At 57.6% G+C, this 144,179-nt stretch overlaps 1 protein-coding gene across 2 annotated transcripts; it reads left to right on the top strand.

Moving 5' to 3' along the window:
* Positions 1-29,801: 29,801 nt before the first annotated feature.
* Positions 29,802-121,293, top strand: SYT11 (synaptotagmin 11). 2 transcript variants are annotated; one of them, XM_073637257.1, is made up of 4 exons: positions 29,802-29,989; positions 103,708-104,498; positions 104,593-104,713; positions 120,664-121,293. In XM_073637257.1, exons 1-4 carry the CDS (start codon positions 29,956-29,958, stop codon positions 120,972-120,974), a joined length of 1,257 nt encoding a protein of 418 aa, XP_073493358.1. In that variant the 5' UTR covers positions 29,802-29,955; the 3' UTR covers positions 120,975-121,293. The 2 variants fall into 2 exon arrangements, with proteins under 2 accessions (XP_073493358.1, XP_073493357.1); XM_073637256.1 differs by having other exon boundaries at positions 104,593-104,716.
* The last annotated feature ends 22,886 nt before the right edge of the window (positions 121,294-144,179 follow it).

Below are 144,179 nucleotides of genomic sequence, written 5' to 3'. Positions count from 1 at the left end.
GACACTGAGGACAGGACAATGCTAAAGAGCAGGAAACACTGCTGCACTATATGTCTATACAGGAGCTGACACTGAGGACAGGGTAATGGTAAAGAGCAGGAGACACTGCTGTACTATAAGTCTGTACAGGAGCTGACCCTGAGGACAGGGTAATGGTAAAGAGCAGGAGACACTGCTGTACTATAAGTCTATACAGGAGCTGACACTGAGGACAGGGTAATGGTAAAGAGCAGGAGACACTGCTGTACTATAAGTCTGTACAGGAGCTGACACTGAGGACAGGGTAATGGTAAAGAGCAGGAGACACTGCTGCACTATAAGTCTGTACAGGAGCTGACACTGAGGACAGGGTAATGGTAAAGAGCAGGAGACACTGCTGCACTATAAGTCTATACAGGAGCTGACACTGAGCACAGGGTAATGGTAAAGAGCAGGAGACACTGTTGCACTATAAGTCTATACAGGAGCTGACACTGAGGACAGGGTAATGGTAAAGAGCAGGAGACACTGCTGCACTATAAGTCTATACAGGAGCTGACACTGAGGACAGGGTAATGGTAAAGAGCAGGAGACACTGCTGTACTATAAGTCTATACAGGAGCTGACACTGAGGACAGGGTAATGGTAAAGAGCAGGAGACACTGCTGTACTATAAGTCTATACAGGAGCTGACACTGAGGACAGGGTAATGGTAAAGAGCAGGAGACACTGCTGCACTATAAGTCTGTACAGGAGCTGACACTGAGGACAGGGTAATGGTAAAGAGCAGGAGACACTGCTGCACTATAAGTCTATACAGGAGCTGACACTGAGCACAGGGTAATGGTAAAGAGCAGGAGACACTGTTGCACTATAAGTCTATACAGGAGCTGACACTGAGGACAGGGTAATGGTAAAGAGCAGGAGACACTGCTGCACTATAAGTCTGTACAGGAGCTGACACTGAGGACAGGGTAATGGTAAAGAGCAGGAGACACTGCTGCACTATAAGTCTATACAGGAGCTGATACTGAGGACAGGGTAATGGTAAAGAGCAGGAGACACTGCTGCACTATAAGTCTATACAGGAGCTGACACTGAGGACAGGACAATGCTAAAGAGCAGGAAACACTGCTGCACTATAAGTCTATACAGGAGCTGACACTGAGGACAGGGTAATGGTAAAGAGCAGGAGACACTGCTGCACTATAAGTCTATACAGGAGCTGACACTGAGGACAGGGTAATGGTAAAGAGCAGGAGACACTGCTGCACTATAAGTCTATACAGGAGCTGACACTGAGGACAGGGTAATGGTAAAGAGCAGGAGACACTACTGCACTATAAGTCTGTACAGGAGCTGACACTGAGGACAGGACAATGCTAAAGAGCAGGAAACACTGCTGCACTATAAGTCTATACAGGAGCTGACACTGAGGACAGGGTAATGGTAAAGAGCAGGAGACACTGCTGCACTATAAGTCTATACAGGAGCTGACACTGAGGACAGGGTAATGGTAAAGAGCAGGAGACACTGCTGCACTATAAGTCTATACAGGAGCTGACACTGAGGACAGGGTAATGGTAAAGAGCAGGAGACACTGCTGCACTATAAGTGTGTACAGGAGCTGACACTGAGGACAGGGTAATGGTAAAGAGCAGGAGACACTGCTGCACTATAAGTCTGTACAGGAGCTGACACTGAGGACAGGGCAATGGTAAAGAGCAGGAGACACTGCTGCACTATAAGTCTATACAGGAGCTGAAAACTGAGGACAGGGCAATGGTAAAGAGCAGGAGACACTGCTGCACTATAAGTCTGTACAGGAGCTGACACTGAGGACAGGGCAATGGTAAAGAGCAGGAGACACTGCTGCACTATAAGTCTGTACAGGAGCTGACACTGAGGACAGGGCAATGGTAAAGAGCAGGAGACACTGCTGCACTATAAGTCTGTACAGGAGCTGACACTGAGGACAGGGCAATGGTAAAGAGTAGGAGACACTGCTGCACTATAAGTCTATACAGGAGCTGACACTGAGGACAGGGCAATGGTAAAGAGCAGGAGACACTGCTGCACTATAAGTCTGTACAGGAGCTGACACTGAGGACAGGGTAATGGTAAAGAGCAGGAGACACTGCTGCACTATAAGTCTATACAGGAGCTGAAAACTGAGGACAGGGCAATGGTAAAGAGCAGGAGACACTGCTGCACTATAAGTCTGTACAGGAGCTGACACTGAGGACAGGGTAATGGTAAAGAGCAGGAGACACTGCTGCACTATAAGTCTATACAGGAGCTGACACTGAGGACAGGACAATGGTAAAGAGCAGTAGACACTGCTGTACTATAAGTCTATACAGGAGCTGACACTGAGGACAAGGTAATGGTAAAGAGCAGGAGACACTGCTGCACTATAAGTCTATACAGGAGCTGACACTGAGGACAGGGTAATGGTAAAGAGCAGGAGACACTGCTGCACTATAAGTCTATACAGGAGCTGACACTGAGGACAGGACAATGATAAAGAGCAGGAGACACTGCTGCACTATAAGTCTATACAGGAGCTGACACTGAGGACAGGGTAATGGTAAAGAGCAGGAGACACTGCTGCACTATAAGTCTATACAGGAGCTGACACTGAGGATAGGACAATGCTAAAGAGGAGGAGACACTGCTGTACTATAAGTCTATACAGGAGCTGACACTGAGGACAGGGTAATGGTAAAGAGCAGGAGACACTGCTGCACTATAAGTCTATACAGGAGCTGACACTGAGGACAGAGTAATGGTAAAGAGCAGGAGACACTGCTGCACTATAAGTCTATACAGGAGCTGACACTGAGGACAGGACAATGCTAAAGAGGAGGAGACACTGCTGTACTATAAGTCTGTACAGGAGCTGACACTGAGGACAGGGTAATGGTAAAGAGCAGGAGACACTGCTGCACTATAAGTCTATACAGGAGCTGACACTGAGGACAGGGTAATGGTAAAGAGCAGGAGACACTGCTGCACTATAAGTCTATACAGGAGCTGACACTGAGGACAGGGTAATGGTAAAGAGCAGGAGACACTGCTGCACTATAAGTCTATACAGGAGCTGACACTGAGGACAGGGTAATGGTAAAGAGCAGGAGACACTGCTGCACTATAAGTCTATACAGGAGCTGACACTGAGGACAGGGTAATGGTAAAGAGCAGGAGACACTGCTGCACTATAAGTCTGTACAGGAGCTGACACTGAGGACAGGGTAATGGTAAAGAGCAGGAGACACTGCTGCACTATAAGTCTATACAGGAGCTGACACTGAGGACAGGGTAATGGTAAAGAGCAGGAGACACTGCTGTACTATAAGTCTGTACAGGAGCTGACACTGAGGACAGGGTAATGGTAAAGAGCAGGAGACACTGCTGCACTATAAGTCTATACAGGAGCTGACACTGAGGACAGGGTAATGGTAAAGAGCAGGAGACACTGCTGCACTATAAATCTATACAGGAGCTGACACTGAGGACAGGGTAATGGTAAAGAGCAGGAGACACTGCTGCACTATAAGTCTATACAGGAGCTGACACTGAGGACAGGGTAATGGTAAAGAGGAGGAGACACTGCTGCACTATAAGTCTATACAGGAGCTGACACTGAGGACAGGACAATGGTAAAGAGCAGGAGACACTGCTGTACTATAAGTCTGTACAGGAGCTGACACTGAGGACAGGGTAATGGTAAAGAGCAGGAGACACTCCTGCACTATAAGTCTATACAGGAGCTGACACTGAGGACAGGGTAATGGTAAAGAGCAGGAGACACTGCTGCACTATAAGTCTGTACAGGAGCTGACACTGAGGACAGGGTAATGGTAAAGAGAAGGAGACACTGCTGCACTATAAGTCTATACAGGAGCTGACACTGAGGACAGGGTAATGGTAAAGAGCAGGAGACACTGCTGTACTATAAGTCTGAACAGGAGCTGACACTGAGGACAGGGTAATGGTAAAGAGCAGGAGACACTGCTGTACTATAAGTCTATACAGGAGCTGACACTGAGGACAGGGTAATGGTAAAGAGCAGGAGACACTGCTGCACTATAAGTCTGTACAGGAGCTGACACTGAGGACAGGGTAATGGTAAAGAGCAGGAGACACTGCTGTACTATAAGTCTGTACAGGAGCTGACACTGAGGACAGGGTAATGGTAAAGAGCAGGAGACACTGCTGCGCTATAAGTCTATACAGGAGCTGACACTGAGGACAGGGTAATGGTAAAGAGCAGGAGACACTGCTGCACTATAAGTCTATACAGGAACTGACACTGAGGACAGGGTAATGGTAAAGAGCAGGAGACACTGCTGCACTATAAGTCTATACAGTAGCTGACACTGAGGACAGGGTAATGGTAAAGAGCAGGAGACACTGCTGCACTATAAGTCTATACAGGAGCTGACACTGAGGACAGGGTAATGGTAAAGAGCAGGAGACACTGCTGCGCTATAAGTCTATACAGGAGCTGACACTGAGGACAGGGTAATGGTAAAGAGCAGGAGACACTGCTGCACTATAAGTCTATACAGGAGCTGACACTGAGGACAGGGTAATGGTAAAGAGCAGGAGACACTGCTGCACTATAAGTCTATACAGGAGCTGACACTGAGGACAGGACAATGGTAAAGAGCAGAAGACACTGCTGCAATATAAGTCTATACAGGAGCTGACACTGAGGACAGGGTAATGGTAAAGAGCAGGAGACACTGCTGTACTATAAGTCTATACAGGAGCTGACACTGAGGACAGGGTAATGGTAAAGAGCAGGAGACACTGCTGTACTATAAGTCTATACAGGAGCTGACACTGAGGACAGGGTAATGGTAAAGAGCAGGAGACACTGCTGCACTCTAAGTCTATACAGGAGCTGACACTGAGGACAGGGTAATGGTAAAGAGCAGGAGACACTGCTGCACTATAAGTCTATACAGGAGCTGACACTGAGGACAGGGTAATGGTAAAGAGCAGGAGACACTGCTGTACTATAAGTCTATACAGGAGCTGACACTGAGGACAGGGTAATGGTAAAGAGCAGGAGACACTGCTGCACTATAAGTCTATACAGGAGCTGATACTGAGGACAGGGTAATGGTAAAGAGCAGGAGACACTGCTGTACTATAAGTCTATACAGGAGCTGACACTGAGGACAGGGCAATGCTAAAGAGCAGGAGACACTGCTGCACTATAAGTCTATACAGGAGCTGACACTGAGGACAGGGTAATGGTAAAGAGCAGGAGACACTGCTGTACTATAAGTCTATACAGGAGCTGACACTGAGGACAGGACAATGCTAAAGAGCAGGAAACACTGCTGCACTATATGTCTATACAGGAGCTGACACTGAAGACAGGGTAATGGTAAAGAGCAGGAGACACTGCTGTACTATAAGTTTATACAGGAGCTGACACTGAGGACAGGGCAATGCTAAAGAGCAGGAGACACTGCTGCACTATAAGTCTATACAGGAGCTGACACTGAGGACAGGGTAATGGTAAAGAGCAGGAGACACTGCTGTACTATAAGTCTGTACAGGAGCTGACCCTGAGGACAGGGTAATGGTAAAGAGCAGGAGACACTGCTGTACTATAAGTCTATACAGGAGCTGACACTGAGGACAGGGTAATGGTAAAGAGCAGGAGACACTGCTGTACTATAAGTCTGTACAGGAGCTGACACTGAGGACAGGGTAATGGTAAAGAGCAGGAGACACTGCTGCACTATAAGTCTGTACAGGAGCTGACACTGAGGACAGGGTAATGGTAAAGAGCAGGAGACACTGCTGCACTATAAGTCTATACAGGAGCTGACACTGAGCACAGGGTAATGGTAAAGAGCAGGAGACACTGTTGCACTATAAGTCTATACAGGAGCTGACACTGAGGACAGGGTAATGGTAAAGAGCAGGAGACACTGCTGCACTATAAGTCTATACAGGAGCTGACACTGAGGACAGGGTAATGGTAAAGAGCAGGAGACACTGCTGTACTATAAGTCTATACAGGAGCTGACACTGAGGACAGGGTAATGGTAAAGAGCAGGAGACACTGCTGTACTATAAGTCTGTACAGGAGCTGACACTGAGGACAGGGTAATGGTAAAGAGCAGGAGACACTGCTGCACTATAAGTCTGTACAGGAGCTGACACTGAGGACAGGGTAATGGTAAACAGCAGGAGACACTGCTGCACTATAAGTCTATACAGGAGCTGACACTGAGCACAGGGTAATGGTAAAGAGCAGGAGACACTGTTGCACTATAAGTCTATACAGGAGCTGACACTGAGGACAGGGTAATGGTAAAGAGCAGGAGACACTGCTGCACTATAAGTCTGTACAGGAGCTGACACTGAGGACAGGGTAATGGTAAAGAGCAGGAGACACTGCTGCACTATAAGTCTATACAGGAGCTGATACTGAGGACAGGGTAATGGTAAAGAGCAGGAGACACTGCTGCACTATAAGACTATACAGGAGCTGACACTGAGGACAGGACAATGCTAAAGAGCAGGAAACACTGCTGCACTATAAGTCTATACAGGAGCTGACACTGAGGACAGGGTAATGGTAAAGAGCAGGAGACACTGCTGCACTATAAGTCTATACAGGAGCTGACACTGAGGACAGGGTAATGGTAAAGAGCAGGAGACACTGCTGCACTATAAGTCTATACAGGAGCTGACACTGAGGACAGGGTAATGGTAAAGAGCAGGAGACACTACTGCACTATAAGTCTGTACAGGAGCTGACACTGAGGACAGGACAATGCTAAAGAGCAGGAAACACTGCTGCACTATAAGTCTATACAGGAGCTGACACTGAGGACAGGGTAATGGTAAAGAGCAGGAGACACTGCTGCACTATAAGTCTATACAGGAGCTGACACTGAGGACAGGGTAATGGTAAAGAGCAGGAGACACTGCTGCACTATAAGTCTATACAGGAGCTGACACTGAGGACAGGGTAATGGTAAAGAGCAGGAGACACTGCTGCACTATAAGTGTGTACAGGAGCTGACACTGAGGACAGGGTAATGGTAAAGAGCAGGAGACACTGCTGCACTATAAGTCTATACAGGAGCTGACACTGAGGACAGGGCAATGGTAAAGAGCAGGAGACACTGCTGCACTATAAGTCAGTACAGGAGCTGACACTGAGGACAGGGTAATGGTAAAGAGCAGGAGACACTGCTGCACTATAAGTCTATACAGGAGCTGAAAACTGAGGACAGGGCAATGGTAAAGAGCAGGAGACACTGCTGCACTATAAGTCTGTACAGGAGCTGACACTGAGGACAGGGTAATGGTAAAGAGCAGGAGACACTGCTGCACTATAAGTCTGTACAGGAGCTGACACTGAGGACAGGGTAATGGTAAAGAGCAGGAGACACTGCTGCACTATAAGTCTATACAGGAGCTGACACTGAGGACAGGGTAATGGTAAAGAGCAGGAGACACTGCTGTACTATAAGTCTATACAGGAGCTGACACTGAGGACAGGGTAATGGTAAAGAGCAGGAGACACTGCTGCACTATAAGTCTGTACAGGAGCTGACACTGAGGACAGGGTAATGGTAAAGAGCAGGAGACACTGCTGCACTATAAGTCTATACAGGAGCTGACACTGAGGACAGGGTAATGCTAAAGAGCAGGAGACACTGCTGCACTATAAGTCTGTACAGGAGCTGACACTGAGGACAGGGTAACGGTAAAGAGCAGGAGACACTGCTGCACTATAAGTCTGTACAGGAGCTGACACTGAGGACAGGAGAATGCTAAAGAGCAGGAGACACTGCTGCACTATAAGTCTATACAGGAGCTGACACTGAGGACAGGGTAATGGTAAAGAGCAGGAGACACTGCTGCACTATGAGTCTATACAGGAGCTGACACTGAGGACAGGGTAATGGTAAAGAGCAGGAGACACTGCTGCACTATAAGTCTGTACAGGAGCTGACACTGAGGACAGGGTAATGGTAAAGAGCAGGAGACACTGCTGCACTATAAGTCTATACAGGAGCTGACACTGAGGACAGGGTAATGGTAAAGAGCAGGAGACACTGCTGCACTATAAGTCTGTACAGGAGCTGACCCTGAGGACAGGGTAATGGTAAAGAGCAGGAGACACTGCTGCACTATAAGTCTGTACAGGAGCTGACACTGAGGACAGGGTAATGGTAAAGAGCAGGAGACACTGCTGCACTATAAGTCTATACAGGAGCTGACACTGAGGACAGGGCAATGGTAAAGAGCAGGAGACACTGCTGCACTATAAGTCTGTACAGGAGCTGAAACTGAGGACAGGGTAATGGTAAAGAGCAGGAGACACTGCTGCACTATAAGTCTATACAGGAGCTGACACTGAGGACAGGGTAATGGTAAAGAGCAGGAGACACTGCTGCACTATAAGTCTATACAGGAGCTGACACTGAGGACAGGACAATGGTAAAGAGCAGGAGACACTGCTGCACTATAAGCCTGTACAGGAGCTGACAATGAGGACAGGGTAATGGTAAAGAGCAGGAGACACTGCTGCACTATAAGCCTGTACAGTAGCTGACACTGAGGACAGGGTAATGGTAAAGAGCAGGAGACACTGCTGCACTATAAGTCTATACAGGAGCTGACACTGAGGACAGGGTAATGGTAAAGAGGAGGAGACACTGCTGCACTATAAGTCTGTACAGGAGCTGACACTGAGGACAGGGTAATGGTAAAGAGCAGGAGACACTGCTGCACTATAAGTCTGTACAGGAGCTGACCCTGAGGACAGGGTAATGGTAAAGCGCAGGAGACACTGCTGCACTATAAGTCTGTACAGTAGCTGACACTGAGGACAGGACAATGGTAAAGAGCAGGAGACACTGCTGCACTATAAGTCTGTACAGGAGCTGACACTGAGGACAGGACAATGGTAAAGAGCAGGAGACACTGCTGCACTATAAGTCTGTACAGGAGCTGACACTGAGGACAGGGTAATGGTAAAGCGCAGGAGACACTGCTGCACTATAAGTCTGTACAGGAGCTGACACTGAGGACAGGGTAATGGTAAAGAGCAGGAGACACTGCTGCACTATAAGTCTGTACAGGAGCTGACACTGAGGACAGGGTAATGGTAAAGAGCAGGAGACACTGCTGTACTATAAGTCTGTACAGGAGCTGACACTGAGGATAGGGTAATGGTAAAGAGCAGGAGACACTGCTGTACTATAAGTCTGTACAGGAGCTGACACTGAGGACAGGGTAACGGTAAAGAGCAGGAGACACTGCTGCACTATAAGTCTATACAGGAGCTGACACTGAGGACAGGGTAATGGTAAAGAGCAGGAGACACTGCTGCACTATAAGTCTATACAGGAGCTGACACTGAGGACAGGGTAATGGTAAAGAGCAGGAGACACTGCTGCACTATAAGTCTGTACAGTAGCTGACACTGAGGACAGGACAATGGTAAAGAGCAGGAGACACTGCTGCACTATAAGTCTGTACAGGAGCTGACACTGAGGACAGGACAATGGTAAAGAGCAGGAGACACTGCTGCACTATAAGTCTGTACAGGAGCTGACACTGAGGAAAGGGTAATGGTAAACAGCAGGAGACACTGCTGCACTATAAGTCTGTACAGGAGCTGACACTGAGGACAGGGTAATGGTAAAGAGCAGGAGACACTGCTGCACTATAAGTCTGTACAGGAGCTGACACTGAGGAAAGGGTAATGGTAAACAGCAGGAGACACTGCTGCACTATAAGTCTGTACAGGAGCTGACACTGAGGACAGGGTAATGGTAAAGCGCAGGAGACACTGCTGTACTATAAGTCTGTACAGGAGCTGACACTGAGGACAGGGTAATGGTAAAGAGCAGGAGACACTGCTGCACTATAAGTCTATACAGGAGCTGACACTGAGGACAGGGTAATGGTAAAGCGCAGGAGACACTGCTGCACTATAAGTCTGTACAGGAGCTGACACTGAGGACAGGGTAATGGTAAAGAGCAGGAGACACTGCTGCACTATAAGTCTGTACAGGAGCTGACACTGAGGACAGGGTAATGGTAAAGAGCAGGAGACACTGCTGCACTATAAGTCTATACAGGAGCTGACACTGAGAACAGGGTAATGGTAAAGAGCAGGAGACACTGCTGCACTATAAGTCTGTACAGGAGCTGACACTGAGGACAGGGTAATGGTAAAGAGCAGGATACACTGCTGCACTATAAGTCTATACAGGAGCTGACACTGAGGACAGGGTAATGGTAAAGAGCAGGAGACACTGCTGCACTATAAGTCTATACAGGAGCTGACACTGAGGACAGGGTAATGGTAAAGAGCAGGAGACACTGCTGCACTATAAGTCTATAAAGGAGCTGACACTGAGGACAGGGTAATGTAAAGAGCAGGAGACACTGCTGTACTATAAGTCTGTACAGGAGCTGACACTGAGGACAGGGTAACGGTAAAGAGCAGGAGACACTGCTGCACTATAAGTCTATACAGGAGCTGACACTGAGGACAGGGTAATGGTAAAGAGCAGGAGACACTGCTGTACTATAAGTCTATACAGGAGCTGACACTGAGGACAGGGTAATGGTAAAGAGCAGGAGACACTGCTGTACTATAAGTCTATACAGGAGCTGACACTGAGGACAGGGTAATGGTAAAGAGCAGGAGACACTGCTGTACTATAAGTCTATACAGGAGCTGACACTGAGGACAGGGTAATGGTAAAGAGCAGGAGACACTGCTGCACTATAAGTCTATACAGGAGCTGACACTGAGGAAAGGGTAATGGTAAAGAGCAGGAGACACTGCTGCACTATAAGTCTATAAAGGAGCTGACACTGAGGACAGGGTAATGGTAAAGAGCAGGAGACATTGCTGTACTATAAGTCTATACAGGAGCTGACACTGAGGACAGGGTAATGGTAAAGAGCAGGAGACACTGGAGCACTATAAGTCTGTACAGGAGCTGACACTGAGGACAGGGTAATGGTAAAGAGCAGGAGACACTGCTGCACTATAAGTCTGTACAGGAGCTGACACTGAGGACAGGGTAATGGTAAAGAGCGGGAGACACTGCTGCACTATAAGTCTATACAGGAGCTGACACTGAGGACAGGGTAATGGTAAAGAGCAGGAGACACTGGAGCACTATAAGTCTGTACAGGAGCTGACACTGAGGACAGGATAATGGTAAAGAGCGGGAGACACTGCTGCACTATAAGTCTATACAGGAGCTGACACTGAGGACAGGACAATGGTAAAGAGCTGGAGACACTGCTGCACTATAAGTCTATACAGGAGCTGACACTGAGGACAGGGTAATGGTAAAGAGCGGGAGACACTGCTGCACTATAAGTCTGTACAGGAGCTGACACTGAGGACAGGGTAATGGTAAAGAGCAGGATACACTGCTGCACTATAAGTCTGTACAGGAGCTGACACTGAGGACAGGACAATGGTAAAGAGCAGGAGACACTGCTGCACTATAAGTCTGTACAGGAGCTGACACTGAGGAACGGGTAATGGTAAAGAGCAGAAGACACTGCTGCACTATAAGTCTATACAGGAGCTGACACTGAGGACAGGACAATGGTAAAGAGCAGGAGACACTGCTGCACTATAAGTCTATACAGGAGCTGACACTGAGGACAGGGTAATGGTAAAGAGCAGGAGACACTGCTGCACTATAAGTCTGTACAGGAGCTGACACTGAGGACAGGGTAATGGTAAAGAGCAGGAGACACTGCTGCACTATAAGTCTATACAGGAGCTGACACTGAGGACAGGGTAATGGTAAAGAGCAGGAGACACTGCTGTACTATAAGTCTATACAGGAGCTGACACTGAGGACAGGGTAATGGTAAAGAGCAGGAGACACTGCTGCACTATAAGTGTGTACAGGAGCTGACACTGAGGACCGGGTAATGGTAAAGAGCAGGATACACTGCTGCACTATAAGTCTGTACAGGAGCTGACACTGAGGACAGGGTAATGGTAAAGAGCAGGAGACACTGCTGCACTATAAGTCTATACAGGAGCTGACACTGAGGAACGGGTAATGGTAAAGAGCAGAAGACACTGCTGCACTATAAGTCTATACAGGAGCTGACACTGAGGACAGGACAATGATAAAGAGGAGGAGACACTGCTGCACTATAAGTCTGTACAGGAGCTGACACTGAGGACAGGGTAATGGTAAAGAGCAGGAGACACTGCTACACTATAAGTCTATACAGGAGCTGACACTGAGGACCGGGTAATGGTAAAGAGCAGGAGACACTGCTGCACTATAAGTCTATACAGGAGCTGACACTGAGGACAGGGTAATGGTAAAGAGCAGGAGACACTGCTGCACTATAAGTCTATACAGGAGCTGACACTGAGGACAGGGTAATGATAAAGAGCAGGAGACACTGCTGCACTATAAGTCTATACAGGAGCTGACACTGAGGACAGGGTAATGGTAAAGAGCAGGAGACACTGCTGCACTATAAGTCTATACAGGAGCTGACACTGAGGACAGGGTAATGATAAAGAGCAGGAGACACTGCTGCACTATAAGTCTATACAGGAGCTGACACTGAGGACAGGGTAATGGTAAAGAGCAGGAGACACTGCTGTACTATAAGTCTATACAGGAGCTGACACTGAGGACAGGGTAATGGTAAAGAGCAGGAGACACTGCTGCACTATAAGTCTATACAGGAGCTGACACTGAGGACAGGGTAATGGTAAAGAGCAGGAGACACTGCTGCACTATAAGTCTGTACAGGAGCTGACACTGAGGACAGGGTAATGGGAAAGAGCAGGAGACACTGCTGTACTATAAGTCTGTACAGGAGCTGACACTGAGGACAGGGTAATGGTAAAGAGCAGGAGACACTGCTGTACTATAAGTCTATACAGGAGCTGACACTGAGGACAGGGTAATGGTAAAGAGCAGGAGACACTGCTGCACTATAAGTCTATACAGGAGCTGACACTGAGGACAGGGTAATGATAAAGAGCAGGAGACACTGCTGCACTATAAGTCTATACAGGAGCTGACACTGAGGACAGGACAATGGTAAAGAGCAGGAGACACTGCTGCACTATAAGTCTGTACAGGAGCTGACACTGAGGACAGGGTAATGGTAAAGAGCAGGAGACACTGCTGCACTATAAGTCTATACAGGAGCTGACACTGAGGACAGGGTAATGGTAAAGAGCAGGAGACACTGCTGTACTATAAGTCTGTACAGGAGCTGACACTGAGGACAGGGTAATGGTAAAGAGTAGGAGACACTGCTGTACTATAAGTCTATACAGGAGCTGACACTGAGGACAGGGTAATGGTAAAGAGCAGGAGACACTGCTGTACTATAAGTCTGTACAGGAGCTGACACTGAGGACAGGACAATGATAAAGAGGAGGAGACACTGCTGCACTATAAGTCTGTACAGGAGCTGACACTGAGGACAGGGTAATGATAAAGAGGAGGAGACACTGCTGCACTATAAGTCTGTACAGGAGCTGACACTGAGGACAGGACAATGATAAAGAGGAGGAGACACTGCTGCACTATAAGTCTATACAGGAGCTGACACTGAGGACAGGGTTATGATAAAGAGCAGGAGACACTGCTGTTCTATAAGTCTGTACAGGAGCTGACGCTGAGGACAGGGTAATGGTAAAGAGCAGGAGACACTGCTGCACTATAAGTCTGTACAGGAGCTGACACTGAGGACAGGGTAATGGTAAAGAGCAGGAGACACTGCTGTACTATAAGTCTATACAGGAGCTGACACTGAGGACAGGACAATGATAAAGAGCAGGAGACACTGCTGTACTAAAAGTCTGTACAGGAGCTGACACTGAGGACAGGGTAATGGTAAAGAGCAGGAGACACTGCTGCACTATAAGTCTATACAGGAGCTGACACTGAGGACAGGACAATGATAAAGAGGAGGAGACACTGCTGCACTATAAGTCTATACAGGAGCTGACACTGAGGACAGGGTAATGATAAAGAGCAGGAGACACTGCTGTTCTATAAGTCTGTACAGGAGCTTACGCTGAGGACAGGGTAATGGTAAAGAGCAGGAGACACTGCTGCACTATAAGTCTGTACAGGAGCTGACACTGAGGACAGGGTAATGGTAAAGAGCAGTAGACACTGCTGTACTATAAGTCCATACAGGAGCTGACACTGAGGACAGGGTAATGGTAAAGAGCAGGAGACACTGCTGTACTATAAGTCTATACAGGAGCTGACACTGAGGACAGGGTAATGGTAAAGAGCAGGAGACACTGCTGCACTATAAGTCTGTACAGGAGCTGACACTGAGGACAGGACAAAGGTAAAGAGCAGGAGACACTGCTGTACTATAAGTCTGTACAGGAGCTGACACTGAGGACAGGGTAATGGTAAAGAGCAGGAGACACTGCTGCACTATAAGTCTGTACAGGAGCTGACACTGAGGACAGGGTAATGGTAAAGAGCAGGAGACACTGCTGCACTATAAGTCTATACAGGAGCTGACACTGAGGACAGGGTAATGGTAAAGAGCAGGAGACACTGCTGTACTATAAGTCTATACAGGAGCTGACACTGAGGACAGGGTAATGGTAAAGAGCAGGAGACACTGCTGCACTATAAGTCTATACAGGAGCTGACACTGAGGACAGGGTAATGGTAAAGAGCAGGAGACACTGCTGCACTATAAGTCTATACAGGTGCTGACACTGAGGAAAGGACAATGATAAAGAGCAGGAGACACTGCTGCACTATAAGTCTATACAGGTGCTGACTCTGAGGAAAGGACAATGATAAAGAGCAGGAGACACTGCTGCACTATAAGTCTATACAGGAGCTGACACTGAGGACAGGGTAATGGTAAAGAGCAGGAGACACTGCTGCACTATAAGTCTATACAGGAGCTGACACTGTGGACAGGGTAATGCTAAAGAGCAGGAGACACTGCTGCACTATAAGTCTGTACAGGAGCTGACACTGAGGACAGGGTAATGGTAAAGAGCAGGAGACACTGCTGTACTATAAGTCTGTACAGGAGCTGACACTGAGGACAGGGTAATGGTAAAGAGCAGGAGACACTGCTGCACTATAAGTCTATACAGGTGCTGACACTGAGGAAAGGACAATGATAAAGAGCAGGAGACACTGCTGCACTATAAGTCTATACAGGAGCTGACACTGAGGACAGGGTAATGGTAAAGAGCAGGAGACACTGCTGCACTATAAGTCTATACAGGAGCTGACACTGAGGACAGGGTAATGCTAAAGAGCAGGAGACACTGCTGTACTATAAGTCTATACAGGAGCTGACACTGAGGACAGGGTAATGGTAAAGAGCAGGAGACACTGCTGTACTATAAGTCTGTACAGGAGCTGACACTGAGGACAGGGTAATGGTAAAGAGCAGGAGACACTGCTGCACTATAAGTCTATACAGGTGCTGACACTGAGGAAAGGACAATGATAAAGAGCAGGAGACACTGCTGCACTATAAGTCTATACAGGAGCTGACACTGAGGAAAGGACAATGATAAAGAGCAGGAGACACTGCTGCACTATAAGTCTGTACAGGAGCTGACACTGAGGACAGGGTAATGGTAAAGAGCAGGAGACACTGCTGTACTATAAGTCTGTACAGGAGCTGACACTGAGGACAGGGTAATGGTAAAGAGCAGGAGACACTGCTGTACTATATGTCTGTACAGGAGCTGACACTGAGGATAGGGTAATGCTAAAGAGCAGGAGACACTGCTGCACTATAAGTCTACTCAGGAGCTGACACTGAGGACAGGGTAATGGTAAAGAGCAGGAGACACTGCTGCACTATAAGTCTATACAGGAGCTGACACTGAGGACAGGGTAATGGTAAAGAGCAGGAGACACTGCTGCACTATAAGTGTATACAGGAGCTGACACTGAGGACAGGGTAATGGTAAAGAGCAGGAGACACTGCTGCACTATAAGTCTATACAGGAGCTGACACTGAGGACAGGGTAATGGTAAAGAGCAGGAGACACTGCTGCACTATAAGTCTATACAGGAGCTGACACTGAGGACAGGGTAATGGTAAAGAGCAGGAGACACTGCTGCACTATAAGTCTATACAGGAGCTGACACTGAGGACAGGGTAATGGTAAAGAGCAGGAGACACTGCTGCACTATAAGTCTGAACAGGAGCTGACACTGAGGACCGGGTAATGGTAAAGAGCAGGAGACACTGCTGCACTATAAGTCTGTACAGGAGCTGACACTGAGGACAGGGTAATGGTAAAGAGCAGGAGACACTGCTGCACTATAAGTCTGTACAGGAGCTGACACTGAGGACAGGGTAATGGTAAAGAGCAGGAGACACTGCTGCACTATAAGTCTGAACAGGAGCTGACACTGAGGACCGGGTAATGGTAAAGAGCAGGAGACACTGCTGCACTATAAGTCTGTACAGGAGCTGAAACTGAGGACAGGGTAATGGTAAAGAGCAGGAGACACTGCTGTACTATAAGTCTATACAGGAGCTGACACTGAGGACAGGGTAATGGTAAAGAGCAGGAGACACTGCTGCACTATAAGTCTGTACAGGAGCTGACACTGAGGACAGGGTAATGGTAAAGAGCAGGAGACACTGCTGTACTATAAGTCTATACAGGAGCTGACACTGAGGACAGGGTAATGGTAAAGAGCAGGAGACACTGCTGTACTATAAGTCTATACAGGAGCTGACACTGAGGACAGGGTAATGGTAAAGAGCAGGAGACACTGCTGCACTATAAGTCTGTACAGGAGCTGACACTGAGGACAGGGTAATGGTAAAGAGCAGGAGACACTGCTGTACTATAAGTCTATACAGGAGCTGACACTGAGGACAGGGTAATGGTAAAGAGCAGGAGACACTGCTGCACTATAAGTCTATACAGGAGCTGACACTGAGGACAGGGTAATGGTAAAGAGCAGGAGACACTGCTGCACTATAAGTCTGTACAGGAGCTGACACTGAGGACAGAGTAATGGTAAAGAGCAGGAGACACTGCTGCACTATAAGTCTGTACAGGAGCTGACACTGAGGACAGGGTAATGGTAAAGAGCAGGAGACACTGCTGTACTATAAGTCTATACAGGAGCTGACACTGAGGACAGGGTAATGGTAAAGAGCAGGAGACACTGCTGCACTACAAGTCTATACATGAGCTGACACTGAAGACAGGACAATGCTAAAGAGCAGGAGACACTGCTGCACTATAAGTCTGTACAGGAGCTGACACTGAGGACAGGGTAATGGTAAAGAGCAGGAGACACTGCTGCACTATAAGTCTATACAGGAGCTGACACTGAGGACAGGGTAATGGTAAAGAGCAGGAGACACTGCTGTACTATAAGTCTATACAGGAGCTGACACTGAGGACAGGGTAATGGTAAAGAGCAGGAGACACTGCTGCACTATAAGTCTATACAGGAGCTGACACTGAGGACAGGACAATGGTAAAGAGCAGGAGACACTGCTGCACTATAAGTCTATACAGGAGCTGACACTGAGGACAGGGTAATGGTAAAGAGCAGGAGACACTGCTGCACTATAAGTCTATACAGGAGCTGACACTGAGGACAGGGTAATGGTAAAGAGCAGGAGACACTGCTGCACTATAAGTCTATACAGGAGCTGACACTGAGGACAGGGTAATGGTAAAGAGCAAGAGACACTGCTGCACTATAAGTCTATACAGGAGCTGACACTGAGGACAGGGTAATGGTAAAGAGCAGGAGACACTGCTGCACTATAAGTCTGTACAGGAGCTGACACTGAGGACAGGGTAATGCTAAAGAGCAGGAGACACTGCTGCACTATAAGTCTATACAGGAGATGACACTGAGGACAGGGTAATGGTAAAGAGCAGTAGACACTGCTGCACTATAAGTCTATACAGGAGCTGACACTGAGGACAGGGTAATGGTAAAGAGCAGGAGACACTGCTGTACTATAAGTCTATACAGAAGCTGACACTGAGGACAGGGTAATGGTAAAGAGCAGGAGACACTGCTGCACTATAAGTCTATACAGGAGCTGACACTGAGGACAGGGTAATGGTAAAGAGCAGGAGACACTGCTGTACTATAAGTCTATACAGGAGCTGACACTGAGGACAGGGTAATGGTAAAGAGCAGGAGACACTGCTGCACTATAAGTCTGTACAGGAGCTGACACTGAGGACAGGACAATGGTAAAGAGCAGGAGACACTGCTGTACTATAAGTCTATACAGGAGCTGACACTGAGGACAGGGTAATGGTAAAGAGCAGGAGACACTGCTGCACTATAAGTCTATACAGGAGCTGACACTGAGGACAGGGTAATGGTAAAGAGCAGGAGACACTGCTGTACTATAAGTCTATACAGGAGCTGACACTGAGGACAGGGTAATGGTAAAGAGCAGGAGACACTGCTGCACTATAAGTCTACTCAGGAGCTGACACTGAGGACAGGGTAATGGTAAAGAGCAGGAGACACTGCTGCACTATAAGTCTATACAGGAGCTGACACTGAGGACAGGGTAATGGTAAAGAGCAGGAGAAACTGCTGCACTATAAGTCTGAACAGGAGCTGACACTGAGGACCGGGTAATGGTAAAGAGCAGGAGACACTGCTGCACTATAAGTCTGTACAGGAGCTGACACTGAGGACAGGGTAATGGTAAAGAGCAGGAGACACTGCTGCACTATAAGTCTGTACAGGAGCTGACACTGAGGACAGGGTAATGGTAAAGAGCAGGAGACACTGCTGCACTATAAGTCTGAACAGGAGCTGACACTGAGGACCGGGTAATGGTAAAGAGCAGGAGACACTGCTGTACTATAAGTCTATACAGGAGCTGACACTGAGGACAGGGTAATGGTAAAGAGCAGGAGACACTGCTGCACTATAAGTCTGTACAGGAGCTGACACTGAGGACAGGGTAATGGTAAAGAGCAGGAGACACTGCTGTACTATAAGTCTATACAGGAGGTGACACTGAGGACAGGGTAATGGTAAAGAGCAGGAGACACTGCTGCACTATAAGTCTGTACAGGAGCTGACACTGAGGACAGAGTAATGGTAAAGAGCAGGAGACACTGCTGCACTATAAGTCTGTACAGGAGCTGACACTGAGGACAGGGTAATGGTAAAGAGCAGGAGACACTGCTGTACTATGAGTCTATACAGGAGCTGACACTGAGGACAGGGTAATGGTAAAGAGCAGGAGACACTGCTGCACTATAAGTCTATACAGGAGCTGACACTGAGGACAGGGTAATGGTAAAGAGCAGGAGACACTGCTGCACTATAAGTCTGTACAGGAGCTGACACTGAGGACAGAGTAATGGTAAAGAGCAGGAGACACTGCTGCACTATAAGTCTGTACAGGAGCTGACACTGAGGACAGGGTAATGGTAAAGAGGAGGAGACACTGCTGCACTATAAGTCTATACAGGAGCTGACACTGAGGACAGGGTAATGGTAAAGAGCAGGAGACACTGCTGCACTATAAGTCTATACAGGAGCTGACACTGAGGACAGGGTAATGGTAAAGAGCAGGAGACACTGCTGCACTATAAGTCTATACAGGAGCTGACACTGAGGACAGGGTAATGGTAAAGAGCAGGAGACACTGCTGCACTATAAGTCTATACAGGAGCTGACACTGAGGACAGGGTAATGGTAAAGAGCAGGAGACACTGCTGCACTATAAGTCTATACAGGAGCTGACACTGAGGACAGGGTAATGGTAAAGAGCAGGAGACACTGCTGCACTATAAGTCTGTACAGGAGCTGACACTGAGGACAGGACAATGGTAAAGAGCAGGAGACACTGCTGCACTATAAGTCTGTACAGGAGCTGACACTGAGGACAGGGTAATGGTAAAGAGCAGGAGACACTGCTGCACTATAAGTCTGTACAGGAGCTGACACTGAGGACAGGGTAATGGTAAAGAGCAGGAGACACTGCTGCACTATAAGTCTGTACAGGAGCTGACACTGAGGACAGGACAATGGTAAAGAGCAGGAGACACTGCTGTACTATAAGTCTGTACAGGAGCTGACACTGAGGACAGGGTAATGGTAAAGAGCAGGAGACACTGCTGCACTATAAGTCTGTACAGGAGCTGACACTGAGGACAGGGTAATGGTAAAGAGCAGGAGACACTGCTGCACTATAAGTCTATACAGGTGCTGACACTGAGGAAAGGACAATGATAAAGAGCAGGAGACACTGCTGCACTATAAGTCTATACAGGAGCTGACACTGAGGACAGGGTAATGGTAAAGAGCAGGAGACACTGCTGTACTATAAGTCTATACAGGAGCTGACGCTGTGGACAGGGTAATGCTAAAGAGCAGGAGACACTGCTGCACTATAAGTCTATACAGGAGCTGACACTGTGGACAGGGTAATGGTAAAGAGCAGGAGACACTGCTGCACTATAAGTCTATACAGGAGCTGACACTGAGGACAGGGTAATGGTAAAGAGCAGGAGACACTGCTGTACTATAAGTCTATACAGGAGCTGACACTGTGGACAGGGTAATGGTAAAGAGCAGGAGACACTGCTGCACTATAAGTCTATACAGGAGCTGACACTGAGGACAGGGTAATGCTAAAGAGCAGGAGACACTGCTGCACTATAAGTCTGTACAGGAGCTGACACTGAGGACAGGGTAATGGTAAAGAGCAGGAGACACTGCTGTACTATAAGTCTATACAGGAGCTGACACTGAGGACAGGGTAATGGTAAAGAGCAGGAGACACTGCTGTACTATAAGTCTGTACAGGAGCTGACACTGAGGACAGGGTAATGGTAAAGAGCAGGAGACACTGCTGCACTATAAGTCTATACAGGAGCTGACACTGAGGACAGGGTAATGGTAAAGAGCAGGAGACACTGCTGCACTATAAGTCTATACAGGAGCTGACACTGAGGACAGGGTAATGGTAAAGAGCAGGAGACACTGCTGCACTATAAGTCTATACAGGAGCTGACACTGAGGACAGGGTAATGCTAAAGAGCAGGAGACACTGCTGTACTATATGTTAGAACCTTGCTGTTAGGTTTTTTTTCCTTTGCTGGTCACATGACCTTGTTGGCCTATTTAATCCTGCTCCGCCCTTCTGGCTTTGCTGGACTTCATTGTATATCTACTTTCTAGCTAGCCTGTGCTCTGTTAGTTTGCTTGGTTTACTGACCTCTATGTTCTTTATATTTTGTTTGTTCGTCTGTCTGCTACTATTTCTGTTAGGAGGTGTCCCATATTCCTCCCAGTCCTTAGTACTTGTAGGGATTCCCTCCCCACATCTATAGGTCTTCGTACAGACTAGATTAGGACTTTAGCAGGTCTGATCGCAGGATCAGGTCCCCTGTTACATCGTAGGGATTCAGCTGAGTCCTATAGTAGGGACAGATCTCCTCTCTTTCCTTAGCTTTGGTAGCAGAACATAACAGTAAGTCCAGCCAGCAAATTCTCTAAGGAAAGATTTTTCTGTTCCATCATGGTGTCGGTTCAGGATTTGGCTCATCGCCTGCAGGGACTCTCTCTGGAGGTGGCCGAGCTCCGTCAGCACGTGAGTAACTGTCCTGGAGCATATTTCTTGGAGCCTAAGGTATGTTTGCCGGATTTATTTTTTGGTGAACATCGAGAATTTTTTTCATTTAAAAATGCTTGCTTATTGTATTTTCGTTTGAGACCTAAGTCCTCTGGGGATGAATCCCAGCGCGTAGGGTTCATAATGTCACTTTTGCGCAAAGAGCCTCAGGAGTGGGCCTTTTCTTTGCAACCTAGTGATTCATGCTTCAGATCAGTGGATAGTTTTTTTTCTGCTTTGGGACTATTATATGATGATCCTGACCGTGTGGCATCAGCTGAGACTGAGTTGAGACGTTTAAAACAAGGATCAGGTAATGTGGAAAAATATTGTACACATTTTCGTCGTTGGTCCACTCAAACAGGGTGGAACGATTCTGCTCTGAAAAGTCTATTTCTTGCTGGGCTCAGTGAAAGGGTTAAAGACCTGCTAATTGCTTATCCTACACCTGAGGATTTGCAACAGGCTATGCAATTAGCTATACGGGTGGATAGAAGACTGCGTGCTAGGGTTAATGAGAGCAAATCCTCTGCTATGTCAGTTTCTGGTTATGATAATGTGTGTACTAACAGTGGTGAACCGATGGAGATTGGATCGGTGGCACCTCGCTCTCAAGAAAAAGACCGTCGTTTTTCGGAAGGCTTGTGTTTCTATTGCGGGAAATCTGGTCATTTGATTAAAGGCTGTGAGCTTCGTATGAAGAAAGAAAAAAAAATGGTCAGTCACGCCCGTATTGCCTGTTTAAATTCCAAGGGTATATTTTTAGCTGCTTCCACGATTGCTCAGGAAAAATTAATGGAATTTCGGGTGTTTGTTGATTGCGGGTCTACACTGAATGTAATTGATGGGGGATTCGTGGAAAAACTCAATTTAAAACCTGAACCTTTATCATCCCCCATTGCTGTGGTTTCTGTGGATGGTTCCCCTTTGAAGAATATTACTCTCAAGGTCAGTGAATTTCCTCTCACTATTAATGGTGTTCACCATGAGAAATTGGATTTGGTAGTGTTGAATAACTTGCCTTCTCCAGTAATATTGGGTTTGCCCTGGTTAAAATTTCACAATCCTGTACTGGATTGGTCTACCAATGAAATTAAATCCTGGAGCCATAAATGTTATGACAAGTGTTGTAACGGGCGTATTGCAGCTTTGGATAGGGGAGAATTGCCTGTTCCTATTCAGGATTTTTGGAGAGTTTTTTCTGAGAAGGAATCGCAGGTTTTGCCTCCCCATAGAGACTATGATTGTTCTATTGAATTTGTCCCTGGAGCGACTCTTCCTAAAAGTCGTTTATTTAACCTTACTATTCCTGAGAGGAAGGCTTTGGAGGAATACATACAGACAAGTTTGGCCGCCGGTCACATTAGGCCCTCTAAGTCTACTGTGGCGGTTGGATTTTTTTTTGTAAAAAAAAAAGGACGGCGGTTTACGTCCTTGTCTGGATTTTCGTGAGATTAACAAAATTACTGTACGCAATCCTTACCCACTGCCATTGATTCCTGATCTGTTTAACCAGTTAATGGGGGCCAAGTGGTTCTCTAAAATTGACCTTAAGGGGGCATACAATCTGTTGCGCATGAAGGAGGGTGATGAATGGAAGACTGCTTTTAACACTCCTGTGGGTCATTTTGAGAATCTGGTTATGCCTTTTGGTCTTACTAATGCTCCTGCATTTTTTCAGAATCTGATTAATGACATCCTTAGACCTTTGATCGGCAAAAATGTGGTTGTGTATTTGGATGACATTTTGATTTATTCGCCAGATCTGGAGTCTCATTGGCGGAGCGTGCGTGAGGTATTACAGTTATTAATGGACAATTCGCTTTTTGCTAAGCTGGAGAAATGTGAGTTCGCTGTACAGAGAATTAGTTTTTTGGGCTACATTATCTCCAGCAAAGGTTTTGAGATGGATCCGGTTAAGGTTCAGGCTGTGCAGGAATGGCCTAGGCCTATTGGTTTGAAATCGATACAGAGGTTTTTGGGTTTCGCCAATTACTATAGAAAGTTCATAAAAAATTTTTCTAGTATTGTCAAACCTCTGACTGATCTCACCAGGAAAGGTGCTGATGCGGTTCAGTGGTCTTCTGAGGCCATTGAAGCTTTTGTGTATCTCAAGGAGAGGTTCACCTCTGCTCCCATCCTTATGCAGCCTGATGTTACTAGGCCGTTTTTGGTTGAGGTTGATGCTTCCTCTGTGGGGGTTGGCGCAGTATTGTCTCAGGATAACGGGGATGGATTACATCCCTGTGCCTTTTTTTCAAAAAAATTTTCGGAGACTGAACTGAATTACGATATTGGTAATCGGGAATTATTGGCTATTAAACTCGCATTTGAACACTGGCGCCACTTCTTGGAAGGTGCGGAATTTCCCGTTCAGGTTCTTACGGATCATAAAAATCTGATATATCTTGATGCTGCCAAGCGCCTGAATGCCCGTCAGGCTAGGTGGGCACTGTTTTTCTCGCGGTTTAATTTTTCCGTTACTTACATCCCTGGTACTAAGAATGTTAAGGCGGATGCCTTGTCTCGCAGTTTTTCTCCCATAGTCGGTGCTGAGAAAGAGGAAAACATTTTACAAGAAGGTGTTGTGATAGCTGCTTTAGACTCCGTTTTGGAAGATGAGATTCTTAAAGCTCAGGAGAATGCCCCATCTAACACTCCTCATGGGAGGTTGTTTGTGCCTGAGACCTTTAGGAGAGATTTGTTTGTTGAGTGTCACGAATCTCGGTTGGCAGGTCATCCCGGAATCTCTGAGACCAAGAGACTGGTGGGTCGCAGTTTTTGGTGGCCTGGATGGCAGAAGGAAGTCATTAAGTGGGTGCGCCAATGTACTATATGTGCTAGATCTAAGTCCTCACATACTCCTGCTGCGGGGTTGCTTTGTCCTTTGGAGGTCCCCAGTGCTCCTTGGACACATTTGGCTATGGACTTTATAACTGACCTTCCCTCCTCTGAGGGTTTTACTGTCATCTGGGTGGTCGTGGACCGTTTTAGCAAGATGTGTCACTTGGTTCCCTTCGTCAAACTGCCCTGCGCTAAAACTCTCGCTAAGGCCTTTGTCAAGGAAATTGTCAGACTTCATGGCGTTCCTACTGACATTGTTTCTGATAGGGGTCCTCAGTTCGTGGCTCGTTTTTGGCGTGCCTTTTGTGACAGGTTGGGAATTCATTTGTCGTTTTCGTCCGGATATCATCCTGAATCTAATGGCCAGACAGAAAGGAAAAACCAGGATGTTGAGCAGTTCTTGCGTTGTTTTGTGGCAGACAATCAAGAGGGGTGGTCTGAGTTTCTGCCACTTGCCGAATTTGCTCTGAACAATCATACATCGTCTTCTGCTGGTTGTTCGCCTTTTTTTTGTTGTTCTGGGAGACATCCGTCGTTTGGGTCGTTCTCCAAGTTGGGATCTGCCGTGCCTGAGGAGGAGAATTTTTCCGGTGATTTGGAAAGAGTTTGGACGGATGTGCGTGGTAATCTTCAGGAGGCGAACAGAAAATCTAAAGACTACTTTGATAGGAAACGACAGGAGGTTTTGTTCGCTGTTGGTGACATGGTTTGGTTGTCCTCTAGGAATCTGCGGTTGAGGATTCCTTCTAAGAAATTGGGTCCCAAGTTTGTAGGGCCCTTTAAGGTGCTTCAGGTTGTCAACCAATCTGCTGTTAGGTTGGAGGTTCCTACCTCCTGGAGAATTAATCCGGTCTTTCATGTCTCTCTGTTAAAAAAAGCTGTTGTGTCGGATGGTGACGCCTCTGCCTCTGTTCCTCCGGTGGTGGAGGACGGGGAATATGAAATTTCTCGCATCCTTAACTCTAGACGGTATAGAGGTAGTTTGCAGTATCTTGTGGCCTGGAAAGGTTTCGGACCCGAGGATAACTCTTGGGTGAGGTCAGATGATGTTTCCGCGTCCAGACTTATCAGAGCGTTTCACAGGAGATTTCCTGATAAGCCTGGTCCTAGGGGATCCGGAGGATCCTCTTAGAAGGGGGGGTACTGTTAGAACCTTGCTGTTAGGTTTTTTTTCCTTTGCTGGTCACATGACCTTGTTGGCCTATTTAATCCTGCTCCGCCCTTCTGGCTTTGCTGGACTTCATTGTATATCTACTTTCTAGCTAGCCTGTGCTCTGTATCTAGCTCTGTTAGTTTGCTTGGTCTACGGACCTCTATGTTCTATCTATTTTGTTTGTTCGTCTGTCTGCTACTATTTCTGTTAGGAGGTGTCCCATATTCCTCCCAGTCCTTAGTACTTGTAGGGATTCCCTCCCCACATCTATAGGTCTCCGTACAGACTAGATTAGGACTTTAGCAGGTCTGATCGCAGGATCAGGTTCCCTGTTACATCGTAGGGATTCAGCTGAGTCTTATAGTAGGGACAGATCTCCTCTCTTTCCTTAGCTTTGGTAGCAGAACATAACACTATAAGTCTATACAGGAGCTGACACTGAGGACAGGGTAATGGTAAAGAGCAGGAGACACTGCTGTACTATAAGTCTATACAGGAGCTGACACTGAGGACAGGGTAATGGTAAAGAGCAGGAGACACTGCTGTACTATAAGTCTGTACAGGAGCTGACACTGAGGACAGGGTAATGGTAAAGAGCAGGAGACACTGCTGCACTATAAGTCTGTACAGGAGCTGACACTGAGGACAGGGTAATGGTAAAGAGCAGCAGACACTGCTGTACTATAAGTCTATACAGGAGCTGACACTGAGGACAGGGTAATGGTAAAGAGCAGGAGACACTGCTGCACTATAAGTCTATACAGGAGCTGACACTGAGGACAGGGTAATGGTAAAGAGCAGGAGACACTGCTGTACTATAAGTCTGTACAGGAGCTGACACTGAGGACAGGACAATGGTAAAGAGCAGGAGACACTGCTGTACTATAAGTGTATACAGGAGCTGACACTGAGGACAGGACAATGGTAAAGAGCAGGAGACACTGCTGCACTATAAGTCTGTACAGGAGCTGACACTGAGGACAGGGTAATGGTAAAGCGCAGGAGACACTGCTGCACTATAAGTCTGTACAGGAGCTGACACTGAGGACAGGACAATGGTAAAGAGCAGGAGACACTGCTGTACTATAAGTGTATACAGGAGCTGACACTGAGGACAGGACAATGGTAAAGAGCAGGAGACACTGCTGTACTATAAGTCTATACAGGAGCTGACACTGAGGACAGGGTAATGGTAAAGAGCAGGAGACACTGCTGTACTATAAGTCTGTACAGGAGCTGACACTGAGGACAGGGTAATGGTAAAGAGCAGGAGACACTGCTGCACTATAAGTCTGTACAGGAGCTGACACTGAGGACAGGGTAATGGTAAAGAGCAGAAGACACTGCTGTACTATAAGTCTGTACAGGAGCTGACACTGAGGACAGGGTAATGGTAAAGAGCAGAAGACACTGCTGTACTATAAGTCTGTACAGGAGCTGACACTGAGGACAGGGTAATGGTAAAGAGCAGGAGACACTGCTGTACTATAAGTCTATACAGGAGCTGACACTGAGGACAGGGTAATGGTAAAGAGCAGGAGACACTGCTGCACTATAAGTCTGTACAGGAGCTGACACTGAGGACAGGGTAATGGTAAAGAGCAGGAGACACTGCTGCACTATAAGTCTATACAGGAGCTGACACTGAGGACAGAGTAATGGTAAAGAGCAGGAGACACTGCTGCACTATAAGTCTATACAGGAGCTGACACTGAGGACAGGGTAATGGTAAAGAGCAGGAGACACTGCTGCACTATAAGTCTATACAGGAGCTGACACTGAGGACAGGACAATGCTAAAGAGCAGGAGACACTGCTGCACTATAAGTCTATACAGGAGCTGACACTGAGGACAGGGTAATGGTAAAGAGCAGGAGACACTGCTGCACTATAAGTCTGTACAGGAGCTGACACTGAGGACAGGGTAATGGTAAAGAGCAGGAGACACTGCTGCACTATAAGTCTATACAGGAGCTGACACTGAGGACAGGGTAATGGTAAAGAGCAGGAGACACTGCTGTACTATAAGTCTATACAGGAGCTGACACTGAGGACAGGGTAATGGTAAAGAGCAGGAGACACTGCTGCACTATAAGTCTATACAGGAGCTGACACTGAGGACAGGGTAATGGTAAAGAGGAGGAGACACTGCTGCACTATAAGTCTATACAGGAGCTGACACTGAGGACATGGTAATGGTAAAGAGCAGGAGACACTGCTGCACTATAAGTCTGTACAGGAGCTGACACTGAGGACAGGACAATGGTAAAGAGCAGGAGACACTGCTGCACTATAAGTCTGTACAGGAGCTGACACTGAGGACAGGACAATGGTAAAGAGCAGGAGACACTGCTGCACTATAAGTCTATACAGGAGCTGACACTGAGGACAGGACAATGGTAAAGAGCAGGAGACACTGCTGCACTATAAGTCTATACAGGAGCTGACACTGAGGACAGGACAATGCTAAAGAGCAGGAGACACTGCTGCACTATAAGTCTATACAGGAGCTGACACTGAGGACAGGGTAATGGTAAAGAGCAGGAGACACTGCTGCACTAAAAGCCTGTACAGGAGCTGACACTGAGGACAGGACAATGCTAAAGAGCAGGAGACACTGCTGCACATTAAGTCTATACAGGAGCTGACACTGAGGACAGGGTAATGGTAAAGAGCAGGAGACACTGCTGCACTATAAGTCTATACAGGAGCTGACACTGAGGACAGGGTAATGGTAAAGAGCAGGAGACACTGCTGCACTAAAAGCCTGTACAGGAGCTGACACTGAGGACAGGGTAATGGTAAAGAGCAGGAGACACTGCTGCACTATAAGTCTATACAGGAGCTGACACTGAGGACAGGGTAATGGTAAAGAGCAGGAGACACTGCTGCACTATAAGTCTGTACAGGAGCTGACACTGAGGACAGGGTAATGCTAAAGAGCAGGAGACACTGCTGTACTATAAGTCTGTACAGGAGCTGACACTGAGGACAGGGTAATGCTAAAGAGCAGGAGACACTGCTGCACTATAAGTCTATACAGGAGCTGACACTGAGGACAGGACAATGGTAAAGAGCAGGAGACACTGCTGCACTATAAGTCTGTACAGGAGCTGACACTGAGGACAGGGTAATGGTAAAGAGCAGGAGACACTGCTGCACTATAAGTCTATACAGGAGCTGATACTGAGGACAGGGTAATGGTAAAGAGCAGGAGACACTGCTGCACTATAAGTCTATACAGGAGCTGACACTGAGGACAGGGTAATGGTAAAGAGCAGGAGACACTGCTGCACTATAAGTCTATACAGGAGCTGACACTGAGGACAGGACAATGCTAAAGAGCAGGAGACACTGCTGCACTATAAGTCTATACAGGAGCTGACACTGAGGACAGGGTAATGGTAAAGAGCAGGAGACACTGCTGCACTATAAGTCTATACAGGAGCTGACACTGAGGACAGGGTAATGGTAAAGAGCAGGAGACACTGCTGCACATTAAGTCTATACAGGAGCTGACACTGAGAACAGGACAATGGTAAAGAGCAGGAGACACTGCTGCACTATAAGTCTGTACAGGAGCTGACACTGAGGACAGGGTAATGGTAAAGAGCAGGAGACACTGCTGCACTATAAGTCTGTACAGGAGCTGACACTGAGGACAGGGTAATGGTAAAGAGCAGGAGACACTGCTGCACTAGTCTATACAGGAGCTTTCTATAAGCTAGGCGTGGCAATGTGTTCGGCTGTTTCCGTGAGTTGGGCGGGCCATTGTGTTCGACTGTTTCCGTTAGATGGGCGGGGCACTGTGTTCGGCTGTTTCCTTGACCTGGGCGGGACATTGTATTCGTCTGATTCCGTGAGCTGGGCGGTGCACACTGTTCGGCTGTTTCCGTGAGTTGGGTGGGGCAGTGTGTTCGGCTGTTTCCGTGCGCTGGGCGGGGCAGTGTGTTTGGCTGTTTCCGTGAGCTGGGCGGTGCACTCTGTTCGGCTGTTTCCGTGAGCTGGGCGGGGCAGTGTGTTCGGCTGTTTCTGTGCGCTGGGCGGGGCAGTGTGTTCGGCTGTTTCCGTGAGCTGGGCGGGACATTGTATTCGTCTGATTCCGTGCGCTGGGCGGGGCAGTGTGTTCGGCTGTTTCCGTGAGCTGGGCGGGTCAGTGTCTTCGGCTGTTTCCGTGAGCGGGGCGGGGCAGTATATTCGGCTGTTTCCGTACGCTGGGTGGTACCCAGTCTCCTCAGCACCACAGTCGCCGCATCCTTCTCTCGGCCTCGGCCGGGACATGAAGTGACGGCTCCGGTCGCAGCGCACACGGTCAGCATGGCGGAGATCACCAGCCTCGTCCCCAGCTTCGGTGAGTGGTCGGCAGAGGTCTGAATCCGGGATGAGGCCCCGCTGTGCTCAGTCACCATCCTACATGACGTCACTGGCCTGGTTGTTGTGATGACGTCACCAGTCCAGATGCCTAATATTCGTGACGTTATCATAACAAGTAACAACACATGTAATGGAGGGGACGTGTACGGGGTCACACACACGGGAGAGGACGTGTACGGGGTCACACACGGGAGAGGACGTGTACGGGGTCACACACGGGAGGGGACGTGTACGGGGTCACACACACACAGGAGGGGACGTGTACGGGGTCACACACACGGGAGAGGACGTGTACGGGGTCACACACGGGAGGGGACGTGTACGGGGTCACACACACGGGAGAGGACGTGTACGGGGTCACACACGGGAGAGGACGTGTACGGGGTCACACACAGGAGGTGACGTGTACGGGGTCACACACACGGGAGAGGACGTGTACGGGGTCACACACGGGAGGGGACATGTACGGGGTCACACACACGGGAGAGGACGTGTACGGGGTCACACACGGGAGGGGACGTGTACGGGGTCACACACACGGGAGGGGACATGTACGGGGTCACACACACGGGAGAGGACGTGTACGGGGTCACACACGGGAGAGGACGTGTACGGGGTCACACACAGGAGGTGACGTGTACGGGGTCACACACGGGAGAGGACGTGTACGGGGTCACACACGGGAGGGGACGTGTACGGGGTCACACACACACAGGAGGTGACGTGTACGGGGTCACACACACGGGAGAGGACGTGTACGGGGTCACACACACGGGAGAGGACGTGTACGGGGTCACACACACGGGAGAGGACGTGTACGGGGTCACACACACACGGGAGAGGACGTGTACGGGGTCACACACACACGGGAGGGGACGTGTACGGGGTCACACACACGGGAGGGGACGTGTACGGGGTCACACACACAGGAGAGGACGTGTATGGGGTCACACACACGGGAGAGGACGTGTACGGGGTCACACACACGGGAGGGGACGTGTACGGGGTCACACACACACATGGGAGGGGACGTGTACGGGGTCACACACACACATGGGAGGGGACGTGTACGGGGTCACACACACACAGGAGGGGACGTGTACGGGGTCACACACACGGGAGGGGGCGTGTACGGGGTCACACACACGGGAGGGGACGTGTACGGGGTCACACACACAGGAGGGGACGTGTATGGGGTCACACACACGGGAGGGGACATGTACGGGGTCACACACACGGGAGGGGACGTGTACGGGGTCACACACACGGGAGGGGACGTGTACGGGGTCACACACACACACGGGAGGGGACGTGTACGGGGTCACATACACACAGGAGGGGACGTGTACGGGGTCACACACACACATGGGAGGGGACGTGTGCGGGGTCACACACACACATGGGAGGGGACGTGTACGGGGTCACACACACACAGGAGGGGACGTGTACGGGGTCACACACACGGGAGGGGACGTGTACGGGGTCACACACACGGGAGGGGACGTGTACGGGGTCACACACACAGGAGGGGACGTGTATGGGGTCACACACACGGGAGAGGACGTGTACGGGGTCACACACACGGGAGGGGACGTGTACGGGGTCACACACACACGGGAGGGGACGTGTACGGGGTCACACACACGGGAGAGGACGTGTACGGGGTCACACACACGGGAGAGGACGTGTACGGGGTCACACACACGGGAGAGGACGTGTACGGGGTCACACACACGGGAGGGGACGTGTACGGGGTCACACACACACACGGGAGGGGACGTGTACGGGGTCACACACACACACGGGAGGGGACGTGTACGGGGTCACATACACACAGGAGGGGACGTGTACGGGGTCACACACACACATGGGAGGGGACGTGTACGGGGTCACAGACACACATGGGAGGGGACATGTACGGGGTCACACACACACAGGAGGGGACGTGTACGGGGTCACACACACGGGAGGGGACGTGTACGGGGTCACACACACGGGAGGGGACGTGTACGGGGTCACACACACGGGAGAGGACGTGTACGGGGTCACACACACGGGAGAGGACGTGTACGGGGTCACACACACACTGGAGGGGACGTGTACGGGGTCACACACACGGGAGGGGACGTGTACGGGGTCACACACACACGGGAGGGGACGTGTACGGGGTCACACACACACGGGAGGGGACATGTACGGGGTCACACACACGGGAGGGGACGTGTACGGGGTCACACACACGGGAGCGGACGTGTACGGTGTCACACACACACGGGAGGGGACGTGTACGGGGTCACACACACACGGGAGAGGACGTGTACGGGGTCACACACACGGGAGAGGACGTGTACGGTGTCACACACACGGGAGGGGACGTGTACGGGGTCACACACACACGGGAGAGGACGTGTACGGGGTCACACACGGGAGAGGACGTGTACGGGGTCACACACACACAGGAGGTGACGTGTACGGGGTCACACACACGGGAGAGGACGTGTACGGGGTCACACACACGGGAGAGGACGTGTACGGGGTCACACACGGGAGAGGACGTGTACGGGGTCACACACACACAGGAGGTGACGTGTACGGGGTCACACACACGGGAGAGGACGTGTACTGGGTCACACACGGGAGAGGACGTGTACGGGGTCACACACACACAGGAGGTGACGTGTACGGGGTCACACACACGGGAGAGGACGTGTACGGGGTCACACACACGGGAGAGGACGTGTACGGGGTCACACACGGGAGTGGACGTGTACGGGGTCACACACGGGAGAGGACGTGTACGGGGTCACACACACACGGGAGAGGACGTGTACGGGGTCACACACACACGGGAGGGGACGTGTACGGGGTCACACACAGGAGGTGACGTGTACGGGGTCACACACAGGAGGGGACGTGTACGGGGTCACACACACACGGGAGGGGACGTGTACGGGGTCACACACACACGGGAGGGGACGTGTACGGGGTCACACACAGGAGGGGACGTGTACGGGGTCACACACACGGGAGGGGACGTGTACGGGGTCACACACACGGGAGGGGACGTGTACGGGGTCACACACACACAGGAGGTGACGTGTACGGGGTCACACACACGGGAGAGGACGTGTACGGGGTCACACACACGGGAGGGGACGTGTACGGGGTCACACACGGGAGTGGACGTGTACGGGGTCACACACGGGAGAGGACGTGTACGGGGTCACACACACACGGGAGAGGACGTGTACGGGGTCACACACACACATGGGAGAGGACGTGTACGGGGTCACACACACAGGAGGAGACGTGTACGGGGTCACACACACGGGAGGGGACGTGTATGGGGTCACACACACGGAAGAGGACGTGTACGGGGTCACACACACGGGAGAGGACGTGTACGGGGTCACACACACACACGGGAGAGGACGTGTACGGGGTCACACACACGGGAAAGGACGTGTACGGGGTCACACACGGGAGAGGACGTGTACAGGGTCACACACACGGGAGAGGACGTGTACGGGGTCACACACACGGGAGAGGACGTGTACGGGGTCACACACACACGGGAGGGGACGTGTATGGGGTCACACACACGGGAGGGGACGTGTACGGGGTCACACACACGGGAGGGGACGTGTACGGGGTCACACACACAGGAGGGGACGTGTATGGGGTCACACACACGGGAGAGGACGTGTACGGGGTCACACACACGGGAGGGGACGTGTACGGGGTCACACACACACGGGAGGGGACGTGTACGGGGTCACACACACGGGAGAGGACGTGTACGGGGTCACACACACGGGAGAGGACGTGTACGGGGTCACACACACGGGAGAGGACATGTACGGGGTCACACACACGGGAGGGGACGTGTACGGGGTCACACACACACACGGGAGGGGACGTGTACGGGGTCACACACACACACGGGAGGGGACGTGTACGGGGTCACATACACACAGGAGGGGACGTGTACGGGGTCACACACACACATGGGAGGGGACGTGTACGGGGTCACACACACACATGGGAGGGGACGTGTACGGGGTCACACACACACATGGGAGGGGACGTGTACGGGGTCACACACACACAGGAGGGGACGTGTACGGGGTCACACACACGGGAGGGGACGTGTACGGGGTCACACACACGGGAGGGGACGTGTACGGGGTCACACACACAGGAGGGGACGTGTATGGGGTCACACACACGGGAGAGGACGTGTACGGGGTCACACACACGGGAGAGGACGTGTACGGGGTCACACACGGGAGAGGACGTGTACGAGGTCACACACACACACGGGAGAGGACGTGTACGGGGTCACACACACGGGAGAGGACGTGTACGGGGTCACACACGGGAGAGGACGTGTACGGAGTCACACACACGGGAGAGGACGTGTACGGGGTCCCACACACGGGAGAGGACGTGTACGGGGTCACCACACACGGGAGGGGACGTGTATGGGGTCACACACACGGGAGAGGACGTGTACGGGGTCACACACACGGGAGAGGACGTGTACGGGGTCACACACACACGGGAGGGGACGTGTATGGGGTCACACGCACGGGAGGGGACGTGTACGGGGTCACACACACGGGAGGGGACGTGTACGGGGTCACACACACAGGAGAGGACGTGTATGGGGTCACACACACGGGAGAGGACGTGTACGGGGTCACACACACGGGAGGGGACGTGTACGGGGTCACACACACGGGAGGGGACATGTACGGGGTCACACACACGGGAGAGGACATGTACGGGGTCACACACACGGGAGAGGACGTGTACGGGGTCACACACACGGGAGAGGACATGTACGGGGTCACACACACACACGGGAGGGGACGTGTACGGGGTCACACACACGGGAGAGGACGTGTACGGGGTCACACACACGGGAGAGGACATGTACGGGGTCACACACACACGGGAGGGGACGTGTACGGGGTCACACACACACATGGGAGGGGACGTGTACGGGGTCACACACACACACGGGAGGGGACGTGTACGGGGTCACATACACACAGGAGGGGACGTGTACGGGGTCACACACACACATGGGAGGGGACGTGTACGGGGTCACACACACACATGGGAGGGGACGTGTACGGGGTCACACACACACATGGGAGGGGACGTGTACGGGGTCACACACACACAGGAGGGGACGTGTACGGGGTCACACACACGGGAGGGGACGTGTACGGGGTCACACACACGGGAGGGGACGTGTACGGGGTCACACACACAGGAGGGGACGTGTATGGGGTCACACACACGGGAGAGGACGTGTACGGGGTCACACACACGGGAGAGGACGTGTACGGGGTCACACACGGGAGAGGACGTGTACGAGGTCACACACACGGGAGAGGACGTGTACGGGGTCACACACACGGGAGAGGACGTGTACGGGGTCACACACGGGAGAGGACGTGTACGGAGTCACACACACGGGAGAGGACGTGTACGGGGTCCCACACACGGGAGAGGACGTGTACGGGGTCACCACACACGGGAGGGGACGTGTATGGGGTCACACACACGGGAGAGGACGTGTACGGGGTCACACACACGGGAGAGGACGTGTACGGGGTCACACACACACGGGAGGGGACGTGTATGGGGTCACACGCACGGGAGGGGACGTGTACGGGGTCACACACACGGGAGGGGACGTGTACGGGGTCACACACACAGGAGAGGACGTGTATGGGGTCACACACACGGGAGAGGACGTGTACGGGGTCACACACACGGGAGGGGACGTGTACGGGGTCACACACACGGGAGGGGACATGTACGGGGTCACACACACGGGAGAGGACATGTACGGGGTCACACACACGGGAGAGGACGTGTACGGGGTCACACACACGGGAGAGGACATGTACGGGGTCACACACACACACGGGAGGGGACGTGTACGGGGTCACACACACGGGAGAGGACGTGTACGGGGTCACACACACGGGAGAGGACATGTACGGGGTCACACACACACGGGAGGGGACGTGTACGGGGTCACACACACACATGGGAGGGGACGTGTACGGGGTCACACACACACAGGAGGGGACGTGTACGGGGTCACACACACGGGAGAGGACGTGTACGGGGTCACACACGGGAGAGGACGTGTACGGAGTCACACACACGGGAGAGGACGTGTACGGGGTCACACACACGGGAGAGGACGTGTACGGGGTCACCACACACGGGAGGGGACGTGTATGGGGTCACACACACGGGAGAGGACGTGTACGGGGTCACACACACGGGAGAGGACGTGTACGGGGTCACACACACACGGGAGGGGACGTGTATGGGGTCACACGCACGGGAGGGGACGTGTACGGGGTCACACACACGGGAGGGGACGTGTACGGGGTCACACACACAGGAGAGGACGTGTATGGGGTCACACACACGGGAGAGGACGTGTACGGGGTCACACACACGGGAGGGGACGTGTACGGGGTCACACACACGGGAGGGGACATGTACGGGGTCACACACACGGGAGAGGACATGTACGGGGTCACACACACGGGAGAGGACGTGTACGGGGTCACACACACGGGAGAGGACATGTACGGGGTCACACACACGGGAGGGGACGTGTACGGGGTCACACACACGGGAGAGGACGTGTACGGGGTCACACACGGGAGAGGACATGTACGGGGTCACACACACACGGGAGGGGACGTGTACGGGGTCACACACACACATGGGAGGGGACGTGTACGGGGTCACACACACACAGGAGGGGACGTGTACGGGGTCACACACACGGGAGGGGGCGTGTACGGGGTCACACACACGGGAGGCGACGTGTACGGGGTCACACACACGGGAGGCGACGTGTACGGGGTCACACACACACAGGAGGGGACGTGTACGGGGTCACACACACACATGGGAGGGGACGTGTACGGGGTCACACACACACATGGGAGGGGACGTGTACGGGGTCACACACACACAGGAGGGGACGTGTACGGGGTCACACACACGGGAGGGGGCGTGTACGGGGTCACACACACGGGAGGGGACGTGTACGGGGTCACACACACAGGAGGGGACGTGTATGGGGTCACACACACGGGAGGGGACATGTACGGGGTCACACACACGGGAGGGGACGTGTACGGGGTCACACACACGGGAGGGGACGTGTACGGGGTCACACACACACACGGGAGGGGACGTGTACGGGGTCACATACACACAGGAGGGGACGTGTACGGGGTCACACACACACATGGGAGGGGACGTGTACGGGGTCACACACACACATGGGAGGGGACGTGTACGGGGTCACACACACACAGGAGGGGACGTGTACGGGGTCACACACACGGGAGGGGACGTGTACGGGGTCACACACACGGGAGGGGACGTGTACGGGGTCACACACACAGGAGGGGACGTGTATGGGGTCACACACACGGGAGAGGACGTGTACGGGGTCACACACACGGGAGGGGACGTGTACGGGGTCACACACACACGGGAGGGGACGTGTACGGGGTCACACACACGGGAGAGGACGTGTACGGGGTCACACACACGGGAGAGGACGTGTGCGGGGTCACACACACGGGAGAGGACGTGTACGGGGTCACACACACGGGAGGGGACGTGTACGGGGTCACACACACACACGGCAGGGGACGTGTACGGGGTCACACACACACACGGGAGGGGACGTGTACGGGGTCACATACACACAGGAGGGGACGTGTACGGGGTCACACACACACATGGGAGGGGACGTGTACGGGGTCACACACACACATGGGAGGGGACATGTACGGGGTCACACACACACAGGAGGGGACGTGTACGGGGTCACACACACGGGAGGGGACGTGTACGGGGTCACACACACGGGAGGGGACGTGTACGGGGTCACACACACGGGAGAGGACGTGTACGGGGTCACACACACGGGAGAGGACGTGTACGGGGTCACACACACACTGGAGGGGACGTGTACGGGGTCACACACACACGGGAGGGGACGTGTACGGGGTCACACACACACGGGAGGGGACATGTACGGGGTCACACACACGGGAGGGGACGTGTACGGGGTCACACACACGGGAGCGGACGTGTACGGGGTCACACACACGGGAGCGGACGTGTACGGTGTCACACACACACGGGAGGGGACGTGTACGGGGTCACACACACACGGGAGAGGACGTGTACGGGGTCACACACACGGGAGAGGACGTGTACGGTGTCACACACACGGGAGGGGACGTGTACGGGGTCACACACACACGGGAGAGGACGTGTACGGTGTCACACACACGGGAGGGGACGTGTACGGGGTCACACACACACGGGAGAGGACGTTTACGGGGTCACACACACGGGAGGGGACGTGTACGGGGTCACACATACTGGAGGGGACGGGTACGGGGTCACACACACTGGAGGGGACGTGTACGGGGTCACACACACACTGGAGGGGACGTGTACAGGGTCACACACACGGGAGAGGACGTGTACGGGGTCACACACACGGGAGAGGACGTGTACGGTGTCACACACACGGGAGGGGACGTGTACGGGGTCACACGGAAGAGGACGTGTACGGGGTCACACACACACTGGAGGGGACGTGTACGGGGTCACACACACACGGGAGAGGACGTGTACGGTGTCACACACACGGGAGGGGACGTGTACGGGGTCACACACACGGGAGGGGACGTGTACGGGGTCACACACACGGGAGAGGACGTGTACGGGGTCACACACATGGGAGAGGACGTGTACGGGGTCACACACACGGGAGGGGACGTGTACGGGGTCACACACATGGGAGAGGACGTGTACGGGGTCACACACACGGGAGAGGACGTGTACGGGGTCACACACACGGGAGAGGACGTGTACGGTGTCACACACACGGGAGAGGACGTGTACGGTGTCACACACATGGGAGGGGAGGTGTACGGGGTCACACACACACAGGAGGGGACGTGTATGGGGTCACACACACGGTAGAGGACGTGTACGGTGTCACACACACGGGAGAGGACGTGTACGGGGTCACACACACGGGAGGGGACGTGTACGGGGTCACACACACGGGAGAGGACGTGTACGGGGTTACACACACGGGAGAGGACGTGTACGGTGTCACACACACGGGAGGGGACGTGTACAGGGTCACACACACGGGAGGGGACGTGTTCGGGGTCACACACACGGGAGGGGACGTGTACGGGGTCACACACACGCGAGAGGGGACGTGTACGGGGTCACACACACAGGAGGGGACGTGTTCGGGGTCACACACGGGAGGGGACGTGTACGGGGTCACACACACGCGAGAGGGGACGTGTACGGGGTCACACACACTGGAGGGGACGTGTTCGGGGTCACACACTGGAGGGGACGTGTACGGGGTCACACACACGCGAGAGGGGACGTGTACGGGGTCACACACACAGGAGGGGACGTGTACGGGGTCACACACACGGGAGGGGACGTGTACGGGGTCACACACACGCGGGAGGGGACGTGTACGGGGTCACACACACACAGGAGAGGACGTGTACGGGGTCACACACACACACAGGAGGGGACGTGTACGGGGTCACACACACGGGAGGGGACGTGTACGGGGTCACACACACGGGAGAGGACGTGTACGGGGTCACACACACGGGAGGGGACGTGTACGGGGTCACGCACACACGGGAGGGGACGTGTATGGGGTCACAAACACCCAGTAGGGGACGTGTACGGGGTCACACACACAGGAGGGGACGTGTACGGGGTCACACACACACAGGAGGGGACGTGTACGGGGTCACACACACGGGAGGGGACGTGTACGGGGTCACACACGGGAGGGGACGTGTACGGGTTCACACACACATGGGAGGGGATGTGTACGGGGTCACACACACACAGGAGGGGACGTGTACGGTGTCACACACACGGGAGGGGACGTGTACGGGGTCACACACACACGGGAGGGGACGTGTACGGGGTCACACACACACACGGGAGGGGACGTGTACGGGGTCACAAACACACACGGGAGGGGACGTGTACGGGGTCACACACACGGGAGGGGACGTGTACGGGGTCACACACACGGGAGGAGACGTGTACGGGGTCACACACACACACGGGAGGGGACGTGTACGGGGTCACACACACAGGAGGGGACGTGTACGGGGTCACACACACACGGGAGAGGACGTTTACGGGGTCACACACACGGGAGGGGACGTGTACGGGGTCACACACACTGGAGGGGACGTGTACGGGGTCACACACACTGGAGGGGACGTGTACGGGGTCACACACACACTGGAGGGGACGTGTACAGGGTCACACACACGGGAGAGGACGTGTACGGGGTCACACACACGGGAGAGGACGTGTACGGTGTCACACACACGGGAGGGGACGTGTACGGGGTCACACGGAAGAGGACGTGTACGGGGTCACACACACACTGGAGGGGACGTGTACGGGGTCACACACACACGGGAGAGGACGTGTACGGTGTCACACACACGGGAGGGGACGTGTACGGGGTCACACACACGGGAGAGGACGTGTACGGGGTCACACACACGGGAGAGGACGTGTACGGGGTCACACACATGGGAGAGGACGTGTACGGGGTCACACACACGGGAGGGGACGTGTACGGGGTCACACACACGGGAGGGGACGTGTACGGGGTCACACGGAAGAGGACGTGTACGGGGTCACACACACACTGGAGGGGACGTGTACGGGGTCACACACACACGGGAGAGGACGTGTACGGTGTCACACACACGGGAGGGGACGTGTACGGGGTCACACACACGGGAGAGGACGTGTACGGGGTCACACACACGGGAGAGGACGTGTACGGGGTCACACACATGGGAGAGGACGTGTACGGGGTCACACACACGGGAGGGGACGTGTACGGGGTCACACACATGGGAGAGGACGTGTACGGGGTCACACACACACAGGAGGGGACGTGTACGGGGTCACACACACGGGAGAGGACGTGTACGGTGTCACACACACGGGAGGGGACGTGTACGGGGTCACACACACGGGAGAGGACGTGTACGGGGTCACACACACGGGAGAGGACGTGTACGGGGTCACACACACGGGAGGGGACGTGTACAGGGTCACACACACGGGAGGGGACGTGTTCGGGGTCACACACGGGAGGGGACGTGTACGGGGTCACACACACGCGAGAGGGGACGTGTACGGGGTCACACACACACGGGAGAGGACGTGTACGGGGTCACACACACAGGAGGGGACGTGTACGGGGTCACACACACGGGAGGGGACGTGTACGGGGTCACACACACGCGGGAGGGGACGTGTACGGGGTCACACACACACGGGAGAGGACGTGTACGGGGTCACACACACACACAGGAGGGGACGTGTACGGGGTCACACACACGGGAGGGGACGTGTACGGGGTCATACACACGGGAGAGGACGTGTACGGGGTCACACACACGGGAGGGGACGTGTACGGGGTCACGCACACACGGGAGGGGACGTGTATGGGGTCACAAACACCCAGTAGGGGACGTGTACGGGGTCACACACACAGGAGGGGACGTGTACGGGGTCACACACACACAGGAGGGGACGTGTACGGGGTCACACACACGGGAGGGGACGTGTACGGGGTCACACACGGGAGGGGACATGTACGGGTTCACACACACATGGGAGGGGATGTGTACGGGGTCACACACACACAGGAGGGGACGTGTACGGTGTCACACACACGGGAGGGGACGTGTACGGGGTCACACACACACGGGAGGGGACGTGTACGGGGTCACACACACACAGGAGGGGACGTGTACGGGGTCACACACACGGGAGAGGACGTGTACGGGGTCACACACACACACGGGAGGGGACGTGTACGGGGTCACACACACGGGAGGGGACGTGTACGGGGTCACACACACACGGGAGGGGACGTGTACGGGGTCACAAACACACACGGGAGGGGACGTGTACGGGGTCACACACACGGGAGGGGACGTGTACGGGGTCACACACACGGGAGGAGACGTGTACGGGGTCACACACACACACGGGAGGGGACGTGTACGGGGTCACACACACAGGAGGGGACGTGTACGGGGTCACACACACAGGAGGGGACGTGTACGGGGTCACACACACGGGAGGGGACGTGTACGGGGTCACACACACGGGAGGGGATGTGTACGGGGTCACACACACGGGAGGGGACGTGTACGGGGTCACACACACACACACACGGGAGGGGACGTGTACGGGGTCACACACACAGGAGGGGACGTGTACGGGGTCACACACACAGGAGGGGACGTGTACGGGGTCACACACACACAGGAGGGGACGTGTACGTGGTCACACACACACGGGAGAGGACGTGTACGGGGTCACACACACACGGGAGGGGACGTGTACGGGGTCACACACACACAGGAGGGGACGTGTACGGGGTCACACACACGGGAGGGGACGTGTACGGGGTCACACACACACAGGAGGGGAGGTGTACGGGGTCACACACACGGGAGAGGACGTGTACGGGGTCACACACACGGGAGGGGACGTGTACGTGGTCACACACACGGGAGGGGACGTGTACGGGGTCACACACACACAGGAGGGGACGTGTACGGGGTCACACACGGGAGGGGACGTGTACGGGGTCACACACACAGGAGGGGACGTGTACGGGGTCACACACACACGGGAGGGGACGTGTACGGGGTCACACACACAGGAGAGGACGTGTACGGGGTCACACACACGGGAGGGGACGTGTACGTGGTCACACACACGGGAGGGGACGTGTACGGGGTCACACACACACACAGGAGGGGACGTGTACGGGGTCACACACACACAGGAGGGGAGGTGTTCGGGGTCACACACACGGGAGGGGACGTGTACGTGGTCACACACACGGGAGGGGACGTGTACGGGGTCACACACACACAGAAGGGGATGTGTACGGGGTCACACACGGGAGGGGACGTGTACGGGGTCACACACACAGGAGGGGACGTGTACGGGGTCACACACACACGGGAGGGGACGTGTACGGGGTCACACACACGGGAGAGGACGTGTACGGGGTCACACACACAGGAGGGGACGTGTACGGGGTCACACACACACGGGAGGGGACGTGTACGGGGTCACACACAGGAGGGGACGTGTACGGGGTCACGCACACACGGGAGGGGACCTGTACGGGGTCACACACACACACGGGAGAGGACGCGTACGGGGTCACACACACGGGAGAGGACGCGTACGGGGTCACACACACGGGAGGGGATGTGTACGGGGTCACGCACACACGGGAGGGGACGTGTACGGGGTCACAAACACCCGGTAGGGGACGTGTACGGGGTCACACACACAGGAGGGGACGTGTACGGGGTCACACACACACAGGAGGGGACGTGTACGGGGTCACACACACGGGAGGGGACGTGTACGGGGCCACACACGGGAGGGGACATGTACGGGTTCACACACACACGGGAGGGGACGTGTACGGGGTCACACACACACGGGAGGGGACGTGTACGGGGTCACACACACACGGGAGAGGACGTGTACGGGGTCACACACACAGGAGGGGACGTGTACGGGGTCACACACACACGGGAGAGGACGTGTACGGGGTCACACACACAGGAGGGGACGTGTACGGGGTCACACACACGGGAGGGGACGTGTACGGGGTCACACACACGCGGGAGGGGACGTGTACGGGGTCACACACACACGGGAGAGGACGTGTACGGGGTCACACACACACGGGAGAGGACGTGTACGGTGTCACACACACGGGAGGGGACGTGTACGGGGTCACACACACGGGAGAGGACGTGTACGGGGTCACACACACGGGAGAGGACGTGTACGGGGTCACACACATGGGAGAGGACGTGTACGGGGTCACACACACGGGAGGGGACGTGTACGGGGTCACACACACGGGAGGGGACGTGTACGGGGTCACACGGAAGAGGACGTGTACGGGGTCACACACACACTGGAGGGGACGTGTACGGGGTCACACACACACGGGAGAGGACGTGTACGGTGTCACACACACGGGAGGGGACGTGTACGGGGTCACACACACGGGAGAGGACGTGTACGGGGTCACACACATGGGAGAGGACGTGTACGGGGTCACACACACGGGAGGGGACGTGTACGGGGTCACACACATGGGAGAGGACGTGTACGGGGTCACACACACACAGGAGGGGACGTGTACGGGGTCACACACACGGGAGAGGACGTGTACGGTGTCACACACACGGGAGGGGACGTGTACGGGGTCACACACACGGGAGAGGACGTGTACGGGGTCACACACACGGGAGAGGACGTGTACGGGGTCACACACACGGGAGGGGACGTGTACAGGGTCACACACACGGGAGGGGACGTGTTCGGGGTCACACACGGGAGGGGACGTGTACGGGGTCACACACACGCGAGAGGGGACGTGTACGGGGTCACACACACACGGGAGAGGACGTGTACGGGGTCACACACACAGGAGGGGACGTGTACGGGGTCACACACACGGGAGGGGACGTGTACGGGGTCACACACACGCGGGAGGGGACGTGTACGGGGTCACACACACACGGGAGAGGACGTGTACGGGGTCACACACACACACAGGAGGGGACGTGTACGGGGTCACACACACGGGAGGGGACGTGTACGGGGTCATACACACGGGAGAGGACGTGTACGGGGTCACACACACGGGAGGGGACGTGTACGGGGTCACGCACACACGGGAGGGGACGTGTATGGGGTCACAAACACCCAGTAGGGGACGTGTACGGGGTCACACACACAGGAGGGGACGTGTACGGGGTCACACACACACAGGAGGGGACGTGTACGGGGTCACACACACGGGAGGGGACGTGTACGGGGTCACACACGGGAGGGGACATGTACGGTTTCACACACACATGGGAGGGGATGTGTACGGGGTCACACACACACAGGAGGGGACGTGTACGGTGTCACACACACGGGAGGGGACGTGTACGGGGTCACACACACACGGGAGGGGACGTGTACGGGGTCACACACACACAGGAGGGGACGTGTACGGGGTCACACACACGGGAGAGGACGTGTACGGGGTCACACACACACACGGGAGGGGACGTGTACGGGGTCACACACACGGGAGGGGACGTGTACGGGGTCACACACACACGGGAGGGGACGTGTACGGGGTCACAAACACACACGGGAGGGGACGTGTACGGGGTCACACACACGGGAGGGGACGTGTACGGGGTCACACACACGGGAGGAGACGTGTACGGGGTCACACACACACACGGGAGGGGACGTGTACGGGGTCACACACACAGGAGGGGACGTGTACGGGGTCACACACACAGGAGGGGACGTGTACGGGGTCACACACACGGGAGGGGACGTGTACGGGGTCACACACACGGGAGGGGATGTGTACGGGGTCACACACACGGGAGGGGACGTGTACGGGGTCACACACACACACACACGGGAGGGGACGTGTACGGCGTCACACACACAGGAGGGGACGTGTACGGGGTCACACACACAGGAGGGGACGTGTACGGGGTCACACACACACAGGAGGGGACGTGTACGTGGTCACACACACACGGGAGAGGACGTGTACGGGGTCACACACACACGGGAGGGGACGTGTACGGGGTCACACACACACAGGAGGGGACGTGTACGGGGTCACACACACGGGAGGGGACGTGTACGGGGTCACACACACACAGGAGGGGAGGTGTACGGGGTCACACACACGGGAGAGGACGTGTACGGGGTCACACACACGGGAGGGGACGTGTACGTGGTCACACACACGGGAGGGGACGTGTACGGGGTCACACACACACAGGAGGGGACGTGTACGGGGTCACACACGGGAGGGGACGTGTACGGGGTCACACACACAGGAGGGGACGTGTACGGGGTCACACACACACGGGAGGGGACGTGTACGGGGTCACACACACAGGAGAGGACGTGTACGGGGTCACACACACACAGGAGGGGACGTGTACGGGGTCACACACACACAGGAGGGGAGGTGTTCGGGGTCACACACACGGGAGGGGACGTGTACGTGGTCACACACACGGGAGGGGACGTGTACGGGGTCACACACACACAGAAGGGGATGTGTACGGGGTCACACACGGGAGGGGACGTGTACGGGGTCACACACACAGGAGGGGACGTGTACGGGGTCACACACACACGGGAGGGGACGTGTACGGGGTCACACACACGGGAGAGGACGTGTACGGGGTCACACACACAGGAGGGGACGTGTACGGGGTCACACACACACGGGAGGGGACGTGTACGGGGTCACACACAGGAGGGGACGTGTACGGGGTCACGCACACACGGGAGGGGACCTGTACGGGGTCACACACACACACGGGAGAGGACGCGTACGGGGTCACACACACGGGAGAGGACGCGTACGGGGTCACACACACGGGAGGGGATGTGTACGGGGTCACGCACACACGGGAGGGGACGTGTACGGGGTCACAAACACCCGGTAGGGGACGTGTACGGGGTCACACACACAGGAGGGGACGTGTACGGGGTCACACACACACAGGAGGGGACGTGTACGGGGTCACACACACGGGAGGGGACGTGTACGGGGCCACACACGGGAGGGGACATGTACGGGTTCACACACACACGGGAGGGGACGTGTACGGGGTCACACACACACGGGAGGGGACGTGTACGGGGTCACACACACGGGAGGGGACGTGTACGGGGTCACAAACACACACGGGAGGGGACGTGTACGGGGTCACACACACACGGGAGAGGACGTGTACGGGGTCACACACACACGGGAGGGGACGTGTACGGGGTCACACACACACAGGACGGGACGTGTACGGGGTCACACACACGGGAGGGGACGTGTACGGGGTCACACACACACGGGAGAGGACGTGTACGGGGTCACACACGGGAGGGGACGTGTACGGGGTCACACACACACACGGGAGGGGACGTGTACGGCATCACACACACACACGGGAGGGGACGTGTACTGGGTCACAAACACACACGGGAGGGGATGTGTACGGGGTCACACACACGGGAGGGGACGTGTACGGGGTCAAACACACACACGGGAGGGGACGTGTACGGGGTCACACACACGGGAGGGGACGTGTACGGGGTCACACACACGGGAGGGGACGTGTACGGGGTCACACACACACGGGAGGGGACGTGTACGGGGTCACACACACACGGGAGGGGACGTGTACGGGGTCACACACACACGGGAGGGGACGTGTACGGGGTCACACACACACGGGAGTGGACGTGTACGGGGTCACACACACGGGAGGGGACGTGTACGGGGTCACACACACAGGAGGGGACGTGTACGGGGTCACACACACAGGAGGGGACGTGTACGGGGTCACACACACAGGAGGGGACGTGTACGGGGTCACACACACGGGAGGGGACGTGTACGGGGTCACACACACGGGAGGGGACGTGTACGGGGTCACACACACGGGAGGGGACGTGTACAGGGTCACACACACACACGGGAGAGGACGTGTACGGGGTCACACACACGGGAGGAGACGTGTATGGGGTCACACACGGGAGGGGACATGTACGGGTTCACACACACATGGGAGGGGACGTGTACGGGGTCACACACACACAGGAGGGGACGTGTACGGGGTCACACACACGGGAGGGGACGTGTACGGGGTCACACACACACACGGGAGGGGACTTGTACGGGGTCACACACACGGGAGGAGACGTGTACGGGGTCACACACACACGGGAGAGGACGTGTACGGGGTCACACACACACGGGAGGGGACGTGTACGGGGTCACACACACACGGGAGGGGACGTGTACGGGGTCACACACACACACGGGAGGGGACGTGTACGGGGTCACACACACACACGGGAGGGGACGTGTACGGGGTCACACACACGGGAGGGGACGTGTACGGGGTCACACACACGGGAGGGGACGTGTACGGGGTCACACACACGGGAGGAGACGTGTACGGGGTCACACACACACACGGGAGGGGACGTGTACGGGGTCACACACACAGGAGGGGACGTGTACGGGGTCACACACACAGGAGGGGACGTGTACGGGGTCACACACACGGGAGGGGACGTGTACGGGGTCACACACACGGGAGGGGATGTGTACGGGGTCACACACACGGGAGGGGACGTGTACGGGGTCACACACACGGGAGGGGAAGTGTACGGGGTCACACACACGGGAGGGGACGTGTACGGGGTCACACACACGGGAGGGGACGTGTACGGGGTCACACACACGGGAGGGGATGTGTACGGGGTCACACACACGGGAGGGGACGTGTACGGGGTCACACACACGGGAGGGGATGTGTACGGGGTCACACACACGGTAGGGGACGTGTACGGGGTCACACACACAGGAGGGACGTGTACGGGGCCACACACACAGGAGGGGACGTGTACGGGGTCACACACACACAGGAGGGGACGTGTACGTGGTCACACACACACGGGAGGGGACGTGTACGGGGTCACACACACACGGGAGGGGACGTGTACGTGGTCACACACACGGGAGGGGACGTGTACGGGGTCACACACACACAGGAGGGGACGTGTACGGGGTCACACACACACGGGAGGGGACGTGTACGTGGTCACACACACGGGAGGGGACGTGTACGGGGTCACGCACACACGGGAGGGGACGTGTACGGGGTCACACACACACGGGAGAGGACGTGTACGGGGACACACACACAGGAGGGGACGTGTACGGGGTCACACACACAGGAGGGGACGTGTACGGGGACACACACACAGGAGGGGACGTGTACGGGGTCACACACACGGGAGGGGACGTGTACGGGGACACACACACAGGAGGGGACGTGTACGGGGTCACACACACACGGGAGGGGACGTGTACGTGGTCACACACACGGGAGGGGACGTGTACGGGGTCACACACACACAGGAGGGGACGTGTACGGGGTCACACACACACGGGAGGGGACGTGTACGTGGTCACACACACGGGAGGGGACGTGTACGGGGTCACGCACACACGGGAGGGGACGTGTACCGGGTCACACACACACAGGAGGGGACGTGTACGGGGTCACACACGGGAGGGGACGTGTACGGGGTCACACACACACAGGAGGGGACGTGTACGGGGTCACACACGGGAGAGCACGTGTACGGGGTCACACACACAGGAGGGGACGTGTACGGGTTCACACACGGGAGGGGACGTGTACGGGGTCACACACACAGGAGGGGACGTGTACGGGGTCACACACACACGGGAGGGGACGTGCACGGGGTCACACACACACGGGAGGGGACGTGTACGGGGTCACACACACAGGAGGGGACGTGTACAGGGTCTCACACACAGGAGGGGACGTGTACGGGGTCACACACACGGGAGGGGACGTGTACGGGGTCACGCACACACGGGAGGGGTCGTGTACGGGGTCACACACACACAGGAGGGGACGTATACGGGGTCACACACACACGGGAGGGGACGTGTACGGGGTCACACACACACGGGAGAAGACGTGTACGGGGTCACACACACGGGAGAGGACGTGTACGGGGTCACACACACAGGAGGGGACGTGTACGGGGTCACACACACACACACAGGAGGGGACGTGTACGGGGTCACACACAGGACGGGACGTGTACAGGGTCACGCACACACGGGAGGGGACGTGTACGGGGTCACACACACACACGGGAGAGGACGCGTACGGGGTCACACACACGGGAGCTGACGTGTACGGGGTCACACACACGGGAGGGGATGTGTACGGGGTCACGCACACACGGGAGGGGACGTGTACGGGGTCACAAACACCCGGTAGGGGACGTGTACGGGGTCACACACACAGGAGGGGACGTGTACGGGGTCACACACACACAGGAGGGGACGTGTACGGGGTCACACACACGGGAGGGGACGTGTACGGGGCCACACACGGGAGGGGACGTGTACGGGGTCACACACACAGACGGGAGGGGACGTGTACGGGGTCACACACACACACGGGAGGGGACGTGTACGGGGTCACAAACACACACGGGAGGGGACGTGTACGGGGTCACACACACACGGGAGGGGACGTGTACGGGGTCACACACACACGGGAGAGGACGTGTACGGGGTCACACACACACGGGAGGGGACGTGTACGGGGTCACACACACACACGGGAGGGGACGTGTACGGGGTCACACACACACACGGGAGGGGACGTGTACTGGGTCACAAACACACACGGGAGGGGATGTGTACGGGGTCACACACACGGGAGGGGACGTGTACGGGGTCACACACACACACGGGAGGGGACGTGTACGGGGTCACACACACACACGGGAGGGGACGTGTACGGGGTCACACACACGGGAGGGGACGTGTACGGGGTCACACACACACGGGAGGGGACGTGTACGGGGTCACACACACACGGGAGGGGACGTGTACGGGGTCACACACACACGGGAGGGGACGTGTACGGGGTCACACACACACGGGAGGGGACGTGTACGGGGTCACACACACACGGGAGAGGACGTGTACGGGGTCACACACACGGGAGGGGACGTGTACGGGGTCACACACACAGGAGGGGACGTGTACGGGGTCACACACACAGGAGGGGACGTGTACGGGGTCACACACACAGGAGGGGACGTGTACGGGGTCACACACACGGGAGGGGACGTGTACGGGGTCACACACACGGGAGGGGACGTGTACGGGGTCACACACACGGGAGGGGACGTGTACGGGGTCACACAGACACACGGGAGAGGACGTGTACGGGGTCACACACACGGGAGGAGACGTGTACGGGGTCACACACACACACGGGAGAGGACGTGTACGGGGTCACACACACGGGAGAGGACGTGTACGGGGTCACACACAAGGGAGGGGACGTGTACGGGGTCACGCACACACGGGAGGGGACGTGTATGGGGTCACAAACACCCAGTAGGGGACGTGTACGGGGTCACACACACAGGAGGGGACGTGTACGGGGTCACACACACATGGGAGGGGACGTGTACGGGGTCACACACACACAGGAGGGGACGTGTACGGGGTTACACACACGGGAGGGGACGTGTACGGGGTCACACACACACATGGGAGGGGACTTGTACGGGGTCACACACACGGGAGGAGACGTGTACGGGGTCACACACACACGGGAGAGGACGTGTACGGGGTCACACACACGGGAGGAGACGTGTACGGGGTCACACACACACACGGGAGAGGACGTGTACGGGGTCACACACACGGGAGAGGACGTGTACGGGGTCAAACACACGGGAGGGGACGTGTACGGGGTCACGCACACACGGGAGGGGACGTGTACGGGGTCACAAACACCCAGTAGGGGACGTGTACGGGGTCACACACACAGGAGGGGACGTGTACGGGGTCACACACACACAGGAGGGGACGTGTACGGGGTCACACACACGGGAGGGGACGTGTACGGGGTCAAACACGGGAGGGGACATGTACGGGTTCACACACACATGGGAGGGGACGTGTACGGGGTCACACACATGGGAGGGGACGTGTACGGGGTCACACACATGGGAGGGGACGTGTACGGGGTCACACACACGGGAGGGGACGTCTACGGGGTCACACACACGGGAGGAGACGTGTACGGGGTCACACACACACACGGGAGGGGACGTGTACGGGGTCACACACACAGGAGGGGACGTGTACGGGGTCACACACACAGGAGGGGACGTGTACGGGGACACACACACGGGAGGGGACGTGTACGGGGTCACACACACGGGAGGGGATGTGTACGGGGTCACACACACGGGAGGGGACGTGTACGGGGTCACACACACACACGGTAGGGGACGTGTACGGGGTCACACACACAGGAGGGACGTGTACGGGGTCACACACACAGGAGGGGACGTGTACGGGGTCACACACACACAGGAGGGGACGTGTACGTGGTCACACACACACGGGAGGGGACGTGTACGGGGTCACACACACACAGGAGGGGACGTGTACGGGGTCACACACACACGGGAGGGGACGTGTACGTGGTCACACACACGGGAGGGGACGTGTACGGGGTCACACACACACAGGAGGGGACGTGTACGGGGTCACACACACACGGGAGGGGACGTGTACGTGGTCACACACACGGGAGGGGACGTGTACGGGGTCACGCACACACGGGAGGGGACGTGTACCGGGTCACACACACACAGGAGGGGACGTGTACGGGGTCACACACGGGAGGGGACGTGTACGGGGTCACACACACACAGGAGGGGACGTGTACGGGGTCACACACGGGAGAGCACGTGTACGGGGTCACACACACAGGAGGGGACGTGTACGGGGTCACACACGGGAGGGGACGTGTACGGGGTCACACACACAGGAGGGGACGTGTACGGGGTCACACACACACGGGAGGGGACGTGCACGGGGTCACACACACACGGGAGGGGACGTGTACGGGGTCACACACACAGGAGGGGACGTGTACAGGGTCTCACACACAGGAGGGGACGTGTACGGGGTCACACACACGGGAGGGGACGTGTACGGGGTCACGCACACACGGGAGGGGTCGTGTACGGGGTCACACACACACAGGAGGGGACGTATACGGGGTCACACACACACGGGAGGGGACGTGTACGGGGTCACACACACACGGGAGAAGACGTGTACGGGGTCACACACACGGGAGAGGACGTGTACGGGGTCACACACACAGGAGGGGACGTGTACGGGGTCACACACACACAGGAGGGGACGTGTACGGGGTCACACACACGGGAGGGGACGTGTACGGGGCCACACACGGGAGGGGACGTGTACGGGGTCACACACACAGACGGGAAGGGACGTGTACGGGGTCACACACACACACGGGAGGGGACGTGTACGGGGTCACAAACACACACGCGAGGGGACGTGTACGGGGTCACACACACACGGGAGGGGACGTGTACGGGGTCACACACACACGGGAGAGGACGTGTACGGGGTCACACACACACGGGAGGGGACGTGTACGGGGTCACACACACACACGGGAGGGGACGTGTACGGGGTCACACACACACACACGGGAGGGGACGTGTACTGGGTCACAAACACACACGGGAGGGGACGTGTACTGGGTCACAAACACACACGGGAGGGGATGTGTACGGGGTCACACACACGGGAGGGGACGTGTACGGGGTCACACACACACGGGAGGGGACGTGTACGGGGTCACACACACACGGGAGGGGACGTGTACGGGGTCACACACACACGGGAGGGGACGTGTACGGGGTCACACACACGGGAGGGGACGTGTACGGGGTCACACACACACGGGAGGGGACGTGTACGGGGTCACACACACACACGGGAGAGGACGTGTACGGGGTCACACACACACACGGGAGGGGACGTGTACGGGGTCACACACACACACGGGAGGGGACGTGTACGGGGTCACACACACGGGAGGGGACGTGTACGGGGTCACACACACACGGGAGGGGACGTGTACGGGGTCACACACACACGGGAGGGGACGTGTACGGGGTCACACACACGGGAGAGGACGTGTACGGGGTCACACACACGGGAGGGGACGTGTACGGGGTCACACACACAGGAGGGGACGTGTACGGGGTCACACACACAGGAGGGGACGTGTACGGGGTCACACACACGGGAGGGGACGTGTACGGGGTCACACACACGGGAGGGGACGTGTACGGGGTCACACACACGGGAGGGGACGTGTACGGGGTCACACAGACACACGGGAGAGGACGTGTACGGGGTCACACACACGGGAGGAGACGTGTACGGGGTCACACACACACACGGGAGAGGACGTGTACGGGGTCACACACACGGGAGAGGACGTGTACGGGGTCACACACAAGGGAGGGGACGTGTACGGGGTCACGCACACACGGGAGAGGACGTGTATGGGGTCACAAACACCCAGTAGGGGACGTGTACGGGGTCACACACACAGGAGGGGACGTGTACGGGGTCACACACACATGGGAGGGGACGTGTACGGGGTCACACACACACAGGAGGGGACGTGTACGGGGTTACACACACGGGAGGGGACGTGTACGGGGTCACACACACACACGGGAGGGGACTTGTACGGGGTCACACACACGGGAGGAGACGTGTACGGGGTCACACACACACGGGAGAGGACGTGTACGGGGTCACACACACGGGAGGGGACGTGTACGGGGTCACACACACGGGAGAGGACGTGTACGGGGTCAAACACACGGGAGGGGACGTGTACGGGGTCACGCACACACGGGAGGGGACGTGTACGGGGTCACAAACACCCTGTAGGGGACGTGTATGGGGTCACACACACAGGAGGGGACGTGTACGGGGTCACACACACACAGGAGGGGACGTGTACGGGGTCACACACACGGGAGGGGACGTGTACGGGGTCAAACACGGGAGGGGACATGTACGGGTTCACACACACATGGGAGGGGACGTGTACGGGGTCACACACATGGGAGGGGACGTGTACGGGGTCACACACACGGGAGGGGACGTGTACGGGGTCACACACACACACGGGAGGGGACTTGTACGGGGTCACACACACGGGAGGGGACGTGTACGGGGTCAAACACGGGAGGGGACATGTACGGGTTCACACACACATGGGAGGGGACGTGTACGGGGTCACACACATGGGAGGGGACGTGTACGGGGTCACACACATGGGAGGGGACGTGTACGGGGTCACACACACGGGAGGGGACGTGTACGGGGTCACACACACGGGAGGGGACTTGTACGGGGTCACACACGGGAGGAGACGTGTACGGGGTCACACACACACGGGAGAGGACGTGTACGGGGTCACACACACACGGGAGGGGACGTGTACGGGGTCACACACACACGGGAGGGGATGTGTACGGGGTCACACACACACGGGAGGGGACGTGTACGGGGTCACACACACACGGGAGAGGACGTGTACGGGGTCACACACACACGGGAGGGGACGTGTACGGGGTCACACACACACACGGGAGGGGACGTGTACGGGGTCACACACACACACGGGAGGGGACGTGTACTGGGTCACAAACACACACGGGAGGGGATGTGTACGGGGTCACACACACGGGAGGGGACGTGTACGGGGTCAAACACACACACGGGAGGGGACGTGTACGGGGTCACACACACGGGAGGGGACGTGTACGGGGTCACACACACGGGAGGGGACGTGTACGGGGTCACACACACACGGGAGGGGACGTGTACGGGGTCACACACACACGGGAGGGGACGTGTACGGGGTCACACACACACGGGAGGGGACGTGTACGGGGTCACACACACACGGGAGGGGACGTGTACGGGGTCACACACACACGGGAGTGGACGTGTACGGGGTCACACACACAGGAGGGGACGTGTACGGGGTCACACACACAGGAGGGGACGTGTACGGGGTCACACACACAGGAGGGGACGTGTACGGGGTCACACACACGGGAGGGGACGTGTACGGGGTCACACACACGGGAGGGGACGTGTACGGGGTCACACACACGGGAGGGGACGTGTACAGGGTCACACACACACACGGGAGAGGACGTGTACGGGGTCACACACACGGGAGGAGACGTGTACGGGGTCACACACGGGAGGGGACATGTACGGGTTCACACACACATGGGAGGGGACGTGTACGGGGTCACACACACACAGGAGGGGACGTGTACGGGGTCACACACACGGGAGGGGACGTGTACGGGGTCACACACACACACGGGAGGGGACTTGTACGGGGTCACACACACGGAAGGAGACGTGTACGGGGTCACACACACACGGGAGAGGACGTGTACGGGGTCACACACACACGGGAGGGGACGTGTACGGGGTCACACACACACGGGAGGGGACGTGTACGGGGTCACACACACACACGGGAGGGGACGTGTACGGGGTCACACACACACGGGAGGGGACGTGTACGGGGTCACACACACACGGGAGGGGACGTGTACGGGGTCACACACACACACGGGAGGGGACGTGTACGGGGTCACAAACACACACGGGAGGGGACGTGTACGGGGTCACACACACGGGAGGGGACGTGTACGGGGTCACACACACGGGAGGAGACGTGTACGGGGTCACACACACACACGGGAGGGGACGTGTACGGGGTCACACACACAGGAGGGGACGTGTACGGGGTTACACACACGGGAGGGGACGTGTACGGGGTCACACACACACACGGGAGGGGACTTGTACGGGGTCACACACACGGGAGGAGACGTGTACGGGGTCACACACACACGGGAGAGGACGTGTACGGGGTCACACACACGGGAGGAGACGTGTACGGGGTCACACACACACACGGGAGAGGACGTGTACGGGGTCACACACACGGGAGAGGACGTGTACGGGGTCAAACACACGGGAGGGGACGTGTACGGGGTCACGCACACACGGGAGGGGACGTGTACGGGGTCACAAACACCCAGTAGGGGACGTGTACGGGGTCACACACACAGGAGGGGACGTGTACGGGGTCACACACACACAGGAGGGGACGTGTACGGGGTCACACACACGGGAGGGGACGTGTACGGGGTCAAACACGGGAGGGGACATGTACGGGTTCACACACACATGGGAGGGGACGTGTACGGGGTCACACACATGGGAGGGGACGTGTACGGGGTCACACACATGGGAGGGGACGTGTACGGGGTCACACACACGGGAGGGGACGTGTACGGGGTCACACACACACACGGGAGGGGACTTGTACGGGGTCACACACGGGAGGAGACGTGTACGGGGTCACACACACACGGGAGAGGACGTGTACGGGGTCACACACGGGAGGGGACGTGTACGGGGTCACACACACGGGAGGGGACGTGTACGGGGTCAAACACGGGAGGGGACATGTACGGGTTCACACACACATGGGAGGGGACGTGTACGGGGTCACACACATGGGAGGGGACGTGTACGGGGTCACACACATGGGAGGGGACGTGTACGGGGTCACACACACGGGAGGGGACGTGTACGGGGTCACACACACACACGGGAGGGGACTTGTACGGGGTCACACACGGGAGGAGACGTGTACGGGGTCACACACACACGGGAGAGGACGTGTACGGGGTCACACACACACGGGAGGGGACGTGTACGGGGTCACACACACACGGGAGGGGACGTGTACGGGGTCACACACACACGGGAGGGGACGTGTACGGGGTCACACACACACGGGAGAGGACGTGTACGGGGTCACACACACACGGGAGGGGACGTGTACGGGATCACACACAGACACGGGAGGGGACGTGTACGGGGTCACACACACACACGGGAGGGGACGTGTACTGGGTCACAAACACACGGGAGGGGATGTGTACGGGGTCACACACACGGGAGGGGACGTGTACGGGGTCAAACACACACACGGGAGGGGACGTGTACGGGGTCACACACACGGGAGGGGACGTGTACGGGGTCACACACACGGGAGGGGACGTGTACGGGGTCACACACACACGGGAGGGGACGTGTACGGGGTCACACACACACGGGAGGGGACGTGTACGGGGTCACACACACACGGGAGGGGACGTGTACGGGGTCACACACACACGGGAGGGGACGTGTACGGGGTCACACACACACGGGAGTGGACGTGTACGGGGTCACACACACAGGAGGGGACGTGTACGGGGTCACACACACAGGAGGGGACGTGTACGGGGTCACACACACAGGAGGGGACGTGTACGGGGTCACACACACGGGAGGGGACGTGTACGGGGTCACACACACGGGAGGGGACGTGTACGGGGTCACACACACGGGAGGGGACGTGTACAGGGTCACACACACGGGAGAGGACGTGTACGGGGTCACACACACGGGAGGAGACGTGTACGGGGTCACACACGGGAGGGGACATGTACGGGTTCACACACACATGGGAGGGGACGTGTACGGGGTCACACACACACAGGAGGGGACGTGTACGGGGTCACACACACGGGAGGGGACGTGTACGGGGTCACACACACACACGGGAGGGGACGTGTACGGGGTCACACACACGGGAGGGGACGTGTACGGGGTCACACACACACGGGAGGGGACGTGTACGGGGTCACACACACACGGGAGGGGACGTGTACGGGGTCACACACACACGGGAGGGGACGTGTACGGGGTCACACACACACGGGAGGGGACGTGTACGGGGTCACACACACACGGGAGTGGACGTGTACGGGGTCACACACACAGGAGGGGACGTGTACGGGGTCACACACACAGGAGGGGACGTGTACGGGGTCACACACACAGGAGGGGACGTGTACGGGGTCACACACACGGGAGGGGACGTGTACGGGGTCACACACACGGGAGGGGACGTGTACGGGGTCACACACACGGGAGGGGACGTGTACAGGGTCACACACACACACGGGAGAGGACGTGTACGGGGTCACACACACGGGAGGAGACGTGTACGGGGTCACACACGGGAGGGGACATGTACGGGTTCACACACACATGGGAGGGGACGTGTACGGGGTCACACACACACAGGAGGGGACGTGTACGGGGTCACACACACGGGAGGGGACGTGTACGGGGTCACACACACACACGGGAGGGGACTTGTACGGGGTCACACACACGGGAGGAGACGTGTACGGGGTCACACACACACGGGAGAGGACGTGTACGGGGTCACACACACACGGGAGGGGACGTGTACGGGGTCACACACACACGGGAGGGGACGTGTACGGGGTCACACACACACACGGGAGGGGACGTGTACGGGGTCACACACACACACGGGAGGGGACGTGTACGGGGTCACAAACACACACGGGAGGGGACGTGTACGGGGTCACACACACGGGAGGGGACGTGTACGGGGTCACACACACGGGAGGAGACGTGTACGGGGTCACACACACACACGGGAGGGGACGTGTACGGGGTCACACACACAGGAGGGGACGTGTACGGGGTTACACACACGGGAGGGGACGTGTACGGGGTCACACACACACACGGGAGGGGACTTGTACGGGGTCACACACACGGGAGGAGACGTGTACGGGGTCACACACACACACGGGAGAGGACGTGTACGGGGTCACACACACGGGAGAGGACGTGTACAGGGTCAAACACACGGGAGGGGACGTGTACGGGGTCACGCACACACGGGAGGGGACGTGTACGGGGTCACAAACACCCAGTAGGGGACGTGTACGGGGTCACACACACAGGAGGGGACGTGTACGGGGTCACACACACACAGGAGGGGACGTGTACGGGGTCACACACACGGGAGGGGACGTGTACGGGGTCAAACACGGGAGGGGACATGTACGGGTTCACACACACATGGGAGGGGACGTGTACGGGGTCACACACATGGGAGGGGACGTGTACGGGGTCACACACATGGGAGGGGACGTGTACGGGGTCACACACACGGGAGGGGACGTGTACGGGGTCACACACACACACGGGAGGGGACTTGTAGGGGGTCACACACGGGAGGAGACGTGTACGGGGTCACACACACACGGGAGAGGACGTGTACGGGGTCACACACACACGGGAGGGGACGTGTACGGGGTCACACACACGGGAGGGGACGTGTACGGGGTCAAACACGGGAGGGGACATGTACGGGTTCACACACACATGGGAGGGGACGTGTACGGGGTCACACACATGGGAGGGGACGTGTGCGGGGTCACACACATGGGAGGGGACGTGTACGGGGTCACACACACGGGAGGGGACGTGTACGGGGTCACACACACACACGGGAGGGGACTTGTACGGGGTCACACACGGGAGGAGACGTGTACGGGGTCACACACACACGGGAGAGGACGTGTACGGGGTCACACACACACGGGAGGGGACGTGTACGGGGTCACACACACACGGGAGGGGACGTGTACGGGGTCACACACACACGGGAGGGGACGTGTACGGGGTCACACACACACGGGAGAGGACGTGTACGGGGTCACACACACACGGGAGGGGACGTGTACGGGGTCACACACACACACGGGAGGGGACGTGTACGGGGTCACACACACACACGGGAGGGGACGTGTACTGGGTCACAAACACACACGGGAGGGGATGTGTACGGGGTCACACACACGGGAGGGGACGTGTACGGGGTCAAACACACACACGGGAGGGGACGTGTACGGGGTCACACACACGGGAGGGGACGTGTACGGGGTCACACACACGGGAGGGGACGTGTACGGGGTCACACACACACGGGAGGGTACGTGTACGGGGTCACACACACACGGGAGGGGACGTGTACGGGGTCACACACACACGGGAGGGGACGTGTACGGGGTCACACACACACGGGAGGGGACGTGTACGGGGTCACACACACACGGGAGTGGACGTGTACGGGGTCACACACACAGGAGGGGACGTGTACGGGGTCACACACACAGGAGGGGACGTGTACGGGGTCACACACACAGGAGGGGACGTGTACGGGGTCACACACACGGGAGGGGACGTGTACGGGGTCACACACACGGGAGGGGACGTGTACGGGGTCACACACACGGGAGGGGACGTGTACAGGGTCACACACACACACGGGAGAGGACGTGTACGGGGTCACACACACGGGAGGAGACGTGTACGGGGTCACACACGGGAGGGGACATGTACGGGTTCACACACACATGGGAGGGGACGTGTACGGGGTCACACACACACAGGAGGGGACGTGTACGGGGTCACACACACGGGAGGGGACGTGTACGGGGTCACACACACACACGGGAGGGGACTTGTACGGGGTCACACACACGGGAGGAGACGTGTACGGGGTCACACACACACGGGAGAGGACGTGTACGGGGTCACACACACACGGGAGGGGACGTGTACGGGGTCACACACACACGGGAGGGGACGTGTACGGGGTCACACACACACACGGGAGGGGACGTGTACGGGGTCACACACACACACGGGAGGGGACGTGTACGGGGTCACAAACACACACGGGAGGGGACGTGTACGGGGTCACACACACGGGAGGGGACGTGTACGGGGTCACACACACGGGAGGAGACGTGTACGGGGTCACACACACACACGGGAGGGGACGTGTACGGGGTCACACACACAGGAGGGGACGTGTACGGGGTCACACACACAGGAGGGGACGTGTACGGGGTCACACACACGGGAGGGGATGTGTACGGGGTCACACACACGGGAGGGGACGTGTACGGGGTCACACACACACACGGTAGGGGACGTGTACGGGGTCACACACACAGGAGGGGACGTGTACGGGGTCACACACACAGGAGGGGACGTGTACGGGGTCACACACACACAGGAGGGGACGTGTACGTGGTCACACACACACGGGAGGGGACGTGTACGGGGTCACACACACAGGAGGGGACGTGTACGGGGTCACACACACACAGGAGGGGACGTGTACGGGGTCAAACACGGGAGGGGACATGTACGGGTTCACACACACATGGGAGGGGACGTGTACGGGGTCACACACCCGGGAGGGGACGTGTACGGGGTCACACACACGGGAGGGGACGTGTACGGGGTCACACACACGGGAGAGGACGTGTACGGGGTCACACACACACACGGGAGGGGACTTGTACGGGGTCACACACACACGGGAGAGGACGTGTACGGGGTCACACATACGGGAGGGGACGTGTACGGGGTCACACACACGGGAGGGGACGTGTACGGGGTCACACACACACACGGGAGGGGACTTGTACGGGGTCACACACGGGAGGAGACGTGTACGGGGTCACACACACACGGGAGAGGACGTGTACGGGGTCACACACACACGGGAGGGGACGTGTACGGGGTCACACACACACGGGAGGGGACGTGTACGGGGTCACACACACACGGGAGGGGACGTGTACGGGGTCACACACACGGGAGGGGACGTGTACGGGGTCACACACACACGGGAGGGGACGTGTACGGGGTCACACACACACGGGAGGGGACGTGTACGGGGTCACACACACACGGAAGGGGACGTGTACGGGGTCACACACACACGGGAGTGGACGTGTACGGGGTCACACACACGGGAGGGGACGTGTACGGGGTCACACACACAGGAGGGGACGTGTACGGGGTCACACACACAGGAGGGGACGTGTACGGGGTCACACACACAGGAGGGGACGTGTACGGGGTCACACACACGGGAGGGGACGTGTACGGGGTCACACACACGGGAGGGGACGTGTACGGGGTCACACACACGGGAGGGGAAGTGTACAGGGTCACACACACACACGGGAGAGGACGTGTACGGGGTCACACACGGGAGGGGAAGTGTACAGGGTCACACACACACACGGGAGGAGACGTGTACGGGGTCACACACGGGAGGGGACATGTACGGGTTCACACACACATGGGAGGGGACGTGTACGGGGTCACACACACACAGGAGGGGACGTGTACGGGGTCACACACACGGGAGGGGACGTGTACGGGGTCACACACACACACGGGAGGGGACTTGTACGGGGTCACACACACGGGAGGAGACGTGTACGGGGTCACACACACACGGGAGAGGACGTGTACGGGGTCACACACACACACGGGAGGGGACGTGTACGGGGTCACACACACACGGGAGGGGACGTGTACGGGGTCACACACACACACGGGAGGGGACGTGTACGGGGTCACACACACACACGGGAGGGGACGTGTACTGGGTCACAAACACACACGGGAGGGGACGTGTACGGGGTCACACACACACACGGGAGGGGACGTGTACGGGGTCACACACACACGGGAGGGGACGTGTACGGGGTCACACACACACACGGGAGGGGACGTGTACGGGGTCACACACACACACGGGAGGGGACGTGTACTGGGTCACAAACACACACGGGAGGGGACGTGTACGGGGTCACACACACGGGAGGGGACGTGTACGTGGTCACACACACGGGAGGGGACGTGTACGGGGTCACAAACACACACGGGAGGGGACGTGTACGGGGTCACACACACGGGAGGGGACGTGTACGGGGTCACACACACAGGAGGGGACGTGTACGGGGTCACACACACACAGGAGGGGACGTGTATGTGGTCACACACACACGGGAGGGGACGTGTACGGGGTCACACACACAGGAGGGGACGTGTACGGGGTCACACACACACGGGAGGGGACGTGTACGGGGTCACACACACACGGGAGGGGACGTGTACGTGGTCACACACACGGGAGGGGACGTGTACGGGGTCACGCACACACGGGAGGGGACGTGTACCGGGTCACACACACACAGGAGGGGACGTGTACGGGGTCACACACGGGAGGGGACGTGTACGGGGTCACACACACACAGGAGGGGACGTGTACGGGGTCACACACGGGAGAGGACGTGTACGGGGTCACACACACAGGAGGGGACGTGTACGGGGTCACACACGGGAGGGGACGTGTACGGGGTCACACACACAGGAGGGGACTTGTACGGGGTCACACACACGGGAGGGGACGTGCACGGGGTCACACACACACGGGAGGGGACGTGTACGGGGTCACACACACAGGAGGGGACGTGTACAGGGTCTCACACACAGGAGGGGACGTGTACGGGGTCACACACACAGGAGGGGACGTGTACGGGGTCACACACACGGGAGGGGACGTGTACGGGGTCACACACACGGGAGGGGACGTGTACGGGGTCACACAGACACACGGGAGAGGACGTGTACGGGGTCACACACACAGGAGGGGACGTGTACGGGGTCACACACACACACGGGAGAGGACGTGTACGGGGTCACACACACACGGGAGGGTACGTGTACGGGGTCACACACACACGGGAGGGGACGTGTACGGGGTCACACACACACGGGAGGGGACGTGTACGGGGTCACACACACACGGGAGTGGACGTGTACGGGGTCACACACACAGGAGGGGACGTGTACGGGGTCACACACACAGGAGGGGACGTGTACGGGGTCACACACACAGGAGGGGACGTGTACGGGGTCACACACACGGGAGGGGACGTGTACGGGGTCACACACACGGGAGGGGACGTGTACGGGGTCACACACACGGGAGGGGACGTGTACAGGGTCACACACACACACGGGAGAGGACGTGTACGGGGTCACACACACGGGAGGAGACGTGTACGGGGTCACACACGGGAGGGGACATGTACGGGTTCACACACACATGGGAGGGGACGTGTACGGGGTCACACACACACAGGAGGGGACGTGTACGGGGTCACACACACGGGAGGGGACGTGTACGGGGTCACACACACACACGGGAGGGGACTTGTACGGGGTCACACACACGGGAGGAGACGTGTACGGGGTCACACACACACGGGAGAGGACGTGTACGGGGTCACACACACACGGGAGGGGACGTGTACGGGGTCACACACACACGGGAGGGGACGTGTACGGGGTCACACACACACACGGGAGGGGACGTGTACGGGGTCACACACACACACGGGAGGGGACGTGTACGGGGTCACAAACACACACGGGAGGGGACGTGTACGGGGTCACACACACGGGAGGGGACGTGTACGGGGTCACACACACGGGAGGAGACGTGTACGGGGTCACACACACACACGGGAGGGGACGTGTACGGGGTCACACACACAGGAGGGGACGTGTACGGGGTCACACACACAGGAGGGGACGTGTACGGGGTCACACACACGGGAGGGGATGTGTACGGGGTCACACACACGGGAGGGGACGTGTACGGGGTCACACACACACACGGTAGGGGACGTGTACGGGGTCACACACACAGGAGGGGACGTGTACGGGGTCACACACACAGGAGGGGACGTGTACGGGGTCACACACACACAGGAGGGGACGTGTACGTGGTCACACACACACGGGAGGGGACGTGTACGGGGTCACACACACAGGAGGGGACGTGTACGGGGTCACACACACACAGGAGGGGACGTGTACGGGGTCAAACACGGGAGGGGACATGTACGGGTTCACACACACATGGGAGGGGACGTGTACGGGGTCACACACCCGGGAGGGGACGTGTACGGGGTCACACACACGGGAGGGGACGTGTACGGGGTCACACACACACACGGGAGGGGACTTGTACGGGGTCACACACACACGGGAGAGGACGTGTACGGGGTCACACATACGGGAGGGGACGTGTACGGGGTCACACACACGGGAGGGGACGTGTACGGGGTCACACACACACACGGGAGGGGACTTGTACGGGGTCACACACGGGAGGAGACGTGTACGGGGTCACACACACACGGGAGAGGACGTGTACGGGGTCACACACACACGGGAGGGGACGTGTACGGGGTCACACACACACGGGAGGGGACGTGTACGGGGTCACACACACACGGGAGGGGACGTGTACGGGGTCACACACACGGGAGGGGACGTGTACGGGGTCACACACACACGGGAGGGGACGTGTACGGGGTCACACACACACGGGAGGGGACGTGTACGGGGTCACACACACACGGAAGGGGACGTGTACGGGGTCACACACACACGGGAGTGGACGTGTACGGGGTCACACACACGGGAGGGGACGTGTACGGGGTCACACACACAGGAGGGGACGTGTACGGGGTCACACACACAGGAGGGGACGTGTACGGGGTCACACACACAGGAGGGGACGTGTACGGGGTCACACACACGGGAGGGGACGTGTACGGGGTCACACACACGGGAGGGGACGTGTACGGGGTCACACACACGGGAGGGGAAGTGTACAGGGTCACACACACACACGGGAGAGGACGTGTACGGGGTCACACACGGGAGGGGAAGTGTACAGGGTCACACACACACACGGGAGGAGACGTGTACGGGGTCACACACGGGAGGGGACATGTACGGGTTCACACACACATGGGAGGGGACGTGTACGGGGTCACACACACACAGGAGGGGACGTGTACGGGGTCACACACACGGGAGGGGACGTGTACGGGGTCACACACACACACGGGAGGGGACTTGTACGGGGTCACACACACGGGAGGAGACGTGTACGGGGTCACACACACACGGGAGAGGACGTGTACGGGGTCACACACACACACGGGAGGGGACGTGTACGGGGTCACACACACGGGAGGGGACGTGTACGGGGTCACACACACACGGGAGGGGACGTGTACGGGGTCACACACACACACGGGAGGGGACGTGTACGGGGTCACACACACACACGGGAGGGGACGTGTACTGGGTCACAAACACACACGGGAGGGGACGTGTACGGGGTCACACACACGGGAGGGGACGTGTACGTGGTCACACACACGGGAGGGGACGTGTACGGGGTCACAAACACACACGGGAGGGGACGTGTACGGGGTCACACACACGGGAGGGGACGTGTACGGGGTCACACACACAGGAGGGGACGTGTACGGGGTCACACACACGGGAGGGGACGTGTACGGGGTCACACACACAGGAGGGGACGTGTACGGGGTCACACACACACAGGAGGGGACGTGTATGTGGTCACACACACACGGGAGGGGACGTGTACGGGGTCACACACACAGGAGGGGACGTGTACGGGGTCACACACACACGGGAGGGGACGTGTACGGGGTCACACACACACGGGAGGGGACGTGTACGTGGTCACACACACGGGAGGGGACGTGTACGGGGTCACGCACACACGGGAGGGGACGTGTACCGGGTCACACACACACAGGAGGGGACGTGTACGGGGTCACACACGGGAGGGGACGTGTACGGGGTCACACACACACAGGAGGGGACGTGTACGGGGTCACACACGGGAGAGGACGTGTACGGGGTCACACACACAGGAGGGGACGTGTACGGGGTCACACACGGGAGGGGACGTGTACGGGGTCACACACACAGGAGGGGACTTGTACGGGGTCACACACACGGGAGGGGACGTGCACGGGGTCACACACACACGGGAGGGGACGTGTACGGGGTCACACACACAGGAGGGGACGTGTACAGGGTCTCACACACAGGAGGGGACGTGTACGGGGTCACACACACAGGAGGGGACGTGTACGGGGTCACACACACGGGAGGGGACGTGTACGGGGTCACACACACGGGAGGGGACGTGTACGGGGTCACACAGACACACGGGAGAGGACGTGTACGGGGTCACACACACAGGAGGGGACGTGTACGGGGTCACACACACACACGGGAGAGGACGTGTACGGGGTCACACACACGGGAGAGGACGTGTACGGGGTCACACACACGGGAGGGGACGTGTACGGGGTCACACACACACACGGTAGGGGACGTGTACGGGGTCACACACACAGGAGGGGACGTGTACGGGGTCACACACACAGGAGGGGACGTGTACGGGGTCACACACACACAGGAGGGGACGTGTACGTGGTCACACACACACGGGAGGGGACGTGTACGGGGTCACACACACAGGAGGGGACGTGTACGGGGTCACACACACACAGGAGGGGACGTGTACGGGGTCAAACACGGGAGGGGACATGTACGGGTTCACACACACATGGGAGGGGACGTGTACGGGGTCACACACCCGGGAGGGGACGTGTACGGGGTCACACACACGGGAGGTGACGTGTACGGGGTCACACACACACACGGGAGGGGACTTGTACGGGGTCACACACACACGGGAGAGGACGTGTACGGGGTCACACACACGGGAGGGGACGTGTACAGGGTCACACACACGGGAGGGGACGTGTACGGGGTCACACACACACACGGGAGGGGACTTGTACGGGGTCACACACGGGAGGAGACGTGTACGGGGTCACACACACACGGGAGAGGACGTGTACGGGGTCACACACACACGGGAGGGGACGTGTACGGGGTCACACACACACGGGAGGGGACGTGTACGGGGTCACACACACACGGGAGGGGACGTGTACGGGGTCACACACACGGGAGGGGACGTGTACGGGGTCACACACACACGGGAGGGGACGTGTACGGGGTCACACACACACGGGAGGGGACGTGTACGGGGTCACACACACACGGGAGGGGACGTGTACGGGGTCACACACACACGGGAGTGGACGTGTACGGGGTCACACACACGGGAGGGGACGTGTACGGGGTCACACACACAGGAGGGGACGTGTACGGGGTCACACACACAGGAGGGGACGTGTACGGGGTCACACACACAGGAGGGGACGTGTACGGGGTCACACACACGGGAGGGGACGTGTACGGGGTCACACACACGGGAGGGGACGTGTACGGGGTCACACACACGGGAGGCGAAGTGTACAGGGTCACACACACACACGGGAGAGGACGTGTACGGGGTCACACACGGGAGGGGAAGTGTACAGGGTCACACACACACACGGGAGGAGACGTGTACGGGGTCACACACGGGAGGGGACATGTACGGGTTCACACACACATGGGAGGGGACGTGTACGGGGTCACACACACACAGGAGGGGACGTGTACGGGGTCACACACACGGGAGGGGACGTGTACGGGGTCACACACACACACGGGAGGGGACTTGTACGGGGTCACACACACGGGAGTAGACGTGTACGGGGTCACACACACACGGGAGAGGACGTGTACGGGGTCACACACACACACGGGAGGGGACGTGTACGGGGTCACACACACGGGAGGGGACGTGTACGGGGTCACACACACACGGGAGGGGACGTGTACGGGGTCACACACACACACGGGAGGGGACGTGTACGGGGTCACACACACGGGAGGGGACGTGTACGGGGTCACAAACACACACGGGAGGGGACGTGTACGGGGTCACACACACGGGAGGGGACGTGTACGGGGTCACACACACGGGAGGGGACGTGTACGGGGTCACACACACGGGAGGGGACGTGTACGGGGTCACACACACAGGAGGGGACGTGTACGGGGTCACACACACAGGAGGGGACGTGTACGGGGTCACACACACACGGGAGGGGATGTGTACGGGGTCACACACACGGGAGGGGACGTGTACGGGGTCACACACACACACGGTAGGGGACGTGTACGGGGTCACACACACAGGAGGGGACGTGTACGGGGTCACACACACAGGAGGGGACGTGTACGGGGTCACACACACACAGGAGGGGACGTGTATGTGGTCACACACACACGGGAGGGGACGTGTACGGGGTCACACACACAGGAGGGGACGTGTACGGGGTCACACACACACGGGAGGGGACGTGTACGGGGTCACACACACACGGGAGGGGACGTGTACGTGGTCACACACACGGGAGGGGACGTGTACGGGGTCACGCACACACGGGAGGGGACGTGTACCGGGTCACACACACACAGGAGGGGACGTGTACGGGGTCACACACGGGAGGGGACGTGTACGGGGTCACACACACACAGGAGGGGACGTGTACGGGGTCACACACGGGAGAGGACGTGTACGGGGTCACACACACAGGAGGGGACGTGTACGGGGTCACACACGGGAGGGGACGTGTACGGGGTCACACACACAGGAGGGGACTTGTACGGGGTCACACACACGGGAGGGGACGTGCACGGGGTCACACACACACGGGAGGGGACGTGTACGGGGTCACACACACAGGAGGGGACGTGTACAGGGTCTCACACACAGGAGGGGACGTGTACGGGGTCACACACACGGGAGGGGACGTGTACGGGGTCACGCACACACGGGAGGGGACGTGTACGGGGTCACACACACACAGGAGGGGACGTATACGGGGTCACACACACACGGGAGAAGACGTGTACGGGGTCACACACACGGGAGAGGACGTGTACGGGGTCACACACACACGGGAGGGGACGTGTACGGGGTCACACACACGGGAGGGGACGTGTACGGGGTCACACACACACACGGGAGGGGACGTGTACGGGGTCACACACACGGGAGGGGACGTGTACGGGGTCACACACACAGGAGGGGACGTGTACGGGGTCACACACACGGGAGGGGACGTGTACGGGGTCACACACACAGGAGGGGACGTGTACGGGGTCACACACACAGGAGGGGACGTGTACGGGGTCACACACACAGGAGGGGACGTGTACGGGGTCACACACACGGGAGGGGACGTGTACGGGGTCACGCACACACGGGAGGGGACGTGTATGGGGTCACAAACACCCAGTAGGGGACGTGTACGGGGTCACACACACAGGAGGGGACGTGTACGGGGTCACACACACATGGGAGGGGACGTGTACGGGGTCACACACACACAGGAGGGGACGTGTACGGGGTCACACACACGGGAGGGGACGTGTACGGGGTCACACACACGGGAGGGGACTTGTACGGGGTCACACACACGGGAGGAGACGTGTACGGGGTCACACACACACGGGAGAGGACGTGTACGGGGTCACACACACGGGAGGAGACGTGTACGGGGTCACACACACACACGGGAGAGGACGTGTACGGGGTCACACACACGGGAGAGGACGTGTACGGGGTCACACACACGGGAGGGGACGTGTACGGGGTCACGCACACACGGGAGGGGACGTGTACGGGGTCACAAACACCCAGTAGGGGACGTGTACGGGGTCACACACACAGGAGGGGACGTGTACGGGGTCACACACACACACGAGGGGACGTGTACGGGGTCACACACACGGGAGGGGACGTGTACGGGGTCAAACACGGGAGGGGACATGTACGGGGTCACAAACACCCAGTAGGGGACGTGTACGGGGTCACACACACAGGAGGGGACGTTTACGGGGTCACACACACACAGGAGGGGACGTGTACGGGGTCACACACACAGGAGGGGACGTGTACGGGGTCACACACACAGGAGGGGACGTGTACGGGGTCACACACACATGGGAGGGGACGTGTACGGGGTCACACACCCGGGAGGGGACGTGTACGGGGTCACACACACGGGAGGGGACGTGTACGGGGTCACACACACGGGAGGGGACGTGTACGGGGTCACACACACGGGAGGGGACTTGTACGGGGTCACACACGGGAGGAGACGTGTACGGGGTCACACACACACGGGAGAGGACGTGTACGGGGTCACACACACACGGGAGGGGACGTGTACGGGGTCACACACACACGGGAGGGGACGTGTACGGGGTCACACACACACGGGATGGGACGTGTACGGGGTCACACACACACACGGGAGGGGACGTGTACGGGGTCACAAACACACACGGGAGGGGACGTGTACGGGGTCACACACACGGGAGGGGACGTGTAGGGGGTCACACACACGGGAGGAGACGTGTACGGGGTCACACACACGGGAGGGGACGTGTACGGGGTCACACACACGGGAGGGGACGTGTACGGGGTCACACACACGGGAGGGGACGTGTACGGGGTCACACACACAGGAGGGGACGTGTACGGGGTCACACACACGGGAGGGGACGTGTACAGGGTCACAAACACGGGAGGGGACGTGTAAGGGGTCACACACACAGGAGGGGATGTGTACGGGGTCACACACACGGGAAGGGACGTGTACGGGGTCACACACACACGGGAGGGGACGTGTACGGGGTCACACACACAGGAGGGGACGTGTACGGGGTCACACACACAGGAGGGGACGTGTACGGGGTCACACACACAGGAGGGGACGTGTACGGGGTCACACACACGGGAGGGGACGTGTACGGGGTCACACACACGGGAGGGGAAGTGTACGGGGTCACACACACGGGAGGGGACGTGTACGGGGTCACACAGACACACGGGAGAGGACGTGTACGGGGTCACACACACGGGAGGAGACGTGTACGGGGTCACACACACACACGGGAGAGGACGTGTACGGGGTCACACACACGGGAGAGGACGTGTACGGGGTCACACACACGGGAGGGGACGTGTACGGGGTCACGCACACACGGGAGGGGACGTGTATGGGGTCACAAACACCCAGTAGGGGACGTGTACGGGGTCACACACACAGGAGGGGACGTGTACGGGGTCACACACACATGGGAGGGGACGTGTACGGGGTCACACACACACAGGAGGGGACGTGTACGGGGTCACACACACGGGAGGGGACGTGTACGGGGTCACACACACACACGGGAGGGGACTTGTACGGGGTCACACACACGGGAGGAGACGTGTACGGGGTCACACACACACGGGAGAGGACGTGTACGGGGTCACACACACGGGAGGAGACGTGTACGGGGTCACACACACGGGAGAGGACGTGTACGGGGTCACACACACGGGAGAGGACGTGTACGGGGTCACACACACGGGAGGGGACGTGTACGGGGTCACAAACACCCAGTAGGGGACGTGTACGGGGTCACACACACAGGAGGGGACGTGTACGGGGTCACACACACACACGAGGGGACGTGTACGGGGTCACACACACGGGAGGGGACGTGTACGGGGTCAAACACGGGAGGGGACATGTACGGGTTCACACACACATGGGAGGGGACGTGTACGGGGTCACACACACGGGAGGGGACGTGTACGGGGTCACACACACGGGAGGGGACGTGTACGGGGTCACACACACGGGAGGGGACTTGTACGGGGTCACACACGGGAGGAGACGTGTACGGGGTCACACACACACGGGAGAGGACGTGTACGGGGTCACACACACACGGGAGGGGACGTGTACGGGGTCACACACACACGGGAGGGGACGTGTACGGGGTCACACACACACGGGATGGGACGTGTACGGGGTCACACACACACACGGGAGGGGACGTGTACGGGGTCACAAACACACACGGGAGGGGACGTGTACGGGGTCACACACACGGGAGGGGACGTGTAGGGGGTCACACACACGGGAGGAGACGTGTACGGGGTCACACACACGGGAGGGGACGTGTACGGGGTCACACACACAGGAGGGGACGTGTACGGGGTCACACACACAGGAGGGGACGAGTACGGGGTCACACACACAGGAGGGGACGTGTACGGGGTCACACACACGGGAGGGGACGTGTACAGGGTCACAAACACGGGAGGGGACGTGTACGGGGTCACACACACAGGAGGGGATGTGTACGGGGTCACACACACACGGGAAGGGACGTGTACGGGGTCACACACACACGGGAGGGGACGTGTACGGGGTCACACACACACGGGAGGGGACGTGTACGGGGTCACACACACGGGAGGGGACGTGTACGGTGTCACACACACGGGAGGGGACGTGTACGGGGTCACACACACAGGAGGGGACGTGTACGGGGTCACACACACAGGAGGGGACGTGTACGGGGTCACACACACACGGGAGGGGACGTGTACGGGGTCACACACACAGGAGGGGACGTGAACGGGGTCACACACACGGGAGGGGACGTGTACAGGGTCACACACACACACGGGAGAGGACGTGTACGGGGTCACACACACAGGAGGAGACGTGTACGGGGTCACCCACACACGGGAGGGGTCGTGTACGGGGTCACACACACGGGAGGGGACGTGTACGGGGTCACACACACACACGGGAGGGGACGTGTACGGGGTCACACACACGGGAGGAGACGTGTACGGGGTCACACACACACGGGAGGGGACGTGTACGGGGTCACACACACGAGAGGAGACGTGTACGGGGTCACACACACGGGAGGGGACGTGTACGGGGTCACAAACACACACGGGAGGGGACGTGTACGGGGTCACACACACGGGAGGAGACGTGTACGGTGTCACACACACACGGGAGGGGACGTGTACGGGGTCACACACACGGGAGGGGACATGTACGGGGTCACAAACACACACGGGAGGGGACGTGTACGGGGTCACACACACACACGGGAGAGGACGTGTACGGGGTCACACACACACACGGGAGAGGATGTGTACGGGGTCACACACAGGAGGGGACGTGTACGGGGTCACACACACGGGAGGGGACGTGTACGGGGTCACACACACGGGAGGAGACGTGTACGGGGTCACACACACAGGAGGGGACGTGTACGGGGTCACACACACAAGAGGGGACGTGTACGGGGTCACACACACGGGAGGGGACGTGTACGGGGTCACACACACAGGAGTCGACGTGTACGGGGTCACACACACAGGAGGGGACGTGTACGGGGTCACACACACACGGGAGGGGACGTGTACGGGGTCACACACACACGGGAGGGGACGTGTACGGGGTCACACACACAGGAGGGGACGTGTACGGGGTCACACACACAGGAGGGGACGTGTACGGGGTCACACACACACACGGGAGGGGACGTGTACGGGGTCACACACACACACGGGAGGGGACGTGTACGGTGTCACACACACAAGAGGGGACGTGTACGGGGTCACACACACGGGAGGGGACGTGTACGGGGTCACACACACAGGAGTCGACGTGTACGGGGTCACACACACAAGAGGGGACGTGTACGGGGTCACACACACGGGAGGGGACGTGTACGGGGTCACACACACAGGAGTCGACGTGTACGGGGTCACACACACAGGAGGGGACGTGTACGGGGTCACACACACAGGAGGGGACGTGTACGGGGTCACACACATGGGAGGGGACGTGTACGGGGTCACATACACAGGAGGGGACGTGTACGGGTTCACACACACGGGAGGGGACGTGTACGGGGTCACATACACACGGGAGGGGACGTGTACGGGGACACACACACACACGAGGGGACGTGTACGGGGTCACACACACACGGGAGGGGACGTGTACGGGGTCACACACACGGGCGGAGACGTGTACGGGGTCACACACACACACACGAGAGAGGACGTGTACGGGGTCACACACACACGGGAGGGGACGTGTACGGGGTCACACACACGGGAGGGGACGTGTACGGGGTCACACACACACACGGGAGGGGATGTGTACGGGGTCACACACACACACGGGAGGGGACGTGTACGGGGTCACACACACGGGAGGGGACGTGTACGGGGTCACACACACACGGGAGAGGACGTGTACGGGGTTACACACACACGGGAGGGGACGTGTACGGGGTCACACACACACACGGGAGGGGACGTGTACGGGGTCACACACACACACGGGAGGGGACGTGTACTGGGTCACAAACACACACGGGAGGGGACGTGTACGGGGTCACACACACGGGAGGGGACGTGTACGGGGTCACACACACACACGGGAGGGGACGTGTACGGGGTCACACACACACACGGGAGGGGACGTGTACGGGGTCACACACACACGGGAGGGGACGTGTACGGGGTCACACACACACGGGAGGGGACGTGTACGGGGTCACACACACACGGGAGGGGACGTGTACGGGGTCACACACACACGGGAGGGGACGTGTACGGGGTCACACACACGGGAGGGGACGTGTACGGGGTCACTCACACACACGGGAGGGGACGTGTACGGGGTCACACACACACACGGGAGGGGACGTGTACGGGGTCACACACACACGGGAGGGGACGTGTACGGGGTCACACACACACGGGAGGGGACGTGTACGGGGTCACACACACACGGGAGGGGACGTGTACGGGGTCACACACACACGGGAGGGGACGTGTACGGGGTCACACACACACGGGAGGGGACGTGTACGGGGTCACACACACGGGAGGGGACGTGTACGGGGTCACACACACAGGAGGGGACGTGTACGGGGTCACACACACGGGAGGGGACGTGTACGGGGTCACACACACGGGAGGGGACGTGTACGGGGTCACACACACACGGGAGGGGACGTGTACGGGGTCACAAACACACGGGAGGGGACGTGTACGGGGTCACACACACACACGGGAGGGGACGTGTACGGGGTCACAAACACACACGGGAGGGGACGTGTACGGGGTCACACACACGGGAGGGGACGTGTACGGGGTCACACACACGGGAGGAGACGTGTACGGGGTCACACACACACACGGGAGGGGACGTGTACGCGGTCACACACACAGGAGGGGACGTGTACGGGGTCACACACAGGAGGGGACGTGTACGGGGTCACATACACGGGAGGGGACGTGTACGGGGTCACACACACGGGAGGGGACGTGTACGGGGTCACACACACGGGAGGGGACGTGTACGGGGTCACACACACACACGGGAGGGGATGTGTACGGGGTCACACACACAGGAGGGGACGTGTACGGGGTCACATACACACGGGAGGGGACGTGTACGGGGACACACACACACACGAGGGGACGTGTACGGGGTCACATACACAGAAGGGGACGTGTACGGGGTCACATACACACGGGAGGGGACGTGTACGGGGTCACACACACGGGAGGGGACGTGTACGGGGTCACACACACACACGGGAGGGGATGTGTACGGGGTCACACACACAGGAGGGGACGTGTACGGGGTCACATACACACGGGAGGGGACGTGTACGGGGACACACACACGAGGGGACGTGTACGGGGTCACACACACAGGAGGGGACGTGTACGGGGTCACATACACAGGAGGGGACGTGTACGGGGTCACACACACGGGAGGGGACGTGTACGGGGTCACATACACACGGGAGGGGACGTGTACGGGGACACACACACACACGAGGGGACGTGTACAGGGTCACACACACAGGAGGGGACGTGTACGGGGTCACACACACAGGCGGGGACGTGTACGGGGTCACATACACACGGGAGGGGACGTGTACGGGGACACACACACACACGAGGGGACGTGTACGGGGTCACACACACACGGGAGGGGACGTGTACGGGGTCACACACACGGGAGGGGACGTGTACGGTGTCACACACACGGGAGGGGACGTGTACGGGGTCACACACACAGGAGGGGACGTGTACGGGGTCACACACACAGGAGGGGACGTGTACGGGGTCACACACACACGGGAGGGGACGTGTACGGGGTCACACACACAGGAGGGGACGTGTACGGGGTCACACATACGGGAGGGGACGTGTACAGGGTCACACACACACACGGGAGAGGACGTGTACGCGGTCACACACACGGGAGGAGACGTGTACGGGGTCACACACACACACGGGAGAGGACGTGTACGGGGTCACACACACACGGGAGGGGTCGTGTACGGGGTCACACACACACACGGGAGGGGACGTGTACGGGGTCACACACACGGGAGGGGACGTGTACGGGGTCACACACACGAGAGGAGACGTGTACGGGGTCACACACGGGAGGGGACGTGTACGGGGTCACAAACACACACGGGAGGGGACGTGTACGGGGTCACACACACGGGAGGAGACGTGTACGGTGTCACACACACACGGGAGGAGACGTGTACGGTGTCACACACACACGGGAGGGGACGTGTACGGGGTCACACACACGAGAGGAGACGTGTACGGGGTCACACACACGAGAGGAGACGTGTACGGGGTCACACACACGGGAGGGGACGTGTACGGGGTCACACACACACAGGAGGGTACGGGGTCACACACACACACGGGAGAGGACGTGTACGGGGTCACACACACACACGGGAGAGGACGTGTACGGGGTCACACACACACAGGAGGGTACGGGGTCACACACACACACGGGAGAGGACGTGTACGGGGTCACACACACACACGGGAGAGGACGTATACGGGGTCACACACACACCGGAGGGGACGTGTACGCTGTCACACACACACGGGAGGGGACGTGTACGGGGTCACACACACAGGAGGGGACGTGTACGGGGTCACACACACGAGAGGAGACGTGTACGGCGTCACACACACACACGGGAGAGGACGTGTACGGGGTCACACACACACACGGGAGAGGACGTGTACGGGGTCACACACAGGAGGGGACGTGTACGGGGTCACACACACGGGAGGGGATGTGTACGGGGTCACACACACGGGAGGGTACGTGTACGGGGTCACACACACAGGAGGGGACGTGTACGGGGTCACACACACAGGAGGGGACGTGTACAGGGTCACACACACGGGAGGGGACGTGTACGGGGTCACACACACAGGAGTCGACGTGTACGGGGTCACACACACAGGAGGGGACGTGTACGGGGTCACACACACACGGGAGGGGACGTGTACGGGGTCACACACACACGGGAGGGGACGTGTACAGGGTCACACACACAGGAGGGGACGTGTACGGGGTCACACACACAGGAGGGGACGTGTACGGGGTCACACACACAGGAGGGGACGTGTACGGGGTCACACACACAGGAGAGGACGTGTACGGGGTCACACACACACGGGAGGGGACGTGTACGGGGTCACACACACACACAGGAGGGGACGTGTACGGGGTCACACACACACACGGGAGGGGACGTGTACGGGGTCACACACACACACGAGAGAGGACGTGTACGGGGTCACACACACGGGAGGGGACGTGTACGGGGTCACACACACAGGAGTCGACGTGTACGGGGTCACACACACAGGAGGGGACGTGTACGGGGTCACACACACACGGGAGGGGACGTGTACGGGGTCACACACACACGGGAGGGGACGTGTACAGGGTCACACACACAGGAGGGGACGTGTACGGGGTCACACACACAGGAGGGGACGTGTACGGGGTCACACACACAGGAGGGGACGTGTACGGGGTCACACACACAGGAGAGGACGTGTACGGGGTCACACACACACGGGAGGGGACGTGTACGGGGTCACACACACACACAGGAGGGGACGTGTACGGGGTCACACACACACACGGGAGGGGACGTGTACGGGGTCACACACACACACGAGAGAGGACGTGTACGGGGTCACACACACACACGAGAGAGGACGTGTACGGGGTCACACACACACGGGAGGGGACGTGTACGGGATCACACACACACAGGAGGGGACGTGTACGGGGTCACACACACGGGAGGGGACGTGTACGGGGTCACACACACACACGGGAGGGGACGTGTACGGGGTCACACACACGGGAGGGGACGTGTACGGGGTCACAAACACACACGGGAGGGGACGTGTACGGGGTCACACACACGGGAGGGGACGTGTACGGGGTCACACACACACGGGAGAGGACGTGTACGGGGTCACACACACACGGGAGGGGACGTGTACGGGGTCACACACACACGGGAGGGGACGTGTACGGGGTCACACACACACGGGAGGTGACGTGTACTGGGTCACAAACACACACGGGAGGGGACGTGTACGGGGTCACACACACGGGAGGGGACGTGTACGGGGTCACACACACGGGAGGGGACGTGTACGGGGTCACACACACGGGAGGGGACGTGTACGGGGTCACACACACACGGGAGGGGACGTGTACGGGGTCACACACACACGGGAGGGGACGTGTACGGGGTCACACACACACGGGAGGGGACGTGTACGGGGTCACACACACACGGGAGGGGACGTGTACGGGGTCACACACACGGGAGGGGACGTGTACGGGGTCACACACACGGGAGGGGACGTGTACGGGGTCACACACACGGGAGAGGACGTGTACAGGGTCACACACACACACAGGAGGGGACGTGTACGGGGTCACACACACAGGAGGGGACGTGTACGGGGTCACACACACGGGAGCGGACGTGTACGGGGTCACACACACGGGAGGGGACGTGTACGGGGTCACACACACGGGAGGGGACGTGTACAGGGTCAAACACACACACGGGAGAGGACGTGTACGGGGTCACACACACGGGAGGAGACGTGTACGGGGTCAAACACACACACGGGAGAGGACGTGTACGGGGTCACACACACGGGAGAGGACGTGTACGGGGTCATACACACGGTAGGGGACGTTTACGGGGTCACGCACACACGGGAGGGGACGTGTACGGGGTCACAAACACCCAGTAGGGGACGTGTACGGGGTCACACACACAGGAGGGGACGTGTACGGGGTCACACACACACAGGAGGGGACGTGTACGGGGTCAAACACACGGGAGGGGACGTGTACAGGGTCACACACGGGAGGGGACATGTACGGGGTCACACACACATGGGAGGGGACGTGTACGGGGTCACACACACACGGGAGGGGACGTGTACGGGGTCACACACACGGGAGGGGACGTGTACGGGGTCACACACACACACGGGAGGGGACTTGTACGGGGTCACACACACGGGAGGAGACGTGTACGGGGTCACACACACACGGGAGAGGACGTGTACGGGGTCACACACACACGGGAGTGGACGTGTACGGGGTCACACACACACGGGAGGGGACGTGTACGGGGTCACACACACGGGAGGGGACGTGTACGGGGTCACACACACACACGGGAGGGGACGTGTACGGGGTCACAAACACACACGGGAGGGGACGTGTACGGGGTCACACACACGGGAGGGGACGTGTACGGGGTCACACACACGGGAGGGGACGTGTACGGGGTCACACACACACACACGGGAGGGGACGTGTACGGGGTCACACACACAGGAGGGGACGTGTACGGGGTCACACACACAGGAGGGGACGTGTACGGGGTCACACACACGGGAGGGGACGTGTATGGGGTCACACACACACACGGGAGAGGACGTGTACGGGGTCACACACACGGGAGGAGACGTGTACGGGGTCACACACACACACGGGAGAGGACGTGTACGGGGTCACACACACACGGGAGGGGTCGTGTACGGGGTCACACACACACACGGGAGGGGACGTGTACGGGGTCACACACACACACGGGAGGGGACGTGTACGGGGTCACACACACGAGAGGAGACGTGTACGGGGTCACACACGGGAGGGGACGTGTACGGGGTCACAAACACACACGGGAGGGGACGTGTACGGGGTCACACACACGGGAGGAGACGTGTACGGTGTCACACACACACGGGAGGAGACGTGTACGGTGTCACACACACACGGGAGGGGACGTGTACGGGGTCACACACACGAGAGGAGACGTGTACGGGGTCACACACACGAGAGGAGACGTGTACGGGGTCACACACACGGGAGGGGACGTGTACGGGGTCACACACACACAGGAGGGTACGGGGTCACACACACACACGGGAGAGGACGTGTACGGGGTCACACACACACACGGGAGAGGACGTGTACGGGGTCACACACACACAGGAGGGTACGGGGTCACACACACACACGGGAGAGGACGTGTACGGGGTCACACACACACACGGGAGAGGACGTATACGGGGTCACACACACACCGGAGGGGACGTGTACGCTGTCACACACACACGGGAGGGGACGTGTACGGGGTCACACACACAGGAGGGGACGTGTACGGGGTCACACACACGAGAGGAGACGTGTACGGCGTCACACACACACACGGGAGAGGACGTGTACGGGGTCACACACACACACGGGAGAGGACGTGTACGGGGTCACACACAGGAGGGGACGTGTACGGGGTCACACACACGGGAGGGGATGTGTACGGGGTCACACACACGGGAGGGGACGTGTACGGGGTCACACACACAGGAGGGGACGTGTACGGGGTCACACACACAGGAGGGGACGTGTACGGGGTCACACACACGGGAGGGGACGTGTACGGGGTCACACACACAGGAGTCGACGTGTACGGGGTCACACACACAGGAGGGGACGTGTACGGGGTCACACACACACGGGAGGGGACGTGTACGGGGTCACACACACACGGGAGGGGACGTGTACAGGGTCACACACACAGGAGGGGACGTGTACGGGGTCACACACACAGGAGGGGACGTGTACGGGGTCACACACACAGGAGGGGACGTGTACGGGGTCACACACACAGGAGAGGACGTGTACGGGGTCACACACACACGGGAGGGGACGTGTACGGGGTCACACACACACACAGGAGGGGACGTGTACGGGTCACACACACACACGGGAGGGGACGTGTACGGGGTCACACACACAGGAGGGGACGTGTACGGGGTCACACACACAGGAGAGGACGTGTACGGGGTCACACACACACGGGAGGGGACGTGTACGGGGTCACACACACACACAGGAGGGGACGTGTACGGGGTCACACACACACACGAGAGAGGACGTGTACGGGGTCACACACACACGGGAGGGGACGTGTACGGGGTCACACACACACAGGAGGGGACGTGTACGGGGTCACACACACGGGAGGGGACGTGTACGGGGTCACACACACACACGGGAGGGGACGTGTACGGGGTCACACACACGGGAGGGGACGTGTACGGGGTCACAAACACACACGGGAGGGGACGTGTACGGGGTCACACACACGGGAGGGGACGTGTACGGGGTCACACACACACGGGAGAGGACGTGTACGGGGTCACACACACACGGGAGGGGACGTGTACGGGGTCACACACACACGGGAGGGGACGTGTACGGGGTCACACACACACGGGAGGTGACGTGTACTGGGTCACAAACACACACGGGAGGGGACGTGTACGGGGTCACACACACGGGAGGGGACGTGTACGGGGTCACACACACGGGAGGGGACGTGTACGGGGTCACACACACGGGAGGGGACGTGTACGGGGTCACACACACACGGGAGGGGACGTGTACGGGGTCACACACACACGGGAGGGGACGTGTACGGGGTCACACACACACGGGAGGGGACGTGTACGGGGTCACACACACACGGGAGGGGACGTGTACGGGGTCACACACACGGGAGGGGACGTGTACGGGGTCACACACACGGGAGGGGACGTGTACGGGGTCACACACACGGGAGAGGACGTGTACAGGGTCACACACACACACAGGAGGGGACGTGTACGGGGTCACACACACAGGAGGGGACGTGTACGGGGTCACACACACGGGAGCGGACGTGTACGGGGTCACACACACGGGAGGGGACGTGTACGGGGTCACACACACGGGAGGGGACGTGTACAGGGTCAAACACACACACGGGAGAGGACGTGTACGGGGTCACACACACGGGAGGAGACGTGTACGGGGTCAAACACACACACGGGAGAGGACGTGTACGGGGTCACACACACGGGAGAGGACGTGTACGGGGTCATACACACGGTAGGGGACGTTTACGGGGTCACGCACACACGGGAGGGGACGTGTACGGGGTCACAAACACCCAGTAGGGGACGTGTACGGGGTCACACACACAGGAGGGGACGTGTACGGGGTCACACACACACAGGAGGGGACGTGTACGGGGTCAAACACACGGGAGGGGACGTGTACAGGGTCACACACGGGAGGGGACATGTACGGGGTCACACACACACGGGAGGGGACGTGTACGGGGTCACACACACACGGGAGGGGACGTGTACGGGGTCACACACACGGGAGGGGACGTGTACGGGGTCACACACACACACGGGAGGGGACTTGTACGGGGTCACACACACGGGAGGAGACGTGTACGGGGTCACACACACACGGGAGAGGACGTGTACGGGGTCACACACACACGGGAGTGGACGTGTACGGGGTCACACACACACGGGAGGGGACGTGTACGGGGTCACACACACACACGGGAGGGGACGTGTACGGGGTCACACACACACACGGGAGGGGACGTGTACGGGGTCACAAACACACACGGGAGGGGACGTGTACGGGGTCACACACACGGGAGGGGACGTGTACGGGGTCACACACACGGGAGGGGACGTGTACGGGGTCACACACACACACACGGGAGGGGACGTGTACGGGGTCACACACACAGGAGGGGACGTGTACGGGGTCACACACACAGGAGGGGACGTGTACGGGGTCACACACACGGGAGGGGACGTGTATGGGGTCACACACACGGGAGGGGACGTGTACGGGGTCACACACACGGGAGGGGACATGTACGGGGTCACACACACACACGGGAGGGGACGTGTACGGGGTCACACACACAGGAGGGGACGTGTACGGGGTCACACACACAGGAGGGGACGTGTACAGGGTCACACACACACACGGGAGAGGACGTGTACGGGGTCACACACACGGGAGGAGACGTGTACGGGGTCACACACACACACGGGAGGGGTCGTGTACGGGGTCACACACACACGGGAGGGGACGTGTACGGGGTCACACACACGGGAGGGGACGTGTACGGGGTCACACACACGGGAGGAGACGTGTACGGGGTCACACACACACGGGAGGGGACGTGTACGGGGTCACACACACGAGAGGAGACGTGTACGGGGTCACACACACGGGAGGGGACATGTTCGGGGTCACAAACACACACGGGAGGGGACGTGTACGGGGTCACACACACGGGAGGAGACGTGTACGGGGTCACACACACACGGGAGGGGACGTGTACGGGGTCACACACAAGAGAGGAGACGTGTACGGGGTCACACACACGGGAGAGGACGTGTACGGGGTCACACACACACGGGAGGGGACGTGTACGGGGTCACACACAAGAGAGGAGACGTGTACGGGGTCAAACACACGGGAGAGGACGTGTACGGGGTCACACACACACAGGAGGGGATGTGTACGGGGTCACACACACACTGGAGGGGACGTGTACGGGGTCACACACACACACGGGAGGGGACGTGTACGGGGTCACACACACGGGAGGGGACGTGTATGGGGTCACACACACGGGAGGGGACATGTACGGGGTCACACACACACACGGGAGGGGACGTGTACGGGGTCACACACACAGGAGGGGACGTGTACGGGGTCACACACACAGGAGGGGACGTGTACAGGGTCACACACACACACGGGAGAGGACGTGTACGGGGTCACACACACAGGAGGGGACGTGTACAGGGTCACACACACACACGGGAGGGGACGTGTACGGGGTCACACACACACGGGAGGGGACGTGTACGGGGTCACACACACGGGAGGGGACGTGTACGGGGTCACACACACACACGGGAGGGGACTTGTACGGGGTCACACACACGGGAGGAGACGTGTACGGGGTCACACACACACGGGAGAGGACGTGTACGGGGTCACACACACACACGGGAGGGGACGTGTACGGGGTCACACACACACACGGGAGGGGACGTGTACGGGGTCACAAACACACACGGGAGGGGACGTGTACGGGGTCACACACACGGGAGGGGACGTGTACGGGGTCACACACACGGGAGGGGACGTGTACGGGGTCACACACACACACGGGAGGGGACGTGTACGGGGTCACACACACAGGAGGGGACGTGTACGGGGTCACACACACAGGAGGGGACGTGTACGGGGTCACACACACGGGAGGGGACGTGTACGGGGTCACACACACGGGAGGGGACGTGTACGGGGTCACACACACGGGAGAGGACGTGTACGGGGTCACACACACACTGGAGGGGACGTGTACGGGGTTACACACACGGGAGGGGATGTGTACGGGGTCACACACACACGGGAGGGGACGTGTACGGGGTCACACACACGGGAGGGGACGTGTACGGGGTCACACACACAGGAGGGGACGTGTACGGGGTCACACACGGGAGGGGACATGTACGGGGTCACACACACGGGAGGGGACGTGTACGGGGTCACACACACACATGGGAGAGGACGTGTACGGGGTCACACACACACGGGAGGGGACGTGTACGGGGTCACACACACACATGGGAGGGGACGTGTACGGGGTCACACACACGGGAGGGGACGTGTACGGGGTCACACACACGCGGGAGGGGAGGTGTACGGGGTCACACACACGGGAGGGGACGTGTACGGGGTCACACACACACACGGGAGGGGACTTGTACGGGGTCACACACACGGGAGAGGACGTGTACGGGGTCACACACACGCGGGAGGGGAGGTGTACGGGGTCACACACACGGGAGGGGACGTGTACGGGGTCACACACTCGGGAGGGGACGTGTACGGTGTCACACACACGGGAGAGGACGTGTACGGGGTCACACACGGGAGGGGACGTGTACGGGGTCACACACACACGGGAGAGGACGTGTACGGGGTCACACACACACGGGAGAGGACGTGTACGGGGTCACACACACACGAGAGAGGACGTGTACGGGGTCACACATACACGGGAGGGGACGTGTACGGGGTCACACACACACGGGAGAGGACGTGTACGGGGTCACACACGGGAGGGGAGGTGTACGGGGTCACACACACACGGGAGGGGACGTGTACGGGGTCACACACACACGGGAGGGGACGTGTACGGGGTCACACGGGAGGGGATGTGTACGGGGTCACACACACGGGAGAGGACGTGTACGGGGTCACACACGGGAGGGGACGTGTACGGGGTCACACACACACGGGAGAGGACGTGTACGGGGTCACACACGGGAGGGGACGTGTACGGGGTCACACACACGGGAGACGACGTGTACTGGGTCACACACACGGGAGGTGACGTGTACAGGGTCACAAACACGGGAGGGGACGTGTACGGGGTCACACACACATGGAAGGGGACGTGTACGGGGTCACACAGGGGAGAGGACGTTTACGGGGTCACACACACATATGGGAGAGGACGTGTACGGGGTAACAAACACACGGGAGGGGACGTGTACGGGGTCACAAACACACGGGAGAGTACGTGTACGGGGTCACACACACACGGGAGAGGACGTGTACGGGGTCACACACACGGGAGAGGACGTGTACGGGGTCACACACACACGGGAGGGGACGTGTACGGGGTCACACACACGGGAGGGGACGTGTACGGGGTCACACACGGGAGGGGAGGTGTACGGGGTCACACACACACGGGAGGGGACGTGTACGGGGTCACACACACACGGAAGGGGACGTGTACGGGGTCACACAGGGGAGAGGACGTTTACGGGGTCACACAGGGGAGAGGACGTTTACGGGGTCACACACACATATGGGAGGGGACGTGTACGGGGTCACACACACGGGAGAGAACGTGTACGGGGTCACACACACACGAGAGGGGACGTGTACGGGGTCACACACACGGGAGAGGACGTGTACGGGGTCACACACACACGGGAGAGGACGTGTACGGGGTCACACACACACGGGAGGGGACGTGTACGGGGTCACACACACAAGGGAGAGGACGTGTACGGGGTCACACACACACTGGAGGGGACGTGTACGGGGTCACACACACGGGAGGGGACGTGTACGGGGTCACACACACACGGGAGGGGACGTGTACGTGGTCACACACACACGGGAGGGGACGTGTACGGGGTCACACACACACACGGGAGGGGACGTGTACGGGGTCACACACACGGGAGGGGACGTGTACGGAGTCACACACACGGAGGGGAAGTGTACGGGGTCACACACACGGGAGGGGACGTGTACGGAGTCACACACAAGGAGGGGAAGTGTACGTGGTCACACACACACGGGAGGGGACGTGTACGTGGTCACACACACACGGGAGGGGAAGTGTACGGGGTCACACACACACGGGAGGGGACGTGTACGGGTTCACACACACGGGAGGGGAAGTGTACGGGGTCACACACACGGGAGGGGACGTGTACAGGGTCACAAACACACGGGAGGGGACGTGTACGGGGTCACACACACACGGGAGAGGACGTGTACGTGGTCACACACACACGGGAGGGGACGTGTACGTGGTCACACACACACGGGAGGGGACGTGTACGGGGTCACACACACACACGGGAGGGGACGTGTACGGGGTCACACACACGGGAGGGGACGTGTACGGAGTCACACACACGGAGGGGAAGTGTACGGGGTCACACACACGGGAGGGGACGTGTACGGGGTCACTCACACGGGAGGGGACGTGTACGGGGTCACACACACGGGAGGGGACGTGTATGGGGTCACACACACGGGAGGGGACGTGTACGGGGTCACACACACACACAGGAGAGGACGTGTACGGGGTCACACACACACGGGAGAGGACGTGTACGGGGTCACACACACACGGGAGGGGAAGTGTACGGGGTCACACACACACACGGGAGGGGACGTGTACGGGGTCACACACACGGGAGGGGACGTGTACGGGGTCACACACACACTGGAGGGGACGTGTACGGGGTCACACACACACGGGAGGGGATGTGTACGGGGTCACACACACACGGGAGGGGACGTGTACGGGGTCACACACACACGGGAGGGGAAGTGTACGGGGTCACACACACACACGGGAGGGGACGTGTACGGGGTCACACACACGGGAGGGGACGTGTACGGGGTCACACACACACTGGAGGGGACGTGTACGGGGTCACACACACGGGAGAGGACGTGTACGGGGTCACACACACACTGGAGGGGACGTGTACGGGGTCACACACACGGGAGAGGACGTGTACGGGGTCACACACACACGGGAGGTGACGTGTACGGGGTCACACACACACGGGAGGGGACGTGTACAGGGTCACACACACGGGAGGGGACGTGTACGGGGTCACACACGGGAGGGGACGTGTACGGGGTCACACACACGGGAGAGGACGTGTACGGGGTTACACACACGGGAGGGGACGTGTACGGGGTCACACACACACGGGAGGGGACGTATACGGGGTCACACACACGGGAGGGGACGTGTACGGGATCACACTCACGGGAGGGGACGTGTACGGGGTCACACACACACGGGAGGGGACGTGTACGGGGTCACACACACGGGAGGGGACGTGTTCGGGGTCACACACACGGGAGGGGACGTGTACGGGGTCACACACACGGGAGAGGACGTGTACGGGGTCACACACACACTGGAGGGGACGTGTACGGGGTTACACACACGGGAGGGGACGTGTACGGGGTCACACACACACGGGAGGGGACGTGTACGGGGTCACACACACGGGAGGGGACGTGTACGGGGTCACACACACACACAGGAGGGGACGTGTACGGGGTCACACACACGGGAGGGGGCGTGTACGGGGTCACACACACGGGAGGGGACGTGTACGGGGTCACACACACGGGAGGGGACGTGTACGGGGTCACACACACAGGGGGGGACCTGTACGGGGTCACACACACAGGAGGGGACGTGTACGGGGTCACACACACGGGAGGGGACGTGTACGGGGTCACACACACGGGAGGGGACATGTACGGGGTCACACACACGGGAGGGGACATGTACGGGGTCACACACACACACGGGAGGGGACGTGTACGGGGTCACACACACAGGAGGGGACGTGTACGGGGTCACACACACAGGAGGGGACGTGTACAGGGTCACACACACACACAGGAGGGGACGTGTACGGGGTCACACACACGGGAGGAGACGTGTACGGGGTCACACACACGAGAGGAGACGTGTACGGGGTCACACACACGGGAGGGGACATGTTCGGGGTCACAAACACACACGGGAGGGGACGTGTACGGGGTCACACACACGGGAGGAGACGTGTACGGGGTCACACACACACGGGAGGGGACGTGTACGGGGTCACACACAAGAGAGGAGACGTGTACGGGGTCACACACACGGGAGAGGACGTGTACGGGGTCACACACACACGGGAGGGGACGTGTACGGGGTCACACACACGGGAGGGGACGTGTACGGGGTCACACACACGGGAGGGGACGTGTACGGGGTCACACACACGGGAGAGGACGTGTACGGGGTCACACACACACTGGAGGGGACGTGTACGGGGTTACACACACGGGAGGGGATGTGTACGGGGTCACACACACACGGGAGGGGACGTGTACGGGGTCACACACACGGGAGGGGACGTGTACGGGGTCACACACACAGGAGGGGACGTGTACGGGGTCACACATGGGAGGGGACATGTACGGGGTCACACACACGGGAGGGGACGTGTACGGGGTCACACACACACATGGGAGAGGACGTGTACGGGGTCACACACACACGGGAGGGGACGTGTACGGGGTCACACACACACATGGGAGGGGACGTGTACGGGGTCACACACACGGGAGGGGACGTGTACGGGGTCACACACACGCGGGAGGGGAGGTGTACGGGGTCACACACACGGGAGGGGACGTGTACGGGGTCACACACACACACGGGAGGGGACTTGTACGGGGTCACACACACGGGAGAGGACGTGTACGGGGTCACACACACGCGGGAGAGGAGGTGTACGGGGTCACACACACGGGAGGGGACGTGTACGGGGTCACACACTCGGGAGGGGACGTGTACGGTGTCACACACACGGGAGAGGACGTGTACGGGGTCACACACGGGAGGGGACGTGTACGGGGTCACACACACACGGGAGAGGACGTGTACGGGGTCACACACACACGGGAGAGGACGTGTACGGGGTCACACACACACGAGAGAGGACGTGTACGGGGTCACACATACACGGGAGGGGACGTGTACGGGGTCACACACACACGGGAGAGGACGTGTACGGGGTCACACACGGGAGGGGAGGTGTACGGGGTCACACACACACGGGAGGGGACGTGTACGGGGTCACACACACACGGGAGGGGACGTGTACGGGGTCACACGGGAGGGGACGTGTACGGGGTCACACACGGGAGGGGACGTGTACGGGGTCACACACACACGGGAGAGGACGTGTACGGGGTCACAAACACACGGGAGAGTACGTGTACGGGGTCACACACACACGGGAGAGGACGTGTACGGGGTCACACACACGGGAGAGGACGTGTACGGGGTCACACACACACGGGAGGGGACGTGTACGGGGTCACACACACGGGAGGGGACGTGTACGGGGTCACACACGGGAGGGGAGGTGTACGGGGTCACACACACACGGGAGGGGACGTGTACGGGGTCACACACACACGGAAGGGGACGTGTACGGGGTCACACAGGGGAGAGGACGTTTACGGGGTCACACAGGGGAGAGGACGTTTACGGGGTCACACACACATATGGGAGGGGACGTGTACGGGGTCACACACACGGGAGAGAACGTGTACGGGGTCACACACACACGAGAGGGGACGTGTACGGGGTCACACACACGGGAGAGGACGTGTACGGGGTCACACACACACGGGAGAGGACGTGTACGGGGTCACACACACACGGGAGGGGACGTGTACGGGGTCACACACACAAGGGAGAGGACGTGTACGGGGTCACACACACACTGGAGGGGACGTGTACGGGGTCACACACACGGGAGGGGACGTGTACGGGGTCACACACACACGGGAGGGGACGTGTACGTGGTCACACACACACGGGAGGGGACGTGTACGGGGTCACACACACACACGGGAGGGGACGTGTACGGTGTCACACACACGGGAGGGGACGTGTACGGAGTCACACACACGGAGGGGAAGTGTACGTGGTCACACACACACGGGAGGGGACGTGTACGTGGTCACACACACACGGGAGGGGAAGTGTACGGGGTCACACACACACGGGAGGGGACGTGTACGGGGTCACACACACGGGAGGGGAAGTGTACGGGGTCACACACACGGGAGGGGACGTGTACAGGGTCACAAACACACGGGAGGGGACGTGTACGGGGTCACACACACACGGGAGAGGACGTGTACGTGGTCACACACACACGGGAGGGGACGTGTACGTGGTCACACACACACGGGAGGGGACGTGTACGGGGTCACACACACACACGGAAGGGGACGTGTACGGGGTCACACACACGGGAGGGGACGTGTACGGAGTCACACACACGGAGGGGAAGTGTACGGGGTCACACACACGGGAGGGGACGTGTACGGGGTCACTCACACGGGAGGGGACGTGTACGGGGTCACACACACGGGAGGGGACGTGTATGGGGTCACACACACGGGAGGGGACGTGTACGGGGTCACACACACACACAGGAGAGGACGTGTACGGGGTCACACACACGGGAGAGGACGTGTACGGGGTCACACACACGGGAGGGGACGTGTACGGGGTCACACACACACGGGAGGGGAAGTGTACGGGGTCACACACACACACGGGAGGGGACGTGTACGGGGTCACACACACGGGAGGGGAAGTGTACGGGGTCACACACACACACGGGAGGGGACGTGTACGGGGTCACACACACGGGAGGGGACGTGTACGGGGTCACACACACACTGGAGGGGACGTGTACGGGGTCACACACACACGGAAGGGGATGTGTACGGGGTCACACACACACGGGAGGGGACGTGTACGGGGTCACACACACACGGGAGGGGAAGTGTACGGGGTCACACACACACACGGGAGGGGACGTGTACGGGGTCACACACACGGGAGGGGACGTGTACGGGGTCACACACACACTGGAGGGGACGTGTACGGGGTCACACACACGGGAGAGGACGTGTACGGGGTCACACACACACTGGAGGGGACGTGTACGGGGTCACACACACGGGAGAGGACGTGTACGGGGTCACACACACACGGGAGGTGACGTGTACGGGGTCACACACACACGGGAGGGGACGTGTACGGGGTCACACACACGGGAGGGGACGTGTACGGGGTCACACACGGGAGGGGACGTGTACGGGGTCACACACACGGGAGAGGACGTGTACGGGGTTACACACACGGGAGGGGACGTGTACGGGGTCACACACACACGGGAGGGGACGTATACGGGGTCACACACACGGGAGGGGACGTGTACGGGATCACACTCACGGGAGGGGACGTGTACGGGGTCACACACACACGGGAGGGGACGTGTACGGGGTCACACACACGGGAGGGGACGTGTACGGGGTCACACACACGGGAGGGGACGTGTACGGGGTCACACACACGGGAGAGGACGTGTACGAGGTCACACACACACTGGAGGGGACGTGTACGGGGTTACACACACGGGAGGGGACGTGTACGGGGTCACACACACACGGGAGGGGACGTGTACGGGGTCACACACACGGGAGGGGACGTGTACGGGGTCACACACACACACAGGAGGGGACGTGTACGGGGTCACACACACGGGAGGGGACGTGTACGGGGTCACACACACGGGAGGGGACGTGTACGGGGTCACACACACACATGGGAGAGGACGTGTACGGGGTCACACACACACGGGAGAGGACGTGTACGGGGTCACACACACGCGGGAGGGGACGTGTACGGGGTCACACACACACGGGAGGGGAAGTGTACGGGGTCACACACGGGAGGGGACGTGTACGGGGTCACACACACGGGAGGGGACGTGTACGGGGTCACACACACGGGAGGTTACGTGTACGGAGTCACACACACGGAGGGGAAGTGTACGGGGTCACACACACAGGAGGGGACGTGTACGGGGTCACACACACAGGAGGGGATGTGTACGGGGTCACACACACGGGAGGGGACGTGTACGGGGTCACTCACACGGGAGGGGACGTGTACGGGGTCACACACACGGGAGGGGACGTGTATGGGGTCACACACACGGGAGGGGACGTGTACGGGGTCACACACACACACAGGAGAGGACGTGTACGGGGTCACACACACACGGGAGAGGACGTGTACGGGGTCACACACACACGGGAGGGGAAGTGTACGGGGTCACACACACACACGGGAGGGGACGTGTACGGGGTCACACACACGGGAGGGGACGTGTACGGGGTCACACACACACTGGAGGGGATGTGTACGGGGTCACACACACACGGGAGGGGATGTGTACGGGGTCACACACACACGGGAGGGGACGTGTACGGGGTCACACACACACGGGAGGGGAAGTGTACGGGGTCACACACACACACGGGAGGGGACGTGTACGGGGTCACACACACGGGAGGGGACGTGTACGGGGTCACACACACACTGGAGGGGACGTGTACGGGGTCACACACACGGGAGAGGACGTGTACGGGGTCACACACACACAGGAGGGGAGGTGTACGGGGTCACACACACGGGAGAGGACGTGTACGGGGTCACACACACACGGGAGGTGACGTGTACGGGGTCACACACACACGGGAGGGGACGTGTACGGGGTCACACACACGGGAGGGGACGTGTACGGGGTCACACACGGGAGGGGACGTGTACGGGGTCACACACACGGGAGAGGGCGTGTACGGGGTTACACACACGGGAGGGGACGTGTACGGGGTCACACACACACGGGAGGGGACGTGTACGGGGTCACACACACGGGAGGGGACGTGTACGGGATCACACTCACGGGAGGGGACGTGTACGGGGTCACACACACACGGGAGGGGACGTGTACGGGGTCACACACACGGGAGGGGACGTGGACGGGGTCACACACACGGGAGGGGACGTGTACGGGATCACACTCACGGGAGGGGACGTGTACGGGGTCACACACACACGGGAGGGGACGTGTACGGGGTCACACACACGGGAGGGGACGTGGACGGGGTCACACACACGGGAGGGGACGTGTACGGGGTCACACACACGGGAGAGGACGTGTACGGGGTCACACACACACTGGAGGGGACGTGTACGGGGTTACACACACGGGAGGGGACGTGTACGGGGTCACACACACACGGGAGGGGACGTGTACGGGGCCACACACACGGGAGGGGACGTGTACGGGGTCACACACACACACAGGAGGGGACGTGTACGGGGTCACACACACGGGAGGGGACGTGTACGGGGTCACACACACGGGAGGGGACGTGTACGGGGTCACACACACACATGGGAGAGGACGTGTACGGGGTCACACACACACGGGAGAGGACGTGTACGGGGTCACACACACGCGGGAGGGGAGGTGTACGGGGTTACACACACGGGAGGGGACGTGTACGGGGCACACACTCGGGAGGGGACGTGTACGGTGTCACACACACGGGAGAGGACGTGTACGGGGTCACACACGGGAGGGGACGTGTACGGGGTCACACACACACGGGAGAGGACGTGTACGGGGTCACACACACACGGGAGAGGACGTGTACGGGGTCACACACACACGAGAGAGGACGTGTACGGGGTCACACACACACGGGAGGGGACGTGTACGGGGTCACACACACACGGGAGAGGACGTGTACGGGGTCACACACGGGAGGGGAGGTGTACGGGGTCACACACACACGGGAGGGGACGTGTACGGGGTCACACACACACGGGAGGGGACGTGTACGGGGTCACACGGGAGGGGACGTGTACGGGGTCACACACGGGAGGGAACGTGTACGGGGTCACACACACACGGGAGAGGACGTGTACGGGGTCACACATGGGAGGGGACGTGTACGGGGTCACACACACGGGAGACGACGTGTACTGGGTCACACACACAGGAGGTGACGTGTACGGGGTCACACACACGGGAGACGACGTGTACTGGGTCACACACACAGGAGGGGACGTGTACGGGGTCACAAACACACGGGAGGGGACGTGTACGGGGTCACACACACATGGAAGGGGACGTGTACGGGGTCACACAGGGGAGAGGACGTTTACGGGGTCACACACACATATGGGAGAGGACGTGTACGGGGTCACAAACACACGGGAGGGGACGTGTACGGGGTCACAAACACACGGGAGAGTACGTGTACGGGGTCACACACACACGGGAGAGGACGTGTACGGGGTCACACACACGGGAGAGGACGTGTACGGGGTCACACACGGGAGGGGAGGTGTACGGGGTCACACACACACGGAAGGGGACGTGTACGGGGTCACACACACACGGGAGGGGACGTGTACGGGGTCACACACACGGGAGGGGACGTGTACGGGGTCACACACGGGAGGGGACGTGTACGGGGTCACACACACACGGGAGAGGACGTGTACGGGGTCACACATGGGAGGGGACGTGTACGGGGTCACACACACGGGAGACGACGTGTACTGGGTCACACACACAGGAGGTGACGTGTACAGGGTCACAAACACACGGGAGGGGACGTGTACGGGGTCACACACACATGGAAGGGGACGTGTACGGGGTCACACAGGGGAGAGGACGTTTACGGGGTCACACACACATATGGGAGAGGACGTGTACGGGGTCACAAACACACGGGAGGGGACGTGTACGGGGTCACAAACACACGGGAGAGTACGTGTACGGGGTCACACACACACGGGAGAGGACGTGTACGGGGTCACACACACGGGAGAGGACGTGTACGGGGTCACACACGGGAGGGGAGGTGTACGGGGTCACACACACACGGAAGGGGACGTGTACGGGGTCACACACACACGGGAGGGGACGTGTACGGGGTCACACACACGGGAGGGGACGTGTACGGGGTCACACACGGGAGGGGAGGTGTACGGGGTCACACACACACGGAAGGGGACGTGTACGGGGTCACACAGGGGAGAGGACGTTTACGGGGTCACACAGGGGAGAGGACGTTTACGGGGTCACACACACATATGGGAGGGGACGTGTACGGGGTCACACACACACGGGAGAGGACGTGTACGGGGTCACACACACGGGAGAGAACGTGTACGGGGTCACACACACACGAGAGGGGACGTGTACGGGGTCACACACACACGGGAGAGGACGTGTACGGGGTCACACACACAGGAGGGGACGTGTACGGGGTCACACACACACATGGGAGGGGACGTGTACGGGGTCACACACACACAGGAGGGGACGTGTACGGGGTCACACACACGGGAGAGGACGTGTACGGGGTCACACACACGGGAGAGGACGTGTACGGGGTCACACACACACGGGAGGGGACGTGTACGGGGTCACACACAAGGGAGAGGACGTGTACGGGGTCACACACACACTGGAGGGGACGTGTACGGGGTCACACACACGGGAGGGGACGTGTACGGGGTCACACACACACGGGAGGGGACGTGTACGTGGTCACACACACACGGGAGGGGACGTGTACGGGGTCACACACACACACGGGAGGGGACGTGTACGGGGTCACACACATGGGAGGGGACGTGTACGGAGTCACACACACGGAGGGGAAGTGTACGGGGTCACACACACACGGGAGGGGACGTGTACGGGGTCACACACACACACGGGAGAGGACGTGTACGGGGTCACACACACGGGAGGGGACGTGTACGGAGTCACACACACGGAGGGGAAGTGTACGTGGTCACACACACACGGGAGGGGACGTGTACTTGGTCACACACACACGGGAGGGGAAGTGTGCGGGGTCACACACACACGGGAGGGGACGTGTACGGGGTCACACACACGGGAGGGGAAGTGTACGGGGTCACACACACGGGAGGGGACGTGTACAGGGTCACAAACACACGGGAGGGGACGTGTACGGGGTCACACACACACGGGAGAGGACGTGTACGTGGTCACACACACACGGGAGGGGACGTGTACGTGGTCACACACACACGGGAGGGGACGTGTACGGGGTCACACACACACACGGGAGGGGACGTGTACGGGGTCACACACACGGGAGGGGACGTGTACGGAGTCACACACACGGAGGGGAAGTGTACGGGGTCACACACACGGAGGGGAAGTGTACGGGGTCACACACACGGGAGGGGACGTGTACGGGGTCACTCACACGGGAGGGGACGTTTACGGGGTCACACACACGGGAGGGGACGTGTATGGGGTCACACACACGGGAGGGGACGTGTACGGGGTCACACACACACACACAGGAGAGGACGTGTACGGGGTCACACACACACGGGAGAGGACGTGTACAGGGTCACACACACACGGGAGGGGAAGTGTACGGGGTCACACACACACACGGGAGGGGACGTGTACGGGGTCACACACACGGGAGGGGACGTGTACGGGGTCACACACACACTGGAGGGGACGTGTACGGGGTCACACACACGGGAGGGGATGTGTACCGGGTCACACACACACGGGAGGGGACGTGTACGGGGTCACACACACGGGAGGGGAAGTGTACGGGGTCACACACACACACGGGAGGGGACGTGTACGGGGTCACACACACGGGAGGGGACGTGTACGGGGTCACACACACACTGGAAGGGACGTGTACGGGGTCACACACACGGGAGAGGACGTGTACGGGGTCACACACACACTGGAGGGGACGTGTACGGGGTCACACACACGGGAGAGGACGTGTACGGGGTCACACACACGGGAGGGGACGTGTACGGGGTCATACACACACTAGAGGGGACGTGTACGGGGTCACACACACGGGAGAGGACGTGTACGGGGTCACACACACACGGGAGGGGACGTGTACGGGGTCACACACACACGGGAGGGGACGTGTACGGGGTCACACACACGGGAGGGGACGTGTACGGGGTCACACACGGGAGGGGACGTGTACGGGGTCACACACACGGGAGAGGACGTGTACGGGATTACACACACGGGAGGGGACGTGTACGGGGTCACACACACACGAGAGGGGACGTGTACGGGGTCACACACACGGGAGGGGACGTGTACGGGGTCACACACACACACAGGAGAGGACGTGTACGGGGTCACACACACACACACACGGAAGGGGACGTGTACGGGGTCACACACACACGGGAGGGGACGTGTACGGGGTCACACACACAGGAGAGGACGTGTACGGGGTCACACACACACACGGGAGGGGACATGTATGGGCTCACACACACGCGGGAGGGGACGTGTACGGGGTCACACACACACATGGGAGAGGATGTGTACGGGGTCACACACACACGGGAGGGGAGGTGTACGGGGTCACATACACGGGAGGGGACGTGTACGGGGTCACACACACGGGAGGGGACGTGTACGGGGTCACACACACGGGAGGGGGCGTGTACGGGGTCACAAACACCCGGGAGGGGACGTGTACGGTGTCATACACACGGGAGCGGACGTGTACGGGGTCACACACACGGGAGGGGACGTGTACGGGGTCACAAACACCCGGGAGGGGACGTGTACGGTGTCACACACACGGTAGAGGACGTGTACGGGGTCACACACACGGGAGGGGACGTGTACGGGGTCACACACACACGGGAGAGGACGTGTACGGGGTCACAAACACCCGGGAGGGGACGTGTACGGGGTCACACACACGGGAGAGAACGTGTACGGGGTCACACACACGGGAGAGGACGTGTACGGGGTCACACACACGGGAGAGGACGTGTACGGGGTCACACACACACGGGAGGGGACGTGTACGGGGTCACACACACGAGAGGGGACGTGTACGGGGTCACACACACACGGGAGGGGACGTGTACGGGGTCACAAACACCCGGGAGGGGACGTGTACGGGGTCACACACGGGAGGGGACGTGTACGGGGTCACACACACGGGAGACGACGTGTACAGGGTCACACACACACGGGAGGGGACGTGTACGGGGTCACACACACACACGGGAGAGGACGTGTACGGGGTCACACACACGGGAGGGGACGTGTACGGGGTCACACACACGGGAGGGGACGTGTACGGGGTCACACACACACGGGAGGGGACGTGTACGGGGTCACAAACACCCGGGAGGGGACGTGTACGGGGTCACACACGGGAGGGGACGTGTACGGGGTCACACACACGGGAGACGACGTGTACAGGGTCACACACACACGGGAGGGGACGTGTACGGGGTCACACACACACACGGGAGAGGACGTGTACGGGGTCACACACACGGGAGGGGACGTGTACGGGGTCACACACACGGGAGGTGACGTGTACAGGGTCACACACACACGGGAGGGGACGTGTACGGGGTCACACACACACACGGGAGAGGACGTGTATGGGATCACACACACACGGGAGGGGACATGTATGGGCTCACACACACGCGGGAGGGGACGTGTACGGGGTCACACACACACATGGGAGAGGACGTGTACGGGGTCACACACACACGGGAGGGGAGGTGTACGGGGTCACATACACGGGAGGGGACGTGTACGGGGTCACACACACGGGAGGGGACGTGTACGGGGTCACACACACGGGAGGGGGCGTGTACGGGTCACAAACACCCGGGAGGGGACGTGTACGGTGTCATACACACGGGAGGGGACGTGTACTGGGTCACACACACGGGAGGGGACGTGTACGGGGTCACAAACACCCGGGAGGGGACGTGTACGGGGTCACACACGGGAGGGGACGTGTACGGGGTCACACACACGGGAGACGACGTGTACTGGGTCACACACACAGGAGGTGACGTGTTCAGGGTCACACACACACGGGAGGGGACGTGTACGTGGTCACACACACACGGAAGGGGACGTGTACGGGGTCACACAGGGGAGAGGACGTGTACGGGGTCACACACACGGGAGACGACGTGTACTGGGTCACACACACAGGAGGTGACGTGTTCAGGGTCACACACACACGGGAAGGGACATGTACGGGGTCACAAACACACGGGAGGGGAAGTGTACGGGGTCACAAACACACGGGAGAGTACGTGTACGGGGTCACACACACACGGGAAGGGACATGTACGGGGTCACAAACACACGGGAGGGGACGTGTACGGGGTCACACACACACGGGAAGGGACATGTACGGGGTCACAAACACACGAGAGAGGACGTGTACGGGGTCACACACACACGGGAGAGGACATGTACGGGGTCACACACACGGGAGAGGACGTGTACGGGGTCACAAACACACGGGAGGGGACGTGTACGGGGTCACACACACACAGGAGAGGACGTGTACGGGGTCACACACGCGGGAGAGGACGTGTACGGGGTCACAAACACACGGGGGGGACGTGTACGGGGTCACAAACACACGGGAGGGGACGTGTACGGGGTCACAAACACACGGGAGGGGACGTGTACGGGGTCACACACACACGGGAGAGGACGTGTACGGGGTCACACACACAGGAGGGGACGTGTACGGGGTCACACACACACACGGGAGGGGACGTGTTCGGGGTCACAAACACACGGGAGGGGACGTGTTCGGGGTCACACACACACGGGAGTCGACATGTACGGGGTCACACACACACAGGAGGGGACGTGTACGGGGTCACACACACACGGGAGGGGACGTGTTCGGGGTCACAAACACACGGGAGGGGACGTGTTCGGGGTCACACACACACGGGAGTCGACATGTACGGGGTCACACACACACAGGAGGGGACGTTTACGGGGTCACACACACGGGAGGGGACATGTACGAGGTCACACACACACGGGAGGGGACGTGTACGAGGTCACACACACACGGGAGGGGACGTGTACGGGGTCACACACACACGGGAGGGGACGTGTACGGGGTCACACACACACAGGAGGGGACGTGTACGGGGTCACACACACGGGAAAGGACGTGTACGGGGTCACAGTCATGGAAGGGGACGTGTACGGGGTCACACACACGGGAGAGGACGTGTACGGGGTCACACACACACGGGAGAGGACGTGTACGGGGTCACACACACACGGGAGAAGACGTGTACAGGGTCACAAACACGGGAGGGGCCGTGTACGGGGTCACACACATGGGAGAGGACGTGTACGGGGTCACACACACACGGGAGGGGACGTGTACGGGGTCACACGGGAGGGGAAGTGTACGGTGTCACACACACACAGGAGGGGACGTGTACGGGGTCACACACACGGGAGGGGACGTGTACGGGGTCACACACACATGAGAGGAGACGTGTACGGGGTCATACTGAAGGGGACACATGTCAGACCACTTATAGAGGACAAGCAGCGTGATGACAGGACACGGTGGTCATGGAGGATGGAGCGGGGGATGACCCTTGTAGGTCCTTGCTGGTCTACAGTTCCTTGCTTAGTGACAAGATGGTGATGGAGGATGAGCTGGGGGTGACACCTTTAGGTCTTTGCTGGTCTGCAGTTCCTTGCTTAGTGACGGGACACGATGGTCATGGAGGATGAGCTGGGGGTGACACCTTTAGGTCTTTGCTGGTCTGCAGTTCCTTGCTTAGTGACGGGACACGATGGTCATGGAAGATGAGCTGGGGGTGACACCTTTAGGTCTTTGCTGGTCTGCAGTTCCTTGCTTAGTGACGGGACACGATGGTCATGGAGGATGAGCTGGGGGTGACACCTTTAGGTCTTTGCTGGTCTGCAGTTCCTTGCTTAGTGACAGGATACGATGGTCATGGAGGATGAGCTGGGGGTGACACCTTTATGTCTTTGCTGGTCTGCAGTTTCTTGCTTAGTGACACGATGGTGATGGAGGATGAACTGGGGGTGACACCTTTAGGTCTTTGCTGGTCTGCAGTTCCTTGCTTAGTGACGGGACACGATGGTCATGGAGGATGAGCTGGGGGTGACACCTTTAGGTCTTTGCTGGTTTGCAGTTCCTTGCTTAGTGACAGGATACGATGGTCATGGAGGATGAGCTGGGGCTGACACCTTTAGGTCTTTGCTGGTCTGCATTTCCTTACGTAGTGACGGGACACGATGGTCATGGAGAATGAGCTGGGGGTGACACCTTTAGTTCTTTGCCAGTCTGCAGTTCCTTGCTTAGTGACGGGACACGATGGTCATGGAGGATGAGCTGGGGGTGACACCTTTAGGTCTTTGCTGGTTTGCAGTTCCTTGCTTAGTGACAGGATACGATGGTCATGGAGGATGAGCTGGGGCTGACACCTTTAGGTCTTTGCTGGTCTGCATTTCCTTACGTAGTGACGGGACACGATGGTCATGGAGAATGAGCTGGGGGTGACACCTTTAGGTCTTTGCCAGTCTGCAGTTCCTTGCTTAGTGACGGGACATGATGGGCGTGGAGGATGATCTGGGGGTGACACCTTTAGTTCTTTGCCAGTCTGCAGTTCCTTGCTTAGTGACGGGACACGATGGTCATGGAGGATGAGCTGGGGGTGACACCTTTAGGTCTTTGCTGGTCTGCAGTTCCTTGCGTAGTGACAGGATACGATGGTTTCTGGTCATGGAGAATGAAGCCGGCGATGACCCATATAGGTCCACAGTTCCTTGCTCGGTGACGGGACACGGTGGTCATGGAGGATGGAGTGGGGGATGACCCGTGTAGGTCTGTGTTGGTCTGCAGTTCCTTTCATGTTGACAGGACATGGTGGTTTCTAGTCATGGAAGATGAAGCGGGGATGACCTGTGTAGGTCCATGCCAGTCCATAGTTCCTTTCATGGTGACATGATTTTTTAGCATGTTACATGTGTGACCTGCATCTTCTGTTCTGTTCCATAGACATGTCTCCGATTGCAGCGGGTTTCATTGGCGCTGCTGTCTTGGTAGTGTCCATCTCGGTGGCGGTCTTTATCTGGAGCTGTTGTCACAGCCGTATGGAGAAGAAATATAAGACCCCACCATACAAGTTCATCCACATGCTGAAGGGGATCAGTATCTACCCAGAGACCCTCAGCAACAAGAAGAAGACCTTCCGTGTGCGCAGAGATAAGTCCCATGCAGACGGCGGCAGTGCTGAGGCTGGTCTGATAGGAACTGAGAAAGGTCCTAACGGCCTGGCCACTGCTGTTACCCAGCTGCCCATCAACCCACACTATGGGCAGGAGGTGAGTCCAAGTGTGAGCACAAGCTCCGGTGCAAGCAAGACATCATCCCTATCAACCCCCGAGGAGGAGGTGACGCTGGGGTCGCTAACCATTTCTGTGGACTATAACTTCCCTAAGAAAGCCTTGGTGGTGACCATACAAGAAGCTCATGGCCTCCCGGTGATGGACGAGCAGGCCCACGGCTCTGACCCCTATATCAAAATGACCATCCTTCCAGACAAGAAGCATCGGGTAAAGACGCGTGTCTTACGGAAAACCCTGGATCCCGTGTTTGATGAGACCTTCACCTTCTATGGCATCCCCTACAGCCAGCTCCAGGACCTGCTTCTTCACTTTCTGGTGTTGAGCTTTGACCGTTTCTCGCGAGATGACGTGATTGGTGAGGTGATAGTGCCGCTGTCAGGGGTCGATCCCAGTACAGGGCGAGTGCAGATCACCCGGCACATTGTGAAGAGGAACATCCAGGTAATGTGATGATAGGTGTCATATGGAGAGATGAGCACATCTCATTGCCGCCGACTACACATGAAGGGTTAATTCTGCATTCTCCTTGTCACAGAAGTGCGTGAGCCGCGGTGAACTGCAGGTGTCGCTGTCCTATCAGCCAGTGGCTCAAAGAATGACGGTGGTGGTGCTGAAGGCCAAACACCTGCCGAGAATGGACATCACTGGCCTCTCAGGTAGCAGCTATTTATCTACCCCGTGTTCTGTGCTACCTCATCGCCATATTCTCCTCTGTCCTATCCTCTTGCATCAGTGTCCGGCCTCTATAGCTCTGCTCTTCTCCTCTCTCATCAGTCTCCGGCCTCTATAGCTCTCCTCTTCTCCTCTTGCATCAGTGTCCGGCCTCTATAGCTCTGCTCTTCTCCTCTCTCATCAGTCTCCGGTCTCTATAGATCTCCTCTTCTCCTCTCTCATCAGTCTCCGGCCTCTATAGCTCTCCTCTTCTCCTCTCTCATCAGTCTCTGGCCTCTATAGCTCTCCTCTTCCCCTCTCTCATCGGTCTCCGGCCTCTATAGCTCTCCTCTTCTCCTCTCTCATCAGTCTCTGGTCTCTATAGCTCTCCTCTTCTCCTCTCTCATCAGTCTCCGGCCTCTATAGCTCTCCTCTTCTCCTCTCTCATCAGTCTCTGGCCTCTATAGCTCTCCTCTTCTCCTCTCTCATCAGTCTCTGGCCTCTATAGCTCTCCTCTTCTCCTCTCTCATCAGTCTCCGGCCTCTATAGCTCTCCTCTTCTCCTCTCTCATCAGTCTCCGGCCTCTATAGCTCTCCTCTTCTTCTCTCTCATCAGTCTCTGGCCTCTATGGCTCTCCTCTTCTCCTCTCTCATCAGTCTCCGGCCTCTATAGCTCTCCTCTTCTTCTCTCTCATCAGTCTCTGGTCTCTATAGCTCTCCTCTTCTCCTCGCTCATCAGTCTCCGGTCTCTATAGATCTCCTCTTCTCCTCTCTCATCAGTCTCCAGCCTCTATAGCTCTCCTCTTCTCCTCTCTCATCAGTCTCTGGCCTCTATAGCTCTCCTCTTCTCCTCTCTCATCAGTCTCCGGCCTCTATAGATCTCCTCTTCTCCTCTCTCATCAGTCTCCGGTCTCTATAGATCTCCTCTTCTCCTCTCTCATCAGTCTCCAGCCTCTATATCTCTCCTCTTCTCCTCTCTCATCAGTCTCCGGCCTCTGTAGCTCTCCTTTTCTCCTCTCTCATCAGTCTCTGACCTCTATAGCTCTCCTCTTCTCCTCTCTCATCAGTCTCCGGCCTCTATAGCTCTCCTCTTCTCCTCTCTCATCAGTCTCCGGCCTCTATAGCTCTCCTCTTCTCCTCTCTCATCAGTCTCCGGCCTCTATAGCTCTCCTCTTCTCCTCTCTCATCAGTCTCCAGCCTCTATAGCTCTCCTCTTCTCCTCTCTCATCAGTCTCCGGCCTCTGTAGCTCTCCTCTTCTCCTCTCTCATCAGTCTCTGACCTCTATAGCTCTCCTCTTCTCCTCTCTCATCAGTCTCTGGCCTCTATAGCTCTCCTCTTCTCCTCTCTCATCAGTCTCTGGCCTCTATAGCTCTCCTCTTCTCCTCTCTCATCAGTCTCTGGTCTCTATAGCTCTCCTCTTCTCCTCTCTCATCAGTCTCCGGCCTCTGTAGCTCTCCTCTTCTCCTCTCTCATCAGTCTCTGGCCTCTATAGCTCTCCTCTTCTCCTCTCTCATCAGTCTCCGGCCTCTATAGATCTCCTCTTCTCCTCTCTCATCAGTCTCTGGCCTCTATAGATCTCCTCTTCTCCTCTCTCATCAGTCTCTGGCCTCTATAGATCTCCTCTTCTCCTCTCTCATCAGTCTCTGGCCTCTATAGCTCTCCTCTTCTCCTCTCTCATCAGTCTCCGGCCTCTGTAGCTCTCCTCTTCTCCTCTCTCATCAGTCTCTGGCCTCTATAGCTCTCCTCTTCTCCTCTCTCATCAGTCTCTGGCCTCTATAGATCTCCTCTTCTCCTCTCTCATCAGTCTCTGGCCTCTATAGCTCTCCTCTTCTCCTCTCTCATCAGTCTCTGGCCTCTATAGCTCTCCTCTTCTCCTCTCTCATCAGTCTCTGGCCTCTATAGATCTCCTCTTCTCCTCTCTCATCAGTCTCTGGTCTCTATAGCTCTCCTCTTCTCCTCTCTCATCAGTCTCTGGTCTCTATAGCTCTCCTCTTCTCCTCTCTCATCAGTCTCTGGTCTCTATAGATCTCCTCTTCTCCTCTCTCATCAGTCTCTGGCCTCTATAGCTCTCCTCTTCTCCTCTCTCATCAGTCTCTGGTCTCTATAGCTCTCCTCTTCTCCTCTCTCATCAGTCTTCGGCCTCTATAGATCTCCTCTTCTCCTCTCTCATCAGTCTCCGGCCTCTGTAGCTGTCCTCTTCTCCTCTCTCATCAGTCTCCGGCCTCTATAGCTCTCCTCTTCTCCTCTCTCATCAGTCTCTGGCCTCTATAGCTCTCCTCTTCTCCTCTTCCATCAGTCTCCGGCCTCTATAGCTCTCCTCTTCTCCTCTCTCATCAGTCTCTGGCCTCTATAGCTCTCCTCTTCTCCTCTCTCATCAGTCTCTGGTCTCTATAGCTCTCCTCTTCTCCTCTCTCATCAGTCTCCGGCCTCTATAGCTCTCCTCTTCTCCTCTCTCATCAATCTCTGGTCTCTATAGATCTCCTCTTCTTCTCTCTCATCAGTCTCTGGTCTCTATAGCTCTCCTCTTCTTCTCTCTCATCAGTCTCTGGCCTCTATAGCTCTCCTCTTCTCCTCTCTCATCAGTCTCCGATCTCTATATCTCTCCTCTTCTCCTCTCTCATCAGTCTCCGGCCTCTGTAGCTCTCCTCTTCTCCTCTCTCATCAGTCTCCGGCCTCTGTAGCTCTCCTCTTCTCCTCTCTCATCAGTCTCCGGCCTCTATAGATCTCCTCTTCTCCTCTCTCATCAGTCTCTGGTCTCTATAGCTCTCCTCTTCTCCTCTCTCATCAGTCTCTGGACTCTATAGCTCTCCTCTTCTCCTCTCTCATCAATCTCCGGCCTCTATAGCTCTCCTCTTCTCCTCTCTCATCAGTCTCTGGCCTCTATAGATCTCCTCTTCTCCTCTCTCATCAATCTCCGGCCTCTATAGCTCTCCTCTTCTCCTCTCTCATCAGTCTCCAGCCTCTATAGCTCTCCTCTTCTCCTCTCTCATCAGTCTCTGGCCTCTATATCTCTCCTCTTCTTCTCTCTCATCAGTCTCTGGCCTCTATAGCTCTCCTCTTCTCCTCTTCCATCAGTCTCCGGCCTCTATATCTCTCCTCTTCTCCTCTCTCATCAGTCTCCGGCCTCTGTAGCTCTCCTCTTCTCCTCTCTCATCAGTCTCTGGCCTCTATAGCTCTCCTCTTCTCCTCTCTCATCAATCTCCGGCCTCTATAGCTCTCCTCTTCTCCTCTCTCATCAGTCTCTGGCCTCTGTAGCTCTCCTCTTCTCCTCTCTCATCAGTCTCTGGCCTCTATAGCTCTCCTCTTCTCCTCTTCCATCAGTCTCCGGCCTCTATAGCTCTCCTCTTCTCCTCTTCCATCAGTCTCCGGCCTCTATAGCTCTCCTCTTCTCCTCTTCCATCAGTCTCTGGCCTCTGTAGCTCTCCTCTTCTCCTCTCTCATCAGTCTCTGGCCTCTATAGCTCTCCTCTTCTCCTCTTCCATCAGTCTCCGGCCTCTATAGCTCTCCTCTTCTCCTCTTCCATCAGTCTCCGGCCTCTGTAGCTCTCCTCTTCTCCTCTCTCATCAGTCTCTGGCCTCTATAGCTCTCCTCTTCTCCTCTCTCATCAGTCTCCGATCTCTATATCTCTCCTCTTCTCCTCTCTCATCAGTCTCCGGTCTCTATAGCTCTCCTCTTCTCCTCTCTCATCAATCTCCGGCCTCTATAGCTCTCCTCTTCTCCTCTCTCATCAGTCTCCGGCCTCTATAGCTCTCCTCTTCTCCTCTCTCATCAGTCTCCGGCCTCTATAGCTCTCCTCTTCTCCTCTCTCATCAGTCTCTGGTCTCTATAGCTCTCCTCTTCTCCTCTCTCATCAGTCTCTGGCCTCTATAGCTCTCCTCTTCTCCTCTCTCATCAGTCTCCGGCCTCTATAGCTCTCCTCTTCTCCTCTCTCATCAGTCTCTGGCCTCTATAGCTCTCCTCTTCTCCTCTCTCATCAGTCTCCGATCTCTATATCTCTCCTCTTCTCCTCTCTCATCAGTCTCCGGTCTCTATAGCTCTCCTCTTCTCCTCTCTCATCAGTCTCCGGCCTCTATAGCTCTCCTCTTCTCCTCTCTCATCAGTCTCCGGCCTCTATAGCTCTCCTCTTCTCCTCTCTCATCAGTCTCTGGCCTCTATAGCTCTCCTCTTCTCCTCTCTCATCAGTCTCCGATCTCTATATCTCTCCTCTTCTCCTCTCTCATCAGTCTCCGGTCTCTATAGCTCTCCTCTTCTCCTCTCTCATCAGTCTCTGGCCTCTATAGCTCTCCTCTTCTCCTCTCTCATCAGTCTCCGATCTCTATATCTCTCCTCTTCTCCTCTCTCATCAATCTCCGGCCTCTATAGCTCTCCTCTTCTCCTCTCTCATCAGTCTCTGGCCTCTATAGCTCTCCTCTTGTTCTCTCTCATCAGTCTCTGGCCTCTGTTGCTCTCCTCTTCTCCTCTCTCATCAGTCTCCGATCTCTATATCTCTCCTCTTCTCCTCTCTCATCAGTCTCCGGCCTCTATAGCTCTCCTCTTCTCCTCTCTCATCAGTCTCTGGCCTCTATAGCTCTCCTCTTGTTCTCTCTCATCAATCTCCGGCCTCTATAGCTCTCCTCTTCTCCTCTCTCATCAGTCTCTGGCCTCTATAGCTCTCCTCTTGTTCTCTCTCATCAGTCTCTGGCCTCTGTTGCTCTCCTCTTCTCCTCTCTCATCAGTCTCCGATCTCTATATCTCTCCTCTTCTCCTCTCTCATCAGTCTCCGGCCTCTATAGCTCTCCTCTTCTCCTCTCTCATCAGTCTCTGGTCTCTATAGCTCTCCTCTTCTCCTCTCTCATCAGTCTCTGGCCTCTATAGATCTCCTCTTCTCCTCTCTCATCAGTCTCCGATCTCTATATCTCTCCTCTTCTCCTCTCTCATCAGTCTCCAGCCTCTATAGCTCTCCTCTTCTCCTCTCTCATCAGTCTCCGGCCTCTGTAGCTCTCCTCTTCTCCTCTCTCATCAGTCTCTGGTCTCTATCGCTCTCCTCTTCTCCTCTCTCATCAGTCTCTGGCCTCTATAGATCTCCTCTTCTCCTCTCTCATCAGTCTCTGGTCTCTATAGCTCTCCTCTTCTCCTCTCTCATCAGTCTCTGGTCTCTATAGCTCTCCTCTTCTCCTCTCTCATCAATCTCCGGCCTCTATAGCTCTCCTCTTCTCCTCTCTCATCAGTCTCCGGCCTCTATAGCTCTCCTCTTCTCCTCTCTCATCAGTCTCTGGTCTCTATAGCTCTCCTCTCTCATCAGTCTCTGGTCTCTATAGCTCTCCTCCTCTCCTCTCTCATCAGTCTCCGGCCTCTATAGCTCTCCACTTCTCCTCTCTCATCAGTCTCTGGCCTCTATAGCTCTCCTCCTCTCCTCTCTCATCAGTCTCCGGCCTCTATAGCTCTCCTCTTCTCCTCTCTCATCAGTCTCCGGCCTCTATAGCTCTCCTCTTCTCCTCTCTCATCAGTCTCTGGCCTCTATAGATCTCCTCTTCTCCTCTCTCATCAGTCTCCGGCCTCTATAGCTCTCCTCTTCTCCTCTCTCATCAGTCTCTGGCCTCTATAGCTCTCCTCCTCTCCTCTCTCATCAGTCTCTGGTCTCTATAGCTCTCCTTTTCTCCTCTCTCATCAGTCTCCGGCCTCTATAGCTCTCCTCTTCTTCTCTCTCATCAGTCTCTGGTCTCTATAGCTCTCCTCTTCTCCTCTCTCATCAGTCTCCGGCCTCTATAGATCTCCTCTTCTCGTCTCTCATCAGTCTCCGGCCTCTATAGATCTCCTCTTCTCCTCTCTCATCAGTCTCCAGCCTCTATAGCTCTCCTCTTCTCCTCTCTCATCAGTCTCCGGCCTCTATAGTTCTCCTCTTCTCCTCTCTCATCAGTCTCTGACCTCTATAGCTCTCTTCTTCTCCTCTCTCATCAGTCTCCGGCCTCTGTAGCTCTCCTCTTCTCCTCTCTCATCAGTCTCTGACCTCTATAGCTCTCCTCTTCTCCTCTCTCATCAGTCTCTGGTCTCTATAGCTCTCCTCTTCTCCTCTCTCATCAGTCTCTGGCCTCTATAGCTCTCCTCTTCTCCTCTCTCATCAGTCTCCGGTCTCTATAGATCTCCTCTTCTCCTCTCTCATCAGTCTCCGGCCTCTATAGATCTCCTCTTCTCCTCTCTCATCAGTCTCCAGCCTCTATAGCTCTGCTCTTCTCCTCTCTCATCAGTCTCTGGCCTCTATAGCTCTCCTCTTCTTCTCTCTCATCAGTCTTCGGCCTCTATAGCTCTCCTCTTGTTCTCTCTCATCAGTCTCCGGCCTCTATAGCTCTCCTCTTCTCCTCTCTCATCAGTCTCTGGCCTCTATAGCTCTCCTCTTCTCCTCTCTCATCAGTCTCTGGCCTCTATAGCTCTCCTCTTCTCCTCTCTCATCAGTCTCTGGTCTCTATAGCTCTCCTCTTCTCCTCTCTCATCAGTCTCCGGCCTCTATAGATCTCCTCTTCTCCTCTCTCATCAGTCTCCGGCCTCTATAGCTCTCCTCTTCTCCTCTCTCATCAGTCTCTGGCCTCTATAGCTCTCCTCTTCTCCTCTCTCATCAGTCTCTGGCCTCTATAGCTCTCCTCTTCTCCTCTCTCCTCAGTCTCTGGCCTCTATAGCTCTCCTCTTCTCCTCTCTCATCAGTCTCCGGCCTCTATAGATCTCCTCTTCTCCTCTCTCATCAGTCTCCGGCCTCTATAGATCTCCTCTTCTCCGCTCTCATCAGTCTCTGGCCTCTATAGATCTCCTCTTCTCCTCTCTCATCAGTCTCCGGCCTCTATAGATCTCCTATTCTCCTCTCTCATCAGTCTCCGGCCTCTATAGCTCTCCTCTTCTCCTCTCTCATCAGTCTCCATCCTCTATAGCTCTCCTCTTCTCCTCTCTCATCAGTCTCTGGCCTCTATAGATCTCCTCTTCTCCTCTCTCATCAGTCTCTGGCCTCTATAGCTCTCCTCTTCTCCTCTCTCATCAGTCTCTGGCCTCTATAGCTCTCCTCTTCTCCTCTCTCATCAATCTCCGGCCTCTGTAGCTCTCCTCTTCTCCTCTCTCATCAGTCTCTGGCCTCTATAGCTCTCCTCTTCTCCTCTCTCATCAGTCTCCGGCCTCTATAGCTCTCCTCTTCTCCTCTCTCATCAGTCTCTGGCCTCTATAGCTCTCCTCTTCTCCTCTCTCATCAGTCTCTGGCCTCTATAGATCTCCTCTTCTCCTCTCTCATCAGTCTCTGGTCTCTATAGCTCTCCTCTTCTCCTCTCTCATCAGTCTCTGGCCTCTATAGCTCTCCTCTTCTTCTCTCTCATCAGTCTCTGGTCTCTATAGCTCTCCTCTTCTCCTCTCTCATCAGTCTCCGGCCTCTATAGCTCTCCTCTTCTCCTCTTCCATCAGTCTCCGGCCTCTATAGCTCTCCTCTTCTCCTCTTCCATCAGTCTCTGGCCTCTGTAGCTCTCCTCTTCTCCTCTCTCATCAGTCTCTGGCCTCTATAGCTCTCCTCTTCTCCTCTTCCATCAGTCTCCGGCCTCTATAGCTCTCCTCTTCTCCTCTTCCATCAGTCTCCGGCCTCTGTAGCTCTCCTCTTCTCCTCTCTCATCAGTCTCTGGCCTCTATAGCTCTCCTCTTCTCCTCTCTCATCAGTCTCCGATCTCTATATCTCTCCTCTTCTCCTCTCTCATCAGTCTCCGGTCTCTATAGCTCTCCTCTTCTCCTCTCTCATCAATCTCCGGCCTCTATAGCTCTCCTCTTCTCCTCTCTCATCAGTCTCCGGCCTCTATAGCTCTCCTCTTCTCCTCTCTCATCAGTCTCCGGCCTCTATAGCTCTCCTCTTCTCCTCTCTCATCAGTCTCTGGTCTCTATAGCTCTCCTCTTCTCCTCTCTCATCAGTCTCTGGCCTCTATAGCTCTCCTCTTCTCCTCTCTCATCAGTCTCCGGCCTCTATAGCTCTCCTCTTCTCCTCTCTCATCAGTCTCTGGCCTCTATAGCTCTCCTCTTCTCCTCTCTCATCAGTCTCCGATCTCTATATCTCTCCTCTTCTCCTCTCTCATCAGTCTCCGGTCTCTATAGCTCTCCTCTTCTCCTCTCTCATCAGTCTCCGGCCTCTATAGCTCTCCTCTTCTCCTCTCTCATCAGTCTCCGGCCTCTATAGCTCTCCTCTTCTCCTCTCTCATCAGTCTCTGGCCTCTATAGCTCTCCTCTTCTCCTCTCTCATCAGTCTCCGATCTCTATATCTCTCCTCTTCTCCTCTCTCATCAGTCTCCGGTCTCTATAGCTCTCCTCTTCTCCTCTCTCATCAGTCTCTGGCCTCTATAGCTCTCCTCTTCTCCTCTCTCATCAGTCTCCGATCTCTATATCTCTCCTCTTCTCCTCTCTCATCAATCTCCGGCCTCTATAGCTCTCCTCTTCTCCTCTCTCATCAGTCTCTGGCCTCTATAGCTCTCCTCTTGTTCTCTCTCATCAGTCTCTGGCCTCTGTTGCTCTCCTCTTCTCCTCTCTCATCAGTCTCCGATCTCTATATCTCTCCTCTTCTCCTCTCTCATCAGTCTCCGGCCTCTATAGCTCTCCTCTTCTCCTCTCTCATCAGTCTCTGGCCTCTATAGCTCTCCTCTTGTTCTCTCTCATCAATCTCCGGCCTCTATAGCTCTCCTCTTCTCCTCTCTCATCAGTCTCTGGCCTCTATAGCTCTCCTCTTGTTCTCTCTCATCAGTCTCTGGCCTCTGTTGCTCTCCTCTTCTCCTCTCTCATCAGTCTCCGATCTCTATATCTCTCCTCTTCTCCTCTCTCATCAGTCTCCGGCCTCTATAGCTCTCCTCTTCTCCTCTCTCATCAGTCTCTGGTCTCTATAGCTCTCCTCTTCTCCTCTCTCATCAGTCTCTGGCCTCTATAGATCTCCTCTTCTCCTCTCTCATCAGTCTCCGATCTCTATATCTCTCCTCTTCTCCTCTCTCATCAGTCTCCAGCCTCTATAGCTCTCCTCTTCTCCTCTCTCATCAGTCTCCGGCCTCTGTAGCTCTCCTCTTCTCCTCTCTCATCAGTCTCTGGTCTCTATCGCTCTCCTCTTCTCCTCTCTCATCAGTCTCTGGCCTCTATAGATCTCCTCTTCTCCTCTCTCATCAGTCTCTGGTCTCTATAGCTCTCCTCTTCTCCTCTCTCATCAGTCTCTGGTCTCTATAGCTCTCCTCTTCTCCTCTCTCATCAATCTCCGGCCTCTATAGCTCTCCTCTTCTCCTCTCTCATCAGTCTCCGGCCTCTATAGCTCTCCTCTTCTCCTCTCTCATCAGTCTCTGGTCTCTATAGCTCTCCTCTCTCATCAGTCTCTGGTCTCTATAGCTCTCCTCCTCTCCTCTCTCATCAGTCTCCGGCCTCTATAGCTCTCCACTTCTCCTCTCTCATCAGTCTCTGGCCTCTATAGCTCTCCTCCTCTCCTCTCTCATCAGTCTCCGGCCTCTATAGCTCTCCTCTTCTCCTCTCTCATCAGTCTCCGGCCTCTATAGCTCTCCTCTTCTCCTCTCTCATCAGTCTCTGGCCTCTATAGATCTCCTCTTCTCCTCTCTCATCAGTCTCCGGCCTCTATAGCTCTCCTCTTCTCCTCTCTCATCAGTCTCTGGCCTCTATAGCTCTCCTCCTCTCCTCTCTCATCAGTCTCTGGTCTCTATAGCTCTCCTTTTCTCCTCTCTCATCAGTCTCCGGCCTCTATAGCTCTCCTCTTCTTCTCTCTCATCAGTCTCTGGTCTCTATAGCTCTCCTCTTCTCCTCTCTCATCAGTCTCCGGCCTCTATAGATCTCCTCTTCTCGTCTCTCATCAGTCTCCGGCCTCTATAGATCTCCTCTTCTCCTCTCTCATCAGTCTCCAGCCTCTATAGCTCTCCTCTTCTCCTCTCTCATCAGTCTCCGGCCTCTATAGTTCTCCTCTTCTCCTCTCTCATCAGTCTCTGACCTCTATAGCTCTCTTCTTCTCCTCTCTCATCAGTCTCCGGCCTCTGTAGCTCTCCTCTTCTCCTCTCTCATCAGTCTCTGACCTCTATAGCTCTCCTCTTCTCCTCTCTCATCAGTCTCTGGTCTCTATAGCTCTCCTCTTCTCCTCTCTCATCAGTCTCTGGCCTCTATAGCTCTCCTCTTCTCCTCTCTCATCAGTCTCCGGTCTCTATAGATCTCCTCTTCTCCTCTCTCATCAGTCTCCGGCCTCTATAGATCTCCTCTTCTCCTCTCTCATCAGTCTCCAGCCTCTATAGCTCTGCTCTTCTCCTCTCTCATCAGTCTCTGGCCTCTATAGCTCTCCTCTTCTTCTCTCTCATCAGTCTTCGGCCTCTATAGCTCTCCTCTTGTTCTCTCTCATCAGTCTCCGGCCTCTATAGCTCTCCTCTTCTCCTCTCTCATCAGTCTCTGGCCTCTATAGCTCTCCTCTTCTCCTCTCTCATCAGTCTCTGGCCTCTATAGCTCTCCTCTTCTCCTCTCTCATCAGTCTCTGGTCTCTATAGCTCTCCTCTTCTCCTCTCTCATCAGTCTCCGGCCTCTATAGATCTCCTCTTCTCCTCTCTCATCAGTCTCCGGCCTCTATAGCTCTCCTCTTCTCCTCTCTCATCAGTCTCTGGCCTCTATAGCTCTCCTCTTCTCCTCTCTCATCAGTCTCTGGCCTCTATAGCTCTCCTCTTCTCCTCTCTCCTCAGTCTCTGGCCTCTATAGCTCTCCTCTTCTCCTCTCTCATCAGTCTCCGGCCTCTATAGATCTCCTCTTCTCCTCTCTCATCAGTCTCCGGCCTCTATAGATCTCCTCTTCTCCGCTCTCATCAGTCTCTGGCCTCTATAGATCTCCTCTTCTCCTCTCTCATCAGTCTCCGGCCTCTATAGATCTCCTATTCTCCTCTCTCATCAGTCTCCGGCCTCTATAGCTCTCCTCTTCTCCTCTCTCATCAGTCTCCATCCTCTATAGCTCTCCTCTTCTCCTCTCTCATCAGTCTCTGGCCTCTATAGATCTCCTCTTCTCCTCTCTCATCAGTCTCTGGCCTCTATAGCTCTCCTCTTCTCCTCTCTCATCAGTCTCTGGCCTCTATAGCTCTCCTCTTCTCCTCTCTCATCAATCTCCGGCCTCTGTAGCTCTCCTCTTCTCCTCTCTCATCAGTCTCTGGCCTCTATAGCTCTCCTCTTCTCCTCTCTCATCAGTCTCCGGCCTCTATAGCTCTCCTCTTCTCCTCTCTCATCAGTCTCTGGCCTCTATAGCTCTCCTCTTCTCCTCTCTCATCAGTCTCTGGCCTCTATAGATCTCCTCTTCTCCTCTCTCATCAGTCTCTGGTCTCTATAGCTCTCCTCTTCTCCTCTCTCATCAGTCTCTGGCCTCTATAGCTCTCCTCTTCTTCTCTCTCATCAGTCTCTGGTCTCTATAGCTCTCCTCTTCTCCTCTCTCATCAGTCTCCGGCCTCTATAGCTCTCCTCTTCTCCTCTCTCATCAGTCTCTGGTCTCTATAGCTCTCCTCTTCTCCTCTCTCATCAGTCTCTGGCCTCTATAGATCTCCTCTTCTCCTCTCTCATCAGTCTCTGGTCTCTATAGCTCTCCTCTTCTCCTCTCTCATCAGTCTCTGGTCTCTATAGATCTCCTCTTCTCCTCTCTCATCAGTCTCTGGCCTCTATAGCTCTCCTCTTCTCCTCTCTCATCAGTCTCTGGTCTCTATAGATCTCCTCTTCTCCTCTCTCATCAGTCTCTGGTCTCTATAGATCTCCTCTTCTCCTCTCTCATCAGTCTCTGGTCTCTATAGCTCTCCTCTTCTCCTCTCTCATCAGTCTCCGGCCTCTATAGCTCTCCTCTTCTCCTCTCTCATCAGTCTCTGGCCTCTATAGATCTCCTCTTCTCCTCTCTCATCAGTCTCCGGCCTCTATAGCTCTCCTCTACTCCTCTCTCATCAGTCTCCGGCCTCTATATCTCTCCTCTTCTCCTCTCTCATCAGTCTCTGGCCTCTATAGCTCTCCTCTTCTCTTCTCTCATCAGTCTCCGGCCTCTATAGCTCTCCTCTTCTCTTCTCTCATCAGTCTCCGGCCTCTATAGCTCTCCTCTTCTCCTCTCTCATCAGTCTCTGGTCTCTATAGCTCTCCTCTTCTCCTCTCTCATCAGTCTCCGGCCTCTATAGCTCTCCTCTTCTTCTCTCTCATCAGTTTCTGGTCTCTGTAGCTCTCCTCTTCTCCTCTCTCATCAGTCTCCGGCCTCTATAGCTCTCCTCTTCTCTTCTCTCATCAGTCTCTGGTCTCTATAGCTCTCCTCTTCTCCTCTCTCATCAGTCTCTGGCCTCTATAGCTCTCCTCTTCTCCTCTCTCATCAGTCTCTGGTCTCTATAGCTCTCCTCTTCTCCTCTCTCATCAGTCTCCGGCCTCTATAGCTCTCCTCTTCTCCTCTCTCATCAGTCTCTGGCCTCTATAGCTCTCCTCTTCTCCTCTCTCATCAGTCTCTGGCCTCTATAGCTCTCCTCTTCTCTTCTCTCATCAGTCTCTGGTCTCTATATCTCTCCTCTTCTCCACTCTCATCAGTCTCTGGTCTCTATAGCTCTCCTCTTCTCTTCTCTCATCAGTCTCTGGTCTCTATAGCTCTCCTCTTCTCCTCTCTCATCAGTCTCTGGCCTCTATAGCTCTCCTCTTCTCCTCTCTCATCAGTCTCCGGCCTCTATAGCTCTCCTCTTCTCCTCTCTCATCAGTCTCCGGCCTCTATAGATCTCCTCTTCTCCTCTCTCATCAGTCTCTGCCCTCTATAGCTCTCCTCTTCTCCTCTCTCATCAGTCTCTGGTCTCTATAGATCTCCTCTTCTCCTCTCTCATCAGTCTCTGGCCTCTGTAGCTCTCCTCTTCTCCTCTCTCATCAGTCTCTGGCCTCTATAGCTCTCCTCTTCTCCTCTCTCATCAGTCTCTGGCCTCTGTAGCTCTCCTCTTCTCCTCTCTCATCAATCTCCGGCCTCTATAGCTCTCCTCTTCTCCTCTCTCATCAGTCTCCGGCCTCTATACCTCTACTCTTCTCCTCTCTCATCAGTCTCTGGCCTCTATAGCTCTCCTCTTCTCCTCTCTCATCAGTCTCTGGCCTCTATAGCTCTCCTCTTCTCCTCTCTCATCAGTCTCTGGCCTCTATAGCTCTCCTCTTCTCCTCTCTCATCAGTCTCTGGCCTCTATAGCTCTCCTCTTCTTCTCTCTCATCAGTCTCCGGCCTCTATAGATCTCCTCTTCTCCTCTCTCATCAGTCTCTGGTCTCTATAGCTCTCCTCTTCTTCTCTCTCATCAGTCTCCGGCCTCTATAGATCTCCTCTTCTCCTCTCTCATCAGTCTCTGGCCTCTGTAGCTCTCCTCTTCTCCTCTCTCATCAGTCTCTGGCCTCTATAGCTCTCCTCTTCTTCTCTCTCATCAGTCTCCGGCCTCTATAGCTCTTCTCTTCTCCTCTCTCATCAGTCTCTGGCCTCTATAGCTCTCCTCTTCTTCTCTCTCATCAGTCTCCGGCCTCTATAGATCTCCTCTTCTCCTCTCTCATCAGTCTCTGGTCTCTATAGCTCTCCTCTTCTCCTCTCTCATCAGTCTCCGGCCTCTATAGCTCTCCTCTTCTCCTCTCTCATCAGTCTCCGGCCTCTATAGCTCTCCTCTTCTCCTCTCTCATCAGTCTCTGGCCTCTGTAGCTCTCCTCTTCTCCTCTCTCATCAGTCTCTGGCCTCTGTAGCTCTCCTCTTCTCCTCTCTCATCAGTCTCTGGCCTCTGTAGCTCTCCTCTTCTCCTCTCTCATCAGTCTCTGGCCTCTATAGCTCTCCTCTTCTCCTCTCTCATCAGTCTCCGATCTCTATAGCTCTCCTCTTCTCCTCTCTCATCAGTCTCCGTCCTCTATAGATCTCCTCTTCTCCTCTCTCATCAGTCTCTGGTCTCTATAGCTCTCCTCTTCTCCTCTCTCTTCAGTCTCTGGCCTCTATAGATCTCCTCTTCTCCTCTCTCATCAGTCTCCGGCCTCTATAGCTCTCCTCTTCTCCTCTCTCATCAGTCTCTGGCCTCTATAGCTCTCCTCTTCTCCTCTCTCATCAGTCTCCGATCTCTATATCTCTCCTCTTCTCCTCTCTCATCAGTCTCCGGGCTCTATAGCTCTCCTCTTCTCCTCTCTCATCAGTCTCTGGCCTCTATAGCTCTCCTCTTCTCCTCTCTCATCAGTCTCTGGCCTCTATAGCTCTCCTCTTCTCCTCTCTCATCAGTCTCTGGCCTCTATAGCTCTCCTCTTCTCCTCTCTCATCAGTCTCCGGCCTCTATAGCTCTCCTCTTCTCCTCTCTCATCAGTCTCCGGTCTCTATAGCTCTCCTCTTCTCCTCTCTCATCAGTCTCCGGCCTCTATAGATCTCCTCTTCTCCTCTCTCATCAGTCTCCGGCCTCTATAGCTCTCCTCTTCTCCTCTCTCATCAGTCTCTGGTCTCTATAGCTCTCCTCTTCTCCTCTCTCATCAGTCTCCGGCCTCTATAGCTCTCCTCTTCTCCTCTCTCATCAGTCTCCGGCCTCTATAGCTCTCCTCTTCTTCTCTCTCATCAGTCTCCGGCCTCTATAGATCTCCTCTTCTCCTCTCTCATCAGTCTCTGGCCTCTGTAGCTCTCCTCTTCTCCTCTCTCATCAGTCTTCGGCCTCTATAGCTCTCCTCTTCTCCTCTCTCATCAGTCTCCGGCCTCTATAGCTCTCCTCTTCTCCTCTCTCATCAGTCTCTGGTCTCTATAGATCTCCTCTTCTTCTCTCTCATCAGTCTCCGGCCTCTATAGCTCTCCTCTTCTTCTCTCTCATCAGTCTCTGGCCTCTGTAGCTCTCCTCTTCTCCTCTCTCATCAGTCTCTGGTCTCTATAGATCTCCTCTTCTTCTCTCTCATCAGTCTCCGGCCTCTATAGCTCTCCTCTTCTTCTCTCTCATCAATCTCTGGCCTCTATAGCTCTCCTCTTCTCCTCTCTCATCAGTCTCTGGCCTCTATAGCTCTCCTCTTCTCCTCTCTCATCAGTCTCTGGCCTCTATAGCTCTCCTCTTCTCCTCTCTCATCATTCTCTGGCCTCTATAGCTCTCCTCTTCTCCTCTCTCATCAGTCTCTGGCCTCTATAGCTCTCCTCTTCTCCTCTCTCATCAGTCTCCGGCCTCTATAGCTCTCCTCTTCTCCTCTCTCATCAGTCTCCGGCCTCTGTAGCTGTCCTCTTCTCCTCTCTCATCAGTCTCCGGCCTCTATAGCTCTCATCTTCTCCTCTCTCATCAGTCTCTGGCCTCTATAGCTCTCCTCTTCTCCTCTCTCATCAGTCTCTGGCCTCTATAGCTCTCCTCTTCTTCTCTCTCATCAGTCTCCGGCCTCTATAGCTCTCCTCTTCTTCTCTCTCATCAGTCTCTGGCCTCTATAGCTCTCCTCTTCTCCTCTCTCATCAGTCTCCGATCTCTATATCTCTCCTCTTCTCCTCTCTCATCAGTCTCCGGCCTCTATAGCTCTCCTCTTCTCCTCTCTCATCAGTCTCTGGCCTCTGTAGCTCTCCTCTTCTCCTCTCTCATCATTCTCTGGCCTCTATAGATCTCCTCTTCTCCTCTCTCATCAGTCTCCGGCCTCTATAGCTCTCCTCTTCTTCTCTCTCATCAGTCTCTGGCCTCTATAGCTCTCCTCTTCTCCTCTCTCATCAGTCTCTGGCCTCTATAGCTCTCCTCTTCTTCTCTCTCATCAGTCTCTGGTCTCTATAGATCTCCTCTTCTCCTCTCTCATCAGTCTCTGGCCTCTATAGCTCTCCTCTTCTCCTCTCTCATCAGTCTCCGATCTCTATATCTCTCCTCTTCTTCTCTCTCATCAGTCTCCGGCCTCTATAGCTCTCCTCTTCTCCTCTCTCATCAGTCTCTGGCCTCTGTAGCTCTCCTCTTCTCCTCTCTCATCATTCTCTGGCCTCTATAGATCTTCTCTTCCATGGTCAGGGTAATGTGTGAGGTTTTCTTCCACAGATCCTTATGTAAAAGTGAACGTCTATTATGGTCGGAAAAGGATAGCAAAGAAGAAAACTCACGTGAAGAAGTGCACGCTCAGCCCAGTCTTCAACGAGTCCTTCATCTATGACATTCCCATAGACCTGTTGCCTGACATCAGCATTGAGTTCCTTGTCATCGACTTTGATCGTACCACCAAGAACCAGGTGGTGGGCCGTCTAATCCTAGGGGCGCACAGTGTAACGGCTGACGGCATTGAACATTGGCGGGAGGTGTGCGATAACCCTCGGAAGCTGATTGCCAAATGGCACAGCTTGAGTGAGTACTAGAGGCTGTTGAGCAGGGTGAAGAGGTAACACGAGTCCTAGAGATGGGGGGAGAGCTGGAAACTGATGGGCAGGAGATATCCATTGTTTCGTATTATCCTGTTTAACCCTCCAGTGACCCAGCACCCATTACACTTTGTACCCTAGTTCTGCCAAATGCTGAAGGGTGTTAGCCTCGTTTTAGTGGTAGATCAAAACAGACTTTTGTAAGCAGTCAGTTCTGAGGTTTTCCAGTACACTAATACTAAATACTAAGCCACACGGTAACACATCTCTAATATATGTACAGAATATAACCCTTCGTTTGCATGTTTACGACAGACACTTGTGTCCGCTGTGTCTTTACAAGCCCTGTGCATGTGAGGTCCACATCCCTAACTCTTGGTCATGAGAGTCCTTAAGGCTGGACTTGTGATATAGGAGGTTCTTCTGTCGTAGACTATGATGGCTGAAGTTTTTCTGGTGGAGAGGATCACTTTTCTTCCTCTTCTCCATGAGTCACGTGAGTGCATGCAAGCAGCTGATGTTGGCTTAATTTCTCCTGGACCGTGGCTCCCACCTCAGTCCAGATAAACACACCATTGTACTGACGTGAACCCAAATCCTCCTCAATCAAGTCGTCCTTCTGTAAGCCTGCACTTGCTTCCACCATGGACTTGTGTCAGGGTTGTTTGTGCGGTTGGTTTGGAGATATGTAGAGTGTGCTCAGAGAACCTTGCCACCATCAAAGAAACCTGGCAGGTTGTAGATGTTGCCAGACATTCTGAAGACCTTGTGCTGTCGTCCTCCTTATCAGCCTCTTTCTTCTCCCAGTAAATATAGTCCACAGTCGTCTCGTATGACATAAGGAAGGTGATGCAGTGGTGCCTCACACGTGTGGCCATTGTGTAAGATGAACCCTTCTACCGGCCAAGAACCAAAGAAAGAAATTCCCCTTCCTGACTTAGGTTGTCCTTTGACTTATATGATCAGGTTCTTAGAAGATGAACATCGGCATCCTTAATGCCGTTTGGGCGATGCATCTGCATTGTTCAGCTGGGTGCCTAACTTTCATCTGTGGTCAGCTATAATAAGACCACCCATCTGATGGCCTCCAGCGGTGGCTCTCTTCACACATTGCTGTGCCACTTCTACAGGAAACATATGGTTTTGGCCTGTCCCATAAGTAATCTGTGCTTCCTGGAATCATCTTACTGCACAACATCTGAAATATTCAACATTTTCTCTTGATGCCCTCTATAACCTGTAATGACTCTCTAATACTAGGCTCAAAACTGCTACACGCTAGAGCTAGAAGTGCTGTAATAGGTTTATAGTCCCCAAGTTCTGTAAGGATGGGGAGCAGTATAGTTCAGATCTCAATGTTACTATGCTCTATTAGCTAGAAATATGATTAAAAGGCTCTGATCCGTCTGGAACCTGCTACTAGGCTCAGATCTCCAACATCAAAGGCTCTGATCCCTCTGGAACCTGCTACTAGGCTCAGATCTCCAACATCAAAGGCTCTGATCCCTCTAGAACCTGCTACTAGGCTCAGATCTCCAACATCAAAGCCACTGATCCCTCTGGAACCTGCTACTAGGCTCAGATCTCCAAAATCAAAGCCTCTGATCCGTCTGAAACCTGCTACTAGGTTCAGATCTCCAACATGAAAGCCTCTGATCCGTCTGGAACCTGCTACTAGGCTCAGATCTCCAACATCTAAGCCTCTGATCCCTCTAGAACCTGCTACTAAGCTCAGATATCCAACATCAAAGCCTCTGATCCCTCTGAAACCTGCTACTAGGCTCAGATCTCCAACATCAAAGCCTCTGATCCCTCTGGAACCTGCTACTAGGCTCAGATCTCCAACATCAAAGCCTCTGATCCCTCTGGAACCTGCTACTAGGCTCAGATCTCCAACATCAAAGACTCTGATCCCTCTGGAACCTGCTACTAGGCTCAGATCTCCAACATCAAAGGCTCTGATCCCTCTGGAATCTGCTACTAGGCTCAGATCTCCAACATCAAAGGCTCTGATCCCTCTGGAAGCTGCTACTAGGCTCAGATCTCCAACATCAAAGCCTCTGATCCGTCTGGAACCTGCTACTAGGCTCAGATCTCCAACATCAGAGGCTCTGGAACCTGCTACTAAGCTCAGATATCCAACATCAAAACCTCTGATCCCTCTGGAACCTGCTACTAGGCTCAGATCTCCAACATCAAAGCCTCTGATCCCTCTGGAACCTGCTACTAGGCTCAGATCTCCAACATCAAAGGCTCTGATCCCTCTGGAAGCTGCTACTAGGCTCAGATCTCCAACATCAAAGCCTCTGATCCCTCTGGAACCTGCTACTAGGCTCAGATCTCCAACATCAGAGGCTCTGGAACCTGCTGCTAGGCTCAGATCTCCAACATCAAAGCCTCTGATCCGTCAGGAACCTGCTACCAGGCTCAGATCTCCAACATCAAAGCCTCTGATCCCTCTGGAACCTGCTACTAGGCTCAGATCTCCAACATCAAATGCTCTGATCCCTCTGAAACCTGCTACTAGGCTCAGATCTCCAACATCAAAGCCTCTGATCCGTCTGGAACCTGCTACTAGGCTCAGATCTTCAACATCAGAGGCTCTGGAACCTGCTGCTAGGCTCAGATCTCCAACATCAAAGCCTCTGATCCGTCAGGAACCTGCTACTAGGCTCAGATCTCCCAACATCAAAGCCTCTGATCCCTCTGGAACCTGCTACTAGGCTCAGATCTCCAACATCAAAGGCTCTGATCCGTCTGGAACCTGCTACTAGGCTCAGATCTCCAACTTCAAAGCCTCTGATCCCTCTGGAACCTGCTACTAGGCTCAGATCTCCAACTTCAAAGCCTCTGATCCATCTGGAGCCTGCTACTAGGCTCAGATCTCCAACATCAAAGCCTCTGATCCCTCTGGAACCTGCTGCTAGGCTAAGATCTCCAACATCAAAGACTCTGATCCCTCTGGAACCTGCTACTAGGCTCAGATCTCCAACATCAAAGGCTCTGATCCTTCTATACTCTGCTACTAGGCTCAGATCTCCAGCATAAAAGGATCTGATCCCTCCATACTCTGCTATTAATCTCATATTCCCAATATAAACAAGGCACTATCTGTGCCAAGGCTCCTCAAGCGGCGCATTCTCTACGGCACTTAGGCATCTCTAGCGGTGCTCTCTGTATGGCACTAAGGCTTCTGTAGCGGCGCTCCCTGTACGGCACTGAGATCCCTCTGGCGGCACTCCCTGTACGGCACCGAGGCCCCTCTGGCGTAGCTCCCTGTACGGCACCGAGGCCCCTCTGGCGTCGCTCCCTGTACGGCACCGAGGCCCCTCTGGCGGCGCTCCCTGTACGGCACCGAGGCCCCTCTGGCGGCGCTCCCTGTACGGCACCGAGGCCCCTCTGGCTGCGCTCCCTGTATGGCACCGAGGCCCCTCTGGCGTCGCTCCCTGTACGGCACCGAGGCACCTCTAGCGGCGCTCCCTGTACGGCACAGAGGCCCCTCTGGTCTCTGGTGGCGCTCCCTGTACGGCACCGAGGCCCTTCTGGCGGCGCTCCCTGTACGGCACCGAGGCCCCTCTGGCGTTGCTCCCTGTACGGCACCGAGGCCCCTCTGGCGGCGCTCCCTGTACGGCACCGAGGCCCCTCTGGCGGCACTCCCTGTACGGCACCGAGGCCCCTCTGGCGGCGCTCCCTGTACGGCACCGAGGCCCCTCTGGCGGCGCTCCCTGTACGGCACCGAGGCCCCTCTGGCGGCGCTCCCTATACGGCACCGAGGCCCCTCTGGCGGCGCTCCCTGTACGGCACCGAGGCCCCTCTAGCGGCGCTCATTGTACGGCACCGAGGCCCCTCTAGCGGAGCTCCCTGTACGGCACCGAGGCCCCTCTAGCGGCGCTCCCTGTACGGCACTGAGGCCCCTCTAGCGGCGCTGCCTATACGGCACCGAGGCCCCTCTAACGGCGCTCCCTGTACGTCACCGAGGTCCCTCTAGCGGCGCTCCTTGTACGGCACTGAGGCTCCTCTAGCGGCGCTCCCTGTACGGCACCGAGGCTCCTCTAGCGGCGCTCCCTGTACAGCACCGAGGCTCCTCTAGCGGCGCTCCCTGTACAGCACCAAAGCTCCTCTAGCGGCGCTCTCTGTACAGCACCGAGTCTCCTCTAGCGTTTCTCCCTGTACGGCACCGAGGCTCCTCTAGCGGCGCTCCCTGTACAGCACCGAGGCTCCTCTAGCGGCGCTCCCTGTACAGCACCGAGGCTCCTCTAGCGGCGCTCCCTGTACAGCACCGAGGCTCCTCTAGCGGCGCTCCTTGTACGGCACCGAGGCTCCTAGTGGCGCTCCCTGTACGGCACCGAGGCTCCTCTATCGGCGCTCCCTGTACGGCACCGAGGCTTCTCTAGCGGCGCTCCCTGTACAGCACCGGGGCTCCTCTAGCAGCGCTCATTGTACGGCACCGAGGCTCCTCTAGCAGCGCTCCTTGTACGGCACCGAGGCCCCTCTAGCGGCGCTCCTTGTACGGCACCGAGGCTCCTCTAGTGGCACTCCCTGTACAGCACCGAGGCTCCTCTAGCGCGCTCCCTGTACTGCACCGAGGCCCCTCTAGCGGCGCTCCCTATACAGCACCGAGGCCCATCTAGCGGCGCTCCTTGTACGGCACCGAGGCTTCTCAAGCGGCGCTCCCTGTACAGCACCGAGGCTCCTCTAGCGGCGCTCCCTGTACAGCACCGAGGCTCCTCTAGCGGCGCTCCTTGTATGGCACCGAGGCTCCTCTAGTGGCGCTCCCTGTACGGCACCGAGGCTCCTTTAGCGGCGCTCCCTGTACGGCACCGAGGCTCCTCTAGCGGCGCTCCCTGTACGGCACCGAGGCTCCTCTAGCGGCGCTCCCTGTACGGCACCGAGGCTCCTCTAGCGGCGCTCCTTGTACGGCACCGAGGCTCCTCTAGCGGCGCTCCCTGTACGGCACCAAAGCTCCTCTAGCGGCGCTACCTGTATGGCACCGAGGCTCCTCTAGCGGCGCTCCCTGTACAGCACCGAGGCTCCTCTAGCGGCGCTCCCTATACGGCACCGAGGCTCCTCTAGTGGCGCTCCCTGTACAGCACCGAGGTCCCTCTAGCGGCGCTCCCTGCACAGCACCGAGGCTCCTCTAGCGGCGCTCCTTGTACGGCACCGAGGCTCCTCTAGCGGCGCTCCCTGTACAGCACCGAGGCCCCTCTAGCGGCGCTCCTTGTACGGCACCGAGGCTTCTCTAGCGGCGCTCCCTGTACAGCACCGAGGCTCCTCTAGCGGCGCTCCCTGCACAGCACCGAGGTCCCTCTAGCGGCGCTCCCTGCACAGCACCGAGGCTCCTCTAGCGGCTCTCCTTGTACGGCACCGAGGCTCCTCTAGCGGCGCTCCCTGTACAGCACCGAGGCCCATCTAGCGGCGCTCCTTGTACGGCACCGAGGCTTCTCTAGCGGCGCTCCCTGTACAGCACCGAGGCTCCTCTAGCGGCGCTCCCTGTACAGCACCAAGGCTCCTCTAGCGGCGCTCCTTGTACGGCACCGAGGCTCCTCTAGTGGCGCTCCCTGTACGGCACCGAGGCTCCTCTAGCGGCGCTCCCTGTACGGCACCGAGGCTCCTCTAGCGGCGCTCCTTGTACGGCACCGAGGCTCCTCTAGCGGCGCTCCTTGTACGGCACCGAGGCTCCTCTAGCAGCGCTCCTTGTACGGCACGGAGGCCCCTCTAGCGGCGCTCCTTGTACGTCACGGAGGCTCCTCTAGCGGCGCTCCTTGTACGGCACCGAGGCTCCTCTAGCGGCGCTCCTTGTACGGCACCAAGGCCCCTCTAGCGGCGCTCCTTGTACGGCACCGAGGCTCCTCTAGTGGCGCTCCCTGTACAGCACCGAGGCTCCTCTAGCAGCGCTTCTTGTACGGCAGCGAGGCTCCTCTAGTGGCGCTCCCTGTACAGCACTGAGGCTCCTCTAGCGGCGCTCCCTGTACTGCACCGAGGCCCCTCTAGCGGCGCTCCCTATACAGCACCAAGGCTCCTCTAGCGGCGCTCCCTGTACGGCACCAAGGCTCCTCTAGCGGCGCTCCTTGCACGGCACCGAGGCTCCTCTAGCGGTGCTCCTTGTACGGCACCGAGGCTCCTCTAGCGGCGCTCCCTGTACAGCACCGAGGCTTCTCTAGCGGTGCTCCCTGTACAGCACCGAGGCTCCTCTAGCGGCGCTCCCTGTACAGCACCGAGGCTCCTCTAGCGGCGCTCCTTGTACGGCACCGAGGCCCCTCTAGCGGCGCTCCCTGTACGGCACCGAGGCTCCTCTAGTGGCTCTCCTTGTACGGCACCGAGGCTCCTCTAGCGGCGCTCCCTGTACAACACCGAGGCCCATCTAGCGGCGCTCCTTGTACGGCACCGAGGCTTCTCTAGCGGCACTCCCTGTACAGCACCGAGGCTCCTCTAGCGGCGCTCCCTGTACAGCACCAAGGCTCCTCTAGCGGCGCTCCTTGTACTGCACCGAGGCTCCTCTAGTGGCGCTCCCTGTACGGCACCGAGGCTCCTCTAGCGGCGCTCCCTGTACGGCACCGAGGCTCCTCTAGCGGCGCTCCTTGTACGGCACCGAGGCTCCTCTAGCGGCGTTCCCTGTACGGCACTGAGGCTCCTCTAGCGGCGTTCCCTGTACGGCACCGAGGCTCCTCTAGCGGCGCTCCTTGTACGGCACCGAGGCTCCTCTAGCGGCGCTCCCTGTACGGCACCAAGGCTCCTCTAGCGGCGCTCCTTGCACGGCACCGAGGCTCCTCTAGCGGTGCTCCTTGTACGGCACCGAGGCTCCTCTAGCGGCGCTCCCTGTACAGCACCGAGGCTTCTCTAGCGGTGCTCCCTGTACAGCACCGAGGCTCCTCTAGCGGCGCTCCCTGTACAGCACCGAGGCTCCTCTAGCGGCGCTCCTTGTACGGCACCGAGGCCCCTCTAGCGGCGCTCCCTGTACGGCACCGAGGCTCCTCTAGTGGCTCTCCTTGTACGGCACCGAGGCTCCTCTAGCGGCGCTCCCTGTACAACACCGAGGCCCATCTAGCGGCGCTCCTTGTACGGCACCGAGGCTTCTCTAGCGGCACTCCCTGTACAGCACCGAGGCTCCTCTAGCGGCGCTCCCTGTACAGCACCAAGGCTCCTCTAGCGGCGCTCCTTGTACTGCACCGAGGCTCCTCTAGTGGCGCTCCCTGTACGGCACCGAGGCTCCTCTAGCGGCGCTCCCTGTACGGCACCGAGGCTCCTCTAGCGGCGCTCCTTGTACGGCACCGAGGCTCCTCTAGCGGCGTTCCCTGTACGGCACCGAGGCTCCTCTAGCGGCGTTCCCTGTACGGCACCGAGGCTCCTCTAGCGGCGCTCCTTGTACGGCACCGAGGCTCCTCTAGCGGCGCTCCCTGTACGGCACCAAGGCTCCTCTAGCGGCGCTCCTTGCACGGCACCGAGGCTCCTCTAGCGGTGCTCCTTGTACGGCACCGAGGCTCCTCTAGCGGCGCTCCCTGTACAGCACCGAGGCTTCTCTAGCGGTGCTCCCTGTACAGCACCGAGGCTCCTCTAGCGGCGCTCCCTGTACAGCACCGAGGCTCCTCTAGCGGCGCTCCTTGTACGGCACCGAGGCCCCTCTAGCGGCGCTCCCTGTACGGCACCGAGGCTCCTCTAGTGGCTCTCCTTGTACGGCACCGAGGCTCCTCTAGCGGCGCTCCCTGTACAACACCGAGGCCCATCTAGCGGCGCTCCTTGTACGGCACCGAGGCTTCTCTAGCGGCACTCCCTGTACAGCACCGAGGCTCCTCTAGCGGCGCTCCCTGTACAGCACCAAGGCTCCTCTAGCGGCGCTCCTTGTACTGCACCGAGGCTCCTCTAGTGGCGCTCCCTGTACGGCACCGAGGCTCCTCTAGCGGCGCTCCCTGTACGGCACCGAGGCTCCTCTAGCGGCGCTCCTTGTACGGCACCGAGGCTCCTCTAGCGGCGTTCCCTGTACGGCACCGAGGCTCCTCTAGCGGCGCTCCTTGTACGGCACCGAGGCTCCTCTAGCAGCGCTCCTTGTACGGCACGGAGGCCCCTCTAGCGGCGCTCCTTGTACGGCACCGAGGCTCCTCTAGCGGCGCTCCTTGTACGGCACCGAGGCTCCTCTAGCAGCGCTCCTTGTACGGCACCGAGGCCCCTCTAGCGGCGCTCCTTGTACGGCACCGAGGCTCCTCTAGTGGCGCTCCCTGTACAGCACCGAGGCTCCTCTAGCAGCGCTCCTTGTACGGCACCGAGGCCCCTCTAGCGGCGCTCCTTGTACGGCACCGAGGCTCCTCTAGTGGCGCTCCCTGTACTGCACCGAGGCCCCTCTAGCGGCGCTCCTTGTACGGCACCGAGGCTCCTCTAGCGGTGCTCCCTGTACGGCACCGAGGCTCCTCTAGCGGCGCTCCCTGTACGGCACCGAGGCTCCTCTAGCGGCGCTCCTTGTACTGCACCGAGGCTCCTCTAGTGGCGCTCCCTGTACAGCACCGAGGCTCCTCTAGTGGCGCTCCTTGTACGGCACCGAGGCTCCTCTAGTGGCGCTCCCTGTACAGCACTGAGGCTCCTCTAGCGGCGCTCCCTGTACTGCACCGAGGCCCCTCTAGCGGCGCTCCCTATACAGCACCGAGGCTCCTCTAGCGGCGCTCCCTGTACGGCACCGAGGCTCCTCTAGCGGCGCTCCTTGCACGGCACCGAGGCTCCTCTAGCGGTGCTCCTTGTACGGCACCGAGGCTCCTCTAGCGGTGCTCCTTGTACGGCACCGAGGCTCCTCTAGCGGCGCTCCCTGTACAGCACCGAGGCTCCTCTAGCGGTGCTCCCTGTACAGCACCGAGGCTCCTCTAGCGGCGCTCCCTGTACAGCACCGAGGCTCCTCTAGCGGCGCTCCTTGTACGGCACCGAGGCCCCTCTAGCGGCGCTCCCTGTACGGCACCTAGGCCCCTCCAGTGGCGCTCCCTGTACGGCATCGAGGCCCCTCCAGTGGCGCTCCCTGTACGGCACCGAGGCTCCTCTAGTTGGTATTTGCTCCAGACCCTGGTCACATATTTCCATTAGGATAGGAATTGTCTGAGAAGATCTGGATCTGTTGAATCTCAAGGCTTGGATTCCTTTTTATGAAGCTCTGATCGCCCCTTATATGGCCCTGATCCCCTTTGATGAGGATGTTTGCTTCCAAGCTCTGATCACCTCCTCCCCCCTTTAAAAGGTTTGGAACCCATCTACTGCTCATTCATTGGGCTCCTATCCAGACCTCAAGGTCCTTAACGCCAGACATAGGTCTTCCTCCTCCCTGATGTATCCATTCAAAGCTCTGAGCCTTCCTAATACTAGGGGAAAAGATGCGCAGGTCACCTCATATAAGGCTTAGATACCCCGCCATATAGTTTGGGTCGCCTGTGATAAAGTGGGAAGCAGCGGAGTATTTTACTTGCCCCCATCCTTTCTCATTGGGCTGACCTGACTGCTGCAGACTATGCAGCTCCTCTTAGGGGGGGGGGTAGGAGTAAGAAGGTTTATGTTCCACTTTATGCCCCTATAGGTGAGGTCGGTAGACCCTGTACCTGTGCAATGTGACCCTGCATACAGCAATGTGCTGCCATATTACTGCTCTGTACCGCTATATTGTACCCTGGATCTGTTAACACAAAATAAAGACTGATTCACTGAAACAGTATGACACCATTATCTGTACTGAGTCCTGCCTTACCATAAATGACTGACACTATTTCACCCCTGTAACCCTAAACCGTACTAAGCAAAATGCTCACACCCCAAACTGCAACCCTCAACCACCCCGCACCTCTCATCATCTCCCCCTATACCATGTAACCCCCGCACCTCTCATCATCTCCTCCTATACCGTGTAACCCCCGCACCTCTCATCATCTCCCCCTATACCGTGTAACCCCCGCACCTCTCATCATCTCCTCCTATACCGTGTAACCCCGGCACCTCTCATTGTTACGGGTCCGGATGGTGGAACCTCTGTGCTTCATTGCAAGGAGGGACCAGAGGGGCGTAGCTAAGTGCCTACTCGGACCGACCCAGGTTACACGGCGGCTTAGTCGACTCTGTGAACCAGGGAGGGACCGGGCAGGTGGACCAGGTGACACTCTGGGACCGACCTTGTGTGAGAGCAGGTGACTCCCACGGGTCAGATGACAGGAGCTGACCGGTACAGCGGATGAGCACGGCAGGAAGGCTGGCGGGTGATCCGGGTAGATAAGCAGGCGGGTACGGCGGATAGCCAGACAGGTGCTCCGCCACGGCAGATAACTGGCGGGTGCTCTGGGTAGGCAGGCACGGCAGGTAACTGGCAGGTGCTCCGGGTAGGCAGGCTGGCGGGCACGGCTGATAGACAGGCGGGCAGGACAGGCAGCGGGACCTGAGGGCTGAGGAAAGTGTTAGCACACAAAACAACAACTTGTACAGGCACCTCCATTTTGGAGGAGGTTCCTTATATAGGGGAAGTCCTCCGACCATTGGCCAGGAACTCTTTAGGTCGACGTGCGCGGCCCCTTTAAGAGGGAGGGAGCGTGCTCGCCCTAATCACAGTGCCCGGGAAGCTGCGCGCAATGCGTGCCACACCAGCAGCAGGAGGGGAACATGAAGACTCCAGACCGGGACCGTGGCGTTGAGGGAAACGGCATCTCTTCCCGGCAGGAGGCAGAGACACTGATGCTACAGTACCCCCCCCTTTACGCCACCTCTTTAGGCCTGCGAGAAATTTTTTAAGAAGATGAGGGGCATGAATGTTCTCACTGGGTTCCCAAGACCTCTCCTCCTGGCCAAACCCCTTCCAATCCACAAGAAAGTAAGTCTTTCCTCTTACCCTTTTGGTGGCCAAAATGTTTTCTACCTCAAAGACGTCCTCAGCGGAGACCGGAGCTGGGGTGGTACCTGGATCATCAGAGAAAGAATTAAGGACAACTGGTTTGAGGAGAGATACATGAAAGGAGTTGGGAATCCGTAAGGTGGCCGGGAGTTTCAGCTTGTAAGCCACGGAATTAATTTGGTTTAGAACCTCGAACGGACCGATGAACCGTGGACCCAACTTATAAGAAGGTTTCTTGAGACAAACATATTTGGAGGAAAGCCAGACCTTGCCTCCCGAACGGAATTGAGGTGGATCCAGACGTCTCTTATCAGCATGTCTCTTCATCTGCTCGGAGGACTGAAGAAGCGCGATCTAGTATCTTCACAAAAATAGCCGAAAATTCGCTGATGAGAGCCTCCGCGGCAGGATTGTCCACTGAAGAGACAGGAAACGGAATCTGGGGGTGTCGACCGTAGACCACAAAAAACGGGGATTTAGTAGAAGACTCACTCTCATGGTTGTTATAGGAAAACTCTGCCCAGGGCAGGAACTCAACTCAATCGCTATGGTGAGTGTTGACAAAGTGCCGAAGAAAGCTGGTAAGGATCTGATTGATATGTTCCATTTGACCATTGGATTGAGGATGATAAGCAGAAGAGAGATCCAAAGAGACATCCAGCAGCTTGCACGTAGCTCTCCAGAAGCGCAAAGTGATTTGAACTCCGCGATCCGAGACAATGTGGAGGGGTAAGCTGTGAAGACGGAAGATGTGATGGATGAAGTCCTTAGCCAGCACAGATGCAGACTGAAGACCAGGCAGAGGGATGAAGTGGGCCATCTTAGAAAAGCGGTCGGCGACCACCCAAAAGACAGTACAACCGTCAGAAACAGGGAGATCCGTGATGAAGTCCATCGCAATGTGTTGACACGGAGCAGAAGGCACGGGAAGAGGAAGGAGACTGCCGGCTGGGAGGTGCCTAAGTATCTTGTTACGGGCACAAGAGTAACAAGCCTCGACAAAGTCCGCAACATCCTTGCGCAGGGAAGGCCACCAGTAGTGTCGGGCAATGAGCAGAAAAGTCTTCCTCTGGCCAGCATGACCGGCTAGTTTGGATGAATGGCCCCAGAGTAGAACCTTCTTCCGATCCGGAACCGCTACAAAGGTCTTACCGGGTGGAAGATGAGATAGATCAAACGGAGCAACAGTCATTACTTTGGAGGGGTCAATGATATGTAGAGGCTCCTCCTCTTGGTCGGAAGACAGGAATGAGCGGGAAAGAGCGTTGGCTTTAATGTTCTTGTCCACCGGACGGTAGTGTAGAGTGAAGCAGAATCGGGCAAAGAATAGAGACCACCTGGCCTGACGCGGATTTAGTCTTTGGGCGTTCTGCAAATAAGCGAGGTTCTTCTGGTCAGTGTAGATGACCACCGGGTGCAGAGCCCCCTCAAGCAAATAGCGCCACTCCTCCAGTGCTAACTTGATGGCCAGGAGTTCTCGATCTCCTATAGAGTAGTTGCATTTGGACGAGGAGAAGAGCTTGGAGAAGAATCCGCAGGTCACCATTCGCCCAGACGAGGATTTCTGGGTGAGCACTGCTTCGGCCCCGGAGGAGGAGGCATCAACTTCCAGGAAGAACTGCTTGTTGCAATCCGGACGATGTAGCACAGGAGCGGAGGAGAAGGTTTGTTTAAGGGAGACGAAGGCCTTCTCCACTTCGGAAGTCAATTCCCTGGGATTTGTTCCTTTACGGGTGAGCGCAGAGATGGGAGCAGTCCGGGGGGAGAAATGAAGAGGCGGTAATAGTTTGCGAAGCCCAGGAGTCATTGAATCGCCTTCAACCCCTCCGGTCGGGGCCACTTTAAGACGGCAGACACCTTCTTGGGATCCATCCGCAGACCAGTCTCGGAGATAATATAACCCAGGAACGGCAAAGAGGTCTGCTCAAAGAGGCATTTCTTGTATTTAGCGTACAGGCGATTCTCCCGGAGCCTCAGCAGAACCTGACGAACATCCCTCTGGTGTGAGGGCAGATCCGGAGAGAAAACCAAGATATCGTCCAGGTACACAACCACGCAAGAATACAGGAGATCTCGGAAGATGTCGTTAACCAGCTCCTGTAAGATGACTGGAGCATTACAGAGACCAAAGGGCATCACGAGGTATTCGTAGTGACCGTCCCGGGTGTTCAATGCAGTCTTCCACTTCCAGCGGCTCTGGAATCTAGATGGGCAGTCTCGAAGAAGCGGGTCTCACCACTGGAAATGGAAACAGACTAGAGTCAAGGACGGAGAGGATTTACTCTTGCCTAGGACGACCTCTCCGAGCAGTCCTAGACCGGGCAGTCCTAGACCGGGCAGGAACGGATCAGATGCTCTATACTGCCACAGAAGAAGCAACTCCCCTCGGCGCGGCGTGTCTCCAGGCGAGACTTGACCATCTTGGTTTGGTCAATTTGCATAGGCTCAAACGAACATGCCCGGGGGATTGCAGGTTGCGAGACTGGCCTTTGGAAGGTTGGAGCGAGACGCGGAAATCTTCTTTCCCGGGTTGTCTCCTTAGCACGTTCCAGAAAACGGATGTCAATCCGGGTAGCTAATGACACCAGGTCGTCCAGGGTGGAAGGTATGTCACGATCGGCTAGCTCGTCCTTGATCCGCCCGGAAAGGCCCTCCCAAAAGGTGGACACCAGAGCCTCTTTATTCCAAGCCAGTTCAGATGCGCGAGGGCGGAGACCCATGGCATAGCGTCCCACAGAGTGAGTCCCTTGACGGAGACGGAGAAGTGAGGAGGCAGTAGAGGATCTTCGTCCAGGTTCATCGAACACCTTCCGGAAAGCCGCGAGGAAGGACTGGAGATCGGACACCAGAGGATCCCCTCTCTCCCACAGAGCGTTAAGCCACGCCAACGCCTCTCTGGTGAGGTGAGACATGATGAATGCCACCTTGGCCCGGTCGGAGACGAACTGTGTGCCAGGAGTTCAAAGTGCAGCGTGCACTGATTTATGAAGCCCCGACATAGGACAGGGTCACCTTCGAAACGAGAAGGCGCAGAAGCCGGGGTCCAAAGCCAGATGTCACAGCGCCACTGGGTTGAGGTGTAGCCGGGGCGGGTGCCGCTCGGCTAGAGACGGACACAGTCAGGGTGGACAGCGTGTCCAGTCGGGAGTTGACTGTCCGCAGATAGGACAGGATAGTTTCCTGTTGGGATCTCTGACGAGAGACCTCTTGGTACAGGTCAGAGAGCAAAGGAGCCTGGGAGCCACCAGATTCCATGGCCTGCGCAAACTGTTACGGGTCCGGATGGTGGAACCTCTGTGCTTCGGTGCAAGGAGGGACCAGAGGGGTGTAACTAAGTGCCTACTCGGACCAACCCAGGTCACACGGTGGCTTAGTCGACTCCGTGAACCAGGGAGGGACCATGCAGGTGAACCAAGTGCCACTCTGGGACCGACCTTGTGTAAGAGCAGCTGACTCCCACGGGTCAGATGACAGGAGCTGACCCATACAGCGGATGAGCACGGCAGGAAGGCTGGCGGGTGATCCGGGTAGATAAGCAGACGGGTATGGCGGATTGCCAGACAGGTGCTTCAGGTAGTCAAGCTGGTGACCACGGCAGATAACTGGGGGGTGCTCCGGGTAGGCAGGGTGGCGGGCTCGGCAGGTAACTGGCAGGAGCTCCGGGTAGGCAGGCTGGTGGGCACGGCTGATAGACAGGCGGGCAGGACTGTTAGACCGACTGGCGGGCAAGGCTGACAGGCAGCAGGACCTGAGGGCTGAGGAAAGTGTTAGCACACAAAACAACAACCTTGCACGGGCACCTCCCTTTTGGAGGAGGTGCCTTATATAGGGGAAGTCCACCGACCATTGGCCGGGGACTCTTTAGGACGACGCGCCTGGCCCCTTTAACAGGGAGGGAGCGCGCGCCCTAAGCACATTGCCCGGGAAGCTGCGCGCGGTGCGCACCACAGCTGCAGCAGGAGGGGAGCAGGAAGACGCCGGACCGGGACCGCGGTGGTGAGGGGAACGGCATCTCTGCCCGGCAGGAGGCAGAGACGCCGATGCTACACTCATCATCATCATCCCCCTATACCGTGTAACCCCGGCACCTCTCATCATCTCCCCCTATACCGTGTAACCCCGGCACCTCTCATCATCTCCTTCTATACCGTATAACCCCGGCACCTCTCATCATCTCCCCCTATACCGTGTAACCCCAACACCTCTCATCATCTCCTATACCGTGTAACCCCGGCACCTCTCATCATCTCCTCCTATACCGTGTAACCCCCGCACCTCTCATCATCTCCTCCTATACCGTGTGACCCCGGCGCCTCTCATCATCTCCCCCTATACCGTGTAACCTCGGCACCTCTCATCATCTCCTCCTATACCGTGTAACCCCGGCACCTCTCATCATCTCCTCCTATACTGTGTAACCCCAGCACATCTCATCATCTCCCCCTATACCGTGTAACCCAGGCACCTTTCATCATCTCCTCCTATACTGTGTAACCCCAGCACCTGTCATCATCTCCTCCTATACTGTGTAAATGTCACGCCAGGTGTGAGTGCAACAGAGTCACGCCAGGTGTGAGTGCAACACAGAGGGGAAAGGGAGCCGAGACACTAGGGAAAGGAGGAAGAGGTGACCTCCTAATCTGGACTAGCGTCACCCTGACTCCCCCTAACGTCCCTATACAGCCTCCGCAGCTGTCGCCGATCACGTTCCTCGCCCTACTATCCCTGGCGTAAGGCTATAGCTGGGGCTGGAAGGAGATGAGCACTAGTCAACCTCCGCTAGCACTCTAAAAATAAAAGGGGAACACAACACAGGAGAACAACAACTCACCTTTAGAAGAACTCCAACAGTGCACACTGTAACGGGTCTGGGAGGCGGAACCTCTGAGCTACTATACAAGGGGGCGGTCCTTGTAAGGGAGCGGGTGGCGACCAGGGTAGAGGGGCAGGCAGTCACAGCAGGTGACTGGGACAGTCTCTGAATGAACGGACAGGAGGTCACGGCAAGTGACCGGGGCAGTCTCTGGATGAACGGGCAGGAGGTCACGGCAAGTGACCGGGGCAGTCTCTGGATGAACGGGCAGGAGGTCACGGCAAGTCACCGGGGCAGTCTCTGGGTAAAGGATTGGTACGACCTGTGGCGGCAGATGATAGACGTGAGCTCCCAGGTGAGCAGGCGAGAGTCTCTGGATAAACGGGTGGTCACAGCATGTGACGGCGGAGCCTCCAGGAAGACCAACAGACAGGTAGCAGATGAGCGCTCCCAGGTGAGCGGGCAGGAGTCTCTGGACAGGCGGGTGGTCACAGCACGTGACGGCAGAGCCTCCTGGTAGGCTAGCAGACAGGCAGCAGATGAGCGCTCCCAGGTGAGCGGGCAAGCTGGTCCTTAGACAGACTGACAGGAGTTGGAAGGCAGACCGTCGGACCTCAGGCAAGCAGGCAGGTAGAAGATGTGCGCTCCCAGGTGAGCGGGCAAGCTGGTCCTTAGACAGACTGACAGAAGTTGGAAGGCAGACCGTCGGACCTCAGGCTAGCAGGCAGGTAGCAGGATATCAAGCAGGAATTAGACAGCAGACTGGCAGGAATCTGGCAGGTAACTGGCAACGGGACCTGAGGGCTGAAGCAGAGTAGTGAACAGTGCTACAACATTGCTCGGGCACCTCCATTTTGGAGGAGGTGCCTTTTATATGGGAGGTCCTCCGGCAATTGGCCGGGGACTCCTTAGGACGGCGCGCGCGGTCCCTTTAAGAGAGGGGGAGCGCGCACGCGCGCGCCCTAAGCACACTGCCGGGGAAGGAGCGCGTGCTGGAAGCAGCGGGGAGAGAAGCGCTGGAGGACGCCGCGCCAGGAGCGGGGAGGTGAGAGGGACGGCGTCTCTGCCTAGAACGGGGCAGAGACGCCGATGCTACAGTACCCCCCCCTTTAGGCCCCCTCTTTTTTTGGCCAGAAAGAAATTTCTCAAGGAGAAGCGGGGCGTTGATGTTCTCCCTGGGTTCCCAAGTTCTCTCCTCAGGACCAAACCCCTTCCAATCTACCAGAAAAAAGGTTTTTCCTCTTACCCTCTTGGAGGTCAGAATACTCTCTACCTCAAAGATGTCATCAGCGGAAACCGGAGCAGGAGGGGCACCTGGATTTTTGGAAAAAAAGTTAAAGACAACGGGTTTGAGGAGAGATACGTGGAAGGAGTTGGGGATCCGTAGGGTGGCCGGGAGTTTTAATTTGTAGGCCACAGGGTTAATTTGCCTGAGGACTTCGAAGGGGCCGATGAATCGAGGACCCAACTTGTAGGAGGGTACTTTGAGCCGCACATGTTTGGATGAGAGCCAAACCTTGTCTCCCGGACGGAATTGGGGCGGATCCAGACGTCTCTTATCAGCATATCTCTTCATCCGCTCAGAGGAGAGAAGAAGAGCGGACCTGGTGCTCTCCCAAATAGTAGAAAATTCGCTGACAAGAGACTCCGCAGCAGGGTTGTCCACAGAAACGGAGACAGGAAGTGGAATCCGGGGATGTTGGCCACCGACTATAAAGAACGGGGATTTGGAAGAGGACTCGCTCTCATGGTTGTTATAAGAGAACTCGGCCCATGGTAAGAGATCCACCCAGTCCGAGTGGTGAGCATCAACGAAGTGCCGGAGGTAGCTGGACAAGATCTGATTGATTCGCTCCACTTGACCATTGGACTGAGGGTGGTAAGCGGAGGAGAAATCCAGGGTAATGTCCAGCAGCTTACATGTGGCTCTCCAGAAGCGAGAGGTGAACTGAACCCCACGATCCGACACGATGTGGAAGGGCAGACCATGGAGACGGAAGATGTGGCGGATAAAATGTTTAGCCAGCTCGGGTGCAGACGGAAGACCAGGCAGGGGAATGAAGTGGGCCATCTTAGAAAAACGGTCAGCGACAACCCAAATGACAGTACAACCGGCAGAAACTGGAAGGTCGGTGATAAAGTCCATAGCGATGTGTTGCCAAGGAGCAGCAGGTACAGGAAGGGGCAGGAGATGGCCGGCAGGTAGATGTCGGGGAACTTTGTTACGGGCACAGGATGAACAGGCCGCGACGAAGTCTACCACGTCCTTACGCAGGGTAGGCCACCAGTAATGCCGGGTAATAAGTTGGAAGGTCTTCTTTTGGCCAGCATGGCCAGCTAGTTTAGAAGAATGTCCCCAGCGAAGAACCCTCTCCCGATCTGGCACAGCTACGAACGTCTTACCGGGTGGAAGGCGAGTCAGATCCAAGGGGGCCACATTCATCACCTTGGAGGAGTCGATGATGTGCGTAGGTTCCTCCTCTTGATCGGAGGACAGGAAGGACCGGGACAAGGCATCAGCTTTGACGTTCTTGTCCGCCAGACGGAAATGAAGAATGAAGTCGAAGCGGGCAAAAAACAACGACCACCGGGCCTGGCGAGGATTGAGTCTCTGGGCATTTTGGAGATATGCCAGGTTTTTGTGATCCGTGTAGATAATTACCGGGTAGAGAGCCCCTTCAAGCAGATAGCGCCACTCTCCCAGTGCCAATTTGATGGCTAGCAATTCCCGGTCTCCAATGGAGTAGTTGCGCTCCGACGAGGAGAAGATTTTGGAGAAGAAGCCGCACGTTACCATTCTCCCGGTAGAAGACTTCTGGGTGAGCACCGCTCCGGCTCCGGAGGAGGAGGCATCAACCTCCAGGTAGAATTGTTTATTACAGTCCGGACGGTGCAGGACGGGAGCAGAGGCGAAGGCTTTCTTTAGGGAAACGAAGGCCTCCTCGGCTTCAGGCGACCATGTCCTGGGGTTAGCCCCCTTACGGGTAAGTGCAGATATGGGAGCAGTCCGAGTCGAGAAGTGTGGGATGAAAAGACGATAATAATTAGCGAAGCCCAGGAATCGCTGTATCGCCTTCAAACCTTCAGGACGAGGCCATTTTAGAACGGAAGAGAGCTTCTCGGGATCCATTTGCAGACCTGTTTGGGAGATGACATAGCCCAAGAACGGAAGGGAGGTCTGATCGAAGAGGCACTTCTCGTATTTGGCGTAAAGGTGGTTCTGCCGAAGCCTAAGCAGGACCTGACGAACATCCCTCCGGTGTGTGGGGAGATCCGGAGAGAAGACCAAGATATCGTCCAGGTATACCACTACGCAGGAGTACTGGAGGTCACGGAAGATGTCGTTGACTAGTTCCTGAAAGACCGCGGGAGCATTACAGAGACCGAAGGGCATCACAAGGTACTCGTAGTGACCGTCCCGGGTATTGAATGCCGTCTTCCACTCGTCTCCTTGACGGATACGGACCAGATTATACGCTCCTCGTAGATCCAGCTTGGAGAAGATCCTGGCGCCCTTGAGACGGTCAAACAATTCGGAGATGAGTGGCAGGGGATATTTGTTTTTTACCGTGATGAGATTGAGTCCTCTGTAGTCAATACAGGGACGTAGCGAGCCGTCTTTCTTTTTGACAAAGAAGAATCCGGCTCCAGCCGGGGAGGTAGATTTTCGGATAAATCCCCTAACCAGATTCTCTTCAATGTACTCAGACATGGCTCGGGTCTCGGCTGCAGACAACGGGTAGATACGCCCACGGGGAGGAGTGGTGCCAGGTACCAGGTCGATCGGGCAATCGTATGGCCTATGGGGTGGCAACGTCTCAGCTTCCTTCTTACCGAAGACGTCCGCGTAGGGCCAGTAGGGAGCCGGGAGACCAGGTAAGTTAGCTGGAGTAGGCTGAGGGCGAAGTGGACGGACCGGGACCAGGCAGGTCCTATGGCAGTCAGGACCCCATCGGAGTACTTCACCGGACCGCCAGTTCAATACGGGTTCATGTGTCTGGAGCCAAGGTAGACCTAGCAACAGGGAGTGAGAAAGTCCGGACAGCACATGGAATGAGATCTCCTCAGAGTGCAGCATTCCCACCTGCAGGGTTATGGGTTCGGTGACGAGCAGGATGGTCTCCGAGAGAAGTCTTCCATCCACGGAGGCGACTGACAATGGTTCAGCCAAGGACTTGGTGGGAATATGGTATCTCTCTACCAGAGACTGGGAGATGAGGTTTCCAGCAGCTCCAGAATCCAGATGGGCGAGTTCAAAGAGACGGTTCTCTCCCCAAGCAATAGAGACCGGTAAGGTCAGAGACGGAGAGGGCTTACTTTTGTCTAGGACGACCTCTCCGAGTGGTCCTAGACACTGGCGTTTCCCGGTTTTTCCGGGCAGGAACGGATGAAGTGCTTCATACTGCCACAATAGAAACAGCTTCCCTCGGCTCGGCGAGATTCTTGGCGAGAACCGACCATCTTGGTCTGGTCGACCTGCATAGGCTCAGGAGAGTGTAGCTGAGGAGAGACGGAGGGAGTGACGGGTTTCTGAAAAGTAGGAGCTAGACGTGGAACCCTCCTCTCACGGGTGACCTCTTTGGCACGCTCCTGGAACCGCAGGTCAATCCGGGTGGCAAGAGTTATAAGGTCATCGAGAGTGGTAGGAATGTCACGACCGGCAAGTTCATCTTTAATACGGCCGGACAGACCCTCCCAGAAGACGGAAACCAGAGCGTCATTATCCCAGGCCAGCTCCGAGGCAAGGGTACGGAACCGTATGGCATATTGGCCCACGGTGAGACTTCCCTGACGGAGGCGTAGCAGAGATGATGCGGATGAGGTCTTCCGTCCGGGTTCGTCGAAGACTTTCTGGAAAGCCGTGAGAAAGGCAGGCAAGTCGGACACCAGGGGGTCTCCTCTCTCCCATAGAGGATTTAGCCAGGCCAGGGCCTCCCCGGTGAGATGGGACATGATGAAGGCAATTTTGGCCCGGTCGGAGTTAAACTGGTGAGACAGGAGTTCAAAGTGCAGGGTGCACTGATTTATGAAGCCCCGAGCCTGTGCGGAGTCGCCTCCGAAACGAGGAGGTGCAGAAAGCCGGGGTCCGGGGTAGGATACCATGTTATTAGTGGGCAGTGGAGCTGCCGGATTGCGAGTCATGGCACTGGCGGTGGTTGCAGGCAGAGCAGTCAGAGTGTCCAGGCGAGAATTGACATTCCGCAGGTGACCCAGGATGGACTCCTGTTGGGACCTCTGACGGGACAGTTCATGACACAGGTCCGAGAGCGAGGGAGCTTGGGTGCCACCGGGTTCCATGGCCCGAGCAAACTGTAACGGGTCTGGGAGGCGGAACCTCTGAGCTACTATACAAGGGGGCGGTCCTTGTAAGGGAGCGGGTGGCGACCAGGGTAGACGGGCAGGCAGTCACAGCAGGTGACTGGGACACTCTCTGAATGAACGGACAGGAGGTCACGGCAAGTGACCGGGGCAGTCTCTGGATGAACGGGCAGGAGGTCACGGCAAGTGACCGGGGCAGTCTCTGGATGAACGGGCAGGAGGTCACGGCAAGTGACCGGGGCAATCTCTGGATGAACGGGCAGGAGGTCACGGCAAGTGACCGGGGCAGTCTCTGGGTAAAGGATTGGTACGACCTGTGGCGGCAGATGATAGACGTGAGCTCAGCATGTGACGGCGGAGCCTCCAGGAAGACCAACAGACAGGTAGCAGATGAGCGCTCCTAGGTGAGCGGGCAGGAGTCCTTGGACAGGCGGGTGGTCACAGCACGTGATGGCAGAGCCTCCTGGTAGGCTAGCAGACAGGCAGCAGATGAGCGCTCCCAGGTGAGCGGGCAAGCTGGTCCTTAGACAGACTGACAGGAGTTGGAAGGCAGACCGTCGGACCTCAGGCAAGCAGGCAGGTAGAAGATGTGCGCTCCCAGGTGAGCGGGCAAGCTGGTCCTTAGACAGACTGACAGAAGTTGGAAGGCAGACCGTCGGACCTCAGGCTAGCAGGCAGGTAGCAGGATATCAGGCAGGAATTAGACAGCAGACTGGCAGGAATCTGGCAGGTAACTGGCAACGGGACCTGAGGGCTGAAGCAGAGTAGTGAACAGTGCTACAACATTGCTCGGGCACCTCCATTTTGGAGGAGGTGCCTTTTATATGGGAGGTCCTCCGGCAATTGGCCGGGGACTCCTTAGGACGGCGCGCGCGGTCCCTTTAAGAGAGGGGGAGCGCGCGCGCGCCCTAAGCACACTGCCGGGGAAGGAGCGCGTGCCGGAAGCAGCGGGGAGAGAAGCGCTGGAGGACGCCGCGCCAGGAGCGGGGAGGTGAGAGGGACGGCGTCTCTGCCTAGAACGGGGCAGAGACGCCGAAGCTACACACACAGCCTCAAGACTCCAGAGAGGACGTGATGCTGCTTCAGCCAAGTTCCAAGTGGAAATGAGTATAACCGGCGACGCCCACCTAGACACACCAGGTAAATATACACCCAGACTAAAGAGAGGTAGTCTCTGGGTCCTAAACACAGCCTCCTATCTAGGCAGCTGTCTGCATTGCCAAACGTGGAGATCTCCTCCAAACCATTGCAGGGTGACTATCTGTCACCTCTGACACACCCGTGACAGTACCCCCCTTTACGAGTGGCCTCAGGACCGGGTTTCTCAGGATAAGAGGTGTGAAAAGAGCGAACCAATCTGGGAGCGTTCACCTCTGACGCTGAAACCCACCTCCTCTCCTCCGGACCATAGCCTTTCCAGTGTACCAAGTATTGCAGAGAACGACGTTGGAGACGAGAATCTACTATCCTCGAAATCTCAAACTCCAAATTACCATCAAACATTACTGGGGGCCATGGTAGAGGTGAGAGCTCAAGAGGTTCTACGTACTTTTTGAGTAAGGACCTGTGGAACACATTGTGAACCTTAAGAGCCCGAGGAAGTTCAAGATGAAACGCTGCTGGGTTAATGACGACGGTAATTTTGTAGAGACCAATAAACCTAGGTCCCAGCTTCCAAGAAGGAACTTTCAATCTTATATTCTTGGTAGACAACCACACAAAGTCACTCACATTCAGGTCCGGACCTGGCAAGCGTTTTCTGTCAGCCATACGTTTATACCTGTCACCCATGGTGTCAGGAAAATATTAATATCAGGAAAATGTTCTTCCATATCAGCCTGACATAGATGTTCACCTCCCACCCTTATTCCCCTTCTGCTCAGCACAAAAGCCCCAATTAGCACACGCCTGAGAAATATCTTATGCAAACAAGGCCAACCAAGGAGTGTTATAACTTCGTTAGGAAGCAAGCATCTTGTCTCTGAAAGACGCAAGAGGTAATTAAAACGCAGGCTTGCACTAATTTGCGTGTAACCGTGAGGTTGCTTCCCGAGCCTCAAAGGGAAATTTGCAGACGCGCTGACTCCGATATGAACTATGAAATATTATGAGTTTCATACGTCCTACAGGAACGGGACCCATATGTTTAGTGACCAAATCAGCCCAGGAATGTATATGTAGTTTTCCAGGGCTGTAAGCAAAATCAGGGAGCTGTAGCGCAAAAACACCAGAA

This window comes from Phyllobates terribilis, unplaced genomic scaffold, assembly GCF_046119375.1.
Source record: "Phyllobates terribilis strain yellow unplaced genomic scaffold, ASM4611937v1 Scaffold_6__1_contigs__length_29720123, whole genome shotgun sequence".
Classification (NCBI taxonomy): domain Eukaryota; kingdom Metazoa; phylum Chordata; class Amphibia; order Anura; family Dendrobatidae; genus Phyllobates; species Phyllobates terribilis.
The sequence above is the reverse complement of the archived record's forward strand: the minus strand, read 5'-3'. Positions and strand labels throughout refer to the sequence as shown.

Bases quoted from the DNA above. Each gene is read 5' to 3' on its own strand.
- SYT11 (XM_073637256.1), top strand. From the start codon at position 29,956: ATGGCGGAGATCACCAGCCTCGTCCCCAGCTTCG. The intron at 29,990-103,707 runs GTGAGTGGTCGG...TCTGTTCCATAG, and splicing joins CAGCCTCGTCCCCAGCTTCG to ACATGTCTCCGATTGCAGCG. The intron at 104,499-104,592 runs GTAATGTGATGA...TCCTTGTCACAG, and splicing joins TTGTGAAGAGGAACATCCAG to AAGTGCGTGAGCCGCGGTGA.